Source organism: Larus michahellis, chromosome 17 (genome assembly GCF_964199755.1).
Source record: "Larus michahellis chromosome 17, bLarMic1.1, whole genome shotgun sequence".
NCBI classification, from domain to species: Eukaryota; Metazoa; Chordata; class Aves; order Charadriiformes; family Laridae; genus Larus; species Larus michahellis.
Window position 1 is genome coordinate 1850985 of NC_133912.1, and position 125269 is coordinate 1976253.

General features: G+C 52.7%; 1 protein-coding gene across 2 annotated transcripts; it reads right to left on the reverse strand.

Annotated features, from left to right (window-relative positions):
- Window positions 1-35525: 35525 nt before the first annotated feature.
- On the reverse strand, window positions 35526-103097 carry ETS1 (ETS proto-oncogene 1, transcription factor). 2 transcript variants are annotated; one of them, XM_074561240.1, is made up of 9 exons: window positions 103014-103097; window positions 100855-100999; window positions 56342-56461; window positions 55460-55660; window positions 51938-52015; window positions 50633-50881; window positions 46963-47223; window positions 36642-36760; window positions 35526-35886 (listed from the first exon to the last, which is right to left on the reverse strand). In XM_074561240.1, exons 1-9 carry the CDS (start codon window positions 103083-103085, stop codon window positions 35671-35673), a joined length of 1461 nt encoding a protein of 486 aa, XP_074417341.1. In that variant the 5' UTR covers window positions 103086-103097; the 3' UTR covers window positions 35526-35670. The 2 variants fall into 2 exon arrangements, with proteins under 2 accessions (XP_074417341.1, XP_074417339.1); XM_074561238.1 differs by lacking the exons at window positions 100855-100999; window positions 103014-103097 and adding an exon at window positions 80121-80296.
- Between the last annotated feature and the right edge of the window lie 22172 nt (window positions 103098-125269).

Here is a 125269-nt window from a genome sequence, read left to right on the forward strand (position 1 = left end):
GCACCCAGCTGCCAAACCTCGCGAACGCCCTGAGGACGTGGGCGCGAAGCTCTGGGGACTGTCGGGCTGGCGTGCCCCAGTACAAGGGACAAGCCGGGGCTCAGGGTGGGGAGCCGAAGGATGCTGAATTTGGGGTCGCCTACGCAGAGCCCTCCAGCGCCACGCACACACTCAGTTGCAGCAGAAAACTACATTTTTGAACCCGCACCCACTCAAATCGGCCAACTCCGCAGCTTGAATATCTCCCCAAAATAGCCCAAAACCAACCTTGACTTTGGAAAGCTTGCCCGGCCCGGGGGTACCGCCTCCCCCAGCCCTGTCCCGGTCCCCTGCACCCCTGCTCCACCCTCCCCGCGGCCTGATCTTATCTGTGCCCCAGCCCGAAACAGGCGTCGGGTGATGCCTCCAACCCTCTGCAACCCCTACGCGGGGAGAGGCGGGGGGGAAACGGTGGCTTTTGGCATGGAGAAAACACACGCAGAAGCTGCCGGGCTGCTGAGGACCGACCCAACTCGTGTCACGCACCGGCCGGCCCCAGCCCCTTCGCATTGGAGGGGACGGGAGAGTCCTTTTGAGGCTGCTCATTCAATACGGCACGGGAGATGTTTCCTAAAAGCCACTCCGAGCATGGGCTACGGGTCTCCCCGCGGGTTATTCCCCCTGGATACCCAGCAACATGCCCCCCTCCGTCCTTTTTTTGGGGTTCCCCGGCTGGCCCCCGGGGACGGCCGCGGGGTGGGTGTCTGGGGTAGCAGACGGCAGGAATCCACCCCGAAACCTTTCGCAGCCCAGACTAAAAAGGCCGCCTCTGCCCGCAGCCGCTGCCACCCGAGAAACGGCTCTTTCTGGCCCAAAAAAAAAAAAAAAAAAATCACAGCCCTAACCGACGCGGCTAAATACCAGCGTGGGGGGGGGGTACTTGATGCACGGGCAGGACATAAATCTGCGTATTTCCTATGAAAAACTGGGATAGGATACGAAGGACAGGGCGGTTTGGGGGATTGTTTTATTATCTAGGGTTTATTTAATAAACGAACCCCGAATATACAAGGAGGAGGTTTTTCAAGTCACCTCTTCCCCTTCTCCCCTTAGTTCAAACGGTTGCAGCTTCCAGCCGGGAAATAAAATTTAAATATTCCCCCCCCCCCCCGGGCCCTTGCCAGCAAAATAAACATCTATTTATTTTAGAAACACAGCTTGGAAAGCAACGCGAAAAAGCGTTTCACGAATCCAGCCGTCCCTGTAAGCCCCCCGAGCCCCCTCGAAAGCCGTTTTTCCTTTCGAAATGGAAAGGGGGAAAAGCAAAAGTTAGAAAAAAAAAAACAAAAAAAAGCCTGGTCCCCGCGTAGCCCCGTTTCTCCTCCTGCTGCATCACTCCGCCTTCGGCTTTTCGAAAGGGCTTTTTTTTTTTTTATTTATTATTTTTATTTTTTTGCCTTCCCCCCCCCCCCCCGCCCCCCCGCCCCAGTTTTGAAATGAGTGCTGGCGCGCCGTTCGTTGGTTCAAAAAGGTGCGGAGAGAAAGGTCTCAACCCGGCTCCTTCCGTAGGCGGGCTTTAAAAAAAAGAAAAAAAAAAAAAAAAAATTAAAACCCGAACCACCCCGGCAACAGGGATTGGGGCTTTTTCTCCTCCTTTAAGGAAAATATAATAGGGAAAAAAAAAAAATCAAAATTGCGCTTTTTTCGGTGTTTTGGGGTCTTTTTTCGGAAGCGGGGCTGACCCTCAGCACAGCCAACACCACTAGAGGGCCCGAAAAGTGTTTCAAGTGATGCTGGTGCCTTAAAAATGGAATTAGCAGCCCCCCAACCCCTCCGGAAAAAAATGGCATTTTAAAAAAACAAAAAGCCGAAATTAAAAAGGCACCGGCCGATGCTTGGAAGGACTTTGCTGTAGAGACTCCTGCAAGTCTCCCGCAATAACGCATTTTAGACCCTGTTTGCAATTCCCAGCGTATTTATATGCGTTTATAATCTGTATTTTGGGTATATTTGTGCCCGCAGAGAGCTGTTTCGTATCGCTACGACCTGCGCGGGTGTAATTCCCCTTCTCGGGGGTGGGATTCAGCCCCACGGGGACGGGTTCCTGCCATGGCTGATGCCGGACCCCATCGGCTCCAGGCTGAAAATTGATAATTATTTCTCCTGGGGTTTGGGAATTGCTTTTCCACATCCCGCCATGAAATGAAAAAGGGAATTGCTTTTCCTGGCACTCTCCCGTCGTGATATTTGGCTCTCAACTTAGAAAATATAGAGGGAGAGAGCCCACGCTGGGCGGGGGGGCGGTATTTGGGGTATTCCTGCCATGAGGAGCCGGAGGGGATCGGATGCCTCCGAGGCGGGGATGTCGGGACGTGTTATCCCCAGCCATTCCCCAGCTGTCATCGCTAATTGATATCTGCACCTCCAGCATCCTGAATTAACCCCGTCATTTTCGCTAATTCCCGCGGTGCGCGGTGGGGGGGCGGGGGGGGCAGAGGCATTAAGAGCAAGCGGCGTCTCCTGGGGGACACCGTTAAGGAGGAGAAATGGGAAATGCAATATTTAATGAGGGGAGCTGACGATGGTGGGGATGCTCTTGCCGGCGAGCTCAAGGTGCAAAGTCCCGGGACCCGAGCAATCACCCCAGCCCGGCGTCTGCCCCAAATTAGGGGATTTCCAGGGGTAAATTCATTGGGTTCTCTCTGATGCTCAAACGCTTTCACATCCAGCGGTTAAAAAGCCCTTTCAGACAGGACTACAAGCCCCAGGGGACGTTCTGATGCCCAGCGTGCCTCTCCGAAGGCCCAGCAAGGAAAATCAATGGATGTGAGGATATTTGAAGGATAGGCTGCTGTCCCGGAGGCTTCCTGAGCATCCCCGCACCAGGGGACCGCGCCGCCCCCGTCGGGCGTGCAGGAAGGGGCCGGGCTCTCCTCCAGCGCCGACACGATGCTCTGGCCGGCGGTCACGAGCGGCCAAGATGTTTCCTGCAATTCTTGCCGGCCCTGACCTGGCTTTCGTTATCGAGCGAGGTCCTGCTGCTCAGCACCCGCAGCAGCCGCCTATCGCTGACCTTCCCCGGGCTGCAGCATCCCCCGTTATCCCGGTTTATCTGTCCGTGGCTCTCGCTTCCTTTGACGTCTTTAGGTTAGCATGGAGCAGAGGTGGCTTCGCAGGGTGGATTATACAGCTGGGGAGCAGTGCAGCCTCCTACGTCCTCGGGAGTCATGGGAATGTACATGGATAACCCCATGAGATGCTGGAGCAGGGTGGGAAAGCCTGCCCTGCTTCCAGCCAGAGCTGGAAGAGCAACCAAAGATGCTCACGTTGGTCGTGAGAAGCTCCTTCACTACCAAATACCTCTATTTAAAGTGGCATTGGTGTCAAGTCCTGGCTAGATTTAGGGTGTCCTTGCAAATTCCTGCGAGCCTTGGTGTGGAGCGGGATGTGTGACTCCTCCTTTCCAGGCTGTTGGGATGCTCAGAGTGAGACCATGGCAGTGCCTTAAATCATAGAATCACGGAATGGTTGGGGTTGGAAGGGACCTTAAAGATCATCTCATTCCACCCCCTGCCCTGGGCAGGGACACCTCCCACCAGCCCAGGTTGCTCCAAGCCCCGTCCAACCTGGCCTTGAACCCCTCCAGGGATGGGGCAGCCACAGCTTCTCTGGGCACCCTGGGCCAGGGGCTCACCGCCCTCACAGCAAACAATTTCTTCCCGATATCTCATCTAAATCATCCTGCCCAACATCAGCCGGGTGCTGTGTCCCTTTGCCATGGCAAACCAGTGTCCACAGAGGTTCACGCACCCCATTTTGGGACGTGGAAACCCCAGAGGTGGAAATGAGGAGCTCCAACTGCCAAACCGAAACCCCTGGAGACCATCCCACACCAGACTATCCAACCCTACGAAATAACCCAGCACAGCTCTGCTGATGGGAGGGGGTCACTGTGCATCTCACCCACAGCGCCCACCACCCCACAGCGGCCGATCGCACCCCCCAACCCGCCGGGAGCCGAGCTGCATCGCTGCGCTACCACCCGGCACGGCGGCCTTGGCCCCACGGCGCAAACGGCTCGTCCTCGCCAGCCTTTTCCATCCTCCCGCTCCCTATTGTTTGCCGGAGCCCGGCCCTGACCCCGGGTATTTATAACACCCCCTTTCCGGTACGGCATTGTGTGCCGGCAGCCCCGACGCGCACCCCGCGTCCTGGATGAGCCGGGGCTCGACTCCTCGTTTCCTCGTTTTCCTGTTTACGGGGCTCGGGAGGAGCCGGTCGCAGCCACTCCTCGGAGACCTCCGTAAAATCCTATTTCTCCTTCCAGCGGAGAGAGGGACGGCGGCTTGGGATGGGTCCGGTGGATCCATAAAGCCCCCAAAATTTGGGAAAAATGGGTGCTCCCCTTGGGAGAGCGGCTCCCACGTTGTTTGTCCGTCCGTGGGGCCAAACCCCCTCTGCGTTCCTCGCCTCCTCCAAGACAGGCGTGTTTTGCCCCAAGCAACCAAATCTGGGCTACCTCAAATCCTTTTACCTCCCTGAAAATGCTGTGTAACCCCAAAACGACATCCAGGCTCGGATTTGGGCCCCAAACGGACTTTTTCTTCTCTCCTACAGCAATTTTAGCTCGGTGAACCATGACCACGGCCATGCCTTGATGCGGGCAAGTCTTGAGCGTACGCTGGATTAAGAAAGCGGAAAAAAAACCCCAATTCTCCACTCTGCCCTGGTCTCGTGTGCGAAAGTTTATTCCAGCAAAAGAGACCTTTTGCCCAAATAGCTTTGATTGTTGGGGAAGGCAAATCAGCAACGCTGGCAAAGGACCTTCGCCGGGGCGCGGGTGTTGCCGAGAGCTCGCAGGCGTTTCCCCCCCGCTCCCCGGCGCCAGTGACCTCTGCGACAGAGCCGGGCCAAAACAGGACGGCGTTTGGGCTTCTCTCTGCCGCAGGGATTCGTTTCAGGCTGAAAAAAACAAATTTTCAGCCCGACCCCAGTTTCAGCTGCTTTTGCTTCGGGTGGGGGTTCCCCCAAGGCTCACCGTGATGCTGCGGGAGGCGCATCCCGGCAGAGAGCCGAGACAGAGGGAAAAGGCATTTTCCTCCTGCCAAAAAAAGAGGGTAAAAAGTTGCAAAAAGGAGGAAAACCCACCCCTTGGGTTTGCTCCGCATACGTTATGATCAGCAGGTCGGGCAGAAGGGTGGCCTGTTCCCACCGTCACCCCCTCTGCGCTGCGCGGGGGCCGGGGGGGGTGACTTATCCCCATTTTTTCCCCTTTTTTTTTTAGGGACGCATCGCTAACGCCACCGTTCGCAAAGGTTACCCCCAGGGCCAAACTCCCTGTGTCCCCCCCGCCCCCCGCCATCCAACATCCTCATTAGCACCGTCCCCGGGTGCCGCCCCAGCATTTTTAATGTTTAATTCCCCAGCGGCGGGAATTAAAACAAAGCCAAACAAGAACCCTCCCAGCGTTAATCTAAACCCTTGCAAAAGCTGGGTGGAGCGAGCGCTCCAGGAAACCCCCATTCGAAGCCATCCATTAGTCAAAAGGCTGGATAAATAATTATCTTTGCTGCCGGTTGCCCAGCCCTCAACCTCCGGGTCCAGGTGGGGACGTCAATCCCGGCGGCTACTCATGGCTGGAGGAACACCAGTCGGTTTCCACCACCACCCCCCGGCTCCGACGTGCAAACAGCGGCGTGCGAACAATAGCCTTGCGTCACCCCCGGTCCCACCGTCGTGGCTCGTGAAGCTCCGATATTTGTGGGTTTTGTTTGGTTTGTTTTTTGGTTTTTTTTTTTTCCCGGTCCTGATGGAGAATGACCCCCCGAAATCCCACCTGGAGCCCCGGCCGGGCTGTCAGATGTGCAGAGCCCGCGGCTGTCACTTAACGCTTATTCTTTATCTGGCTATGACAGGCAAAGCAAACATATTTCCAGATGTTTCCTACCCCGGAGCCCAGCCCAAGGTTTTGGGGGATTTTTCAGCGCTGGGCTGCCCATTGGGCCAGGCTGGCGGTGGGCTCGTCTGTGGGGCCGGGGGCGGGGGGAGCAGCCACCTGCAAATGTTGATTTTTTCACCAAAAAAAATGGGAAAAAAACCCTAAAAAACCCCAAAATTCCGTAGAGCTCCCATTAATCGATATTTAATATCAAAATAAAATCTCGCGTGCTTTCGTATTAGGTGATTGGTATCACCGTTTGGGGGGTTCGGGGCCGGGGAGAGGGATGGATAACGGGAATAATCCCCTGGAAAGGGAGTCAGTAGAAACGTCACCGCATCGCGACGGCGTCCATCGGAGCCGGCTTTTGCAAGGAAACCGAATTTCCTTCGCTGGGGATGGTAACGCGCTGGAAACCCAGCTGAAGGCTTGCCACTCCGTGGCTTTCACCAGTCACTGGTAGGAACGGGACTGAAGCAGCTCCCGGTACGATTTTGGATGTGTTGGTTTGGGCAAAAGCTGATCTCATCAGAAAAAAATTTAAAATAGACTTTAGTTTTCATTTTGGATTATATTTTAATTCTAAAACAACACCGCGTATGCGTTTTCCATGGAAAGCCCGCCTCTGGATGTCACCGTCTCCGAGGTGGAGCTGGCGAACCGGATCCAAACATCCCACCCACGTCCCGGCAGGAGGAAGGTCCTGCTGCCAGCGTAGGCTGAGGTTTCTTGGTGCTGTGACTTATTTACTCATCGGCTAATTGTTGGTGTAAAACGAGCTTTCCCTTCGCACCGTGCACCCGTCTCCAGTGAAAATCCCACCCTGCATCACCTTCACCCCCCCTGAAAGTCCTCCCGCAAACAAGCGGCGGCTGGGGAAGGAAAGCAGTTCCTGGAAGCAAGGTGACACTTCTCGGTGAAAGAAATTGTGCAGCAAGGAACACGGGGGTTGGGTGATACGGGTATTTGCGGCTGGGAAATGTGCATTTTGTCAGGACAAAAAGAAAGGATGGTGCTGGTGACACGCCTGAAATGAGCAGGGAAATTACAGCTGAGGTAGCTTGAGGTTGGAGATCCACCATCCTTCCAGGTGGTAGCCAGGCTGCTTCTGAAAGAGCTCTGAGATCCTGCCATGGGTTTAGCCCAAGTATTTCCTCCCTGAATCAGTTCTTCCCTCGGATTTCCCTTACACAAGGACTAAGGTTGAGTCCTTACGCAAGCCCCCAGCTGCATCGATGCTCCTGGTGCTGTTGGTGAGGTCCGTGGAGATGCCCCCATCGCTTTCTGACCTTTCCCTCACTTGGAGGAAAGATATAGCTCCTACCTAGATCTGAAATCTACAGTCGGGGGAAATAAACTCCATCTCTAATTGATAAGGAGAAGCAGAGAGAGAGAGAACAAGGTCACACATTGATGGGGTAATTAAAAAAACCCTACAGTTCTTCCATGTCCAAAGGAGTCTTCCCGAAGCCTTCGTGCACCACGGGACACTGAGCCCAGCTGGGTCCATATTGAACATCTAAAAAGATCTGAAATAAAGTGATTGGAAAAGAAAAGCTCTTTCTTTTGCTGACTGGTTAGTGGAGGCACCAAGGCTGTAGCTACGGGAAGTAGAATTTCCCTTCCTTTATATTCAGGTCATTAGAAAGAAACCCTGAGAGTTGTGGCTTTCTTTATCTCCTGGTCTTCTAGATGAAAGGGTGGACAAGTGCTCGGTGAGGCGCGCAGCCGTGTTTGTTTGCTAAGGGTGGGATCCATCTTTCTTGGTACAGGTCACCTTGGGTTGAGACGTCTCTGTGGGGCTGATGGCCAGGATTTTGTGGGGACACGGCTTGAAACTACTGGAGTCGTTTCAAACCGCTCTGCAACTGCAGAAGCGGCTGTTGGGTGGAGGTGGCCCCACATGCCACGTCCTCACCACACTGAGCGAGGGGGGTTTGGGCCACCTGGGGAGAAAGCCACCGGGGCACGCGGGTTTAATTTCCCTCCTCAGCCTCTCCTGAGATGAAGGAGAAATAAATCTCAGCTCTACGGCCACAGCACCCGTGGGTTTCGGTTCCTCTTGGGTCACCCAAAGCCCGTGGAGCCGCCGCGTCTCCCAGGTCCCGTTCGTTGTATGTCCCGGCGTCTGCACAAAGCCACGTCGCAGCCTCCCCACGCACTCCCCTCGCCTTGCTGCTGTGACTCAGGAAACCAGAGCCTCCCTGTTTGTAAACTCAGCAGCTTTTATCAGAGCCCGGGCCCCAGCGCGGGGTAAAGGGGGAGAGGACACAGGCTGCTTTGTTGTGCAGGCAGGCTGGAAGGAAGGAGATGGCATGAGACCTAAGAAATGTCCCCGAGCCACAGCTGGACTCACGGAGCCCGCACGATGCGACACTGCCCACACAAACCCACCCATTTTACAGATGGGGAAACTGAGGCAGGGCGTTACGAGAGAACTAATGAGAGTCCGTGGCCTGAAAAAACTGCTTAACCTTCCAAATTTATTTTAGAAAGCCACCTAAATTCTGTGTATCTGGTCCAGGCTGGTGGCTCTCACCAGAGATGGGCCAGCTGGGGCTTTTTTTTTTTCCGAATGTAGGTAGGCTTTCAAAGCAACTTGGCTCATGCCTAACCACACCGCGCTCTTATTCACGCTGCTGAGACGCTGCTGGCTCTGTGGTCTTCGCTGCAGCGTAGCAGAGAGCAAAGACTGTGCGAGGCACGTCTACCCGCCGCCGTCCTCCTCCCCCCGGGCTTGGCCCTGAAATTTCTGCTACGTAACATCACGTATTTCTTTTTAATATAACATTATACGTGCTTAGGATAGCGCTACAGCCCGCGCAAAGGCGGCTTTTCTTCTCTGGGGAAGCTCTGCAGAGCCATTCAGCCCTGGAATGGGAGAATTTGGGGAAGAAATTCCCTTTTTTCTGGCAAAAATGCCAAAAATTTCTCTTTTTTTTTTTTTTTTCTTCTTAATTAACCATTACTTTTTTGGGGAAGGAAACGAATCCCCCAGAAATTTATGAGATTTCGATGAAAACCAGATCCCTGCCCCTCCTTGGACCCACCAAAACCTCTTGCATCCCTTTGCGTTGCAGCATCCCTCTCCCCGCCCCAGGACAACAAAAGTCACTTCCCCCCCCAGCCCTTCTAGAAACCTTCCCAAGCCTTGCTCCCTTCCCCCTTTATTTCCTCCGGGATCATCCGGGCCGCGAGGAAGCGGGACGAGTGGAAGATTGGTTAGACGGGAGGATAAACGCCCCGCCAGAAGGAGGGGTGCGCGGCGCAGTGATGTCTCCCCACTGTATCCACCCGTGGGGCTTGGGGACGTCGCAACGGGACCCTTGGCGGGTGGCCTTGGGGAGGTCGGCAAAAGCCCGTGGAAATCCAATGTCTCCTCTAAAACCTGGCTCTGGAGACGTTTCGTTTGGAGCCAGGTGACCTGGGGACACGTCCAAAAATGCTCATCAATGTCTTCACGCCAGCGTCACTGCGATGCCACCAGGCTTGGAGAAGAACCCGCAGGGAGCTTGTCCCATTCCTGCCTCAGTTTCCCCACCAATTCAGCCGGGATTAATGATCTTTTCCACCCCAGGTCAGCGAATGCCTGCAGGGCACAAGGGCTGTATATAAAAAATACTCTTTTTTAATGCCGTTCTGGCATTCAGCATCTTAATCTTCATAAGAACGGAGCCAGCCGACGGGCGCCTCTGCACCGCGAGCCATGAGAAATCCATTGCAGAGCTCTCTGGGTGGGTGGGGGGGGACACGGGCACGGGGAGAAGCTTGTCTTGTTTTGTTTTCCAGTGTTTTCTTCTGTTTCCCAGCGCACTTCAAAGCTTGGGTGAATATAAGCAGGTCCCTACATTTTTTTCCTCCGGTGGCGGTAACCCCTTTGCACCCACAGAGAAAGGTGGAGAAGGGCCGTGCGTCCACCAAGCCTCACCTGTAGCCGGCAGACACGACCTCCCAATATTCGTGAGCAAAAGGTGCTTTGGAAAAAGAAGAAATTCCAGGGAAATTAAGGAGGAAAGCAGCATGCTGCAACGCCCTGAATTGCCCCACAATTGCTGTGGAGGGAGCTGGGATAAAGCTTCCCCGTCCCCTGCAGCCCTTGGGGCAGGACCACGCGCGTCTCCAGAAGTGCTGTGTGTATAGCCCGGATGTAAGGAACAGGTTAATTTGGGAATTACAGGCTAAATTTCCTACCCAGGTCAGTGCACTGCAGCCTCTAAAGCTTATAAATCTCTTAACTCAGGACCGTTAAGCTAATTACAGCTGGTTACCCTCCCAGCTAATAAAATATTTGTCGTTTTTAAAGCACGTGGGAGTTTTTCTTCGGCTTAACCAAATCACCCTGATGATTCCTTCAACTAAAGAGATTCCCAGCAGCATTTTTGCCAGAGGTAGGAAAAATCTGATTGCGTGAGATGACAAAAAGGTGCGTTCCCGCCGTTTTCCCGGCCGGAGCGTAAGGCGGTGGACGGAAGCGCTGCGTGGCTGCGTCCCTCCCGCGTCGCTCCCGTCAGTAATCCAGCAGCGGGGATGGAGGTGCGAGGAAATTCGGGGTTTGAACCCGCAGAGACCCATTGGACGCTTGGGTTTGAGGAGATTCGGCATTTTGGCTTCATCCTTAAGCCGAGTCTTGCTGAGCCTGGGAGGATTTAAGTTCACTTGGCTGTTTTTTGGGTATTTTTCAGCTCCGGCTGTGCTTGAGACACGTTAATTCAGGGAAGGGAAGCAAAGCCTTTTGAATGAGTTTCTGCATCTAAAGACAGCTTTCTTTTTTTTCCCCCCCTTCTATCTTCTCTTATTTTTTAATGGACTTAATAAAAAAAGGAAATGTATTAGCCAAGTCCAGCCCATGTGTTTTTAATAACTCAATTTAATTAACATCTCCCAAACTGTCTTATTAAAACTAAATTAAATCCTTATTTGAGATGTTTAATAGATCGCGCAGGCTTTGTGCGGAGACAACGGCAGCTGTGGGAGTGCCAGAAAAGGAAGCTGAGATTTTCCTTGCTCACCTTTGCAGGGGCCAGACTTGCTCCTTCCCCCATTTCCAGGCCACAATCCGGGTCTCCCGCCGGGATAAATCAGCACTAATTCCCTGGGGTCGGAGAGATCCAGGGGGTAGAAACGGGCGATAACTCCCCAGCTCCATAGTCTGTCCTGGAAGGCAACGAGAACTGACGACACAGCAAATTATGCAGAATATACAACTCTGTCCACGGTGTTTTCTATTTCTCGAAACCGCTTTTCGATTTAAAAAAATGAGGATGCTCAGGTTAAAGAAGAATTGTCCCAACAATCGTGCTGTTTGCGATGCACACTGCATGGGAAAAGAGTTGGGCTTTGGGTTTTCCTGGAAACAAGTCATTTTTTCGAAGGGAAAGAGGGAAGAGCAAGAAAACACCAGTTTCTTGTGCAAACGTGTGCTCTCAACAAGAAGCCAGCAGGAAAGTGGCGGCTCCAACCACCCTCATCTTTTGTTGAGAAGCTGGTGCCTTCTCCTTGTGCCTCGTCCCCATCATCTCATCCTTCTGTGCCCTTTTCTGTCTACTTTCCTTCGCTTCTTTTCCACTTTCGGTGGGTTTTTTTTACCTTTGAGGTGGGGGGGGGGGTACACCTCCCCTCGCCCAGCTTTCGCGGCTGCTCACACTCCACAAAACCTCTGGCCACGTGCTTCTCATCATGCTTTTCCCACCAGGATCTCCAAAGCCAGAGAGTCATCCAAGAGGGCGCCTGCTTTCCGTCACACCTGCCAGGCAGGGCTTAGATCTCCTCCACTTTTAAGACCCGTCGGTCCATTAAACGTATCCAACCGGATTAAAACCATGTCCAAACAACCCTCGCTCGTGGCCGCCGTGGCCCGGCGGGTTGGAGTTCAAAGGAGCTTGTTGGGGGCGATGGCCTGAGATTGCACGGCCCGGAGCCGTTGGCGAGGACACCTTGGACCTCATGGTCAGATGGACAGGCTTGAAACGCCCGCTGGTGTTTTTATTCGGCGTCTGCCGGCTCATGTCGATCACCGAGGTGATATCAAACACATGGCCGAGCTCTTCCCCCGCGCTCTGGATGGATGGGCTGGGTAGCAGGGTTCAGCTACTGCTTTTTTCCCCGCAGGAACGCAGGGAGCTGCCCCGGCTGGATGGGGGGCACCCGTAATGGTGGGAATGGCCAGCCCCAGGAGATAACGTCAGTCTGGAAAACGTCTCCACTAAACATGGAAGACACGGGGCAAAACAGCAGATGCAAAGGCCACGGGAGTCGGGGAGAGTCGTGCAAGTGGGCTCAAATCCCTTAAATCCAGCTGGGCAGAAGGTCACCTCCGAGAGGGGCTGGAAAGTCCCACTCCTCGGCGGGGGAACGAAGCCTGGTTTCCCCGGGCACGCAGCAGCAGCGGAAAGTCCACGATTCTTTCATTGGTGAGCCCAAAAGACACCCCACGCCCATCAAAATCCACACCACGTCTCAGCCAAGAGCGTGGGGCAGGCAGGGGAGGGCTGCCAAGGTGGGTCAGGCACCGGACTCCAGCACTGGCGCCAAAAAAAAAAAAAAAAAATTAAAAACAAAAACGTATTTGAAAACGCGGTAATCGGTTAAAAAGCCATTGTTTCCTCATTTTGCTTTAAGAGAGCAACTCTGAGCCGGCAGCTGGTCGTTTTGCAATTGCGTTGACAACAAGTTTCCAACCTCGTGCCCATTCCCGCTGACGTGCGTGGAGTTCTATCACCTGGAAATCTGCTCCAAAAACATGTGTCGAGCAGCATTGTTTGCCGGCGTGTTTTATTTTTTTGATCCTCCATTTACAGCTCCTCTGCTGCAAAGCTACCCCGCCGCAAGCCGTAAAAGCGTCTTTAAAAAAAAAAAAAAAAAAAAAAGCCTTTGTAAGTGGAAGGGGAAGGAGATCTGAATCACCCAGCGCTGGAAAACTTCTCTCATCTATTTGTTCCTGGGCTTGACATCTCCAAAAAAAAAAAAAGAAAAAGAAATAACCAACCACTTTTTCCAAAGCCAGAGAGGGTCTGAAAAGGTTAATCCCGGCACAACTTTACCATCAGCCCTTCTGGAAGCCGTGTCCCCATCGGGAAGCGTTATCTTCGGTGGGGTTCATTATCTACGGTTGGGTTGGGGTGCCCCTGGACGCTCTGCTGTGGGGCAGGGAGAGGATTAGCCCCTGTGCTCTGTTTGCACCATAACTCCTTTTAATGGGGGGAGATAACGATCGTGTGATAATTGCCTCGGAGCAGGGAAAAGATAAATTTTCATGGTTTCTCTGCCATCGCTTGTACAGCTCCAGCCTTGCGCCGACGCCGCTTGGGGAAAACCTCCCTTTTTCCCTGAAAATCATTAAAAAGATTGACGGAAAACCGTCGCCGGGCGTTGTTCTCATACGGCGCCTTCAAGGGGCGGCCCGCGACTTCTTCCCAAGGAGGATTTTGGGGTATTTTCTTCCCATCTCAGTTTTAGGGAGGCGTGGGGTGGCGTGCGGTGATGGCTTCAGCGAATGGTGGCATCTCCACTGGCTTCGGCCCGGAGACCCTGAGCATTTCGGATGAAACATGGTGGTGTTTCAAAGCCGGAGCTCGGGCTAGAAGGGTGATTTAAAACCCAAGCTCTGCAGGTTTTAAAGTTCTTATTTTCTTTCTATAAAGTGTCCTTAGAGCCTCTTACTTCTCGGTATCAAAAATCTGCTTTTCTCTTTCCTGGTAATTCAGATTGATAGCTCTTTAGTTGAGCCAACCCTTCCAGCATCCCAAGCAGGCTGGCTGCCATCATTAAGGACACGCTTACAGAAACTCAGGCAAAAGAGGAAAAAAAAGGTAGACATTATTTTCCTCTTGTTTAAAAACCCCCTTTCCCCTCTCTGCCACCTTGGCCCTTTTCATCTGTTCCTTTCGCAGAGCGGCGGGTTGCCCGCGTGGTTCAACCTTTTCCTTTTCCAATTGAGCTTTTTCATTTCGAAGAAAAATTTTCAGTCTGAAAAAGAAAAAAAGAAATCAAAAAAACCCAAAACATTTCCAGGGAAATGGCACAGCAAAAAACATAAATCACTGTCTTAAGTGAAAAATAGCCGGAAAAAACGAAGTTATAGACACTTACTGACCCACTTCTGTACAATGGTGATACGCAACCACCCTCTTAGGGTTTATTTTTTTGAGGTTGGTTTTTTTTCTCTTCCCCAAGCTGCCTTCCTTCCCCCCAAGGACCTTTTTAATGGTGTGAGCACCACGAAGCGCCCGTGGAAGCGGGGTCCCCTCCCGTGGTCCCCCGGAGCTTCTCCCTCTCCCCTTCTCAACGCCGTAACCTGAACTTCCCAAGAGCAAACCACAGCAACCGTCAAAGCCTGGGGCAGTCGCGGTTGGTGCACAGAAGCCCGGGGGCTGGTTTCAAGGGTTTCGGGAGGCGAAATCCCCCCCAGCGAATCTCCAGTTTGAAGCGGAGAGGTTAATGCGGCCATTTATAGGTGGGAGAAGAGATTAGACATGTTGAAAGGGGAGAGGAGGAGGAACCCAACGTTGCTTTTGATCCCTCTCCGCCGTTCCTCCAAAAGCCACCATGTGCCCAGCACCTGATAAAAGCTATTTATAAACCTGGAGGAGGAGAAGGGTGGCCATAAATCTTCTTGCTTTCCTTTTCTCTATGGATCGAGAGGAAAATTAAAACCATGCGCTTGATTTCCCAGGGATGCCCCATCCTCCTGCCCAAGGACAGAGGTGGCCCTGGGGACCTTCCCGTCCAGACCCGGTGATAACTGAGTAAGTCAGGAGGTGAAATCCACACACTGGTTAGGGTGATGTTTCCCCCAGGTGAGGCATTGCCCTGTAAAACTAGCGGGGAAGAAATTTTACTGGTGTTTTGGTGGGGTTTCATGTGAAAAAACAAGGCTCCAGGGCCATAAATTTCGCTGCTGAACCTCCATCTCCACCTCCTTTGAGGACCGTATTCCCGCGAGCCATTACCAAAGCCATTTTATTGGAAAGCAGAAAGCTGATCGCTTTGGGTAGGAAGCCAAACCCTTGATTTTACTAGGAAGGAACCACGGAGTTTCCCCTAGGCTCATGCAAGCTGCAGTGGAGATTCTCTGGTGTCTAATAAGGGGTTAAGCTCGTGCTGCAGCCCAGCAACTTCTACGCTTGTGATAAATTTGGTTGACGGACCCAAAATTCGGGGTGAAAAGGTGGATGCCAAGCAGGCAGCACGCTCCTACGACACCAGGCCCAGCGACGCACGGCACCGTGCTGGAGCGACGATGCCCCCCACTAACGCGGATCTGATGGGGAAAGCTGCTGTCTTTGGGAGCAACGGGTCAAAGGCCAGTGCCACCGACTGTGACCCACACAGATGACCTCGTGCGGGGGCGAGGAGCACATCCAGACCCCAAAACTCATTGCTGGGGCGTTGGAAGAGGCGACATGGGGAGATGGGGAGGGTGCGGTGCTCCCTCCTCCGTCCCCGCCAGGGTGAAAGGGGAGATGTGCTGGGCAGAGCCAGTGACCCAAAAGGCCACGGGAGAAGTAGGACCAGATGTTAAACAGAAGCCCGCAGTGTTGCTGTGGCCAGCAGGAGCCTGCCCCGGAGGAAATGACCCCGCGTAAGATGCATTGTCACCGAAATTTCTTAACGTGAGATGGCGGCTAACGGATTCGGACGAGCTGCCCAGGGGCGGCAGCTGCTAAAAATACCAGGAGGCAGAAAAAACTGGCTCCTCCTGGCCCTGCAAAAATGGTGCCAGTGGGAATTCACCGCGCTCTTTGCAATGGAAATAGGACCAAACATCCAGTTTGGTGGGTTTTTTCCCCCATTCCTCCATCCTTTCCATTGGGGGTGTTCAGTTCCATGCCCTGGACCTAAAATGCAGAGGCTGGGGATCCCTTCTGCCAAAAAAAAAAAAAAAAACACCCAGAGAAGTGTTTTTTGATATCATCATTAAGATGGGGAAACTGAGGCACGGAGCAGGGATGGATATTACCCTCCCTTTTTATATCCTGGGGTTGAGACAAGGCATTTTGCGCCAGCTTCCATGCAATCCGGGCCAAAATAAAAGCTGATGGCCGGCTCCACATGGACACGTGCGATGCCCCCCCTACCCGGAGCAATGCCACCCTCCGCTGTGCTGCCCAAATCCATTTGCATCCCCTTTCTCTCTGCCAGAGGAAAAATAAATAAATCAAATAAACCGAGGCGCCAAAATCCCTCCTAAAAGCCCAAGTTCTCACGGTCGGCAGCAACCGGCCGGCAGCGAGGAGCCTCCCCGCAGTGCTTTCCTTGGAAAAACTTGGGGTTTTTTTTAATTCGTGTAGGATAATCGGAGCAAAAAAAAAAAAAAAAGGGCTTATTTCAAAGGCGCGAGTCCCACCGGGAAGAACCCGACGTGATTGCAGACAGAGCCTGCCGGAACCACGTTTTCGGGATGTAGTTGGGCATAAAATGGGGAAAAGCAGCAAAAGGAAAAAGGAAAAAAAGGCAAAATATACTCCAGCGCCATCCAAGGGTTTCTTAAGCCTCCCGGACGGGGCTGCGCGCGCAGGAAAAGGGCAATAATTCAGTGAATAGGAGCGGGATTTCAAGCATTGGGAAAAGCAGCGTCTGAAGTTTCCAGAAACGTCCCACCAGCACCTGCGTAATATTTTTTCTTGCTGCCTTCCCCCTAATTGCATCCATCTGGGACGGAGTATCCCTTTCAATGCCGCAGTGCGTGGGCAGGAACCATCGGGTTTTTTTGCCCCATTTTTTTCTCACAGATCGCAGATAAACATGACCTCTTCCCTCGGAGAGGCGCTTAGATGCGACGATGCCGCGAGCACGCGGTATTCCTCTTCGGGTGCTTGCAACGGCGCCTTTAAGAAAGAACGCTTTACAAAATTAATTATTTTCGTTCTCTTTTCTTCGTGGTTTTGGGAAAGGGGGGGGAAGATGCTGAAGAGAAAACGGAGAGAGCAACCTCGGCTTTCCTTTTTTTTCCCCCGGAGCATCACCGGGGGATACAGGCACTTGCCGCCAACTCCTGCGCCTGGCCGCGTGCCTCAGTTTCCCTGCTTGTCTTAGGGAGACGCTAAAACTCCATGCTTAGGTGAGATTTGCCGAAAAAATAAAAAAAATATGTTTAAAGTAATGTTTCCATGTGCTGGTATGATGTTCTCTCCGTCAGACCAGCGTCAAACCAGCAGGAATTTAAAGAGAAAGAGAAACCGGTCCCGTCACGCATCGAAACCTCTGCTAAAGGGATAACTCCTACGAGACAAGGGACTTGGAGGGGGGGGACACGGGTTGGGATGTTTGGAGTTCAGCATCCCCCCAGGGAACAGCATGAGGCTGCAGCGGGGGCTGGGATTGTCATCACATTTTTTAACGTTTCTCTAAAACATCCAAGTTTTCTTCTGGTGGGAAAAAGGCCGCAGCGAGGGAGGACGGTTGTCCGGGGTGGGGCGGGGGGGGAGGTTGGGGTGGGTTTTTTTTTCCTGATTGCAATTTTCTTTGTATGGACGTCAAGCCCTGATGCTCCAAAACACCCCAGTGACGGGGATGCTTACGGACACCCACCGGAAAACAATCTTTTTGGGTTTTGACGCCATCTGATAAAGTCGTGGAGAGATTTACCTCCCCATCAGGAGCCTCTATCAATGGCTTCCTAAACACGAGGGAGAGGAGATCATTTAGCTGCCATTTCGGTGAAACCTCGTTAGGTGTTTCGGGATTCCATCTCTCCTAAGCGCTCGTAGGGTCCCTGCCACTGCAATTAGTCTCACGGCGATCTTTTTGCTGAGCTCATCCCACATCACACAGCCGGAGAAGGGGGAAAGATCCAAACGTGAGACGCCCAGGGATGGAGAAGGGTTGGGAGCAAGGATTGAGACCCAGCCCTTCGGGAGACATTTCTGTTTCTCGTGGCGAAAAAAGTTTGGGATGAGATGTTCCAACGCCAAGTGGTGGCAGCCGAAGCCCTGGCGGGACTCACGGAGGTCTCGTAGGATGCTGCGGCTCTGATGCCGCCTCGGCACCCTTTGCACCCACGTGCCATGAAACCACTCGCCAGCTGGATCAGAGGAGGCTTTTCTCTGCCCCAAGGTCCTACCTGCTCCCCCCAGCCTTGCGCAGGGAGCGGGAAGAGCTGGTCAGGGAGGGAGAGGAGGGAGGTTCAGGGCCAGCAGACCGCCGAGGTTTCTGCTCTCGTTGTTTCTATTTTTACTCCCTTTATGTTTTTCCAATTTCGAAATTCCACTTGGGGGGGGGGTGGGGGGGAGGAAAAAAAAAAAAAAGAAAAAAAAAAAAGAAAAGAAATAAAGCCCTGCCTGGAATTTCTTTCATGCCCCGTTCTCAGCCTGCGTGCGTATTTCCCAGCGCGTCGTCAAGGGTTGCATTGACTCAGCGGGGACAAGAGCCAGCTCTGGTTTCTATTACCAGTGATTAATGCCAGGGAACATGTTTAGACTCCCAGGGCTTACACGCTGCTCAGGGACTCGGGGAATTTTTGGTACCAGCTCTGGTAAAACCCTTCATTCCTAGGGGGCAGCTGGGTTCACGTTACCGGCCGGCGTTTTGAAGTCGGCTCCCCGGGAGGGTGGGAGCGGGATGGCGGGGCAGGGCACCCCGAGTCCCGGCGGCTGCCGGGGCACCCCGCGCTTTCCCTGCTCTCTACGGAGGATTTTGTCATGCTCAGGTCCCGGTTTCTTCCGTGGGAAACCCAGTGGTGCCATACGGGGAGGAATGGGAGTGAGCGGCGGGAAGAGGTTTGCAATGGCAATCGCGAAACCAAGCAGATCAACGCAATATTCCTCCTTCCCTCTCTGCCGATAAAGTCCTGGGGACATCCAGAAATAACCTCCAGGGCCAGCATCTTCTTCACCCCCAGCCATTTTCAGCTAACTTCCATCCCTTCCCTACCGAAAGGATCACTAAATCCACTTCCGCTTTATTCCTTATAGTTTTATTTGCTTTACTTAGTTCAAGTTGCAAAGACTGGAGCTGGTTGGTCCCAAATCCTAAATGGATTAGGAGGAATCAGGAAAGCTGGGAAGATCTTCAGGGCCATGGGATCAAAGGAATGCTGGCCGGCCCAGGCACACCAAGCTCGGGGTTAGGAGCCCCCGTGCTCCTGCGCTTGGGCTTCAGAGGTGAAGCCGCTTCTGCCCTGGGAGGGTTAAACCCCACGTTCCCCTCTCCCGAAGGGATAATGACAATCCCAGGTAAAGCTTTCCCCACGCTGGGTTAATTGGATTAGCCCCAGGAGGAAATGCCCAGGCTCCCCAAACTTCTTCTCCAACAGATGTTCAAATAACACCGCATTAAAAAAATAAAGTTTCCTCTTCCAGGTAGCTTTAGCTGTCAGCGAAGCAGAGGTGAAGTTTATCCTTTCGCTCTTGACGGTATAAATCCTTTCCCGGGCTTCGGGCCAAGGCAGCTGCTGTTGAGGGGCCGATAGAAGCTCGGAGAGTTAATTCCTGCTGCCCTCACACCAGCCAGCCTGGACCTACAGGGGGAAAATCCCCAAACGCCTTGAAATCCCATGGGATTGACTGCTTTCCAGCTCCTGGAAACAAGACTTCTCCCTGCCTGCAAGAGAAAAACAAGGCGGCCTCGGAGGTGCGTGAATTATTTGGGGGTACATGGGTGGCATTGCCACGCAAGACCTCAGCAGGTTGGTTAGGTCACCTCTCTCCACCCAGGCCGGTGGAGGTATCCATCCCTCTCAGTTGCCTCCAAAGCCTCAAACGGCCACTAAAAATTCTAGCACTGACCTTCGGCAGCGGCAGCCGTTGCGGTGAGTTGAAAACCCCTTTAGAAACCCCATCGACTGTGATTTTTTTCTGAATGTTTTCCATTTTCACCTCCATTCCCGGCTCCTTCCAAAAGGATGCCCTCAGGCCTGGGCTGTCTTCGGAGAGAAGAGATTTCCGCCGCCCAAAATATCGGCACGGGGTTGCTTGCAGACCTGGGAGAGGTTCCAGCGACCAAACCGTACCTGACTTAGTGCCACAGGCAACTTTTATCTCCTTTACCTGTTCATCCCTATGCCTACTGGTGATGGGTAACTTCTTTCTCACCTCAATCTTATCAATGTTGCATTATCAGCTTCATCTCAGAAGACGCAGCTCTTTATACCTCCCCATGGTCACCTATTTCTAAGCTTTTGAAGTCATCTTATTGGAGGGCTACAGCAAGGTCAGGGCTTGGTTTTGCAGGTGGAAAGGGCTACGAGATGTGGAAAAGATGGAAGAAAGAGCCCCTGTGCCGTGCTGGGAAAGCTGCTTGGGTTACAGACTCCAGTACCTTGAGCCTTCGGGAGAGAATGATGCTGGGATTTTGGGGGAGAGATGGTCAAAACGGGTTTTGATTGAATTTCCTTCCTCTTCACCCCAGAAAATTGTTATTTTTCAGCTACAAGTTAAACTCTACCCAATTTACTCCCACACAGAGTATTTCTGTGTAAGTCTGTGTTGATCCCTTCCCTGCTTTTGTACCGTCAATCCCAGGATTTCTACGGAAAGCAGACATCTTTAGAAAAAACCTACCAATTTATCAGAAATCCCATTCTTCACCTAGAAAACTGTCTTGAGGGATTGTTGCCTTTTCCAGGAATGCAAATTACGTCCTTTTCAGGCTTTCCTTTCATTCAGCAGTTCAAGCCACCAAGAAGCTGGCAGAGCCGTGGGGCTGCAGGGTAGACACGTCCTGCTCCTCTGAGCATCCGGCATGGAAGAGGAGAGCAAGCTGGGGTTGCGTTGGCCCGTTCAACTCTGCTTGAGGTCACGGTCCCTTGCGTTCCTCCTCCATTCCTGGAAAGCGGATGGATATTGTCTTCTCCATCCTGCCTTTCAAGCCAGGCTTCTTGCTTCCCAGCCCGTCCCACGCTCTCCTGCGTGGAGTCTGAGCAACCAACTCAACCCCAGTTTTGCTCTGCTGGTGATGGAGATGAAGAGCCAACATTGCCTCCTCCCAACCGTGCTCCTAAATAATAACACACACACACACAAACCCGTACTTCCCGCTGACTTCGGCGAGACCTCTTGTCTGCTTCCCCCCCGTGTCCTTCATGGGGAGAGAGAAAGTGGTGGGAAAGTTATTTCCCAGGGCACCCAGCCGGCTGCGGCAGCGTCTTCAGGCTTGGAACAATGCTTGGAAGGGAAGATGGGGAAAAAATAGACTGGGATGACGGTGTAGGGACTTATCCAAGTAGCAGCAGTGCATAGTTTGTGGTGGAAATGTCCTAGAGTTATTTCCTACAGAAGTCTGGTTTAGGTTAGGCTGCCCCACTAGCAGGCTGAGATCTTCACAGCTCCCAGTTCCTTTGCTGGACTTTCATTCATTAACCACCAGCATTTCTGCTACAGGCTTGGCTTTTCCCAAAGGAGAACTGTTGGCCTCCTGCCTGGTTGGTTTTCTAAGGGATGTTCCCAAAAACATGTTTGCTGGTGGCTGGGAATTCATCCGTAGGAGGACACCATGGGACTCCTCACCTGGACGTGCAGGACCCGAGTCCCCCAAGATCGCATCTTTGCTCTTACCGTCCACCACGTCCCTGTGCCGGGGCTTCAAGAACGAGTCAGGGACTGTGCCAGAGATTCTGGTGGCTGCAGTTGGGTGAGATGAAGCTCATGGAGAGGGTTTGTCCAGCAGAAATGGGGACACGCACGGCTTGGACCTCACTGCTGCCAGAGTGCGACAAGAAAAGCAAATGGGCAACCGAGTTTGGGACTTCTCCAGTGACTCTCAGTGTCTTGGGCAGGGAAACAGGGAAGGTAAGACCTGAGTTCCCATTTGTCAGCACTTCTAATATCTGCGAGGACATGAAGCTTATCTACTAGGTGTTTTTTGAACAGATCAGCCCTTGCTGGTTTCATCACTCATCACCGCCTTCACCACTCATAAGACGTGCACACGGGAAGGCACCAGCGTTCTTTCCCATTGCACCTTCATTCACGTCACTAAGTTTGGACCCCCCTCTCCGTAGCTCCATCAGCTCCTGCTCATAACACCGTGCCGTAAATTTTGGGACCCCACTTTGGAGGGCGTTCGAACAGCCCTGCTTTTCCCAGACAACGTCACCAGCGCTCTGCGAAAAGCCGCCCCCTTCGAAGCATCTGGAAGTTGAGTGCACAGAAGTTGGTCGGTCAAAAACCACAAGTCATTTTTATCCACCACCAGAAAACTTCTGTGTTTATTCCTGTCGTTACGGCAACCCGAAACGAAGATCTCTATGGCTTAAAAAGAATGTCTGAGAAAATTGTCAATGTATCTGGAAGACCATCCAGGGAGAGAAGGGATGTGCTCAGCAAAGAGAAAAGGATGCTGGTCCTCACGCAGGACGGGGCTGAAGGACCATCATCAGCGCTGTGCTGCTGCTCCTCCTGTGTCACCTCGTTTTGGTCATGGTCAAGGCAAGATTTGGGGCTAAATGCTTCAAATTCTTCTTCTGTCCACTTTCCTGAACTAATCCAGCCCTTATCTGCGATGGGTCATCTCCACACACGCACACGGGGGCTGAGGACCAGCTTGCAGATTCGTGCAAAGCCGGCCGGCGAGCGCATACCAGCCGACGACTGATTTGTATCAGTTTTGCTTGTGTGGTTAAGCAAGTTTGAATCATAAACCAAATTGTTTATTAAACTAATTTAGCTAAAATGTGCAACTTCTGGAAGCAGCCTGCGCTCTATTTTTTTTCCCCTCCGATCTCCTACGAGCCCGATGCTCGCGGTGGGGGAATCGAACGCTCCAGCTGCCGACATTTCTAAATCCGCACATAAAACTTTATTTGCTCTCTTTCTGTTTATCATTTCCATAAGCCATCCCGGTAGGAATTGCACATTCCTCGTTGCTAATTTTAACGGAGAAGGATTGCGCAGATCGCCAGGCCGCCGGCAGGAATGCTCCTATGGAAATTGCATCGCGTTCTCCTGCCAGCACGTTGTGTGTGCACTGGGTGGCTCTTCCTGAGAAGACTCACAAATGGCTTTTTGTTGAGTTGTTGGACTCGCCTTGGGGTTTTTTTTTTTTGCTGGTGGGTGAGCAAGCAGTTGGCACGACCTCGCCGGTCTTGAGGTTGCCGATGACTCACCGTGACCAGGCAAAGGCAGCCACATCGCTCTGGCTTTTTCCCTGCGTGTCTGGTTCCAACCACCCTTTTGAGTTGGGGTTGGGAGGCTTTTGGGGACGGGCACCAGCTTTTTGCTGGGTTGGGGAGGAAAAGATGCAAAAACCCCATTTTACTACTGCTACAACGTCGGGATGGGTGAGGGATGGCCTTCCCATTGGCACGGAGGTACGTTTCCACCTCAAAATAGGATTCGGTTGGAAAAACTCTCCCAAAATTCATGTGAAACTCTCCAGTTTGTTGTCAGCACCTCAGCCTTGGTGTCTTGGTGGGGTCTCCGTGAGGAGCTGCTGTGCCCTCTGCTACAAGGCACGAAATGCATTTTTTTGAGCCAGAGCAAATATTCGAGGGGTTGGGGAGCAAACCAAGACCCCCCCCCGGGCTCCGTTTAAGCCACGGCAGTCGTGAGCAAGCCCTTCCAGCGGTTAACGAACCTCACCGCTAAATACATCTTCCTCATTTCCACTTTCAATTTGTTCACCGCCCAGTTTTTGCCTCCGGATCCCTCAGCCAAATTTGTCTTCCCCGCAGTGGGAAGGAGCCGGATAAGCCCTTTTCTACCCATAAGGAGAGAAACGAAGCTCCCAGAGCTTCATTCCAATCATTTTCCTTGCTCTGTCCTGAATCGCGGCCAATTTTGCAGCTCCTCCGCTCCGGCTGTAAATATTGGTGCTGCTGGAGCCCAAAAGCTGTCACCCCGCGGGGATGTTCCTCGCTGCTCCCAGTTCTTATTCCCCTGTTTATTCACCCCAAAATCGCATCCATATATTGGCAGAGACATGAGACCAGCCACTCTTTTTTTTTTTTTTTGGGGGGGGGGGGGATGTTAGCCTTATTTTACGGGGGGACAAGGATGCAGGGACACTAAAATTGAGGGCGAAACCCGGCAAACCCTGCGGCAGCACCAAGCGACATCATACGGTGAAGGAAATCTTGCAAAAAAAAGAGGTTTTCCCCTGTGTCACCCAAGGATGGGGGCGAAATCGTGCCGGTTTAATACATTTCCCCCGTATTAATACCCAGGGCAGCGTCCCCTCGCCCTCCCGCAGCCCAGGGAGTGCCACTCGCTTGCTTTTATTTATTTATTTTGCACTTCGTCCCCCCCTTTCTCCCCCTTCCCTTGCTGGCACGAAGCCCTCGGCTCCTATTTTTATCAGCGGGGATGGGATCGGCCATGAAAGCCGCCGCGTGGGACCTCACAGGAGCAACGCCGCGACCCCAAAAAAAAGGGGAAAAGGAAAAATCAATACACCTCTCCGCCCGTGCCAGCCAGCCGGGTTCTCACAGGGGGAGGGAAAAGCCGAACGGGGGCTGTGCCAGTTGAGTGCCGGGAGCGATATTTCCCCCGCTTGCAATTATTTTTGGTGCCTTTGTGATGAAAAACGAGCCCCGCGGTGAGGCAGAGCCGGGTGATTTACGGGCAGCTCTGCTCCGACAAGGGCTTTCCGCTTGCCCAGCCCGAGGGGTGCGGAGGGGAAGGGGTTTTGGGGGGGTTTCGGTGGGGGGGGACGAAGGAGCACGAGCTGGCAGGCGGATTGGAAACAGACGCTGACGGTGCTCACGCCAAGGGCTGCGAAACGCCGCCAGCCCAACCCGTCACCCAGGGTTTGAGGACACGGCGCCTCCGTCTGCCTTCGCCATCACTGAGGCGCAGCCACCGCCACCAGCCCCGTTTCAGGTGTCCCCGAACCCCCCCGGAGCCCGCAAGAGCAGGATGGGGTCCAAGCTGGCTGAAGCCATGCTCTGCAGAGCGGGGTTTGGCTCTTGCAGGTCATTAAGGTCCAAAATAACCCAGGTTAATTGTTAAGCATAGAATGGTTGGGGTTGGAAGGGACCTTAAAGCCCACCCAGTGCCACCCCCTGCCCTGGGCAGGGACACCTCCCACCAGCCCAGGCTGCTCCAAGCCCCGTCCAACCTGGCCTTGGTGCCTCTGCTCTCTCAGCTGTCCCGCATCTTCCCAAAAAAGCATTTTGGGGACCTGGGTGGGTGTATTTGGGAAAACATCACCACTGGCAAAGGCTCTTCATGGGAAGCAAGTGCCCCGAGATCTTCAGACAGAGCATCCCACCGCCCTTCCCACCTGATCCCTGCAGCCCCGTGCCATCCCCAGCCCCCAGGTTTTGGGCATGGTGTCCCCAGGGAAACCCCAGACAACATCCCCCGGCGGCCCCCATGCCACCCTCCTGGGAGATATTTGGGATAGAGCGGGGGAAAGGCTGTCGGAGACGCGGGCATGGGTTTATTCTGGCCAGGTATACGGGTAATTGGAAAACGGCTTTGGTGAAACAACACGGGGGTGGCGGGGCCGGCAGGAGCAACCATCCCAACCCATTCCCAAACACGGACTCTCAGCGTTCACGTGGCGCTTTTAAGCCAGGCAGGGCAGGCTTGGGAAATAGGTTTGGGCTTGGGGAAACTGAGGCAGGGAGGGCGAAAGAGGCCAAACTTCCGAACAGCTCCTCGAGTCACGGCTTCTGCCTCCTAAACCCACGCCGTGGGACACCTGCCAACCCCTCCTGCCCTTTCAGAGCGGCAGCAAACCCCTTCCCTGCTGCCAGATCCCCCTGCCTGGTTTCTGGAGCTCATTTAGCAACAGATTCGCCCCCCTCGAGCGGAGCCCCTGGCACGAGGACGGCGACGCCATCACCGGCGCAAAGCCACGGCCGGGATTTTTGCAGGAGCAAGCGGGATGGGGAAGGGGAGAAACATCATAAACCCTCAAAGAAAAACCCTAATGCGGGGATTTTTATTTTTAGTTTTCCTTGGAGCGCCAAGTCCCTCAAAGGATGATGTCCCCCCTCTGAAAGAAACATTTCCTCTGCCGGCACTTTCCTCTCCCCTCCGTCGCCCTCCCAGCCCTCGCACCCAGCTCCCTGCGAGCCCTGGGGCTCCTTGGCTTTGGGCTCAGGGCCCCGGGCTCGCCGGTGGTCCGCGGCGGGCACGCTGGTGGTCCGCACCGAGCCAAGGGTTTGCATGGCTCTGGCTTCGCCTCGTCGTTTCCAGCTGGTAAATGTCATTAATGGAAGCTGAAAATACATGGCACCGTTCCTGCGATGCCTTTTCCACGGTGCAGGAGCTGGAGCAGGAGGAGATGGGAGGGAGGGGGCTTGGCATTATCCCGGGTGGGGAGGGGGCGGTGGGAGATGGTGGGTTTGGAATCCCGGGAGGGGAAAAGGAGGAGGGATGGGAAGGAGAAGGGGTGTAGGAAGGCAGCTAAGAAACAGCACAGAGCTGGGCTGGGGCAGGGAGGGGGAGGCAGAGATCATCGCTCCGGGTCCATCAAGGGCGATTGGAGCTGGGGGAAGGAATTAGGACATCCCGGGTTTACCCCGGTCAAAGACAGCGCTGTCTTAAGGAAGAAATAAATAAGCCCAGGCTGCAAGTGCCCTGCTCCCATCCCTGACCCTGAAAGGATGCTGCAGGCAAGTGGGGATGCAGCATCTCGGGGAGCTTCCTCACCCCAGGGGTGAAGCATTTTGGGGAGCATCCCTGCCCCAAGGATGCAGCATTTTGGAGAGCATCCCTGCTTCGGGGATGCAGCATCTTGGGGAGCATCCTCACCCCACAGACGCAGCCATTTGGGGAGCATTCCTACCCCAAGGATGCAGCATTTTGGGGAGCATCCCTACCCCAGGGGTGCAGCATCGTGGGGAGCATCCCCGCCCCAGGGATGCAGCACCTTGGGGAGCATCCCCACCCCAGGGATGCAGAATTTTGGGGAGCATTTCCACCCTAGGGATGCAGCATTATGGAAAGCATCTCTACTCCAGGGATGCAGCACCTTGGGAAGGATCCTAACCCTGGGGATGCAGCATCTTGGGGAGCATCCCCACCCCAAGGATGCAGAATTTTGGGGAGCATCCCTGGCCCTGGGCTCCCCCGAGGCAGCTGGGTGCTGGCAGGCACACGGCCCCCCCCTCGGCAGCCGGGTTTTGGCCCCGGTCGCTGCCTCCCCTCCGGAGCAGCCTGGCACAATGGCTCATTGTGGAGCCAGCTTTCAAGCGAGGCCAGGGACCGGCAGCGCTCGCCGGCGCGGGGGGAAAGGCCGCTGGAAGAGCCGGAAAGTTGCTGTTGGACGGTGTTCAGAGGCCTCGGCGCAGCGGGAGGCAGCAGCCGTGGAAAGCAAACAGCCCGTGGAGCGGAAAGTGCTGACTCCGAAAGGCGGCCCTGGCAACCCCGGCACCACCCACGGCAGCGGCACCCTGGGCACGAGGAGCCCCGGGAGGGTAAATAGCACCCAAGTGCCTAAATACCCTCCAGAAACCCCAAATCTGCCGTTATTCTGGTGTAAAAGCCTCCTGGTCCCCTGCAAGCTCTTGGCTGTGAATGGAAAGGGTGTGCGTGGATGTGCATGGATGTGCGTGGATGTGTGTGGATGTGCGTGGATGTGCATGGATGTGCGTGGATGTGCATATGTGTGCATGGATGTGCGTGGATGTGCATGGATGTGCGTGGATGTGCGTGGATGTGCATGGATGTGCGTGGATGTGCGTGGATGTGCGTGGATGTGTGTGGATGTGCGTGGATGTGCGTGGATGTGTGTGGATGTGCATGGATGTGCGTGGATGTGCGTGGATGTATATGGATGTGCATGGATGTGCATGGATGTGTATGGATGTGCATGGATGTCCATGGATGTGCATGGATGTGCATGGATGTGCGTGGATGTGCATGGATGTCCATGGATGTGCATGGATGTATATGGATGTGCATGGATGTGCATGGATGTCCGTGGATGTGCACGGATGTGCATGGATGTCCATGGATGTGCATGTGTGTGCATGGATGTGCATGGATGTCCATGGATGTGCATGGATGTGCATGTGTGTGCGTGGATGTCCATGGATGTCTGTGGATGTGCGTGGATGTGCGTGGATGTGCATGGATGTGCATGGATGTCCATGGATGTGCATGGATGTGCATGGATGTGCGTGGATGCGCATGGATGTGCATGGATGTCCATGGATGTGCATGGATGTGCATGGATGTGCGTGGATGTGCGTGGATGCGCATGGATGTGCATGGATGTCCATGGATGTGCATGGATGTGCATGGATGTGCATGCGTGTGCATGGATGTCCATGGATGTGCACGTCCCACATCACCCAGGGAAGGGAGCAAAGCTCCCGGCCCTGCCGCTGCAGCATCCCGTCCACCTCCTCACACCGCTCCCTCCATCCTCCTGCTTCCCCAATACTCACTTTTCTCCTCTTTCCGCCCCTCTGGCTCTACCTCAGACATTTCTCGAGAGCCCTTCCCTGAGTTTAGCCTTCAGTAATTTCGGTTCCTGTTTCAACCTCTATTTCCCTCAAGCACCGGTTTATAAGTCTCATTTCAAGCCACCGACCTGAAAAAGACCCGTTTGCTCTCCAGCCTCTTATTTCCAGCAGCAGCTTCTCGGCGGGCAAAACCCCCTCCATCCCTGGCTCCGGAGGTACGCTGCCTCCTGCTCCGCTGCTGGATGCTCACATCCCTGGACACGTATACCCCAGAGCCTGGAAAAAGCCCTGCTCGCTGCTCTGGCTTTGTTTAAATCGCACCCGAGCAGCCACGCGGCAGCACCTGGGGCCACTAAGCCGTGCAAAATCCTCTGAAAGGTGCAATTCCCCGCACAGGCAGGTTTTTCCTGCTGGGAAGCTCATCCCACCCAGCAACCCCCTTCCCATCAAGCTCAGGTTTGATGCTCTTTTTAATTCTTCACGGCCCGCCCGCAGGACGCATTGCTGCAACAGCCAGGGATGGCTTTTGGGGGGTGCAGAGCTGCGGCCGCGATGCTTTTCCCACGGGAAGAGCCCTGTCTCCCTCCCCGAACCCCGCTTTCCCCATCCCAAATTTCCTGAGTGGGTTATTGCACCCGGTGCCGGCACGGGGAGCCTCGGCAGGGGAAAGGGAGATGGCGGGGACAGGGAAGGGACAGCAAGGGGGGAGCACTCGCTTCGTCGGCTGCCCCCGGTGCTTCCTTTGGGGGCGCGGGGAGGGGGGTGCTTGGCCGCCGGGGGCCGTTAACCACTGGCCATCATTTCCCTAGCGGCTACCCCAGGTGCGCGGGGGGATCCCCCGATGAGCCACCCACCGGTATTTTTAGTGTGAGCGTTAAAGCAATCGTCTGCAATGGCTGGGGGCGGGGGGGGACGGACGGACGGACGAGGGATGCTGCCCGCCCGCGGCTCAGCTTCCCCCTTGGTTTTTAATTCCTCTCCTTCCCTCTCCCCGGCGAGGACCAGCAGCATCCTCGGGGTTTGCAGAGGTTTGGGGAGCGCTGCAAGCCCCCCCCGGCTTGCACAGCCCTTCTCCAAGGGGGGCAAAACCCCCTCCAAGTGCTGGGGCACCATCACCCCTTGGGGTTTTTTTAGCCGAGAGGCCTCCAGCTGCAGAAGGACTTGAAAGCGGCGGATGGGAAAAAGGATCCGGCTCGCTGTTCGTTTGCCCAGGGCGGCCGGGCTCTGCCGGGCACGAGGCCGTGTTGCCTGGCCCGGCGGCTCCAGCTGCCATGAACAGAGCCACGGCATGATCAAGGTCCCGCGGCGGCTCGGCCGGCGGCGAAGGAGGGCTCCGTCCACTCCCGCTTGGAGCTCCGCGTCTCCAAGCCAAGGATGGAGCCGGCTGGGTGCTCGCCCGGCCGGTGTCCCCAGGGCTGTCCCCATTTCGGGGTGTCCCCCAGCCTCTGTGCTGGGGTTATTAAGCTCAGGGGTTAGCTGAGATTTCAAAACACAGGGGTGTCCCCCAGGCGTCCCAGGACCACGCCACGGCCGCGATGACCATCACGGTTCTCCACCCCTCGTCCTTCAGGCCTTCCCCAGGACCTCTTGCTTCCTGGCCGGCTGCAAGCTGCGTCGCTATAAATGGAGTTATTATAAATATTCCTTATCCTGGATTCATCTGTTGCATCCTCTCGACGCCAATGACTCCTCCGCCCTTCTTGGTACCCAGCAAACGCGAGCGGCGCGTTCCTGGACGCTGTGTCTGAGCCACTTCGTGCTGACTCAAGGCAACCGGCGTCAACGGTCCCATCCTCCGGGAATTTCCCCATCACACAAACTCACCCGCCCGATGAATAAGCGCCGGCTCCTCCTGGACCCTGAGCCTCGCCAAGACGCTGCCCTCGTTAATCAGCGCCTCCAGACCGACACGCTAACGGGCTCCGATCAAACCCCTCTGCAGTCGGGCACAAACAGAGGTTTCCCGGCTTGATGGGGACGAGGGGACGCCTTGAACCAGCACAAAACCCACCGGGGGAAAACATAATGTATAAAACTCTGCTGGATTTTTCAAAGATTTGAAGCGCAACGGTCTGATTTGATGTATCAGGAGGCTGGAGGCGGATTTCTTGATAGCCCCCGGTAGGAAAGCGGATGCCCAGAGCACCTTCCCGCTGCAGCCAGGGCGAGCTGGTGGCCACGGGGGCTTTGCGAGCCGGCTCCCGCTTTTCCACAAGGGCCTGCTGAAGAAAACGCTACTTTCAAAAGTAAACCACAGATATCCCAAGCCCACCGGCGATGATTCAGGATGAAAAAGGTCATTTTGCAACCCTGGAATTGCCCCTGGGCCGGGAATGACCGTCCTGGCAGCATCTCCCTTCTCCGGTCCCCGAGACCAGCGGCTGCCGACGCCAGCCAGAGCCCGAATCCCTATAACCAGGCAATTTTGTTCAATAAAGGGGAAGAAATAAAAAAAAAAAAAATCCAACTTGCTGGGATTTCGAAGTTTTTGCGTCGTTTTTCCCCTTTTCTCCCCGAATTTAAAGCGTAAAGGCAACCAATAAGCACACCGACACCCAGGGGTTATGAATTATTCCTCTTTTAATTTCACATGGTTTAAAATATGATAGGAAATAAGGCTACAGTATATAAAAAACTCTCCAGCAAAATGATGTGCCAGCATCAAGAATTAAAACAAAACCAATGCCCTCCTCCTTTAAGAATTCAATGTAGGAGGGATTTGGGTTTCTTTCGGTTTTTTCTATCCTTTAAAAAACGAAACAAAACGAAACACGACACACGGACACACACACACACACACGTCGCTACATCTCTAAGCTACCTCAGCTCAGTTTTGTTGGTTTTTGTTTTTTTTTGGTTTTTTTTTAAAAAGCACCCGCTTTTTCCTTTTTTTTTCCGTTTTTAATCTCGCTTTTAAAATTTTTTTCCACTTTTAAAAAATATAAATTATATGAAAATACAAGTTGGAAAATAGTCGAACAGCACAATATAACAATCTCTTTTTTTTTTCTTCTTCTTCTTCTATGTTTATCAGCTTAAAAAAAAAAATCCCATGTGTAAAAACAAAAGAAAATTAAAAAAAAGGCTTTTTTTTTTTTTTTTTTTTAACTGAGGCAGTTAATTCCCGGAGATATTCCATTATAACATATATGTATACATAGATTTATCATTTATTTAAACCTCTTTGGAATGTAGACAACAGCTCACGGATGTTATATAGACCCTACCAGAGAGCAGAGCACGCCAAGGCATCCAAATTTTGCGACGTTAACGAAGAAAAAGCAACCTAAAGCCCTAAAGCCTCGCAGAAAACCCATCCGGAAGAGCAAAAGTCGGGAAGATGGAGACGTCTCTCGCATCACCTGAATTTACGGGCGCTTACTGGGACCTGCTTTTTTGGAGGAGGCGTCAGTTTGGAAAGACGCGAGAAGGTTAAATCTTACAATATCTTTGATTTCTCCCCCCGAACGATCGCGGCCGGTGGTAGCGCGGGAATAAAACGGGTCTACGCTGGCACGAGTGCCCGTGGGTTATGGTCACCCTGCAGACAGGGACGGAGAGGGGCAGGCAGCAGAAAAAGTGCTTGAATTTTTCATCTGGTTTTGGTTTTTTTCCCTTTACCGAGGTCCCAAATAGCGATTGCTGAAAGCCGTTTGCAAGGCAGGGCTCAGGCTCTGCCGGGGTGGGCGGGGGGGAGAAACCAAGGGGACACGGCCCCACGCAAAGAACAGCAGATCACGAGCCAAACGCAGAAAATACCCCAGAAAAACCACCAAAAGCACCTGAGACATCCCAAAACAAGACAAAATTACCCCATTCCCAAAAGCCACGTGTAGCTGCCGAGGGCGAAGCTCGTCCCCGTGCAGAGGGCGGCGCGGGCGCGAGTCCCATCCCCGGCAGATCTCCGTCATCCCAACCCAAACCCATCCTCTGGTCCAGCACGTGGGCGGGCGTTAACCAAATTTTCACGGCCTCGACAAAGAGGAGGGCAGAGGGTTTGGGTTCCGGCGCATCCCTCGCCAGAAGCCAACACGCAATTAAAAAAGCAGAAAGGAAAAAAAAATAAAAAGAAGAAAAAAAAAAAAAAAGAAACGAAAACAAATCCGCAAATTTCCAGTGTATAAACAGCACGCAGCCCTCTCCGGGATGGTCTCTAGGTTGGGAATAAGAAGCAAAAGGAAAACAGAAAAGGATGAACCTGACGTCCCTGGGACCAACCTGCCCTTCTCCTGCTGCACTTGCCCCCAGGTTGTGGGCTGGGATGGCAAAAAACCGGGAGAAACGATGGAGAAGCTCCAGCCGGGGGCTACTTCCGAAAAACAGAGCCGCTTTCCATCATTCGCCCTTTCTAACCTTTAGACCATCTTCCCCAAATCCCTGGGAACGCACAGGTTCGGGTTTGGAAACCTGGAAAAAACAAGCACAGCGGAGCGGAGGAGGAACGTAGCCTGGCCGAAGGATGGGGCTGGTACCCGAACCCGCGTTTCCATCCAGCGGAGGGAAATTTTATCCCTGTTTTCTGCTTGAAAAAGGCACTTTGGCTGCAGTGGAGCACCCGTGCAAAGCAGAAGACACATCCCGGGGCACGGCACGGTGCCGAGGGCAGGAGCCGGGGCGCCTGGCCTCCTGGCAGCACCCTTTCTAAGGGTGTAAGGGGGATTTTTTCAAAGCAAGCGGCCCCTGAAGGGTAAGCGAAGGGCTCTCTGCATCCGCAGCAACCCCGAACGCCTTAAAACAACCCACTCGGCTGCCGCAAATCCTACCCAGACGATGCGTCCCGTTGGGATGCTCTTTAACAGCTCGCCTCCCCGGCACGTTTCCGTGCCGCCACGTCTTGCCCGACTCCCTTTTCAGCTGCTCGGCGGCGGCTGCGGCGAGCCTGGGCTCGGCGGCGGAGCTCTGCCCCGCTGCCCTGGGGTGGGGGGACCTCGTCCACCAATATCCACGTTTTCCTTCCCTCTCTCCAGCTCGGCCGAGCCGCGTTCTCCCACTCGCCCTGTCTGCCCAAGGAGACACGCTGAAGTTTAACCTCCCAGCAGGCAGCGTCCCTCTCCTCCTTTGGGGCACGCTCCTTCCACCTCCCTTCCCTCTCTTTTCCCTTCCTTTCCATCCCTCTCGCCCTTTTCTTTCCGTGCGCTCAGCGGGACGATGCGCAGCCCCTGTCAGCTCACAGCAAAACCTCCCCTTCCCCAAACCGCCCGCTTCCACCCGCCTCGGCTGGAGCTCCCTCTGGGCCCACGCGTTTCCCCTCCACCATCACCTTTTTTTTTAAAGCACGCAGCGGTTTTGGGGTTGATTCACCCCAAAATGACCAAGCGGGGATACGGAGGCGCTGGAGAATGGGGAGCCCGGCGCCTCCAGCATCACTTTGCCCCCGGGTCGAGCTTCCCATCCGACACCGCCCCCAGGCAGCGGGGGTTCCGTGCCCGAATATTTCAGCTCTTTGCACGCAGAGCCCTGTCCTGCCGAGCCGATATATCAGGATCCGAGCATCCCTGGAGAGCCTTCCCCCCTCTCTCGCCCCCCGCTACCATCTCGCAGCGCCTCCGTAATGAACGCAACGCCCTAAAACACACAGACAGACAAACAACACAAAAAGAAGGTACTTTTGGTTCAAACGCGTAATACTGTCTTTAAAAAAAAAAAAAAAAAACACCCCGTGGCTCCCAGGGGCGATAGACCCCATGTCGGCAGTCGGATCCACACGGATCCGGCTCCGGGGTCGTATCGGGATATGAAATCACCGCTCCATCCTCTAACTCACACCGAGCCCACCCCGACGGCCAGCCTCAGGCTGCTCCGAGCATCCCGGGAATCGCTCGGAGCAGCACGATTTAGCCCTCTGAAGGCAAAAGGGTTGGAGGACGGACGGAGCAGCTCCCCCCGGGACCGATCCTGCAGCGCTCCGGCATGTGAGACCTCTCCTTTATCCCGGGCATATGCTCCGTGTTACTCACACCCTGCCGGGGTCCGCGGGACCGGGCTTACGAAGAGCAGTAAAGAACCCGTTTGCAGGGACAATTTCCTTTCTGCGTGTGCCCAGGCTGGTTAAGACACAGAGCAATAAAGATAGAGCTGGTCAAAATAGGAAGGAAAAAACATTTCCCTTTGGTTTTTCCAATTTTTTCCTCATTTCCCCCCGCCCCCGCAACCAACTTACATATATTTTCCATTTATCGCATTCAGGGGACTTTCTCCCCTTTCCAAAAAAAAAAAAAAAAAAAAAAAAACCACCCCGCAAATTTTCTGAAAGCACCGAAGCGTTCCTTGAGCAAAAAAAAAAGGTGGAATTTGGAAAATGCAAAAAAGACATTTTGCCCCGCAAACCTTGATAGGTTTCGTGCGCACGACGCGGCCGTACAAAACGGCCCCCTTTTTTTTAACACCAAGGGGAAAAAAAAAGAAAAGAAAAAAAAAAAAAACAAAAGCAGAAATTTCAACCAGCGTTATCAGCAAACGGCGGGGCGAAGCGTGTGGGACTGGAAGTGAGAGCGGCACATCCAGCCGGCATCGCTAGGAGCCAGGTTTGGAGTTCAGTTTTCCTTCACATACGATTCGGAGATGCCGAGTCGCAGCGCTCCACTTCTCCAGTGGGGTCTACATAAACTAAACTTGCTTTTTTTTTTTTCTTTTTTTCTTTTTTCCACTTTTTCCTCACTGATAAAACTCTCTGCTGGCATAACAGAAACAAACACACACAATATTGCAATACTGAGACCATCTTAGAGCTTAAGACTATTTTTAAAAAAAAAAAAAAAAAAATACTGGCACAAAATTTAATAAAATAAAACTTTAACAAATTTTAAAAAAAAAAAAAAAAAAAGTTTTGATCCCTCCTAGCAAAAATTCTGTCTTTTGTAGAAAAGACGACAACCGACAGAAAGGCAATGTAACAAGAACGACAAAAAGTTCTTGTTTTTTTCCTATATTGCCCCTCCCCGAAGCAGGAATATTCACCCACGTTGGTTTTCCCTCCCTGCCCCCCCCCAAAAAAAAAGTTTAAAATCCTCAAATCCTCGGGAACACTGTCGTTTCCTGACCTGTCAGTTTGTGTGCGAATAACACAAAACCCAAAGGGATCCATTGGATAATATTCTTTCTAAACAGCAAGGGATGGGGAGGGGGTTGTTGTTGGTTTTTTTTAAGTGAGCTACATTTTTCTGGCTTTCTTAAAACTCAGAATTTCTCAGAAAAAAAAAAAAAAGCCCATCCTTTTCTGAACCAAACTTTTTAGGTTTCGGCCAAAAGTTTGCCTCTTCCACCACCCAACACCCTCAAAGCATCATATCTGAGTTGCTCTTTTTCTTTAAAAAAAAAAAAAAATTAAAAAAAAAACGAACAACAAAAATAACAGCAAAAGTTTAAAAAAAAAAAACCAAACCAAAGAACCAACAGAAAAAGTCCCATCGACTCTCCACAATGACACGGGGTGATCCTCCGCCCCGGCCATCCGTCTTCACTCATCGGCATCCGGCTTGACGTCCAGCATGGCGTGGAGCTCCTCGGGCGTGTAGCCCAGCAGGCTCTGCAGGTCGCAGACGAAACGGTAGACGTAGCGTTTCCCGGCCGTCTTGTGGATGATGTTCTTGTCGTAGTAGTAGCGCAAGCCGCGGCTGAGCTTCTCGTAGTTCATCTTGGGTTTGTTTTTCCTCTTGCCCCATCGCCTGGCCACCTGGGAGAAGGGTGAGGAGAGTCAAGGCGGGGATACGCATTGCAGGGAAGGGAGGGAAAAATCCATCTGGCTTGGTTGGGCTGACATCGGTGTCAGACACGAGGGAAGGGAGAGGACTTTCCTCGTCTTTAAGATGGACATGGATGGGTCACAAGCATTCGAGTTTGGGAAAACCAACCTCCATGCAATGGCAGAACATTGCAGAGGACTCTATGAGGATATAGCATGACAGGGAAGGAAAAAAGGAAAAACCCATCTGGCTTGGTTGGGCTGACATCGGCATGGGACACAAGGGAAGGGAGAGGACTTTCCTTGTCTTTAAGATGGACACAAATGGGCCACAAGCATTAGAGTTTGGGAAAACCAACCTCCATGCAATGGCAGAACATTGCAGAGGACTCTCTGAGGATATATAAGTCAAGGAAGGGAATGGATGTCCTATCTGTTCCCCAAAATCAGGGGGAAGCTCCCTCTCTCACCTGCACACATGCTATTTGAAGAGCTTTGGCACTAGATCTATCTCTACGCTGTTTCAGCTACTTCCCACCAGCTTTCCCAACAAAATTACTGCTTCCTAGGCATTACTGCAGCCCCATTTTTAACGAGTTTTCAGCTGGGCTCTAGTTCCTTGTTTTCCCCTACGCATACCCAAGACCAGAACAACAAATCTCAGCCCTGAAGGGATGAGGGGAGGGTTATCCACACCAATATTTCAGAGGGATTTGGGCTGGGCACTTAATCCCAGGGCACTCTACCTCGTCTGGGTCGGAAAGCTTGAATTCCCAGCCATCGCCCGTCCAGCTGATGAAGGACTGACAGGACTTGTCAGTGAGCAGTTCCAGCAGGAATTGCCACAGTTGGATGGGTCCACTGCCTAGAAAGACAAAGGAAACGTGAGACATTAAAGCCAGGAAAAGCAGCGGCGGGGGGAATCACATGCAAACGGTGCTCAGTGGAAAAAAAATGAAACCTTCTACTTTCAAAAAAAAAAAAAAAAGTATCAGCGGCCACAGGGCAGGATCTGGGCTGAGGTGACAGCTTGAGAGTTAAATCCTGCAGGTAAAAGAGCTTCCTATTTGCAAGAAGAGCTGAATATTCAATGCACCGGAATGCTTCACTTCGACTTACATAAATAGGATTATTTTTCTGGCATCCAAACAGCGAGGAGTCATTGTCTTGGCACAAGAGCACCACCGTTTTCCTCCGTGCCAAAAAGGCTCCCGGCCATCGCATGAACCCCGGCAGACTCCCGGCTTCCCGACCTTGACTCTTTGCTGTTCACCGAGATAAGGCGGGGGTTGGGGGGGGGGCGGGGGGCAACGACCCAGGTATGAAAATTATTTGGCCTCTTTCCAGGGCGTGTTGCTGCAGGAACGGGCTCCGCCGGCTCGCGGGGAAGGCAGGGGCTGACGGGCTCGGCAGGCAGATCTCACCAGCTCAAGGACCGGTGGATCTCCCCATCGTGGTCTTGGCACGGTCTTTGCAAAGCCATAAGCAAACCTCCCGGCGGCTGCTGGTTTTCCTAATCCAGCCGGAGAGGCACGAGGTGACACGCAGCATCCCGTGCCTGTCCTTACAACGCCGCAGCCTCCGTCTTTCCCCTGGGGGCTAAATTTTGGCCAACAGCGATTTGCCTCGTGGTCCTGAGCCCGACCCATCTAACCCACAGTGCCCAGTGCACCCCGTCGCCAGCCGGCGGCTCCGCAGCCTGCTTTCGGCTGGATTCGTGGTGTACGTGGAGTGATTTCGAAATCCTTGTCTTTGCTCTGCGCTTGTGCCCCAACCAAAGGTAGAGGAGAAACCCTCAAGCCAAAATCTCTTTGATGAGCAACTTCCAAACGCGGCCGCACCCAAAATATTGCACTTAGCTCTGGGCAACGTGTTTCGGGAGTGGTTTTGCCGTGTTTTAAAGGCAGCTTAGAATACATCACTAATAATAAGCATGACAATAATAATAATAAACACAGGCAGAGGTTAGAGGAAATGATTTATCACCGAAAGAATTGCACGGACTGGATTAGGATGGCAGGCTGGGGTAAACCCGCCTGCTGAGAGCCATCAGGACAAGCTTCAAGCCGGGAAAAAAGTTATTTACTCAGAAAAAGAGATGGAGAACAGCCTATTTCCACGAATGACACTGAAGGCTGTCAGAGCTGCGGCTGCGGGATAACCCGCAGAGGGAAGAGAGGGCTGTTCCCCCTTTTCCACAAGGTTTGAAATGACTCAAGAGCAGACGAGCTGCTGGGGAGGAGGAAATGAGAGAGCTGGCGCCGGGACAAGGGGAATCGCTGTGCCCCGTCCAGCCCTCCCCAAATTGTTTCCCTCCTGTTATCCCTAAGGAACCGCTCCAAGGTTTTGCAGGCTATCGAATCCTCTGCCAAACCCTGGGGGTTATCGCACAGCCCTGGGCGGGACGAAGCAGGGAGCTCACAGCATCGCTCTGCTTATAAATGGGAAGACGACACTCGGCAGGGAAAGGCTCCAGCCCATCGTCCTCAGCGGGAGCTTGCCAAGACATTGACTCCACGACCGCGCTCTCCGGTAGGGATGGAGTTGGGTTATCCGCGCCAAAACGAGGGAGGAAATTCAGATGACGCCTTCGCCTCTCATCCGAAAGGGAAGAGCCAAAACCCTGGCCTGAAATGCCACCGCATCTCAAAGCTTCGACCTATTTATAGCAGCGGGCTTTAAATAAAGAGAAAACATTGGGGAAAAAGGTTATTTCAGCTGCCTGAGGCCCTCCAAAGGGAATCACAGGTGATTTCATCCGGGGCTGGTTTCTCTTGGCCCATCCGACTTTACACCAATTCCCTACAATTTGGGCTTACGGAGAGCCGCCCAAATCAGGTTGAGAGAGAAACAGAGACAAGATTGAAGCAAGACCAGGTTTGTCACCTCACGTTGATTGTTCTCCAGCCCAACCGAAGAAGGAGGACTTAATCTTTTTTATTCCTTCCCCAAAATAAGACGGATGGAAAGCCACCACCTGGGCGCCAGGTGCTTGAGTAAGCAACTGCCCTCAAAATACCCCTGGGCCACGCTGGCTTTGTGGGAGCCTTTCGAGGTTCAAGCATCACTAGCCCCGAGCCAAGTGGCCGCCTGGTGCTCGTGGCTGGGCTGCCAGCTGGCACTGAGAGGTGTCGGGAAACCCGGCAATTTCTCGTCCTCTCTCCAGCAAGCGAGGTAGGGCTCCTGCCGCTGCGCCGGGTGCCGCTCTGCCGGGTATTTTGGGATTTTGAAGGAAGCGGTGTCACCCTTGGAACAGGGATTCCCAAGGTCTATTCCAAGCTGCCTGCGGGACGAGCGTAAAACCCCAAATTCCTCTGTGTTGGACAAGCAATTATGTCAAGAATGTGTTTACTGCAGGGCTCGCAGGCATGTCTCGGCTCCTATAAACACACGCCCTGCCAGAGGGGAAGGCGGCGGAGGCCCTGCAGATGTGCCGCTGCCGCACGACTCCGAAATGTCAGCGAGGCGGGCGATGCACGAGGTGGCAGGAACCAAACCCCAGCACATGCCCGAGCCTGCGTGCCCGAAAACAGCGCTGGGGAGATCGCAGGGCAGGGGGGCTGGAGGCTCCACGCATCATCTGGTGGCCCACTACAGCTGTAATTAGTGCTGGGAGGACTATCTTCAGAAATGAGCTTCTTTCGCCCGTTCTGCGGACCAGCAAGGAGCAGGGAGTTATTTTTCCCAATGCCTAAAGGATTTCAAGGGGACCCTTGGCTCGCACAGAGGCGATCCCCCCAACATGGCATCCCCAAAGCAATCAGGGCAAGCATGAAGCTGCCGGGCTTGTCTCCGCACCCCAAACCTCCGCCCCCGCAGGAGCTGGGAGCAGCGCCCATTTTCCATCCCTTCTGCTTCAACCCTTCTGCTCGTCCCCTGGAAATCCCCACCGCGACGCCTGGTCCAGCTCACTTCATGGTCCAAAGCACGCACAGCCACACCGGCGGAGCTCGGCGGGTGGACCCCACCACGCGACCTGCTGCCTTGGTTATCTCCAAAAACAACCCCCACTGGAGTGTTCTTGCAGCCTTTTTTTGGATGCAGCCCCAAGCGTGGGGTGGAGGAACACAAGCCACCCTTTATGGCGCTGGTCCCAACACACGCATCCAGGGGCATCCCAGAGCAAGCCTGGCCCTGGCTGGGGAACGGGGGCAGCCCCCGCTCCCCAAAACACAAGGCGAGGACTCAGAGGGTGGTGGGATGTCCTCCAGCCCTGCCACGACCTCCGGCACCCGCGGAGGCTGCTAAGAATAGCCCCCGCCAGAGGGGCTGGTCCGTCCGACCGGGCCACAATGGGGACCCTGTCTGGCCTCGGTGGCACTGAACGGGGTCCTTCAGCGGGGAGTGTCACACCACAGGAATTCTCCCACGTCAGGGGGAAAATATGCCTCTTAAGCCGGATGACGGCTGGCTGCTACAGCGGGAAGCGCTGGCTGAGCGGTGCCTCCTCGGCACCGGTCCTCCCATGGCACCCGTGGGTGTCCCCAGAGCAAAGGGTTTGGTGCCACATCCCCGTGCCATCCTCCCTCGGTCAGGATGTGAGGTCCCCTACCGCCTTCTTACCCTGTGCCTCTGGAGGGGTTTGAAACCAAAATATGCAAAACGGCCGCTTTCGCTGGCATGGTGATGGTGGTACCACCCAGCGGGGCCAGACGGGCATCCACGCCGTACCTGGGAAGGCACAGCCCGAACCACGTCATCCCCACTCTCTCTCGAGACGGTTTCACACCCCCACCCCTCTCAACGGCCTCTGTTTTGTTTTCCTTCTTTCAAACAACAAGAAAAGAAGAAAAAAAAAAAAAAAAACAAAAAACCCCTACTGAAAAAAAAAAAAAAAGCGGCGCACCTATGCTTTTCGCTCTGTGGTTTGTGGTTCCAACCCAACAAAACAATTGGGCATAGCAACGTCTCCAAAACAGCCTTCGCCTCACTCATGTGCCCGCCCTGCCCGAGCCCCCTTCAATGACACTGTGGCACCCAAGGTCCCCAATCTCCCCCACCGCGTTGGGGGGACGGCAAAGCTCGTCCCCATCGCTCCCTTTTTAGACCAAGCCCAACCGCCTCCTCCCCAGCTCTTGCCCAGACTGGTGCAGGTAGTCACGCCACCGCGAAGTGCCGGCTTTGCATGGGTGGGAGGGAAGCGGTGGAGCTGGGATGGAAGCATCTCCAAAGAGCAAAGTGGGGAAGGACCCAGAAAGCAGGAAAGGACCCAGAAAGCACCTTCCTTGGGGAGCCACATGCTTTTGACCATGCTGAGAGAGCTGGGGGGGTTCAGCCTGGAGAAGAGAAGGCTCCGGGGAGACCTTCCAGCCCCTTCCAGTCCCTCAAGGGGACCTACAGGAAGGATGGGGAGGGACTCTTGATCCGGGAGTGTAATGGTAAGACAAGGGGTAATGATTTTGGACTGAAGGAGGGTAGATTTAGATTGGATATCAGGAAGAAATTGTTTGGTGTGAGGGTGGTGAGCCCCTGGCCCAGGTTGCCCAGAGAAGCTGTGGCTGCCCCATCCCTGGAGGGGTTCAAGGCCAGGTTGGACGGGGCTTGGAGCAACCTGGGCTGGTGGGAGGTGTCCCTGCCCAGGGGGTGGCACTGGATGATCTTTAAGGTCCCTTCCAACCTGAAACATTCTACAATTCTATGATTCTAGACAGGAGAGGAGCCAGGCGGGCCACTCTGGGCCAGTTCTGCTTTCCCGATCCTTCTCCGTTTCAAGGAAGAAGGTGCTGGGAGGACTGGTCTCACTCCCGAGGCATCTGGCAAAACACAGCGGGTTTTGTGAGGTTCACATCTCCCCCTGAAGGTGGTCCTGCAGGCCAAGAGCTGCCGTGCAACGCTCCAGCTCGTTGCTCGAAGGAGGGACTAAGCCACAGCTGCAGCGTCGCCGTCACCTCCGGGCTGCTGAGAAGCCGGTGCCGGGGGCTGCAGCAGCTCTGGTGAGAGCTGAGCTGCCGTCACGGTTGGGCAGCGTTGCGTGGGGCTGATTTCACTGTCATTTGCACATGTCTGGCAGGTGGAGCAGGAGCCACTGAACCAGCCCCGAGCCCCACCCTCCAGCTCCCCACCTTGCGGAGGCAAAAAAAACGCTGCCGGGCCCATGGGGGCTCCGCAGCGGGGGCAGAAAGCGGGCAGGAGCTGCTGGCTGGTCACACTTGAAGTCACCCTGCAAGGGCAGGTAAAGGGGGTGACCCAGAAGGAGGGAGTTAACAACATCCCCGGCATGGCGCAGGGGACAGAGGTGCTGTTGTGCTGCTTCTGATTGCCGGGGAAGCTGCCCTGCACCTCCAAAATCCCCTAACGCGAGATACAAGTGGTTACGGATGCCCACAGAAGCACACTTCTCCAGAAGTGCAGGCAAGCAGGCAGGAAGGATGCCGATATTTCCAGGAAAGCGTCTGCACAGGGTCGGGATGTCAAGGACAGCCGGATCAACGGACCGTGGTGGGAGAGGGGCCAGGAAGGCAGCTGCTGGTGGATTTTCGGATGCCGATGACCACAGCACATCCAGGGAGCTAGCTGGTGGAAGCTTCAGGCCAGCAGCATAGGCAAGAAGAAGGGGGGGAAGCAGCACACAAGCTCTCTTCAGAGAGACCCACTTTCTTTGGCACCGATTTGACTTTCTTGCAAAACAGCAGCTGCGTGCTTTCACTTCTGTGTCACAGATAAGCATCGCGCACAAACGGAGGCTTGTCGAAGGCTTCAGGATCTGCACCGCAGACAATTCGGACAGGGCAGATGGGTTTAGCAGGCAAATTTGGGCCCCTATCGACACGGTGCTGCGAATGCTGATAGCAAAGGTCAGGGTTGGATCTGGCCTGGGCGAAACCGTCGTGTAGACAGAAGCACTCCTGGGCTCGTGGGCGAGATAGCATCTGCGAGAGGTGGCTATTCCCTGCAGTACTTTCTGTCTTCTCTAAAGACAGCGTGATAATGAAGATAGCATCAATCTGTCGCTGAGAGAGACACTCAGGTCATGTCTGATATTAGCTGGGAAGGGGGCATTAACTCTTCGGGTGCTGCGATTGTCTATACAGGCATCAGCAAATTCCTAACCAGGTCCGTAGGAAAGGACAGCATCACGAATGCAAAACCAGCCTGGCAGATGAGGGATCAAGGTTTGCTGTGCACTCGCTTGACCTTTCTCATCCCTCTCTCCTCCCTTCGCCTCTCAGACACGAGGGGTATCGCCCCGCTCTGCCTGTTCCGCTACGTGGAGCAGCAGCTCGGCACATCACGGCTCTGGCGGTGGGGCAAGGCAGACAACACCGTGAGATGGAAAGCCCCGGCCTGCACAGCCAATGCTGAGAGTCCTACGTACCTCAAAGCGAACAAACACCATGTCTTGGCTATAAAACCCACGCAGGTGCTTTGGGGAGCTCAAGAAAAGCCAAAAACAATTCAGTCCGGAGCGGCCATCGCCAACCGCAGGGACAGAGGGAGGGTCTGAACCTCCACTGGACCTGAATCACCGGGAGGACAGCAGCACAAGTAGGTCAGCAGAGTGGAAAAATGAATATAGGGCAGAAAGAAAGGCCAAAGACCAATGCGGTCAGACCCACACCACCTGCCCTCCGCATGGGCTGCACGCTTCTCTGCTACAGACCGCACGCATTTCTCCGCGTGGTGTCAGGTCTCACGAAGGATGCTGGTGGCCACGGTCGGAGACAGCGGCGTGCAGGATCCAGCTCCGGCACAGGGCTGCAGGTGGCACGGAGGCAAAGCTGAGCTCGATTTAGCCCAGCTGGGCTCAGGTACGGAGGAATCTATACCCATGTGCTGGCATGCACCCACCATGAGCCGCCCACCCACACCAACCACCGCTGCATGAACCGGGGAGCTTAAACTGAGCTGGGCTAAGCCAACGTGAGGTTTAGCACATCTGCCTGCAGAGAAGACGCCTCCTGACACACCTCTTGCCTAAATTTAATAGATGCATTCCGTCTCCTGGGTCACGTCAAAAAAAAAAAATAATAAAAATCTGGTAATCTGTAAGACTGGCCAAACTTTGAGAGAGCTGGCCCCAAAACCAGAGGCGTCCAGAGCCGGCCCTCCCTGCAGCTATGGAAACTGAAGTTCACCAACTCCTGAGCAGTTACATTTCTCCTTCAAAAAAGATAAGAAAATTGCATCAACCTCTATCTGAGCAACCATGGCAACTTGTTAAATTAGGTCAAGATGTGGGGGCAGATAACACAGCTTTGAAAAGCTGCTTGCGAGCTGGGTGAAGAACACATCAAACGCGAGTGGAGCTTCCGCCAAAATGCACCTTCTCACCAAAGCATGCGTCTCCTTGGGCAGATACCATCAGAGATCTGCCACGGCTGCGATAAAGCACTGTGCCACCTCCCTGGGCCACCGGCAAAACAGGCCCTTGGTAACAAAAACCTGAACAATATTGTCAAGTTCTTAAAGTCAACTCAGAGAGCCCTGGAGATGAAGGACGTCATCTCCCAGGCTTCACCCTTCCAGCCCTAAAAGGTGCACACCATGGCATGTCTGCTGGGTGGCCTGCTGGGTGGTGACTGGTGTTGGACCCGCGCTCGAGGCATCGTCTGAGCGAGAAAGGGCAAGCGGGGGTCCCGGCGCTGCGGGACCCTGGGCTGGTAATCCCCTGCTCTGCTCGTTTGGAGGCTCCACCTCCTCACCAGAGCTGCAAACGGAGCCCAGACTTCAAGTTCCTCTGCTCTAACTGTTAGACAGCACTTCCTCCCACGAGTGAAGTAAAAGTCATGTAAAGCAAAGCAAAAAAAAGAAGGACCTAAGAGTTCTGCCTGAGAGTCCCCGCGGCTCCTTGCTCAGCTGCCCCAAGAGGCAGGTCCAGCACTTCTCGGTGGCCAACCTTTATTTTTCTCCTTTTTTTTTGGTTTTTTTTTTTTTTTGCAGAAATACACAAACACAAAGCAGTTTTGAGACTGCCCCATTCTCCTACGGTTTGCAACGCGACGTGTTCTCACTTGCTCTCGCTGCGACCTGCTTTCACAGCGACCTGCCTTCACTTTGCACCCGTGCTGGGCTCCCTTTGCACCGCTAACGTCAGGCACTGACACATCGGGAGGCTTTAAAAAGGGACAGAGGACATCTCTGGGGTCAAGTTCACCTGTCCAAAGATCTTTCCCAATGGTAAATGCAGGCTGGGGTGGTTTGAGTCCTGAATTATCACTTAGCAGGCTTCGGAGCAAGCAAGCAGCGCTCCAGCCCAAGGATTTCCAAGTGACTGCTGATTCTGGAAACCTCCGCTTTTCCTCTCCTCATTAAAGCTTCTCAAATGAAGCAATGCAAAAAAATAAAAAAATCAGGCGCTCCCACTTATTGATCACACCGAAATGCCTGGGCCAAGGGATTATCTTCCCGGCTCAAAACGGGGTTTGAAATGAGGCAAGGGAAAATGTTACGCAGCGCAAAGCGTTTGGAAGCCTGCTCTGGCATTGCATTAACCGAAGTCTCCCCTTCCTGGCGGCACGAGTCCAAGGACACTCTTTGGGGTGCTAATATTCCTTGGCAAAACACAGGGGCCAGCCGCCGACTTCGGCTCCTCGCTCGCGGAGGGAGCTGGGAACGCTGCCTCTCTACGGGGGCGGCTCTTTTCCATAAGCTACAGCAAACGCGGAGGGAAACATCCAGCTCGGAAAAATAAAGCCCCTCGTTTTGCCAGTGCTTCCGTGCCTCAGTTTCCCCAGCTGTTAAAACGCAACCAGCCCTCCTGCCCAGGCACTGGGTACCCAAAACACTCCCACGGGCCGTAGTGAAAGGCGTTATCAGGAGAAAACAGGAATTAAAATTGCAAGTCGTGCTCGCTGGTCTCTTTTCTTAGGAACATCAGCTTTCGTGGCACGGCCGAGGACAGTGCTGGGGGGGGCACAGCCCCTCCGACCGCTCATGCCTCTGCCCACCATATCCCCCCAACGAAAACCATTCAGGAACAACAGAGCACACTTTTATTTTGCATAGACTTGGTCGAAACAGGCTCATTCAGCAGGCAGGGCTCAGCTTTCTTTCTAACTAAAGCTATAGCAACAAACCACTTCCTTTTTTACACATAGCTCCTAAAATTATCTCTCCACTTCTCCTCCCCTCGCCATCTCTCCCCCCTTTACAAAAAACTAGATATATCAGCCCTAAGATGAGCCGTGCGTGGGAGGAGATTTCAGGGACAGTCGCACCTCAGGATCTGCTCTGAACCTTCTGATGATCTTTATCTGCACAAACTATTTCCACCGCTTGGCTCCTCCGGGCCACAGCTGCTACCAGCTGGGGCAGAAGAGATCAGTATGTACAAGGGAAAAGGGAACTGGCAGGAGGCTGCCCTGCAAATTTGACTTCTAGCACAGGGAAAAGACACGGCACAGAAAGACTGGAAAGGATTATCTCAATTTTAGCTGGAAGCCCCATCCCACCTCTCTCCATGGAGATGCCAGACTGCTTGGAGGGCTGTCATATAAAAAGCCAGAGTTTCCGTGGCCTGTCACCTCCTCAACTTTCCCAGTGCAAGGAATGGAAAACGTGTGGGTCTGCTTTGGCACCATCCCATCCCTGCCTCGTACCAAGGTAAAAGAGCAAAACCGAGTGCTTCCTCCATGCCAGAAGCGGAGAAGATCATTTCACATCACACACAGCAACGCTGGAAACGCAGCCGCTCCTGCCCGAGGTGGGAAACCACAAGCAAGTGGCCAGCACGTTGCATAAAAGTGTTGGAGAGGGAAACGAGGGCTCTCTACTACTTTGTGTTCTCAGCAATACAAATCAGACACCAGTTCCTACCAGACCCAAGCAGGAGCCGTAAATGAAAACACAAGGCATCAAATGCTCTGAACTCAGCCAGGTTCTACACCCTCCCCGAGGTCTGGAGCGCCCGCGCTTGAAGGGCCCTGGGGGGCTGCATACACTCAGGTGTGCCCACGTGCACGTGGCTGAGCCCAGGGACACCCCAAAACTCCTCACTCACAGACCCCTGGGCTAGCAACGCAGGCACTGGGCAACCCAGAGACCATGAAGGCTTTGCCCTCCACCGATGGAGAAGCTCTAACCAAGCCGCTCAGCACCGAGGTGGTGTCCTGAGGAGTGTGACCCTACCTGTGTAGCCAGCAAGGGCAGCAGCAGGAATGACAGGCTTGTCCTTGTTCATATCGGCCCGATCTCGAACATAGTCCTTGAAGGTGCCCTTGGGCTTGTGGTTGGGCAGGGCAGCGGGGTAGTCCTCCGAGTCGAAGCTGTCGTAGGAGGGGACGCGCTGCAGGCTCTGGAAGGAGGACTGGCTGCTCCAGGACTGCGTCAGCCGGTCGCAGCTATCGTAGCTCTCTATGCTCTCGAAGGAGTCCTGGCCACCCAGTTTACCTGGCGAGAAGGAAAGGCGTGTGAGATGTGCCCGGCCAGCGTGGGGATGCTCTAACTTGCCACGGCCAGGAGAAAAATGGTTCACCTGCCTTGTGTGCATGCAGGAGGCAACCAGGCAAATGTTACTGTCCCAGCACACCTCGTCGCCAAACAAACTCAAAAGTACGGCCTGAAACTGTGATACTTTTGTTATCTTCATAACTCAGAGCAGGGCTACCTGAGCCCTGGAGATGTTCAGGCACCAGGGAAAGACAGAGTGAGTCAGGGGAAAAACCCCAAAGTCCTGACTCTCTACCCAAGACCGATGCCTGGGACTAACTGGAAATTGTCTGTTTCAAAAAGGCAACGGCAGAGAAGTAATCCACTTTAGACAGATATTCAAGGCTCAGTTCAGGCGCCAGGACCTCTTGCTCTTGCTGCTGACAGGTATGGGTCTCCAATGAGCCCCATATTATATCTGCCAGCCCTATATAAATGCTGCTCAGGCATATTCAAGGGCACTGGACGCCCAGCTTCTTTACTTTTGATGTTTCCCACAAAACTATCCAGCAGCCTTTTTTATTGCCATATGTTACAACCAGCTTCCACCCCCAAATCCCCAAACAGCAGCAGATTTGATGGAGGAGGAGAGCAAAAGGCTGAGAAGCTCAAACAGCTCTTTTTCCAGTTCTGGTAAGGTGAGCACAGCTGGGTTGTATCAAGGCTACTCTCTGGGGTATTTTTAGTAAAGACCAGAACATGAGAGGCCAGATCCTCAGCTATGCTGCTTTACACCCACTAGAGACAGTGTAAGTATACCCTCCGTACGTAAAACAGAGAGCTAAAAAAGGATCCGAAGAACAAACTGAAATTGCTCTCTCTGATCTCCCGTACGCTGCCGATTGCTCAACATCTTTACTGACAAACTAAGAGCGTAACAGGATCATTCAAGTTCACTAATTTCCCAAACCGGGCTAAAAACAGCTGCTGGGATTGTGCAAGAACTCCTGGAGAAATTTCCATTGGCAGAGCTACCCGCAGCTTGGGCCCAGATAGTAAATCACAGGGGAAGAGGAACGTGGAAGGACGCTGGCACGCTCCCCCAAATATTTGTTGTGTTGTAGTTTGAAGAGCACTTGCTGCGAAAAAACTCAACTACCGTGGGCTCTGCCCAAATTGCTGGCCCGGAATCATTTGAAGTTTGGACCCCTTGGCTTGATTCTGCTGGTAATATCCGTGCTTCAAACTCGATTTATTTTTTTTCTTCTTGTTTTTTTTTGAGAATTTCAATCACTTCCTGAATCCTGCAAGGGGAAAATTAACACCGCTTTGTGCATGTTCATTAATTGGCGTAACCACTTCCCTGAGAAGTCCTGTGGCACAAGCTCGTTTCGAAAAGGAATTAAAAATCTTCCAGATGAACAGCCGCAGTGCCGAGAGGTGACTTGGGTCATTTCATTGACAAGTCACCTAAATTTGACCTAAACGTGAGCCTTTGGGAAAATCAGGGCTTGCACCTACTCAGGAGAAACTTGTTAAGAGTCTGGCAGCTCCACTTCCCAACCAGACGTTCTCGCTGATAAGGTAGAGTGAAAAAACTCCCAGGGGACCACAAAATTAACTCCTAAAGCCCACACAAAGCAAGACAAAAGGCGACCGTCTGGAAAACCTTCATCCTGAAGTGCTTGACTTCGCGACAGACTCATCTTTTTAATACACTGGAAGGTAAAGACGTACGTAAATATAAATAAACTGGACTCTGCTTTCTATTGAGGCTTCTTTATACCACGCTGGGAGGATTGATGCCACCCAAAGGCCCTTCTACGTGTCTGAAATGTCGCGTTAGTGTAAGCACGGCCGTAGCCTCTTGCATTTCTTCAATTGCGATCAGTATTGGGCCCCAAAGGGGAGTTAAGGGCTCCTTCTTCCCTCCCCTGGAGCCTTCTTAGGCTTGCCAGTGAGAACAGGCTCAAGGTAGAATTGCAAAAGCATGCCTGAATCGTTGCGTTTCAGTGAGAATTATGATGAAATCACCACGTATGGTAAAGAAAAGGTCAAGAAAAGGGAAAGACGCTGATGAAAAGATAGCCAGAAAAACAACCCCAGAAAGAGGAGCTTACCTAAAATTGTAACACCCTCTGCCCTCTTGGCTCACCGTATCGTCCAAGTCACCTCTCTCATACTAACACTCAGCCAGCAGCAGAAGCAGAGGCAATAATACAAATAATAACTTTCCTGTCATTAGCTCTCCCAGCTTGGAAAAAGAATGAGAAACTGGAAATGAGCTCCTCCGGGCCACGCGTATGCGACGCAGACCTGCAAAGGGGCTGCGGCTTTCACAGGGACCCAGCACATCCTCAGCTCTCGTAGCTGGATGAATGGGTTTAAACGTTCAACATCAAACCTGGCTCACAGCAACACGTTACTATAATGCATTTTAGGCATAGGGACACCTGGATGCTATTCAGGGCGCGATCGCAGGCAGGTCAGATCTCTTCCCCCTGCCTCAGGTTCCCTACCTGGAATCAGGAGATAACGATACCCCTTTGTAAGTGACTTTGAGCTCTGTGGATTCCATTTTTGCTTTGAATAGACGCTGTGAGCCAGATCCTCAGCCTTGCATTAAGCGATGTAATTACAACGTACTCCGCCATCTGGGCCCCATGTGTTCAGAATTTAATAATATTAATTGAAAAGGCATTTGGGCTCAGATCCTCAAAAGTGTTTAGGTGTTTAAATCCCATCATCTCAAACAGGAATCATGTACCTATAACTCTTTGGAGATGTAGGGTTGCGGCACAAGGATTCGGGGGGTCCTGCAGCTCTGTCACGGACTCAACCCATGACATCTGCGTCTCCTAACAAAGCACAGGGCTCGGGTTCAACAGAACAGATTATCAGTTCAAGCAAGCAGACATCAAAATCAATGGAGATAATGGATAAAGACTTTGCGTCACCAAGTGTAAAACTCTTCAGAGCCTTGGACATTAATTCCTGATGAGAACTTCTGAAGGATTTGTGGGGTTTTGCCTGGTCTTCTAGGAAAATGAGATTTATACAACCACACAGCAGTCTCTGTCCTCCCTAATAACCTTAAAGCCCATTTCAACTTCACTCAAGTTTAACATCAAAGTACAGAGCCAGAAATCCTACATTTTTGCTACAAAACCAGGCAGCAGAGTAGAGGAAAGAAAGACCTTCTTCACGTTTTCCCCAGACAGAAAGGCAGGGAGGGCTCAAAGCCACCAGGGGAGCCATCTGGAAGTTCAACCTCATCAGACACGTGGCTTCGTTACTGGCATTGGCACAGTGTGCTGATGGCCATGGTCCCCCCAAAATACGTGTCCTATAGAGGGGAAGGCAGCGCTTACGTTGATATAGGTAGAGGTGGGAAGAACCCAAGCAAACCCTGGGAGATGGCCAACTTTACCTCGACTGGCACGTCCCATGCACATGTTATCTGGCGTTACTACTTCTTGCTTGATCGTGAAGTAGTCTGTCTGCAGGGAGTCCGTCTGGACTGGGTCACGCAGGATGACCGAGGGATAGTCGTTCTCGTACTTGAGAGACAGGAGCTCTTCCGAGCTGATGGGATGGAGGGTCTGGTAGGACTCTGTGATGAAGCTGGGCTCCGAGAACTCAGAGGGAGGCACGCACTGTGCATGCTCGATGCCATAACCTGTTGGCAGAAGGGGAGCGTCAGAAGGCAACCCAAACACAAGCAGCCCAAAGAAACCAGAGCGTTGCTCACTCCCCCTCCAGTCTCCCCCAGCACAGTGAGAGCTGAGGTCTGACCTCAGTGATCTGAGACTGTCTTTGGATATAAGACGCCTGGAAAAATCGGGCACTAATTTTGAGCAAGGTTTCTAAAAGCTACAGAGAGATTGCGTCTTATAATTGCAGCAATTTAAAAAAATGAGACCTCCTCAACCACCATCAACGTGCATTACGCCAAAGTCCTCTCAAGCAAATTGCTAGTGGGGAAAAGCTGGAAAATCATGTGGAGCATAGTCTCAGCAAAGGAGATACAGGGCAAAGAAGCTTCACTGATGACTGTAATAGATGAGTCACTTCTACGATCACCTCTCCTCACCGGCTCCCAATTCAGGTGAGGTGGGGTTTTTTGCTGGTTCATGAAATACATCACAGATTTCAAATGCCTTTAAAGAACATCTCCCAGTGGCAATGGGAAGGTCAGGAGTCTAGACGGATGGCTCGTCTCTTTCCTTGCTAGGCTCCTACCTAGCAATTCAGAATTAAGCCTTCTTCCCCCACACCCCTTCCTTTTTAGTAAGTTTTTTTCAAATTCCTAACGGTCTGGAGTGTTGAGGTTGCTTTTGGTTGGAGGTGTTCAAGGCCAGGTTGGACAGGGCTTTGAGCAACCTGGGCTGGTGGGAGGTGTCCCTGCCCAGGGCAGGGGGGTTGGAACGAGATGATCTTTAAGGTCCCTTCCAACCCCAACCATTCTATGATTCTACGATTCTTTTCAGGTCTACTGAGCTACAGCTTCAAACAAACGGTGCTTGCAAAGTCAGATTATGGCACCTCAAGGTGGTCCCTCCAAAATAAAAACGGCTTCTAAATAAACCCAAACCCCTTGGAAAGACAGAATTACACACTTTGCATGCTCTGCCACGCCAGAGCAACAACTGCATGGTGTGACGCAGACAAACCTCTACTAGGTGGCACTTTCATGCCTGGAAGCACCAGAGTGACACTGATAATTGAGACTTACTAATGAAGTAGTCTGAAGTATAGCGGGATTCTGGATATGTTGTATTCACTCCGTTTGCTGGGTACGGTTTTACCTCTTCTGCAAAGAGAAAAGGAAGGAAATGTCACGTGTCCATAGGCATACCGTGCTTCGCAAGACTTGCTGTAACGCAGAGAGGTCTGAACTTCCTAAAATGCTCCTCTCTGGGTTAAACCGGGACATTCAAAGGCACAGAAATGAGCTGAAATCCCACCGAAACAAGTGCTCGGTGCACTTGGGTTCCTTTGGGGATTCTTGCTGCAGGCATGCCCAAATTTAATCAAAACAAAAACAAAACAAAACAAAACAGCAACAACTTTCTCAATCAGAGGCTCCAGGTGGTTCTGAAATACTAGTTGCATAATTTCCTTGCTTGCCTTAATTTTTGTCGTCCTTCATTCTCTTGAGGATTGCTTATCACACTTACGTGTATGAGCTCGTGACAGAAAACCCACCCCACCGTACAAGGACGGTTGTTTTCCTGAAAAAGCCCCTATTTTGAGACCAGCAGTAGGTGTGCGCAAGTGAGCGGGTACTGCATCCCAAAACCAGCTCCTACAACCCCAAATTAATGCTAATTCCCAGCCTACGCAGCACCTTTTACCTTGCGCCTGATGCAGGCAGAAGATCCTACGCTCAAAAAAGCTTTGCCGCACTGTCCACCACCCAACTCCCGATACAGACTCCGCGGTGTTACGTATGGGCAGCACGCCAAATTTTAGCCTTTCTATCAGCATAATTCGCTGAGAAAGAGCACGTTTTACATCAAAGCCTAGATCCTCCGCTTCCCGTTGCTTTTTCCGAGCACGTTGGTACTCCTGGGCTTGGCGCGGAATTTGCTTTCCCGTGTAAAAGCCACATTGCTCCTACTCTGACCGGTTTTTCCATTAACACCTTACTCGTTCCAGCACGGCATGTGGGCAGAGATACCGGCCTGGGAGATTTTATTTTCTTTGCAGAGGGTAATGAAAATAAAAAACACACAGACAACTCGGGGTTACGTTTATTTCTGCCGAGGCTAAAGAGGACCGAACCGAAGATAACGCACGTTCGTTTGCAAGCGGCCTAATTTTGGCCCTCTCTCCTGGGGATTGCAGAGTGGAAAATATTCTCTAACAAAAGGAGGTTTTGTGCAAACAGAGAGACCTAATGAGAAACGCTCTTTTCCTCTCCCCACGGTGTCTGCCAAGGGGCAGGGTGGGTGACCACAGAGAAAGAGAGCAACCTTCAGCTACGCTTACAGTCAAGTGAAGGGCACTGCTGACTGCTGGTAACTGAAGAGGTTATTTTAGGAAGAAATTTGGAAAAATATGCCTGAAAATACCCAAATCCAGGCAGGGAAAAGTCGCCCATCTGCTGCCTTTTTTAAACCCCGAGCAGCCTGTGGTACATGAGTCACTCTCAGAAAGCGCTCACAAGGGAGGCATGTTAGCAGGAGGGACAGCAAGGTCACAGCCTGTCCCAGCGTGACCCCATGCCGGCGGTCGCAGCGCTATAGGTAAAGCCCAGCATTTTGGGGTTAACCACCACTCCCAGCATCAGCGCCCCCAAGCGATGATGGTGGGTGGCTGGGGAAGACGGATGAGACGGGGACTGGCAAGTTGGACCTTGACTCCTTGGGTGAGCCTGGGGAATCCTTGGTCTCTTCACGCTTCAAAGGTCCTTCGCCTTTAAAGGTCCGTTCCAGCCTGACACGTTCTATGATTCACGTCCTCAGCTGCAAAGCAGAGACGACCATCTCCTCTTGCGCGGGGAGAGATGCGACAGGGAGAACTTTGCACGAGCACAACACAACCCAGATCTTGTCAGGGGTTTGGAGATGTCCTGCCAGTAAGATGAGTCCCGTGACTTACAGGGAACAGAAATTAGTCCTTGGGGTGAGGCTGGTTATTTCTTGGAAGCTCTTCTTAGTTACTCTCCAAATACTTCACAGATACTGCCCTTCTGGGAAACGTGTGAAGAACTCACCATAGAAGCTAAGGCTCAGACAGCTTGTGCAAGAGGTGACATGTAAAACCCAACACAGGATGGAGACTTCTTGGTTCCCAGGGCTACACTGACAGTGTTGAAACAAAGAAATTCAGCTTTATTTTCTCATCCTTTTGGAAGAAAAACTCCAACAGGCACAAAGATTCCCAGTTTTCTTTGTAAAAGCTCCTCCCTGTCTCAGCCCTTTTGCATCCTCATGACTGCAGCATCCTAACACCCGCTTGTGTCAATGCCACAAGGAAAGATGGTCCCTACCTGACGGTGAAACTCCAGCACCAAGTTCATCCCCGTGGCTTGGGGAGTTTGCAGGAAGGAGCTGCAAAGCCAGCTCTGCTGCCTCAGTCAGTACCCGCAGCACATCGCAGCCCTCTCCAGCGGGTTACAGCCCAAACGGACGGAGAAGGGTTGCGGGAAGGCATCGCTACGTTACAGGCAACGGCTTCCAGCAAGGAAAAAATCGGACTGACCACAACGTTTTGCTTTGTTTGGTTAAACTGCTTGCTGTTGATATAAGCACTCAATAAAAACTAGGCAAAATGAGAAGAACAGAACAGATATAGAGTCAAGAGCAGAAAACCAGCCTGTCCGTACACAGACCCTGGGAAGAGCCGTGTTTACCTTTTGCAAACCACAGGTAGCAGTAAAATTAGTAATCGGCAATTAACATCCATTTGTCAATGGTTTCCTGGAAGGCATAACTTTGCTCCCCCTCCCCTTCCTGCCACCAGCGCAGGCCGGCTGACAAGCACGCAGGGTCGGTATGACAGTGTGAGGGATATTCCAGGAAAGCAAACAGTTCTGCGCAAAAACCAGCCAGAGACAGAGCCCAGATTTGCCGCTGCTCCTGCTGGCGGCTCCGGTAAAGGTGCTGAGCTCTTCACCCGCCCTTTAGAAACCATTTAAAAACCCTTAAGCGTTGCTTGGGCATCCAGACGCCAGGAAAATCAACACCCAAAAGCAATGTGTGTGTCCCCAGTCAATAAAAATTAATGCTGGCGTGCAGGAACTGGCAGAGATGGCTTCTCCTGTGGGGGACGCAGCCACTCTTAAAATGCCATGCCAGCTTTTGGGACACCAAACAAAGAAAAGCAGCTTCCAATCACAACTGGGAAATTAGGGTGGGATTTTGGTGGTATTGTTGTACCCAGTTCTACCGGAGGAAGCAGTAAAATTCACAACGGGAGCTGAACAAGGGGAGGAAGAATGCTTTGGAAAATCCCACCGTCGTTTCCAGGCAGGCGGAGCGTCCCTGCCCGCTGTGGATTCCTGCCAAGCGGCCGGCACAAACACCCTTCCTCTTTCAAGCAGTGCCAGGATTTGCATTGCCCACTACTGGTTGGGATGCCCGTTTGAATTCCTACTGGGAAGTTGGGCTTTGAAAGCTGCTCTTCTTGGGATTAAAGCCTAAGGTGAACACCTCATCGCACGGCCAGGCTGCCAGCCAAGGTCTTTGGAAAGGCCCAAAATCAGGCCAGCCGGGATGGCACAAGCCATCCTGGAGACTCCAGGACTCACCTTTCTGCAAGATCTCCAGATGTTCCCAAAGGATATCTCCCACAAAGTCAGGCGCTAGCTCCAGGAAGCACTCCTTGCCCAGGGCGCAGAGGGCAGCTCCGTTCATGCAAAACTTCTGGAAATCCACTCCCTTCAGGCTAAACTCGTTCACCGCCCACATCACCCAGTCCCGCACGTGCGTCTCCGTCCACTGCTGGGGATCTGCACCAAGGGGTTGTAGAAGACATCCATTAATGAGCAATCACAAGCCCCTTCCCCAGGGAAACAGGACACAAACAGTGCTAGAGCTGTCCCAGTGGATAAGCACCTGCAGAGTTTCACCCCATAGAGACTGATGGCCCGTTGGCAGAAGGGTAAAACGTGGTGGGGGAACACCGTACCTGCAGTTTGGGTCAGCCCTATTTCACACAAGGAACGAGCTTTGGATTTGTTTGGGGCTTTTAACAATTCCACCATTTCTTTGACCCTTTCTCCCACCCTTTTCTCTGTTTCGCTTGGTTTCTCCCTGTCATCAGCCTCCCGTGAAGGGTCCCCTGCTGCTTCTCCATATAGTGGAGATGACTTGCAAATAGAAGTCCTGGAAGGAGCAGGTCCCCAAAGAGAAGTCCAAAAGGAGCAGGTCCCCAAAGCTGCAAGAGCAGTCATCCAGCAGAAATTAGTAAGACAGACAGGCACAATCTGTCAGTTGGGTGTAATATCCAAGTAGTACTGAAAGGTTTTGCCTGTATGTCCACATTTTTTCCAGCTGAAGCTGCCAAGAAACAAGGCAATACTACCTGAAGAGCACCACAGAAGAGATGGCAGATGTGGAGAAGGGCAGCCTGGCAGGAGGACACGATCTCTGCGTCTGCCACAGCTGCTCACTGGGAAGCCATGTCTTACCTTTGGGGATTCCCAGCCGCTGTTGCTCTTTCGCGAAGCCGCTGAAGGTGGCTTTCAATGCCTGAGACATCATTTCTTTGCTGCTGGGAGTTAATAAAGGCACGTCCGCACATTCCATATCTGAAAGATGAAGGAGAGAAAAATGGCCATAAGGACATGGCACTGGGAAAGAAGACAGGAGTCGTGCTGGCCATTGAATTATCAGAAAAACAGAGGAATCTTTCTTTCTTCTGAAATTTTCACACCCAGACCCTCCGGCCCTATACCTCAACCCTGCAAGTCCATGAGCAGGCTTCTTAAATAGAAGAAAAAGAATCTTGTGCTTATAATAAACCTGTACTTGAAGGGCAGAAACAAGCCGGGCCTGGTGAGGTAGGTGACACGGCGCACATGGTCTCCCTCCAAGCCAACCGTGAACGTGCTACTGGAAATTTGATGGTGATATCAAAGACCTTTCCAGACATCAGCCTGCTGGGCTTCACCACCCCAGGCAGCACCTGGAGCCCGGGAGATTGCTGAGCAGCTCCAGACGCCAATGAAGGTAAAGAGTCCTACACCAAGGTGACCAAGGACGCAAGGAGAAAAGCGTCTTTGAATCACCACTCCAGCTTTGGGCATCCCAGTCCAAAGAAAAGCAAAAGGAAAAAATTAATTTTAAAGATTCACGGGCAATCCTGGAAAAAAGTAAGCCGAGGCAGGATGAAGAACCGGCAGAAAACCCATCCGAGGAGGGAGGGAAAACAAAGAGCTGGAAAATCCCACATGAGCACAAGAGTTACATCACGCGCAGCCCAGAGCGCGGAGCGACGCAATTCGGGGTGAGTCACTGAACAATGCTCAGCCGCCCCCAGGGGAGAGCGCAGGGCCAAGCCAAGAGCCGGGCCTTGGAGTAAGTCCCAATGAGAAGCAAAGCTCTTCCTTTTTTTTTTTTTTTTCTTTTTTTTTTTTCCTTTTTCTAATTTATTTGGAAGGAGGCGGGTATTTGTAGCCAAAGGGTTTCATAAACAAAAGCAACCGTTTGAAAAAAAAAAAGCAAACCTCCTCGATCTGAATAAAGGTTTGGCTCTTTTTCATATATTTTAAGCATTCCTGAAAAACATCTTTTGCAGAGAAGGGAAGCCTCAGACAACCCCCATCTCAAACGACTGAACTTTATTGGTCTCACATGTAAATCTTCCACCTGAGGCTGGTTTAGCACCGTAGACGATTGGAAATTTTTCAATGAAAACTCTTCTCAGTGGAAAAACGGCAACGCGCGCAAGCGCTGTTGGTGTTTTCGTGAACGTCTGGATGTAGACATCCACGAGTCAAAGAATCCTCTGTCCCGTGGAAATCCCAGCCACCTCGGCTTACCATCGCTCTAAGTTAATTTAGGCTCTGATTTAATAAGCCATTATACCTGCAAAACGCTGGCGAGTGCATCCCTAAGGCAACGGCGAGTCAGGGCTGGAGACGGCGCTGCAGCATGGGCAGCCCAGCTTCTTTCCAGTCTGACCCGCTCTGGGGCTCCCGCTCCACTCAAATCCTCCACAGCCAAACTCGCAGGCACCGTTTCAAGTCCAAACAACACAACGTTGGGTTGTTGGTTTTTTGTTTGTTTTGCAAGCGGGAGACCTGGGGGTTGGCTCAATGAGCACCCACGTGCAGCTCTGCGGCACAGGGGGAGGTCGACCACGCTGCGAAGCGTCCCCCAGTCGTCAGCTGGAGGCACCGAACGCCGTTCCGCCGCCAAACCAAACGGCACCACTTCTCCGTCTCCACCTTTGCACCTTTCCCCCTGTCGTCCCCAACTAAAAGACATCATGCAAAAATCGCCCCCTCTGTTCGCAGCTCTCTCTTAGCGTCAGGCACGGAATGATTTGCACAACCCTTCGCTCAGGTGGGACTAGCAAAACCCCCGACACCGAGCCTCTCGGCACCCGATTCTTCCCCCTAACCCCACCACGTCAATCAAGGACTCCCTGCCACGGTGGAACTATCGGGACCTTCGAAAGCAAATAATAGATTCAAAGGCTATTTGGCAAATTACACTTCATTATTTGCTGGATTTGGCTGGAGAGGGCATGGAAAAATGAGCAGCCACCCTCGCTATCTCTGTTCTCCATCTGCCGCTTTGAGATAACAGTGGGAGAAAGTGGTTCAGCGCCCCTTTCCCTTCATCCTCATGTTACGTTTTAATGCTTTGCTTTCTGTGCTCTGTGGTTACAGGGACCACCCAGGAATCCACTCCCCTCCACCGGCTGCTTCAACGGCAGTTCGCTGCTCCCGGGTGCTACGGGAAGATGAGTCAGAGTTAGGCTAAGAAAACGTTTCTAACCCCAATTTTTACACTGAATCACTCGCAAAAACCGGTGCGGAGATGACCTCCACGAAGAGCAGCGGGGCAAGGTGAGGTGCGTGCAAAATGGGCTTTTTTATCTCCGCAATACAAACACCTAGCGCTGATGCCCCCCCCCCCCCCCCCCCAGTTCTCTCGGTTCGTGGGGCTGGGTTTGCGTGTACCCAGCGAATCAATTTTTTCAGTAGCGGGGGATAAGGTTTCGGTTTAGGAAGGTGAACGCTGAGCTCTGCACAAACATGTCAAAACAGGGAAGACTTAAAAGTGATTCCCAGGGAGAGGTCACCGGAGAAGCAAACGGCCTATTTTCAAATTTAAAAAAAAGAAAAAAAGAAGAAATTTAAAAAGCAAAGTGCCAGAGGAGGGTTTCTATTTAAACAGCAAAATAAACCAAAATGTGCATTTCAAGGCTTCTCCTGCAAAATACTTTGCGCTCGGCAGATTTAGCATTGAAACATCATCTGCTTTTTTTTCCTGTTAGACCGTAGCTACAAGTTAAAATTTCTTCAGAAGACAAAACAGCCAAAAAAACCCCGAGCCTGCTAACGCTTGCAGGAGCCTTATTTTAGTCAGCAGTGTCCCACATCTATAGAAACGCTCACATGTGTAAAACTAAACGTGTTTGTAAAGCTCTGCATACGTGTTTGTGGACAAGTCTTAGCCGTGCGAGCCGAAAGAGATGGGGGGCCGGGGGGGAGCGGAGAGGTTTTAACCTGAATTCTGCCTCTGCTGGTTTTGACGTACTGAATTTACTGAAATAGAATTTTCTTTGTTAATCTCTCAGCATCTGGGGAGCGTGACGGGCTTTACCGGGCTCTGCTCGATGCAGCTTTGCTGGGTGCAGGGGAGTTAGTTGCCGGGGAGGAGAATCGAGCCCCGGTGACATCCCCCAGCGCCCGCAGTCCTTCGCCTTCAGTTTGGGATGCCGAAAGGTCAGCGCCAAGCCGAATCGCGGCAACAAAAGCAACCCCGGCTTAGCTCCCCCGGTTTCAGCTTTCACCGCCATCTGAAACCTGTTTCCAAGATTTTAATCAAACCTCGCACGAATAAAACGTCTCCTTTTGTGTACCTCCCGCTGGACACGAAGTACACAGGCGCATGCGTGCGTGCACCCAGACGGCCTCGGGAGAAACGTATGGGAAGGGGCATTAGCCAGCGCCAAGCCCAGCTGTTACACCTAAGCTCGGCTTAGAAATGCCAGGGCTTTATTTAAGCCGAAAACCAAGCACAGCACTGAGGGCCAGGCGACGGCGGCGTTGCATCCCAGGCTGGGTTTGCCGTGTCGTTTTGACGCCGCCCACCAAAGCCCCACCGCCACGGCTGCCACGTGCAGTTTGCTCCCGCGATGCCATGTCCTGCCCCTGCACTGACGGGGAACCGCGTTTGATTTTCCTCCCGGGACACCAGGCAGGGTGTTACGGTTTGATTTTTAAATACTAACAGGACTTGCAGCAGCCGCTCTGGAAAATTATGTCACCGTCATCTCCAGCATCTGTAGAGCAGAGATTAATAATTTGCCTTGCACGGTGGGAAGACAGAGAGGGACATCTACGCATTGGGCTGCAGCTTTCCAAAGCAAGGAGGGATCTGGGAGCCCACCTGGAGACCCCAGAGGCTTCTCACAACCAGCCCCCCTATTTTTCCTCCAGCTCCCTGACATCCCTGGGGACAGGATTTCAGAAAGGCAAGAGGATAACAACAGCTCTGACATTGCTGCATCTCCATACGGGTTTTAAGCTACGGGGGATCTGCCCCAAACCCACCACCCCACTTGTTCTAGGTGTTGCACCAACAGACGTGGAGCCTGGGAGAAAACCAGCCAGCAAAGGGGCAGAGAGGCCAAGATCACCGAGTTCATCCCCCAGCCACATTCCCGCTCTGCTCTCACCAGGTTCCGTGTGTATAAACTATTTCCACGCATCTGATCTTTTTAAAGGACGACGATTTACAAACTTTAGGGATTTTGACCTTAAAATGCAAGCGGCTCCGCTGCACGCCAAAGCATTTGCATCTGATTGCATGAGCAAAATAAATGGCAGTAAAGGAAAACAAAAAAAAAAAAAGATGCTCCGAGCAGGAGGATGGGAGTAAAGTCATTTTTCACCCGAGTTTCCACTCGGGGTCAATGCTTCTTTAAAGCTCCCCTCGGCCACTCACTTTTTTTCCCATCAAAAGCCCCAGTGTGTCCTTGTCTGGTCCCCGCTATTCTGCCTGGGAGCCCGGGTGTAAATGGATGTACGGCGGGTCAGAGTGGAGCCCGCTGACCCGGTGGCCTCCTCCTGCCCTTGCTCTGATGGATGGACACCAAGGTCAGGAACCCAACACGCTGTTGTCTCAGGTGAAAGCCCGCTCCCTCCCCAGCCTCCTCGTCCTCCCCTTCCTAGCAGCACGCTGAGGATTCCAGGCCCTTTGGTGACTTGAAAGAGGCATGGGGACAAGATCGGGAGATCATGCGTGTGGGTTTCAAACCAGACCATTTGCTGATAGTCAAGAGAAATCATCTCGCTGGGACTGCACATCCAGGGCTGCACGAATTTGTGCCCTTCTCCCTCAAAAAACCTCAGTCCTTGAGCCCGGAGCTAGCTGAGATCTTCCCCTGACCCCGCCATGCATGACAGCCACCAGCACTGCCCCACCTCGAGGTGTCCACGGCCCGGGACATCCCCCCACCGCTGGATGTCTGTGATGGAGCAAGAGGAGTTTCTCAGACGCTCTGCAAGGAGGGACATTGGTTTTCTCTCCTACCCTCTTCCCATGTGCCCACGGTGGTCCTCCAGCCCATACCAAGCCCAACACTGCCCGAGCTCGTCCCCACACCACACTGAGCCCCCTCTATCCCAGCCTTCATGAAGACCAAAACCAGGGCAGAGGTAGGGATGGGGGAAGCCGAAACACGGCAAATTTCCCAAAGTCCCCCAGCTGGCAGGGTTCCGCAGCTGAGAAACCTTTCTCAGGATAAGAGGAGGCTGGGGAGAGGGGGGCCGGGAGCCGAGACCCTTCCCACGCTCCCCGTCAAAGCAGCCCGGGCACCGTGGGGGCACCATCTCCCCATCTCAGGTTTCCACCACCACCAGGCACCTCCAGTTCCCCCGGGGCAGCTCTGCCTTTCCCAGGTGCCCCCAGCTCTGGAGCAGGGACGCCGGGGCAAATAACCCCGGCTGAGCCCCCTGTTATTTAGGCAGGATTAGGCAAAAATTTGTCTGCACTTTTGAACTGTTTTCACAAGCGTTGCCTCTCACTCCCACGCAGGAAGCAGGAGAAGAGCCGGCCTGTTCCAATTAGGGCTCCTCGGACCGAAAGGGCAGCAAAATTAAGGGGGGAAAGGGAAAGCGGGACAGAAAGCTGGGAAAAAGGGAATAGAGGGAAATCTGGGAAGCCAGGACGGATGGGGAGAAAGGGTGAGCACTGGGAGAGGCGTTTGCTGGGGATGCGGGGACAGGACACGGGGAGAGAGGGCGAGGAGCGGGCAGTACAGAGGGGAGGTTTGATTCCCCTTCCTGCAGCAGCTTGCCAGAGACCGGCCCCGCTTCCCTCCGCAAGGAATGGCACAAAAGGCACAGACATTTGCTATTTTAATTTAAAATAAATATATTTCTTTTTTTAAAAAAAAAAAAAAAGAGAAAAAGAAAAATAAGTCTTTCTTTTTCTTTTTCTTTTTTTTTTCTTTTTTGTCCTTCAAGCGGTGAAAAATAAATACTTGGAGATGAAAGCTGGGCTTCAAGAGAAAAAATAAGAGAGGAAATCGAAAGCCCACACTGCTTAGCGCTGCAGAAAGCACAACAAAGCCGGCTTTCTTCCGGCATTCAGCAGCTTTCTTATGGAGATGTGGTGTGTCATGGGGGCGAGCTCTTCCCCTAAATAAAGGGCCTGAAAACTGTCTTCCCTAAATGCAGATAAAAGCATTTCTTCCAAGTTCGGACTCTGGGCGCTTAGAGCATCACAGGGAGCGAGGAAGGGGAAAGGTTAAGAGGAGGGTGAGATGGCAGGATGCTCGAGCTTTGGGGTAAATTGCTTCACCCCTCTGTAAAATGGAGACACTCTTGCACGGGTGCAAGCTGGCTAGAAGAGGATGCTCAGGGGAGCCCACGAGGAAAACTGGACGCAGAGCACGGGTTTTGGCTCTGGATGTCTTGCATCAGGACCGGCAGGTGAAAGGACGCTTCTATCCCGATGCTATCCAAGTCGCAGGCTTCGCCCTCCGAGCCTGCCTGCTGCCCTCCTTCAGGCTCCTTTCTGCTCCCGCTCTCTCTCCCGGCTTTATAATGTGGGTGTTGGACGGAGATCCTGGGAAAGCGGCATCCCCTGCAGTCCCAGGAGCTCGCAGGGGAAGAGCAGCCTGGCGGTCAGCTCGCTCGGTCCTCCCCGGCTTTTGTGGGGGAGAGGAGGGAAAGAAGTGTTAGAGAAAGCCCTGGCCCGAAGCGATGCAAAACCACAGGGCTTGCGGCAACGCTGGCAGCAGTTACAGGAAAGTTTCCCCAGCCTCAGCAGGCAGGGACAGGACCTATGGTTCGTCTTCCCGCAGCAACTCGAAGCGGGGCTTCCCTCGGCGGAGGGCTTCGCTCCGTCCTCCCCACCTCAGCCGCTGGAAGGAGCGCAGATGGATAAAAGCAAGCCCCGGGGAGATGCGGCCACCTCTGAGGTTGGGGAACGTGGCCACGGTTTAACACCACTCGTCAAAACTATGCAAAGCAGTCAGCAAAAAGATTTTTCCATCAAGACGAAGCAGCAGCAGAGGTTAAGCTATGCTGGGAGGCTGCCGAGGTTTAGCTCCAGCACCGCTGTTAACTCAACACAACCCCCCCCCCAGCAAAGGCAAACACTCCTGAATCAGCTTCCAAACAGCTTCTGTCGCTTTAGATTTAACAGCAGCGCAACTAAAAACTTGCGCAAGCCTCTGCCGGCCTGACGGCAGACTCCGGGCTTAATTAAACCCGTGCAAAACCCGCGCGGAGGCTGAGCTCGCAGGTCAGGGCTCTGGAGAGAGCCAGCCCCAGGAGGCTGCGGGGCAACGCCGAGGCAGCGAGGAACAACCTCCACGTGCCCAAACCACTCCTGCGCGGGACTCGAAGCCTCTCCTTGCAGCCATCAGGCCCTTTATCCCCCTTCGCCCTCCCGCTTTCCCCATCGAACATCACGTGAGCCGGGGCGTCCCTTCTGAAGCCAGGGTTAGCATCTCACTTTCAGGCTTGTTTGCCTTCGGTCCTTCCTTCGCAGGCCTGGAGGACACTCCCTGCCTGGCGCAAACCTATGAGCCATGCTTCCCCTGTGATAATTCGCTCTAATCCCCGCTAACCGCGCTGCTAAAGAGCTCTAATCCCCATGCACAGGCACACACGCACTAATGGGAGCGCGGGGTGAGCTCAGCAAAGCCTGTAATGGACACCCAGCCCCGACCGAAAGGAGGTCAAGTGTAAATAGCAAGTCCAGGTCATGCCTGTGTCAGCTGCCCCGCATCAGCGCTCCAGCTCCGGGAGATGCTCGTCGGCAAACAAGCGGCTAAAACCCGGCTCCTCACACCCCGCGTCCCAGCGGCGAAGCTCAAATTGCTCAATAGCAATGAGAAAAAAAAAAAAAAAAAGGAAAAAAAAAAAAAACCAACCCAAACCTATAAAAACCCAGCGATCCCCACCGAACAAACAACTAGATACTCATTTGCTTCTTGGAAGGGTGCCCGAGGTATTCAAATGGCTCACGCCTGGGACCAGAAGCCTCTTGAAATTCCTCGTTCTCTTCGGGCTGGGCTGGGAGCCCTGCGAGGCCAGTCGTGCCGGCTTCGCCGCCCTGGAGGTTTCCACAGCCACAAGAGCACGGTCCAAGCCCTCCCAAAGCAAACCCACAGCCGGGCTCCAGCACTCCAAGGAGGAGACAGTGGTCCAGGCTGTCCACACCCAGCGCGTCCCGTCATCCGCGACAACATCCATTTCTTTCCAGCCAGGTTAAAACCAGGAATTCTGCTGTTCTCACCTCAAATCTCTGGCTGACGATGCCATTTCTGGCATCTTCAATGAAGTGATGTGACTGGATTTGCCCCTGGAGAAGGGAGCATCCCAGCACCCTGACAGGGATTTACCCTGGGGTGCAAAAGCACACACGGGATGCTACCAGGGTACCGCTATAATCACACCCAAGCAGTTCAGATTGGGCACTTCTCCATCCAAAGAAGCCCTCACTCTCTCCTCCAGATATTAATCTCCTCCTCCTTCATCATCCAGGGATGCGGAGAGGCACTTAATGGGAACTCGGCTCCAACGCCTCCAGCTGCTTGTTCTGGAGAAGGACGGGGCTGCCAAACCAGGCGTGGTCGTCTCCCAGAAAAGGGAGAGCGGAGATTTTGCAAGGCTGGGTTGAGGTTAATCGGCGGTACATTGTGCGAGGAAGATGCTGTCAGCATCGGAAGTGTGAAAAGGGAAGGCTGAGACGTCTTGGCAGGGCTGTCCCCTTGCAGCAGGGAGAAGGGCCAGGGAACCTTTGGTCGTATTGAGTCCCAGATCCCCCAAATCCCCCCCCAGAGATCCCAACCCTTCTACGTCGGCTCAAACACACCTGAGGAACACGCCGTGCCAACACATTTTGTAAGCAGCTACTCATGACCTCACGGCTCAGGATGGTTTCATTGCATATCCACGGCCACATGAAATGACTCTGTGCCTGGAATGAAAATCCAATTATTTGTGCTGCCCGTCACCGCAATACGACACACGTCTGATGTAGACGGACTCCACGGATGACCCTGCTGCTGGGAGCCCACTGGTCCTAAATAGGAGACGCAGTTCTCCTTGCCTCAGGATTAGACACGCAGATGCTCAGCCAAACGCCTCCAGTCCATCCATCCCAAGGAATTCCCCAACCTTCAGTTGATTTTCAGCCCTGCATAAACTGATCTCTCTGTGTCCTGGCTTCAGCCCTTGCCCCTGGGTTGAATCAATGCCACGTCATGCCAGACACGAGGGTACCACATGGCAGGCCACGGTCTGAAGTGCCCTCAAGCTAGGATGATGTTCAACCCCCAAAATATCTCCCTCCACATCAAAGCCACCCTCCTCCACTCACCAGCTCCCTCATTCATAAACTAAGAACATTTGTTAAAGCTGGAAGGGCTGGACCTGCTGTGGAGACATATTGCTGGTGTCCACACCATAAAAGTGCCCGTCAGTCATGAGTGGAAGGTGCCCACGGATATTTCTACAGCATTCCTCAAGCCCAGGACACCTCCGTATGTTGCAGAGAGCATGAAACCAGCGATGCAGAAGGCATCGAGCCGATGACGAGGAAAGGGAGGCTCAGCAGCTCCAGGTCACCTCCCGAGCACGCAGGCTGCCCCACGGCAGCACGGTACGGGGGCGAAGCTTGCCACATCGCTCCGCAGCTGCAGATTCCTGCCGCCCGTCCCACCCCCACCTCCGCAGCCTCCCTTGGCCAACCCTTCCCTTCGGGGCAACGCCAGCCAGACATACAGCCAAGCCGGCGATAAACCGCGGCCGATTGCTCAACGGGAGGGTGCAAGTTGCAGCGTATCACATCCCCGGTGGATTGCAGAGGGATTGCTACCTTCCCCAGAAAAAGCCCTTCTTCTAATATTAGGCTTTCGATAGCATCTTTTTTTTATTCATACAGCAGGGAGTGTTTCGGCTCTGCCCAGGAAGCGCAGGCAGCACTCGATGAGTACATGTGGAGGAGGAGAAGGAGCCCGAGAGCTTTACCCTGTTGACCACAAGGTCCCCATCTCGCCACCTTGTCCCTTTCCTGCCCAGGGACCTGCCACCGCACACGAGGACTCCAGGTCTGTCCTCCCTTATCGGGCCGAGCCGTCTGGCTGTCTTTGCAGTTACCGGAGGAGAAGAGGAGAGATTAGGGTATTTAGCTTTGAAATCAAACAAATAATTGCACAGGCTTCTGCAAACAGATCGGGGTTGGGAGGTCAGAGCGCGGCTGGTAAATCTCAGCACTGTTTGCTCTGACTAAATAATATTAGACCAAGGATAATCAATCATTTTAATCAACAAAATTATTTACAACTCTTTAGAGCAAATAGTAAACTCTGCTAGCAGCTGCCAAGAGATGGCAGGTAGCGTAACGATCCACATACCTCTAATTCCCCTGCGCTAGATATGGATTTACTTCTTTGCATCACTGGATTTACTGCCGCTGAAGACTTGCACTTGCAAGTACTTTGACCCCTCCTCTCTGAAGGTATCCGTCCTCCCCTTCAGTGGCTCACAAATGCACACAACAGCCCCCTGCAGCTTAAATCAAAACCGAAGGAGCTCACAGTACAGGCTCCAGGCGTCTTCCCAACACTGCTGCATCTCTCAGCACAGCATCATTTAACAGGAGGGGAGAAAGAATCAACTAAACAGAGGAGGCGAAAGATGCTCAGAGCAAAGGACCCGCTCTCTTCGCTTTGCTGCCTGAGCCAGCCCCACCTCCTCGGTTCCCCGGGCACCCCTCAGGGTTGTGACTCCACCGAATGACACCTCCGTGAGCACCATCCCTGTCCCAGCCCACGGACAAGAGCCGCAGGCGCTCTACACCCATTGCACGTTGAGTGTTTCCAGCCACCGGCCCCCAGACAGGCGCGCTTTGCAGAGCAGCAGATGACCCCAGCAGCCACAAACGGGGGAGGATTTTGCAGGCTGGGCTGAAAGCCGTGCGAGCAAAGGTATCGCTGGGGCAAGGCGAAGGAGGCTCAGCCTCACAGCAGCCTTGGGGCCCCGAGGGGACATGGGGACACATCCCTGCGTGCTGCTTGCCAGCCCACCACCGTTTCATCTCCCTGTGCCCGGAGAGGGAACCAAGCTGCTCGGCTCCTCCAGTGACGGAAGCCAGAAAGAGCCCTGGGAGAAACCTGGGAATCAAAACTCTCCAGCCCACGCTGGAGAAAGTGCCTCAGAAACACCAGTGCCAAACCAATTTCATTTCACAACATCCCAGGAACCATTCTCCTGGTATTATTTATTTTTAAGCAGACAGGGAAACGAAGGCAAAGAACAAGAGGATTTGCCCAAGCACAACAGGCAGACGAAGAGCCCCGAGACTAAGCTTCCTCCATCTCGTTGTGTTTCAGACAGCGGGTCAGGGAGCAGCACCGCTCTCCTGAAAACCAGGGCAAGCACGGAGCTCCTGGGATTTGCCCCTTCCAGGCTACACTGTGAAATGTCCAGGTTATCAAGTGTTCCCACACAGGAGAGCAAAGGTTTTCCTAAACAACGCCACGAAGGTCTTTTTTTCCAGCTCCAACTTCTAGGAAACTTCCCACTAGGAAGAGATTGGGCCAAACAAAGCCCTGGGAAGATGAAGAAGGTGGGAGTGACCTGGGGAAGGCGGCCAAAGATGAACTGGGCTGCCCCATCAGCTTCGGTCATCCCCATCCCAGAGCCAAGGGCTGTCCAGGACAGGGATTATGTCACCTATTGGCCCCAGCCGGGAGAGCAGGGATAAATCAGAGCGGCTGGAGGTGCTCGGATTTGCCCAGAGGAAGCCCAAGCTTGGAAACCTCAGCGAAGGCTGGGGGGAGAGAGGCTGAGACACTCGCAGCCCTCGCATCCACCCCGAGCGCAGCATCCGGAAGCTATTAAGGAATTACAGCCTCTCTGGCCCCGAGCCTTCCCCGGCAGAAGTGCCTGGGAGCAGATGGTGAAAGGGCTGATTGAATTCGGCTGCTCAGGCCAAGAGGCCATTAGGAGGAGACGTAAATGGAGGAGGGGGTGGAGGGGGTGTCATTTGGCGACTCGGGAGCCGGGAGTCCTTGCCAGGAACTCCGGGAATCCTCCACCATCCGTAACAAGGTTGGAGGAGCTTCAGCAAGGCCCTGGATGAGCGGCTTGGGGGTGCGAGCCTCCCCATTGCCCTTGGCAGCTTGGCCCCAAGCTCCTGCTGCTATGGGGCTGGGGTGAAACCAGTAAGTATATGGGGAGCAGGAGCCACAGGCTGGTTCCTCTCCCCGGGCATCTTCACCTTAAAAAGGCAACACGGCCACCACGGTGGCTGGGCACCCTTCCAGGGAGGCAGGACGCCCACAGAGACCCGCGTCCCTGCGGTCACAGCCCCAGGAGCCACGTGCTCCCGAGAGAAGGAGATACAAGAGCCATCAGCTCAGCAGCCCTGCCCACCCACGGGGCCAGCCTTCCTCCCAGAAAAATGCAGGTTTGCAAAAATCCTCAATTCCCAACCTGGTCTAATCCCACCCCATCCCTAGCGCCCATGGGAAGGCACCAGCCATGGGACCAGACCTCCCAAAGTGCCTTCAAAAGGGGATGGGATTCAAGTGATTCTGGATGGGGAGGAGGTGGGGAAAAAAAGGCCAGGGGGAGAGAGACACATAGGATGAAAAAAAAAGCCGAGAGGCAATATGATAAATATTAATATGATTCCCAAGTCATCCACGGTGCCAGCCCTGCTGAAGGTAATGCCAGTGTCCGAGCAACAGCACTGACAGAAGAACCGAAATTGCCTGGGGACAAAGGAAGAGTTTAAACCCCTCCCCGGGAAGTGAGGGAAGAAAAAGGAGGAACGACCCCAAAATCAACACAACCCCAAGCTCTGGGCTCCCTGCCCTGGCAAGGCAGCTCCAGCTCCCCACACCCCTGTACCCTGGGGAGGGACAGGCCCTGGCTCCAGAGCCTCTGTGCCATCCCCATCTCCGAATCCATCCCTCTTTTCCCAAGGGAGAAAGGTCCAACAAGTCCCCCCCGGCTGCCTTGGCTGGCTGCCCCGGATCCCCGAGGTTGGGAAATCGGGAGCCTCGTCAGGGCTGTGCCGGAGGCCGGGGAGGGGGCACGGAGCGCTCCGTGACCGTTAGGGGATCTTTTCGGAGCAATCTTTTCCGAGACAAGTCATGAGATTATTTCTTGCCTGGAATTTGCTCCCGCGGCTCCCATCGGCCCCAAACTGCTGAGTCAAGAGACCGCCAGGGCTGTGCCCTCCAGATGAGTAAATAAATTACCATGGGGAGTGGTGGGATGGCTGGAGGGGGGGCGGGGGGGGGGGGGGGGAATGGCGCCCCGGTGGGGTGCGGGATGAAAGGAGGGAGGGGACCCGATGACTCCTGGAGCCTTCGGCCGGGGATGTGGCCCGGCTTGGCAGCCAGCTTGGCTGCTGCTTCCCAACGCACCGAATTAGTCACCAGATTAGCGAGCCCAGTTACACACGCTGGCGCGCAGCTGTTTAAAGGCACACTATCCCTCCCCTTTGCTTTTCTTCTTTTTCTCGAGGTTTTTCTTTCCGCCGCACACATGCTTCTTCCTTTTTTTTTTTCTTTTTTTTTTTTCTTTTTTTTTAATTTTTTTTAGGCCCAACTCCGGCTTTCAATGAGTGCTCGGGACCGGCAGCCAGCAAACTCCTGGGGAAGCCAAGGAAGAGGCAGCCTTCGATCACAGCCTGAAGATGCCAAAGGGCTTGGGCTAGCGGCGAGAGGGCTGGTCTAGCCCAGGACCAGCTCAGAGCAGGGGCTGCCCCCCCCCTTCCCTCCTGTTGGCGTTACGCCCCTCCGACGGGCAGCCAGGTCACTCTATAGGATCCATATGGCCCCGGCTGCTCGGGGCTCAGCCGTTTGAAAGCAGGAACGCGCGAGAGTCATCCAGCTCCAAGGCAAAACCGGCGCACGGCCGGGGCCTTTCAAGTTGCAGGCTTTAGAGCCAGCTTCAAATCTGGAGCCGCTTAAAGGGATGGAAACCAGCCCCAGTGACTAACCACCCCGCCAGGCCACGGCTACCGTGACAGCTCCGAAACCCCACTGCTGACGCGGGAAAGCGAAACTTTCCCAGCGCCGCGGTGGCACCTCGCTTCCCAGAACCGGGGACAACCCTCCGACATCAAGCCCAAAGTTCTTCGCATCCCTTCGAAAGGACGGGTCCGGGAAACGCCACAGGGTCGGGACACGGGATGGGGAGCCACGATGCTGCCACCAACCTGCCGAACTCATCCGCTGCCTGCGGCTGATGCTGGGGATTGAGTAAATGAGTTTTTCCCCACCTCCGGCTGCAAACGAGGAGGAATGGCGTATACTGACCTCACAAAGTGGTCTGGAGAGATGGAGTGGTTGGGTAACACGCCTTGAGCATTTTAAAAGAGAAAGCACTTGGCGCTGCATTTTAAAACCGCTTCTAACAACAATGTGTAAAAAAAGAAGGGGAAATAAAAAAAAGAAAAAAAAAAAAAAAGACCCAAATTTCACGTGTTCCGCTACATCTTTTTTTAATTTTCCAGTGGAAAAAGCCAGGAGGACTCAGCTTTTGCAACTTGTTTCTTCTGACGGTTCAGGTTTCGGTAAACAATTTCTCTAAACTAAAAGGTAAAAAAAAAAAAAAATAACCCAAACCTTGCTGCTTCCAGAACACTGACCAAAATTAAGTGGTTTTGCACAAACACATGCAGACACCTATGAACAAAGAAAAAAAAAAAAAACAACTTTCATGTGGGTCAAAAAGCCACATTTTGATTATTGTGATAGATGGTGCTGATGGGGGGGAGGAAAAAAAAAAAAAGCAACAGAAAACAAACCCCAAAGCACTTCCCAATGTCCGGCTCCAGTTTCTGGGGTCTACTGGCTGCAGATTTCCCTTAGTCAGCAGGTTTCATCCGGAGACCTCCGAGCACATCCCAAGAGAGGCAGCATCCCAGTGGAAATCCCAGGCCAGGACACCAGCCACCACGAGGACACGCATCCCTCATCCTGCTGCGCAGGACACCTGGTTCCTGGAGGGATTCGTCTACCCCCCCGGTCTAGGTCCCAGCCCAAATCCGAGTCAACCAGTCCACCCAAACCGGAAATTCCGAGAGGCAGATTGGTCCTGGCCTTCCTGGTGCTGCGGAGGAGACAGAGAGGTGCCGTACGGCTTAAAGAAAACCTAAAATACCGCAAGTAGAGGGAGACCTGGAGCACACGGCTGAGGATGCTCCCACGTCCCTGCTGCAGCGTGATGGGGGCCTCGTGCCTCAGTTTCCCCTAAACCCAGGTCTCATCAAGCCTTTCTTCAGCATCTTTTGGGGTCAGAGGCCCCAAAAACATGCCGCATTTTAAAAAAATAAAGCAAAGTCCCACTGGCTGGCTGCTCCTGCGCTCCCCACCAGCCATCTGAAGAATGCCTTGGAATCACGTCAAATATTTGAAATGAGATGGGGCGGGGGGGGAGAGAGGGGGCACGGGGAGGGGAGCGCGGGGGGAGCCGCTTCGCTTTTGACTCAGTGTCTGGCTTCTTTCATCAAACCCACATTCCTACTCATGCCATCACCCTCCGGGAAAGTGCGACAACGTACATAATCCATGTGGAGCCAATTTAAAATCCCCCTCCGTGTAAGAAAATGCATTTTGTTCATTAGCAAGCGCTGAACGCGTAGCTGGGGTTAGGAGGCGGCCTGCAGCTCCACAGCCACCCCAGCAACGCGGTCTTCAGCAGGAAAGGTCTCCACGTCCTCCAGGAGAGCAATCCCTCTTGCAAACCCACCAGGGTTGGTATGGCCCAGCCCACCAGACACTTCTTGTAGCCCGAATAACGCTGTTTTTCTGCACCAGCCACCCGAGATGGAGGTCTCTGCCTCTTCTGGCTTTATAGGAAAGACTGAACGGGAGCAAAAATGGTGGGAAGCAGGGGATTGCTGGAGGAGGGGATCACTGCTGTGTCCAGCACCAGCCATGAGATGCCAGGGATGGGAATTACAGCCCCGGAGCCCGGCCAGCTCAGACCAGGACAGAGCCCCGCAATATTGCACATCCCAATCCACAACGGGGGCTGCCACCAGCACAGCTCTCATTCCCAAACCAGAGGGAAGCAGAGAAACGAGGGGATTTTCCCCTGTGGGGAAGCGAGCTGCTATTTCTTCCTCGCATTTGTACTATTTTTCTGGCGGGTTATATTTATCCACAGGCCGGGTGGCTACAGGAACCAGGTGTGGGACTGACCGGCATCCTGGCTTCTGGCAAACAACGGGTCCACCTGCGCGGTGCACGGAGCACGATGCTGGACGGAGGGAGACAGCCATCGAATTCCAGGCACGCCAAAAAAACGGTGCATGGACAGCAAGACCAGGGGAGGCGACGGGGAAAAAATGTATGGCCTGCCCGGTCCTGCACGTACAGATATTGCCTTGATGCTCTTGAGGGGAGCGAAGAGCAGCAACCCAGGTCACAGATTTTTGCCAGTTGAGTGGAAAAAAAAAAAAAACCAACCCTCAACACAAATGTGCAGTTTCGTCTCACAGTTCAGAAAGAGGTGAGCAACGGCGGAGAGCTCTGGGTTCACCACCATCCAGGGCTAAAGAAGCCAGAAGTTACTCTGAGCCACCCACCGCATGCGACGAGGGAAGAGAAGAACTTCGAGCGCTTTTGATTACAAGCGCCAAGAGCTTTGCCTTCACCTAAACACCCGCAGCCTTGCAGAAGCTCCGGCTTCGCATGCAAACATTTGCAGCCTGTTCATGTTACACGCTTTCAGATCCGGCGGTGTGGCTGCAATCGAGATAGGAAGGCTGAGCCTTCTAATCAAATTTCCAACTGAAACCACCCTGATGTTTTTTTTTCATTTTTTTCTGCCACCCCTCTGGACCCGACATCGAAGTACGCTGCCCCCCTCCAGCAGGCGAGTCCCTCCGGTGCTGAAGGAGGTGAAGCGACTTGCAGATTTGCACGTTTTCACGTCATTCCCACCGAAGCCTGCAGCAGTCACAGGCACAGATCCTCAAACCTGGGGAGGTTGGGAGGGACAGGCTGGATGCAGGGCGGGGGGGCATACAGCAGGATTCAGCCCAGCTTTGCAAGGGCCACCTTCCCATCCAAGAACAGATACCGTTATCTCCGGAGCCATCACGCAATTTTGCCATCAGCAGGACTCAAGCGCCTCCCCCCCCCACCCCCTGCCCCAAATTCCACAGCACCTGGGAAAAATGTAGGAGCTCGTAGGAGAATCAATAAATATTTATTGTTTAACCAGCAGTATTTTGACTGGAGATGTAAGCATGGCCTGATGCCAGGGAAACCAGAGCCTTCTTGGCCAGCACTGCAAGCAAGTTTTTTTTCTGTATCTAGTTGGAAGATTATAAACTAACACAATGAAGAAAAAAAAAGAGAAAAAAAAAAAAAGAAACACAGGCAGCGAGCAGCTTAGTCACGGAAGAGGAACAAAAGAGTTGAGATGCATAACTATGTCAGGCGTTAAAAAAAAAAAAAAAAAGAGGGGGATGCAGGCCCAATTTTTGGCCGCGGGACAGCTGTACAGTTTCTATCAGCTACAGATTTGTCCCACTGGCTTCTGCAGCGATGAGGCTTTACGCTGGATCAGAGGATATATCCTCGGCTTCAGTGGAGCTACACTGATCTGGACAAGCTGCAAACCGGCCCATGGCTCGCAGCCGAGGAGCGAACCTGGGGAGTCCAGTCCCGACCCGTGGAGGCAGAATTCTGCACCCAGAAGGAAGTCCCCGGTTTCCGTGGGGATCCCCCAACCGCACAGTGCCATGAAGAGTCAATCCCTGGCTCCAGAGGCATTTTAATGCCCAAGTAAGACAGCTCATCCCCTCCTTCACTTCAATTAGTCCCTGACACCGTCCCACCAAGCACAGGTCTCGTCCCAAGCAAAATTTGTAAGCCTGGAAGACGCCAGCAGCTCCAGCCTTTGGAGCCATCCCAGGGACAGCAATGACACTTGCTCTCCTAAATCATGTAATTTCCTCGCCTTGTGCCCACGCAAGGACCAGCTGACAGTGCCAAAAAGGAAAAGACCTTGTCTGGGACAAATGCACCTGGATTTGTTCCTTTCTTCCCCAAAATCCTAGCGGATACCAGTACCACAACTGAAAACAGCCATTTGGGATGACAGATCTGCAAGTTTACATCCCTAAGCCGTATTCAGACAGAAATCTGGTCTTACACCTACCTCTTCCCCAAGTGCCTGAGATGAATCTGCTCTCAGCGAAACAGCAACTGGTGACGAACACCAAGCCACCTTCCATTTTTGCCTCCAGCATCAAACCATCAGCTCCAGGTCTGGCCACAGGACAACCTTCGCACCCTAAACCCGGTCCCTGCTGTCCCCCCAGCTCAGCCCCACCGCAGGGATCCATTCAGGAGGATGCAGTGGCTGCTTTTTCACTCAAAAGCTGGTTCCCCTGGTAAAATTCAGCGTGCCACAGACCCATCGGAGAGCGTGCACGGTGCCGGCTACTTGCTTCCTGCCTGCCAGCGATCTGCTACGGATTTGGGAGAGCGGGATGGCAGAGGACGTGCTCGTCAGCTCGCTTTGGAGAGCTCGAGTGCAGCATTCCAGCATGAGACTGTGTTATCCCTTCGTTTTATAAGGCCTATCAAAGCATGGCACGCTGTAATTACATGGCAAATTAGCGGCCACTTCATGTAACAACACTGTAATTACACAGTTGTTACATGCTTTGGGGAGTTTATGGTGAAAAAGTGGAAGGAATGGGGCTTTGCTCCTTTCCCCTGGAAATCTCAGTCCCTGGACCCAGGTTAAAAACGCTCGAGTCAGGGATGCGCTTCAGTCGGTGAATCCCTGAAGGAAAGGTCTTGGAGTTGCCCTCTTGCCACCTTTTTTTACAGCTTTGTCTCTTAAGTAGACAGAAGTTGACACTGAAAAAGCTGGTGGCAGCCAGGTGCAGACAGTCCCCTCCCTCCTGGGAAACTCTCATTCCCCCCATCCTAGCTGGATACCACAGTAATGGGCATTTTGTAAGCGCATAGAAAGATAATTGCTCTTTTTCAGTTCAAATTCTCACCTCCTCCACAGGCAATCAGCATCGAAAATGCCACGGGAGCCCGAAGCCCTGGATTTATTAGAGTCTCGCTCTTGTTGGCTGATGGATTCCTGCCCAAAGAGAACAATCCACAGCCAAAGCCGAGCTCTCACCTCTAATGTTAAGGCAAAAGCGTTCAGAAAGATGCCGGATGCAATTCTCTGCATCCCTGAAATGCACCTTTCGGTGCTTATTTCCTTTCCCCAGGTTTTGCTGGCTTTCCAGGCAAACACTCCAGCATTTTGTGAGCGCACACCCTGTCCCAGTGAGGACAGGTAACTGCTCTTCCAGTACAACCCATGCAGAGGAAGGGAGAGAGGACAATGCAAAGCAGAGAGGGAAACACTGCTGTTCTGCTGCCGTGTTTCATCCCGCACACGAAACCGTGACCCTGCAAGCCACCACGAAGACCGACCTCTTAACAGCATTAACAGCAGCAGGGAAACTGAGTCACCCAGCGGCTGACACAGCTGGAGGGAGCAGCCTGGAGTCCAAGTGCTTTGCAAGGGTAACGCAGGATCTTTTTTCGGAAGGGATGTTCCAAGTCCCTGTGAGCTACTTTTATCCCCAACCACCTCAGCAAAGTGACTCCCTTGAACGGGCTGATCCTGCCGGGACACTACTCTGCGCACATTTATAAAGACCTGGGAGCGAAGGTATGGCTGGAACCTTGGCTTCCCCAGACAAGATAGAGGGAAGGACAAAGGATCCCATCCTAAGATGGTAACGAAGATGAATTCAGACTCACTTGGCCATTTCCCTGCAGCAAGGCACTGCGGAGGAGGGTACGCATTTCCCAGAAGACTCGCTTTAAATGCAAACTCCCTTATTTGCCTGCATTGAAAGTGAAAGCAAAGGAGAAAAAGAAAAGATTGACCCGGCTATGGGAAGGGGAAGAAGCGCGATTCAGGCAGGTCCTACACCCCAAGATACGCTACGGAGAAGCTGTCTGCTTTCCCGTACCCTGCAGCAGCCACAGCAGGAGGAATCTTGTTTCAGCCCTGACCCAATGTTGTCCCAAACCCTAAACAGAGGGAAAGGCTCTCGCCAGATAAAAATACACCCCTGGGGTGCCACCCACGCACAGGCCAATGGAAACAACGCGCCTGTCTCCCAGCTGTCCTTAGGGTAGGCATGGGAAGCGCCGAAACATCCTTCTGTCCCCCAGCAGTCAGGATTTCTACGCTGCATGTGCACAGGCCAAATTCCGCTTTTCATGCCAGGCAGGAACAAATCCATCCCCGTGCCCGTGACACCCCTCCAGGGAAAGAAAGCGAGAGGGGGAGTGGATGCAGGACGGGGAGCCCAGCATCTCCGCCCCACCTGTGATGCCCAGCGTCACCACCTGCCCTTCTACCGTACCTTGTGGGACACGCCGGGGACAGCAAGTCAGCAGCTTCGTTAGCAAGAAATGTCGTCACGTCTCAGGACCTGGATCCCCCATTTACACACCGCCAGCTTCCAGCAAGGGTGGCGGAGCTGCTTTTAACCCTGACCACAGAGAGCAAACAGAGCTTTGCAGAACTGGAGGAAATAAGTTGATTTGCGGAGGGCTGCGCTTACCAGTTGCAAGGTTAAGTTCCCGTTAGGGTTCATTTTTGCATGGTTTGGGTTTTTACTGTCTGAAAAAAAGCCGGTAAACTAAGTCCTACCAACCCACTGGCGGATCAGTCGCATATCTGCAATCAAAAGGGATGTTGCCATCTACTCTATCAGATCCTTGTAATGAAAACCCACGCATATACAACTTGTATGTGAAAGCAGAAGCCCACCACCGTGGTTTCTTGGCTCCTGACCTACTCATCTCACTCACACATTCTTGCTGGCAACAGCGGCGGGGGGGTGAGGGGTGGAATTTGGCTTTGGAAGCTTCGTACAACTTCACATCCCTTTCAGGTTATTTTTAAACCCTTTGGACACACTACAAATCCCATCTAACTTTTACCCGCAGAGGCTGCCTGCACGTGTGGGCTGGAGCAGGGTTTGATTTCGGGGGAGCGAGAGGGGGACGGGCGCTGCGCGGCCAATGCATCTCTCTGCAGTTTTACGGGGCATCAAGCACCTGGCACATGAAACATCTCGCACAATTGAAAACCTATGCCTGTAACGACTCTTCCACACACACCCCCCACACACACACCCCCCCGTAAGGTTAACCCTATGGATACCGCGAAGCCAAACTGCTTTGCTGCTTGCTGGGACGGAAAGGAATGAGGGGCTGGACCCCTTCTCAGCGAGGCCGATGCCCATTCCGAAAAGAAGATCAATGGGCCCATGGTGGCAGATTCAGCAACGTCCAAGGGCTGAAGGAGCCATGCGGGAGCAGTGAAGTCCTCAGACATGGTCCAAAACGGACAGGAGTAGAGAAAAGTTATGCCCCCACACATGGCATGGCTGGATCCCAGAAACGTAAGCCAGCAGCATCCATACTCCCTCTCCCAACATCAATCTGCCCAAGCAAGAAAGCTTCAGCATTCTCTAAAAAGTTAGAGGGGAAATGAGGTTAAGCCAGCTAATTGACAACATTGACCTTTCTGGCTCACGGTGTTAGCGCAGCCACCAAAACAGAAGCGACTGCAGCTGAAGTCGATAGGGAGTCGGCTCTTTTTTTACCTTTTTGCTTGGTTTTTTTCAGCGCTCTTCCGGCCAAAGTTTAAACTTTGGGTGGACTCTAAAAATTGCTTGCTGACATAAGCTGCAAAAGAGCTTTCACGGAGAGAAGAAAATGAACTTAAAGCAGCGCGAAAGACCGAGTCCTCGCTTTAGCCACAAGGTAATTACGTTGATCCAATGCTCAAACACCTAAACACCACAGACGCCTTCGTAACATGCTCTCACCCATGCCAGGAGATGTGTGAATTTAAACAGATACTTTGGTCTGAACTGAAAAACAAACCCCACATCCCCCCAGCCCTGCCCCAATGGACCAGGTGTTTCTTCCTATCCCATTTTCTTCCCCTGCAAGCAAAAACACTGCCGGCACAACCTGAAGCGCAGGAATAACTCTCCAGTAAATGTTCTTTTAGCGGTGTTTTAAGAAATAGGCACAAACAGGTCCTTAACTCCACCAGAGCCTCTCGTTTACCCTGCAGAGGTGCTTTGGAAGATCATCCTCAGCGTCCCCGTTGCGTTTTGAAGCCTGGCCCTTCAGAGCCCGCACCTGAAAGCCTGGCTCAGCCCTGCTGTCAGAGGCACAGAGCACAGAAATACAACCGGCAACCGGGTCCCCTCTACGTGCAGGTAGAGCAGGACGATGGATCATGCGAAAGACACTCTCCCCGCATCAGACACCGCGTAACCCATCGGTGGCAGATCCCCCAGGCGTGTGCTGGCTTACTGGAGCTCTCTGCAGACAAGCTGCTCCTACAACAAGCATGTATTTTAAATCTGAGCACCAACCCCTCTGCCACCCTGGCCCTCCTCGCACTCAGCTGTCATTTTGTTTCCCACATGGAGCCTGAATATTGCCTGGCAGGAGCTGAGCCCCCTTTCTGGGTTTCCTAGAAACTTGCTAACTGGCAAAGAACCGCACAGCTCTATCTTTAATTCGATTTTCTTCAGCGCACCAGCACCGCGCAAAATCCAGCAACGTCCCCTTCAGAGCAGTGGGAATTACAGCAGGGAGAGGTGAAGCAACAGGACTCATTTCACCCTCCCTTGCAGCCAGAAAATGATAGGGTTTTTTCCCTGCAGGCCCTCCAAGCCCCATCCTCTTCCTCGGCTGAGCAAGGCAGAAATCGGTTGAGCATCTGGGGTCAGGAGGCAGTCAGACGACATCAGTATGTGAACAACAGCCCTTATTATGGTAAAGGCTCAACTATTAGCACTAACCACAGCCAGCAGCAGCTAAACTTATCGCTACAGCAAAAAAAAAAAAAAAAAGAAACCAAAAACACACTCCTCGTTGCAGTAACATGTTGCTATCTTTCCCGATAACTCCTGCACCCTTCCTCCACCCGTTTCTCCAGCTCCAGAGAAGGGGTTGGAGGGGGGGAATCAAAGCAGCGGTCTTTCCCGGTTTAAACGCGGTAAATCTACAGGAGGTACCGCTGGAGTTTTGTTTCCCAAATAGCAGGAGTGCTTGCACCACACAAGACCTTTCCAGGGAGGGATGGGGGGAACACACACCCCAGATAAGGAGCTTGTGCAGGGCTGCCAGCCCTGGCGTGGCTCACCCACTCGGGAAAGGGCAGGGATGTCCTGAGGAGGTCGTTAAAAAAAAAACAAAACAAAACAAAACAAAAAAACCATCCGAGTGCATCCCTCCTGCCTCCCAGCCGGAGGTGCTTGCCTACATCCCCGCAAAGATGCCAGAAGCATGAGAAAAGGAGGCTGGAGGGGCGGCGAGTTGTTTTTTAAAAGAAAGGGGGGGAGACAGGGGGGCCTGAAAGTCTTAAAAGTGCTCGGGAAGCAAGTTCGCCTTCCCCCAGCGGTGCTGCGGGGCAGAGCCGGGGCAGAGCCGGGGCAGAGCCGGGGCAGAGCCGGGGCAGAGCCGGGGCAGAGCCCGGGCGGCGCCGCTCCGCGCAACTTGGGGGGTGCGTTTCATTTTGCCTTCCCAAAGACACCCCCCCGCCCCAAAGAAACCCCAACGCTCACATAACACCCCCTCCTCCGCCGCCCTCCCTGGGAAAAAGGGGGAGAAGGGACCCACAGGGCTCCCCGGCGAGCGGGGGGACGGGGAAAGGCGGGCAGGGCGCTTACCGGGGGACGGGAAGAGCTCGATGTCCACCTTCTCCGTCTTGATGATGGTCAGATCCACCGCCGCCTTCATGGCTGGGGCAGCGCCGCGGGGGCGTCCCGCCGGGACCGGGGGGGCGGCGGCGGCGGCGGCTGCTGAGCCCCGCCGTGCGCGGAGCGGGGCGCCCGGGGCAGCGGCGGCCGGGCGCCTGCCTCCCTCCCTCCCTCCTTCCTTCCTCCTCCTCCTTTTCCTTCTCCTCTTCCTCTTTCCTTCCTTCCGCGCTCCCTCGCTCCTCTCTCCTGCTCCGCTCCGCTCCTCCGCCGCCCCTTCCGCGCTCCCTCGCTGCCGCTCCGCCTCGCCCGTCCCCCGCCGCCGCCGCCCCGGCCCGGGCTGAGCCGCCGAGGGGAGGGCGCTGGGCCGGCCCCGAGCGGTGACAGCGGCGGGGAGGGACCCGCCTGCCCCCGCCCCGGAGGCGGCCCCGGCACCCGGCGCCGCGGGGAGCGGAGCCGGCGCTGCCCCGGCAGGGAAGAAGTTCGGGGGGGATGAGGATGCGGGGTGATGGGGGATGCGGGGTGATGGGGGATGCGGGGTAATGGGGAGTACGGGGTAATGGGGGATGCGAGGTGATGGGGGATGCGGGATGATGGGGGGTATGGGGTAATGGGGGATGAGGGGTGATAAGGGATGCGGGGTGATGGGGGCACGGAGTGATGGGGAGTATGGGGGGATGCAGGATGATGGGGGGTACAGGGTTATGAGGGATGCAGGATGATGGGGGGTATGGGGTAATGGGGGATGCAGGGTGATAGGGGATGCAGGGTGATGGAGAGTATGGGGGGATGCGGGGTGATGGGGGGTACAGGGTGATGGGGAGTGCAGGGTGATGGGGGGGACGGGGTGATGGAGAGGGAGGACCACATCCAGCACGAAGTTGGGCTCTGCTGCGCCTCTGCCACAACCTCTGCTTGCATCCCAACCCTGAAACACGAAGGGATAAAGGGAGTCGCACACGAAAATGACGCTGGCTGCACACAGCTCAGAGCTGGAACCGCAACGGCCCGCCAAAAACCCATGTTTCTTGAAACCAGACCAGTTGCCTTCACCCTGCCTGTCCCAACACAAACTGCCTTTGATGCTCGTGTCACCCCTTCACGCTTGCGTCACCCCTTCACGCTCGCGTCGCCCTTTCACACTCGCATCACTGCTGCCCGTCCAGACCCACAGGCGCATCCGAATGTGCGGGTCCGGTCAGGGCAGAGCGTGTGTGCACAGGCACGCTCAGTCGTGCGGCCACGGGTGACGGCCAGGGGTGGTTGTTCGCAGGCGTGCTTCACGCAGGTGGGAGGCCAAAAAGGTTTGGGAACCGACTGGATAAAAAGCATCTTACAGATGCGAGATGAGTATCATGCCAGCATGGCATGAAGTTAACAGAAGAATATTGTTTTTCACATGAAATAAGTTTTATTATATTTAGGTAGCACAAACTTCAGACCACAAACGGTAGAGCAGAAGGGAGATTATGACTCACAGATGTCAATTTACCGGTACGAGTGTTTAAAAAAAAAAAAAAAAGTCATTAGCAACCAGCTCTTGTGGTTCTCTCACTACGAAAGTCTTAACAGTCTCTGACACGCTGGCAGAGGCCGGCCTGCTCTGATCAGACATGGGCTCAAATGAACATCCCGGCTGGAGCAGTGGGAAGAGGGCAGCCACGTGAGCCAGCCTCAGGGGTCCAAGGCCAGCTCTAACCCACAGGATGAGCCAGGGTCCTGCTTGCAAGCACCACTGAAACCTTCAAACGCACTGAAAGATGAGCTGCAAATGCAAACGGTACAGCTCAGGATTATTTCTAGCTTCTTCAATAGTGCCTTTCTCAGCTGCCTAAGGTGTATTTATAGAAGAAAAGTTCATGTAACTAAAAGAAGCTGTGAGGTGCCGGGGCCAGAAATCAAGAGCCTGATTCTGGCTCGCACGAGCAGCCATTTTTACCCAGGCAGATAGCTCAAGACGCAGCCAGCAGGAAGTTTCAGAGGTAGCAAAGCGGGGCAGGCAGGCAGCTCCAGCCGAAAGTTCATCTTTCAGGCGCCTCGCTCGCTGCCAAGCACTCGTATTTCCAATTTGCTTGCAAGCTCAGTTATGGGCAACCTACTCTTGCAGCAGTAGGACTAGCAATTCACTGTGTGACTAATATATAACCACCCTGCCCGGATTCCCGTGTGCTTTGGAGAACCTGAGCTGTGCTCGGGCAGAGCACGTGGTTGGAAACCTCAGGTGGTGGGTCCTTGGTTTGAAAACTACCACAGGAATGAGCCTGGAAATCCGAAAGTGAAAAGAGTAAGGATAAAACTCGGTCCCTGTTGCCTCTTCCCGTGCAGGATAATGTGCTTGCACCTGCCCTTCGCTTCGGGTTTCTTTCCCCTCTTCCCCACACAGGATGGACAGCAATGACTGAAGGAAGAAACTGCAGAGAAGATTTAGAAGAATGTTTCCAGTTGAAAATCAAAAGGGGATTCAGGAGAAACAGCTGCCTTTCTGTATGAGCCCTTCCAGAGCAGGCCTGGGAAGAGAAACCCGAGGCAGTTATCGCAGCCTGACGATGTTTCCCTTCCTACACTTCGCTCAGCGCGCTGCAATCTCCCGGGCGAGCGTGCGTGCAGGCAGGCTGCGACGCTGCGGCGGGGTGAGGGTGGGAGAGTGCCTGCGCGCCGGCGTCAGGGGGACTGGGTTACGCAGCTGGCCGCGGGCTCTCGGCCTCGGCGATGAAGCCATCAGAAAGCACCTGCAGCCCCAACCGTATTGAAATGACCCCAGCGCTCCTCCCGAGTCGACGGCGCTCGATAATCCACCCGCAGCAAACCACAATCCCCAGACTGAAAGAGAAGAGGAGGAGCATGGCGAGGACGCCGGGGCTCGCTCGAGCGGGCACTGACGGGGATGGGCTGTTGATGCCACATAGGAGAAGGCTCTCGTGAGCAGAGATGGTCCCAGATGGAGCTGCCGGTGGGATTAAAAGTGCCACCAGAGCAGGCAGCGGCTGCCCCTGCCGTGTCTGTGCTTTAGCCTTGCTCCTGTGGGCTGACGTATTTGGCTCGGCCTCTCGTGCGAGCGTTATGGTCTTAAGGACTGGCTGAACTCCAGTGCACCTGTAATGGGGCTCCTTCTCTTCTGGACCAGTACAAAGGCTCTAATAAAGATCTTTCTTGCAGCTTGTGTGTTTTTTATTAGGAAAGATACACACGCTCTTGGCATGCTGGCTCAGCCCTGATCCCGCAAAGCCGATGACACTAAGCCACAGCTTGGTGCAGCATGGCTGCGGCGAAGCTTTGAGCTCCTCCACTCCCCTGCTTCACCCCCCTCCCTGCTCCCCCAAACTTCTGTTTCATCTTGCTTGTGCAATGTATGGAAGCCCCTATGTGCAGGGAATCTAGAAACGCTTCCAAAAGTAGCACTGGGGCAAAAACACCCAAAGTGGAGGAGAAGAACGGAGAGGCTGCGGACAGAGATTTCCTCCCAGGGCAGCTGAATCTCGCCTTCGAACTCGACTCCATCCTAGCGGCCGCCTTAATTTGTGTTCACTTCAGAGCCTGCAACATGAAAGCCCTGGCTCTGAACTCCAGCTGAGCCTCTCAATGGCTCAGTGTTCGCAGAAGGCATGGAAGGAATCCATTGATTAGTTTCTTCAGCTGGGATGTGACCATTTGGAGTCCAAGACCTGCCAAACATGACTTCGCCTCAGCAACTGGTTCCTATTTGCTGCTTACAGGCTTTAGAAAAATCTTTCCTCTTCCACATCCAAGCCTCACCCTCCTTTTCCATTCTGTCGTTATTCAACGTTAATATCTATTCAGGCTCTCTCCTGTCGAGGGAGGATGCTGGGTTGCGGAGAACAGCCCTCCTGCCATTAATATAGCCAAAAGATTTTGCCGTTGATCCGAGATAACCATCTGCCCTCCCTCTACAATGCGGCCTGACTGTTTTTCAACAGTTTGGAACAAAGAAAGGACGGGCAGTAATGCCACATTGTTCCCAGGGACGCTGGCTAACCTTGGTTTAAAAGAATAATAATAATTATTCATTTAGCATCGAGGAAAGGTATTACGAGACCGGAGCCTTTGCTGTGATTTCCGAATGCGCAGGGCAGGCAGGACTGCTCTTCCATGACCTCTCTCCTAGCTGGGGCCAGCTCTTTCCCTTTGGCAGGGCCAAATTCCCTCCTGTCACGGCTCTTTTTACAAACGGGCAGTGGCTAGCTCTCCTCCAGATGTTATGGAGCTGGGACAGCTTCTCCTCTCCCTTGGATATACCCATTCTCACAACAGCAGGCTCAGGATTAGGTGTTACCGGTAGCCTGGAGAAGGAGCTTTTCCTTGCACTGCTGCTACCAAAACGCGGCCACCTCTGGGGTGAAATACAACGTCTACGTAATAACATGGAGCAACACCACCCAGCTGTTATGGAGAGGAAATGAAGAACACCATATCCAATTAAAACTGCAGGGGGATATTTATGGCAGAACGTAATTAGCCAAATTGGAGCCTTCCCCAAAACTGCCATGGGATTTTTAATGACCGCAAGCGGTCAGGGCTTCAGTTTGATGTTGTGTCAAGTAAACAGTATCCAGAGGGCATGAGACAAAAATCAGGAGTAAAGGGGAAGGAGGCGGAAAAAAAAAAAAAAAAAGTGTCGTGCAATTCCAGGGAGAAACGGAGACATGAAAGGCTTTATCGTAAGGGGTTCATTGTTGGAAAGAGCAGCAGCCACCACTCCAAGAAAGGAAAGAGCAGGGAGGTGGCTCTGGGTGTGGAGGTGGCCCGCTGCAATGAGAGGAAAGAGCAAGCAGCTGCCATGACCGTTCCCCAGGGAGATACCTTTCCTGGAATTTAAAATGATATGAGGAATTCTTTCAAACGCCGTAATAGCTGGGAAGTATTTGAGTGAGTTGTTTTACACTGGTAAAAGGAGGCTGGATTAGTCGCGATGACTACAGCCTCCCCTTTTTGGCTAAGCAGAGGGCATGAAAATAGAGCTTGTTAGTCAGCACGTACTGCGTGTGCCCCCGGGCTGTCTGTAGGGAGGGCAAGCTGCTCTCAGATCTGGCATTTGTGGCCAGGAGGTGACGACCATCACGAAAGCGTTGGCTCCTCCGTGACCCAGATGGCTGTGGCCTCTGGAGTCTCCTCACTGCTCCGCGCTCTAGGGCTGGAGTCACGGAAAGTCCTCATCCTCCGCGCTGTCTGCATTAAAAGCAAGTTTCTGTTCACGCTGCGGAGATCCAGACTTCAGGCCCCGGCTCAGCCCCGAGACATCGCTGCCACAATACCGTCCTCTGATTGCCCTCCGGGCGCGAGCAGAGGAAGCCGCCTCCGAGCCTCCCCGACTCCTGCTCTCATTAACTTCCCAGCGGAGATGGCTCACAAAAGCATCTTTGTGGCCAGCTAGGAGTCAGGACTCCAGCACACACGCATCCCCGCGTGGCTGCGAGGGAGCGACAGCCCCAGTCCACACGCCGTAGGTACCTCAATCAACGGTCTCGCAAGCTGCTTGAGCATCTTCAAGTGCCTCCTGCGATTGGTTTCCCAGAGGTTCCATGCTGATTCATAACGTGATTAGCTAATCTGGGCTCGAGCAATGTAATTCTGCCTTGAATTTCGTTGGCGGGGGGTGCTGTCACTCACTTGTTACCCTGCTGGAAGAACTGGCTGGATGGAAAATCCTCGTAAGCTGTTCTGCAGCGCTGTTTGCTCTCGGTACATTTCCCCTCTCCTCCTCAAGTAACAGCACTGAGTTCTTGGTAAACATAACTTGAGTATTTTTGCTGTTTAACTCTTGATATTCACAATTACTCTGAGCACGCACAGGCGATATACATCATACCTCACCTGTGGGACCTCTCATGTTTGGTCAGATCTCTTGGGCAGCCTCCTTCATAGCAGAAACAAACGCAGCCAGCTCAGACTTAAGCAACACATCCCTGCTTGCGACTTCACCCTTGGCATTCACCGATCTCTGGCTAAAAAGAGGTTACTGAGATGATTTCTGATGGTCCTTGAGTCCTCCTTCCCTGGGACGCAGGTGGGGGATTATGAAGGAGAAGCAATGGGATCATTGCTAATAAAGCAGATCTCCTGGACAGCTAGACGACATTCACTAACGTTTATCTGCTCCTTCAATCTTTCAAAAAAACCACCCTACCAACAACAAAAAAGGACCCGCTGCTTCAAGAAATACCAAGTAACAGCCACATTTCACTTCCATGAAGGTGCCGGGAGCCACACAAGCACCTCCTAAGGAAGGACAGTCCAGCACCAGCCTCTGATACACAAATTCAAAGCCTAAGGAATGGCAGTCACCAGAACAGCAGAAAAACAGGCTTGCACGCAGCTGGCTGGAAGTGGTCAGTGTGGGGAGATAAAACTCTTGAGTGCAATGATCCCCAGGTTAACTCTTGTGACCAGGACAGAGGGGTTCAAGAGATAGACGTTTAATTCCTGGTCAATATTTCCACACGACCTCTTGCAAACCTTGGTGTCTCCATCCCCCCTCTTTAATGAAATGACACTTTCTCGCTTCACAAGGGACTGGGAGCATCAGCTCGGCAGCCCCGACGGAAAAGCTCAGGGGCCAGGGTCTTGGCAGAGAGAGATTTGAGGGGAATTCTCAGGAAAGGGAACTGGGATTCCCATTCCTTGTCACGCAGGACCCTGGGAAGCACAGGGCCAAGATCCGTCCAGCCCAAACCACTGTCCCACCACGACCATGAGATGACAGGTGCATACCTATGGAGATAATTTGGCGATGGGCACGATTACCCCACATACACCATGCCCACAGCAAGGGAATTACAGGATGAGACCCACACCAGCGATTAAAGCCCTAAAGCTGCCTGCTCCAGACAGGCTCTGCTGGTGGAGACACCCCCGCACCGCTCCTGAGACGAAGGATTCACTCCCGTATGTGTTTCAAAGAAGAAAAAACCCTCGCCCGGCGCTGGAAATCTCCTCGCTTGCAATTGTCTCCGTTTGGCAATCCGGCCCGATAGTGAATAAACGACGGAGAAATATTCCGCTCTACACGTGTTTGGGTTTTTCGGGGTGGTTTTCTTGGACGGCGATCCTGGCTTTGCAACAATACCCGTCTTGTTCGGCCCCGCGCTCCAGAGCAGGCTTGAATAGATCTGTCTAAAATTATAAGCGGGCAGCCCCTGGGCTCTGCGAGATCACAGGCCACATGCTGGGGCTGAACAAAGGCTCTGCTATTTCCTAACAATTAGCCCAGCTAAAAGGACATCTATCTCCTTCCATTAGAGCCACCACGTGCCTCCCAGTCAGTCCATTGTAAAGCTAATTAAATAACACGCCTCTCTCCCCATGAGGGTCTCCTGATTACTTCGCCTCGGTCCTAAATCCTTGCTGGTGTAAATGGGGAAGAGACAGCTGGGCGGCAGGGGCCTGCCACTCCAGTGGAAGTGTGGTCACCCATCTACAGCTACCATCAGCAGCACCAGTTATTTCAGGGTTTTTAATTATCTTCGGAAAGCCGTTGAGCAGCGATTTTGAGATATAAGGGGGTTCAGCACACAAACTGGTTTGCTTCCCTGTCCGCTTCCCCACTGCCTGCAGCAAAAGTTGTGAAAACAGCTGATTTATTTATTATTTTGGGGGGCTTTGCTGGTAGTTGGAGGAAAAAAGCAGACGTAAATATGTTCTGGGTTGCAAACTAGTTTGGTTTCCCCCCCCCCCCCCGCACACTTCTCATTGGGCTAAAACAGCGAAAAGAAAATAAACAAGGAAAATGGTGTGTCATTCAACCTGAGCTAAAACTTTCTAATTTTGCACTTTTAAAATGGGAATAAATTTCAAAATGAAAACAAAAAAAAAAGTAAATTAAAAGTAATCCATTAACAAACCCTCTTTTTGCCCAGTTAATTCACCTCTTTGAGGAGGTTTCTATGGGAGGGGCAGGTCTCGGGTTGTGAATGAGCTGAAATGAATCTGCCTTTTTAGCTGAAAAGCCCGATCCCCGTTTTAGCATCACGAGTGAGATGAAGCAAAATCTATCTCTGGTGCATGGAGCCTCCTTCCAATCTGAAAATTCGTTCTGGCAAGTGAAGAAAATACATTCCGATGATACACCAAACATCACAGGGTACATCTCAAGCATCCTGAGCAAGGCTTCAGGTGGCCAGGGGCCACCATGACCCATCATCTGTCCCTGGAGGTGGTCAATATGGCAATGCCCTACCTAAACCTGCTCAAGGCAAACACCACAAGGGTCTTTTCTCTCCGTCAGCCCATCCCGGTTCTTCGAGGTGAGCCAGGTTTGCACCACCACGAGTGCTCAGCCTCGCACAACAGCACGAAACTGCTAAATCCCTCCAGATGTTCAACACCTTTTCTCACACGCTCCCAAGACCCGGAAGAAATACAGTTTCCTTCTGCCAAGTCTACAGTCCGCAATAGTTGAGAATATCCCCTTTACCCCCTTTAAATCATTATTTTCCACCCTTGGCTATTTAAATCATTATTTTCACACCAAAAGAGCATGGCTGGAAAACTGGGAAGGCGGGTCAACAGACTAATGAGCGGATTTCCTGTGGACCCTCAGCTCCAGGCTTGAAACAGCTGGACCTGCCACTACAGCTGGAGCTCTTTCCACCCGAGGAAAACAGAAAGACCCCGTTCCTCAGCTCTTGCGGTGGGGAGAGAGTGGGAGGAAGGACATGGAGGAGGAGGAGGAGGCAGGGCTTGGTTTCGTTCTAATGGGAATGAAAGCTTGCTCCTGTTTTCCAAACCCCCGAGCCACCCTTGCTGCTCCCAGCCATCCTTGGTAGCAGCCGCTGTTGGAGCCTGGGTGGGAAAATGCTGGGAAACTTTAGAAATGCATCAGGGCTTGCCAGGAAATACATTAATTAGTGTGTGTGTGTATGCAAGTCCATTGGCTTTTATTGTAAAAGCACAGGGACCAACTCATTGCCCGTTGCTATCAAAATCATATTTACCCTATGCTTAGGCAATGCAGATGTTCTACATCGAATAATCAAATTTTGCAGGGACATATCAACAGGGCCAGGTAAATCATCATTAAAAGATGCTGCATGACTCACTTGAAGGCCTAGAAGGGGCTAGTGCAAGAGGCAAGCCAAAAAATGCAGTTTGAATGTAGCCTAGGAGCATGCTTCTCAGCCCTCCGTCTGCTTTCAAACCCCGCCAGCCAGGTCTGACTAATTCGTTCATCGCAGACCTACCAAAAAAAAGGGTAAGAGCCAAGAAAAAGATGTCTTGTATTAACTGCCTGCCTCCCCTCACCCAGCTAGTGCCCTTGATCCCAAAGCTATGGGAATGGCTCCACAAGCCACTTGATTAATAAGAGCCCAGGGGGGAAAAATCGTTTATATAACCTCGTCTTCTCTAAACTTCCTAAGTGCTTTAGAAAGTGGCTGCCCTGGAAACCCAAACTGGAAACGAAAAATATTATCTCTTCCATTTATAAACATCTCCAGCGCTAATGAAGTGAGGAGCGGCAGCAACGGGGAGGGGAGCGTCGCCATGCACTTGGCAGGCGTGGGAGAGCCCCGATAAAACCATTTCGTTTCAGGTGGGTGTGGAGCGGAAAGTCCTCCCACCGCGGTCCGGTGCCACCGTAGGCTGCTGACTACAGCGCTGCGAGGCCCCCGGGGAGGGATTTGGGAAGATGGATGGTTATGGAAGTATCTCCTACACTAAACACAGAGGCAGAGCGACAGCCTTACTAGGTGCCAATGTGGAGGGAAGGAAGACAGGGCGACACGCAACGACGCAAGATCAGATGGATGAAACCTTAAAAATCAGTTCCCTTAGCGTGAAGCTATAGCTCGGATCATGTCCTGATATTTGAAAGCAGGGAGCGAGTATCGGTACGTACTCTGCGTGTATACTTTGTGGCACAAGCTGCACAGACCGGCCTCCTTGTGCATGTCAGCAGAGCACGTCTGTTTACACCAATCTGGTCTAAATAAACATACCAGCAGTCCAGATTATACTCTTGGGTTCAACCACCTTCTGCCTTGCAGGCCCTCAGGCACACAACTGAATCAGAGAGCCAGCAGAAGTATTCTGCAGAATAGTCCAACCTATTTCCTATTTCTCCGTTTTTTTCCCATGTTGGCATTTCCCACGGAGATTTGTTTTTGCATCAACAGAGCCAGCACCAGAAAAAATGCTGAGTTTTGCCTGGAAATGTTTGGATTTCGTTTTGACAAAATATTGATGATTTCCGCAGAACAATCCGTCACTTTTGTCAGCAACAAGAAGAAAAGTCAAAAAGACGTATTTCATCTAGATAGGGGACTGAGCTGACACCCAGCCTGGAACTTAGCACAAGTGGAAGGCAAAGCAGGCTACTGGGTTGCCTCGTTATCCTGTCATTTTGATTACTGTAAAGCAAGGGAAACTGCTACTACTTCCATGTAGTAGCTGTTTGCCTGGATAGAAACACAACCAAAGCTGCCAGACAAAGGAAGCATCTGGTCTCCTGGGGTGAGGCAGTAACTAGATGCAAAGCAGGGGAAGAGAAGGTCTGATCATCTCTGGAGACGTTTCGCAGGAGACGTAGATACCCCAAGGTTGCGGTGTGATGAGGAGCTGGTCCAGGGCAGGACTGAGATGCCAGCTTTATTTCCATCACTACCTTCCATAATTATTCATGCCTCTTGAGCCTGCAAAACTGGGTTGAAATCTCCCAAGTACAGGCTCTTCTGTGAGATGCCTGGAACTGACCAAATTAGAAACTTTCCATGAACAGGCTCCCTTGGGGCATCTCCTCCTTTTTTCCTATTCTACCTCAACGCTGACATCAGTCTGGCCAAAACGAGTGCCTCTGGCCCCCCTTGAACTTAGGATGTGGAGAGTGAATCACACAAACCAGGGGGGAAAAGGCATTTCTGACTCCTGAAAAATAGTTGCTGATGAGTTAGGGAGAAGTAGTTTGGGCCAGCTCTTCTTAGAAATCCAACCTCTGCTTTGGCTGAGCAGTTTCTTTTGCTCCATCCTATTTGTGCTACGGGAAGCAGGAATATCTGCAAGTGTTTTTACCATCCCGTGTGCCCCTGCTCACGCAGCGTATGCCATGTCAGCGGCCTTGTTTCCCTTTCCAGGAAGGGAAGTCCTGTCATGAACTTTATTATATCGCTTTTTGCTGTGCGCACCCACCCCCTCCGTTGCTAAAATCAATGGCAGAGTTCCCACTGAGCGGGTTGAAGCCAACCCTGTTTTCCCGCAAGCTCACGGCAGGCTTTAGGGGTTTAGAGGCTAGATCCTTGAATCCTAACCTGCCCTTGCAGCCTTGTGGGGGAAGAAAAAACACCGAAAGAGGAGCCCTGCCTCTAAGAGGGGATCAGAGGTCTCTGAAGGCAGCTCCCAAAGGATGGACCTGCACCGCTCATGCTGGCTGCGAATCTCCTCTCACAAGCCTAACGCCGAAAATAAGCCCGCATGGAAATTCCACCCTCCATCCCAAGCTTTTCCCACACCTCACTGGAGTCATTTGGAGGCCGGCAAGCCGCCTGCTGCAACTCTCCCATGGCTCTTCCGCAGAGAAACCATCTTCCCGAGGCAGACACGCAGCCTCACCAGCCCTGCCTGCTGCCAGCGAGGCAGCCTCCCTTCCCGGGAACCAGCTGCAAGGGAGAGAAACTCTATTTCATCCATTGTGAAACAGCCAACAATTGACCCGCTGCAACTTTTTCAAAGCCTATTGATACAAAACCCCACAGGGGAAGGTCCATCTGGTGGGCTGTGTAAACTTCAGCACGTGTTCAGCGGCTTCAAGGGCTCAGCCACGCTAGCAGCCCGGTGTTGCTTAAGACGTCTTTTTCTTTTTTTTTTTTTCTACAATATCAAACACTTGTACAACACCGTTCTCCAGGGACTTCCAGCCACTCGCCTGACCTCAATGAATTAAGCATCGCAATAAAATGTGCAATGAATTAATCATCTGCACCTCCGACGTGAGAAACTGCTATGCAGTGGCTCACAGGCAGCCTTTTGAATGATTTGGGCATCTCACACCAACAGAAGTCAGTGGGGTTTAGATGCCTAAAGACTTTCTGTTAAGTGATGTTGCCAAGGTCTTCCAAACCCCAGTTGTAAGACCCCACAACCTCAGCCAGATCTCCTAAATCTGCTGTTCTTATCCCTGAGAACCCTTCCTCCATAAAAAGACCACGGATGCTGGGGAAGCGCCACTGAAACCGAGAGCTCAGGTGAAAGAAAGCACCCCACGGTCTGGGAAGAAGATGTGGCATTATGCAGACCAGGCACTGCAGGGGCCTTTTAGTCCGACAGTTGATTGCTGCAAAGCAGGAATGAAGAGGAGGGATGCTAAGAGGACAGCGAGACAGCACAGATCCCTTTTTCCCCGGCCCGGGAGCTCCAGACGAGATGAGAAACTTCACATGCACAAAACAGGGTCTAGTAAACAAGGCGCAGAAAGCACACCGCCTTTGAGAAAGCTTAGACCTGGGTCGGGTCTGAAAAAGGAGGACTCATTTCCATCCACAACTAACAACAGGGGCAGTTTGAGCTTATTTCTATTCAATTTTAGAAAAAGAGCAGAAAGATGCAGTCCCTTACAGGGCTTTCAAGGAATATTGGTCCTAATCCTGTCTTTACTCTGGCGTGGCTCTAAGCATGCTGTTTCTCCTTCCTGCCCTTCATCTACCCAGCCTGCTTCTTGAGCTGCATGGGGCAGAGGACAGTCCACTTCTCCTGGAGGTGTCTGTGTGTCAGAAACAACAACAAAAAAAACAGACAGACCATCCTAATACAACTTGTCCCCCTCCCCAAATGTCTGACAGCCTGGTCTCTCAGGCTGAAGTGATGCAAATAGCTCAGATAAGGTTCAGATAAAGTATCTGAGCTCTCAAGGGCTTATCTGAGCTGAACACCAACTCCAAAAATTCTGAAATTTGCCCTGTGGGACTATCTCCATAGAGCTTGATTTCCATCTGAAGCCTCGACCTCCAGAGGCTGCAGGAACAGCTACTGTTCAAATGCATTCTTGAGATAGCGGGGTGGGACACGGCAGGTCTGCAGCTCCTCTATCGCGCGCTATCTGGGGATTTGCCTTCTGGTGGGAATGTTGCAAGAGCCGGGCTGATGGCTCAAGCAACCGGTGACGGCACCTTTCACCGCCAGCGCTTACACTGTAACAGATGAGGTAAAACCTTCTTCAGGGGTGTCAATGGAAAGATCACTTTCCCTTGGGTACAAAGTGCTCCACGCTGGCTTTTCCTTCCAGCCGTGTTCCCTGTCAGTCATTGCTAGCAGAGGGAAGACTTGTGGGAGGGCACCGGAGTGAAGTCCGTCACCGACCATGTCAGCACGGGCATCGTGCGGAGATTTGGGGTTTCCAAAGCAGCCTGGATGCAACAAGGAGCTGGCTGCAAAACCCATCCGCGCTTCTCCGAAAATCTCAGCCTGGCAGGATGTAAAGAGAGTGAGCAATTGCGGCGAGGAGCTCTGAACAAACAGACCCAGGCTTGCAGAAACAGACAATCTCTAATATTCATTTACAGTGATAAACATTTGTGCTTAGAGATCCGGCCTTTCTGAAACACAGATAGTTGCAGCGGTCTCAAAATGTGTGAGACCTGGTAGTGAGCATCCATTTATAGTACGCAACTCAGACTGTGAAAGGGGCCAGGGGAAGTCCAAGGCCAGGCTTAGAGAGGGTAAATTGAGATCTCTTTGTAAAGTTGGTACAAAGGGCCCATTAGCTCACTTACACCTGGACTATAGTTGTTCTTTGTCCTGTAGGAGCATCAAGAGCCCCCATTTTACAGCCAGATCCCATATGCTGGGTACTCTACAAACACAGGAGTGAAAGACAGCAGGAAGGATTCCTCCCTGAAGGGTTTGCAACCAAATAGTCAGTAATCTAATCATTTATACACCTAACGCAAATCTAGCAATGATGAGAAAAAGAGCTTTCTGAGAACCGTTCAAAGCTCTGCAGAAATTGCCCCCGAATCTCGCTGATTCAAGCAGAGAAAGATTTCCTCTCTGTAGAGGTTTGCAACAGTCAGGCAGAGTTCTCAGGCAAGAATAACTATGAAATCCTATAGGATGGCTCATAAACCATAGGAAAAAAAAAAAAAAAAAAAGATTTCATTTCCTACTAAAAAATTCCCAACGGCTCGTTCCCAAAGGGCCGGCATGCCAGAGGGCTGCTGCAGAGTGCTTGGCTCCCCTTCCGCATCGGCGCTTCGTCCTGGCTAAAGCCCAGGGAGCCGAGGAAAACGCGTGGGCAGGCTACGGGCTCTCCGCAGCTCCCCAGCACTCAGCTGTGTTGGCAGCACCAGGGTTAACCGCGGCGGCGCCCTGTAATGCAATGATTTCTGGTTTATTTCAGCAGGGGAAGTGTGTCCCGGCCTGATTAGCCCAATGGTTTCCTCTTTTCCCATAACCTCCAGACCCCCATGGCCTAAGTGTTTACTTTCTGAAATAAAAAATCTGCTAGTGTTTTTCTTTTTTCGGGGCATGTGTATTTTGGGAGGTTTCGGGGGGAGGAAAGTGGAGAGGGGGAGTTGAATGGGATGGGAGGCTTGCATACACCTCCCTTCTCTCTCCCACCCCTCACCCCCAGCTCCTTTCCAGCTGCAACCTCTGAGCTGAGACTTCTGGCTTCAATGTGAGAGAGAGAGAGAGAAAAAGGGAGAGAGAAACGTATTAATGAGGGAGTTCAGTCTCTTGCTTCAGCAGCTATAAACACAGCGAACATCTGGAGGGAGAGAGAGGTGCTTCATGCTGCCAGGAGCTGAAAGAAACAGGCTGTTTTCAGGGTCCCAGCCCCCCGCGCTCCCCACGTCCCCCTCTGCCTGCCCTGCACATAGCTCTGCCGGCATCACCCAGCCAGCCCTCTCCAGCCAGAGAGAAAATAGTAGCTGGCCTCGTGCTGCTCCCCCTGCCAGCGCAGCAAAGCCCACCGAGGTGCTGCTACGAGAAGCGCTGGCCACGTGCAACCCGAACCCTCGAGGGAGGGGGCTCTGCTGCCCACTGTCCCCAGAAGCAAGCGCTCGTGGGTCCCAGCGTGGTGCCATAGGCAAAGGAGGCTGGGAAAGCTCCAAAAAAAAAGCAGCTGCGCTTTGTGTGGCCTGTCCGAAGCAAGTGTTCGGTGGCTCAGGATAGCCCCCTCCTCCGGAAAAAGAACCAGGTACATCCACCGCATGCCATCCATGGAGGGGGATCAGTCCTACTCCAAGGCCAACCCAAAATGAGACATCTTCTGCAGTCATCCTCAAGGCACCACAGAAGCCCCGGGTAGCCTGTTGCCTAGTCCCTTTCCTCCTTGCCTCAACATCACGTTATCCCTTCCCCATGGCATACTGAAGCTGCCAGGGCTGCTGCTCCTTTTCGCAATGCACCTGGTGCGTTTTCCCTCTTGCCGAGCTCCTGTCCCCCTGTTATAATGGAGGAAAACCTGCAGGCATCACCCAAAAGCCAAGGAACAACCTTCCCGTTTTCACTCAGCCGCATCCAGGGGACCAACGCCCTGTTCGGAGCACGATTCCTCCCTGCGCGGCAGCTGATCCCCAGCTGACACCAGGCTGCAGCTCAAGTGGGAAAAGAGCTCAGCGCTCATTCTCTGGTGATGACCCAACACACAGGGAGCTCCCTGGGGTTTTGCCTTTGAGAGGCGAGACAGGGATTTTTCCAGAGTCAGGCGGGAAACAAATGGAAAAGCGAAAGCCTGGATTTTTGTCATTCTATCGCTTCGGCGCAAATAAACCTCTCCAAGTGCTGACTTGCAGCAGGTTACAGCGGGGAAAGCAGAGGGAGCATCACTAGGTATCATAGGGTCGCCTGCACGTGTTTTTCTCACCTGCGAAACAACAAGGATCCACACAAATCAGACGCTGAGTCCACCGAAGGACAAACCAGAAAGGGCTCAGCATCTTTCACAGGGCCCTTGCAAAAGGGCCAGAAGAGGCTTGGACATGGACACCACAGGCAGCCCACAGCTCTGCAGCTCACTCACAAGGCATAGAGGGATCTTTTCTCTCCCCCAACAAACTGGAGTAAGTGCTCTTTATGGAGAAAATAAATGGAGAAATTCGAAAAACCTGGAGCGCCCAAGTATAGTAGGTGCGGCATGCCTTTAACCGGAGCCAGTGAAACACCCAAAGACTGCCAGGAAGAAAAAGGGTCAAAGAAAAACCCATTCCAACCAGGGTAGAACCAGCGCCAGACCCCAAGGCTTGCAAGAGGCCGTGCTGACTCGCCGGCCAGAGGATGACAAGAGAGCCCAGCAGAAAGGGCTCATTCATCCCCTGGCCCGGAGCCAGCGGCCAGGGAGGGCTGTGGATCTGGGAGAATGAGCAGCAGCAGGTTGGGCAGAGGCAGGATTTTGTGCACGGCTTTAGTTAAGCCTTGAAAAGAATCAGCATCCATTGCCTCGGCTCTCGCTCGCCCCCCGCCCCGTGGCAGCTCACCCCTTTTTTTCTCCCCCTGTTCTGGTTTCCCTCCACCTTCCTCCACGTCCTCCCTTGCCCGCTCCTCGTTTATTAAGGAGGGAGAGGACGGACGGGCCAGTCCAGGAGAACCGCCTGAGAAGTCCTGCTCGGTCTCGCAGCCCAAGCAGATGTGCGTGCCCTGTGAAAAGACGCCCATTCATCTCTGCGGAGAGCGTGCGGGGGAGGCGGCAGCAGCGCAGGGGAGGGGGGGAAGTGTTGGAGGAGGTTGAGAAAAGGAAGGAGGCCGCAGTTAAAAATAGGATAAAAGGACATGAAAAAAAAAAAAATGCAGATTTTTTTTTTAAAAAAAAGCTTTGCTTGGAAAATGTGCTGCAGCTGGAGAAGCCATCGGGCTGAGCCTGGTCAGCTTTCACCTTCTCCCCCCACCTCCTCCTCCCCAAGCCCCCTTCCTCCGAGCGTGGGCCTGGAAGACGGCCCAGAAACTGCTCACAGAAAGAGTTTTTCTCCGGGGATGTCCACCACGGAAAGAGCAGGTCTCGCAGCGAAGGAGCGGGGCAACGCAGGGAAAAAGCAGGGAGAGTTCGCCATGGAGGCAGGCAGCCCCCGTGGGACTCCTGCCTGCAGGCCAGGCTGAGCTGAGAGCCGGGCTTGGAGGAAGATGACGGCCAGAGTTAGCAGGGTGGGGGCAAAGGGAGGGCATCCCGATTTTGTCGGCATGGCGTGGGGCAATGCGGCACGCTGCAATGCATTGCTCCAGCTGCAAGGGCTTCGCTTTCCTGCCAAACCCAGCACAACACCGCGACGGCCCAGGCTGCAGGGACCCAGTGTCCATGAAGGACCAGGGGGTCGGATGGAGGTTTGCTGCGTTAGGGACGTGCCGCCCCCAAAGCTAATAAACCCAAAGTATTGTGGGCTGAGAAGTGGCACCAAGCTAACATAGCCAGGCAGCACCAACCACAGACCAGGCAAGGCTGGTCTCCGCGCCATGCTCTCCCACAGCACTGGCCTGAACCACGCTGGGTGTTGGGGATGAGCCGAAGGTGATGCCTTTTACTTGTGACAGTGTCTCCGTGCAAGAAGCCTGACCGAAATCATCAGGATTGCTTTCATTAGCCTGGGAAGCTGAGTCAGTCCTGCAGCTCTAATTTCTCCTCTAGAAAAGGCTTTCATTTCATTTCTTGCCTTGCAAAATCCCAAAGACACTCCCCCAAATGCTCCCATAGTGTCCAAAATGCTGGGAGCACCTTCAGTCCAAGCGTGCCAATTCAGCTCAACAGCAGTCGTAGAAACTTCTTCAGCCGGAGTCATTTCGTCCCTTGCTTGCCATTAACAACAGTTTTATCTCCCCTATCACTAAGGAAAACAAACCCGTTCAGAGTGGAAGGGGTTGTCAAAGTGGCCTTGGCTCCAAAAGGCAGCGCAGCCAGGACTGTGTCCGTGCTGAAATTATAATACTGCCCTCAAATCTTTTCCTCCGCTCCCCTTTTGTGCCTAACCTTGTCTCAGACAAAAAACATTACCGGGAGTAACATTAGGATACTATTAGCTTAGGAATTAAACACAGGGCGCTAAGTGTGGCTTTTGGCATCCTTTCAGCAAGCTTGCCATTTCGGGCAGACACACGGCACCCTGAATTTTGGGCTGCCGGGTGGTTCAGCTGAGGTGCAATGCCCTCTACGCTCCTATTCCCACCTGTCCAAGCAGCAGAGCTAGTTTTCATAAAACAGGCAGCAGCTCCCTTCTTGCTAGTTATTTTCTATCACCTCTGGGACGTGCCCTTTTCTTGCTGTGGACCCAGTTTAGACTGATTCTCTGCGCAGCAATAGTCCCAACATATGATTGTGGTAGCAAGCTAACAAATAAAACTGACTCTTTTTAAACAAAAAACCAAAAACCACCACCTCCTTGTCTTGATCAACAAGCTAAATCCACATCGGGCTTTCCTTTATCCATATCACTGAATAATCTAATCGGATTTCAAGCACAATGTAAATAAACTCACCCGAGCTTCAAAGGCAAAATATCTTCTCTAAACGCAAGCAGCTCTAAAACTTTTAGAGATGTTGTGGGTTTCTATTGCAAGAGGATATATTCACACTTGCATTTTCCTTGTTGACTTGTTTCTTTCACCAACATCAAGACCATGAAAACCAAAATAGCCTCTAGTACACCAGAAGAATAGATGACAAATGGTTTTAATGTGCACCCGAAACACAAAGGAGAAATGAAAGACCGTTCCTAGCGGTATATACAAATGAACGTTTCCTCTCGTTTAAAATTAGCAACTGCTCTAGACTGAAGAAACAACAGTATTAAAAAAAAAAAAAAAAAAAATCAGAGAAAGAGTACTTTGCCCTGCAACAGGAAGAACTGAAAAGTAATTCTTAGTTGTTGCAAGAGAATCAGAGGCCTGTCCTACTCATCCCAAAGTACCGAAAGTTTGATCGAAACCTGTTGGAGACGACGACAGCATTTTTCTTTTTTTTTTTTTACTGGCTTCCCCGAGGTTGGAACCGGGCTCCAGTCTCTGCAACAAGAAATTTCACAGACCCGGCATGGGGTAATGAAGATCTGGGTTGCAGATATGTTGGTCCCTGGAGAGAGCACTTTCACAGAAAAGGGGAGAGGGTAGGGAAAAAAAAAAAAACACAAAGAAAACTTTCCAGGCACAGATTTGCAAAATGTTTGAGTAAATCCAAATGCTGCAAGGGCAGATTTCATCAGAGCAGAGTTGACATCATGCTGAGAGAGGTCACCCACAGGAGTTGAGCAAATAGCTGAAATAAGAACGGCTGGGAATAGGCAACAGAGTTTTGCTCCAGCCACAGGCGCAGCGCTCTGCGTCCATCTCCTGCTCACACACAAGTGCTCACCAAAGGAGAAAAAAAAAAAAAAATCTAAATGCCTGAATATTTGCCAAGGAGAGATTTGACCGCAACAGTCACTGGTTCTGCTGAACTCTTTAGCTGCAAAATGTCTCTGAACATCAGGGCTTTTCCCCTCCCAAGGGGCCAATGTGCATAACAAACGAGCCAGGAACAAGTCACAGAAGACCAGCACATGCCATGCAAAAGCTTACATGGGATTTAAGTGCTTCATGATAGGCTTATGTGGGACTTAAGTGAAACATAAACTTCATATTGGCCCTTCGCAAAGGTCACATTCGTGCAACTTGAGCTCTTTCTGCAGTTCCTGTGGTTGGCCTGTGCCTCGGCGTACCTGAGCCCTCTCCTGCCTCAGCTCAACCGGGCTCTTTGCTGGTGCCTCATCACCCGTCCTGCAGGCAGGAGGACCGACTGCCCGCCCGACATCTGCCCTGCCCGTTGGTTATACAAGCAGCAGCCCAAACTGCCAGCTCAGCTTGAAGATTCACGGGTTGAACAACGTGCGGGGCAAGAATTAGTCACCAGCGATTTTGTAATGACTTTCAAATTATGAATGCATTAGAGAAGATGTTCATCCAGTCCATGTCAGTGAATTGCTTTAGCTGTGCAGCACGTTGCAACCACACAGCCCTGACAGCACAGCATGACCACACATCTCCAGATGTGGTTACCTGAAGATGATGCCACCACGCTCCCAAGGAGCAAGGCGATGGGCTACAAGAGCAAGAGACCCCAAAATTACTACCACAGTGGAATTAAAACTTAGAAGTCTCCAGCTCCTTGCAACCCTCCATGGAGGCCACATTGCCTTTCCAAAGCCACCAGCGAGGACATCAGTCCTGCAAACACCATGAGAAACGCTGAAGATGCAACTAGCAGGTTGGCAGGTCCACCTTGCCCACAGTCTCCTCCGGGAGACCCTCATGTCTGTCAAGACCCCAGGGAGCAGTAACCATGGCTGCAGTCCCTAAATGCAAGGGAAGTGCCCACAGGACACCAAAATCACCATCCGAAAGAGGAGAGGGGTTCTCCCAGCCCTGCACCCATGCCATGGCGGGGAAGAAGGAAGCTCCTAGAAGAATAGTTAAAGAAAGCAAGTTCAAGTTTTTTATCTGCTTTCTGGCCCCACCTCCACTGAGGGAGACCCTTGAGGGACAGCAAGGCAGGTATCGACCTGGTGATGCCATGGTAGGTGCCCTATGGCTGCAATAAGGGCAAAACACCCCAATAAATGAAGTCAGGACTGGGGCAGAAAGCAAATATAGGAAGAAGGAGACAAGGGACACACACTGAACAACAAACAAGAGCATGGCGGGGCTTTAAGTCTCCTCTTTTCACCTGAGCGTGCTGGCAAAGCCCCACGGCAGGGGGGGGAAAGGCGCCATCCCGGTTTGCAAAGCCCCCCCCAAAATGGTGTCCTACCCGTGCTGTAGTGCTCCAGGCCGGTGGGCACTTCTTGCGTGGCAGGCTCGTCCCAGAGCGGGCAGCACGTCCTGGGCTGGCAGCAGGCGGCCTGGAAGCCGCAGGTCACCCAGGGATCCTCGCAGGGGCCGGCGGCGCCTGGCTTCTGGGAGCAGGAGAGGGAAAAGTGTCAGGGGAGCTGGACCCCGAAATGGCTGCCCTGTGCAAGGTGGCAGCGCGCCTTTATCCCCCCCCAAATTCAGGCACAATCCCCCAAGACGGCAGGGTTTGCTCAGGAGAAATGATGTCCAAACTCACCTGCCTGAAGGGCGTCATGTTGAGGCCCCAAAGGCCCTTTTTCAAACAAACATGGGGGGAAAAAATCGGAGGCCCTCAGTGAGGCTGTGCTCAGCAAGATGGAGGCGGGGAGGGGGCTCTCCTCCCGTGGGGAGGAGACCCTCCATGAGAGGGGGGAATGTTTCAGCTCATCATCTAGAACTGTTATTTTTCATCAGCGTGAGGCAGGAGGCCCTACAGCCCCCCAAAAATGTGGGGGTCCGTGAGGAGGTGGGGGGCCATGGCCCTGGCCAGGCGGCAGCCCCTGGCCCTATGGGGGAGCCCAGCCCATGCTGGCGGGAGCTGGGGCAAGCCGTCATGTTTATGTTCATATTTCTATTTATAGCGATATTGCTTGTGATTATATTCGTCTTTATGTTTATATTTGCCTTATTCGTGTTTATATTTATGTTATTTATGTTTATGTGTCCATGGACATATGTGTGTATACATACACGTGTACATACATATGTGGTATGCACACATGAAATACACGCACACGTATATTTATATAAACTTATGTATTATTACATATATATTGCACAATATACTGCATTATATTCTTACACATCATACGTTATATATATACATGCATTGATTTAATGTGTGACGTGCATGTATATACCCACACGTATGTAATCCTACGTTACAAGTGTCATTATATGTTACACATGTTTGGTTTTATTGCATATAAAGTTGCATTTATACTTTATAAAGAAAATATGTGTATTATATATGCAAGCATATATAAGTAAATGGAAATAATCCCAGGATACAATTTTAATTTTATTTTATACATACTTATTTTACACGTATATTCTTATAAATATGTGTGGGTATATGTATATACCTTATATACATATACATACATATACATACCTGTATATACCTTATATACATGTTTACTATATATATATACGTGTATATACATATATTCCATATCATATATATGGTACAGATACATGTATATCTCTACATAAAGAGGATAACAACATATACATACGTATGAATAAATTCAGGATGTTTTCACGTTTTATTATTATTATTTCCCTGCAGGGAAACAGTTTTGCTTCATTTCCAATCAATATTTAAAAGCTAAATGCATGCTTGCAACCCTTTAAAGGAAAAATACCGAGCTGCGTTGGAAACATTTCATGGGTCAGAGTGGTCTTTTCTCCCTAATTTGGTGAAAATTTTGCTTTCTAGCAAGATTTCTGTGCAGCCCGGTGCCTCAGCTCAGAGTTACAGCTTTCATCCCACCTGGCCTAGCATCTTTAGCATTTCTTCGGGCAAATGTCTATTAATGTGATTTCTCTAAATAAGGGTCTGATTTCTCTAAATAAGGGTGGAAGCACGGTCAAGCCGGTCCCGTAGCTGCCGGCGGTTGGCATGGGCATGCCCAGGATCACGCTCTAATGTATATTATCCATAACCACCCATCAGCTGCACAGACAGCGGGGAGCTGGCCTGGGAGAGGGAGCACCAAAATTGCCCAAAAACTTTTCCAAAGCCTGATCTGCTTTGTGCTGATCCCGCTGCGTTCGTCCCCGGCAGGTGAAGGTCAGTCAGCACGGGGAGCGGAGGCACGGGGACAATGGTTGCCCTAACAATCCTCCTCCCAACACAAGCGCAGGAAATCCGACGCAGCGATCCCGTTTCCAGTTGAGGTTTGCAAGCTCCAGAGGTTCAGATAAGCGCCGGGTAAACACTCAGCATTTGGACGTGAAACCTTGGAACGATTTAGCGGTCGACACCGAGCCCCGTCAGTGAACGGGCTGGCAAAGTCACAGCAGCCCAAGAGAAAAATGCTCGGGACAGAAAAATAACCCAAATTTCTTTCTTACCATCACTCCAGGGCGAGCCAAAGGATAAGGGGCTGCGTTGCCGATGGTTGTGTCCATATAGTAACTCATCATCTCAGAGGTGCCTGCAGAAATGGAGAGGGACATTAGATGCCCTGCTGCAGGAGGCGTGAAAATTGATAGCATCGGCTAAATCCGTGCTTTGTCACAGCCATATAAAGCTAGGACCAGTCTATCACCTTAATGGGTTTAAGCTGGAGAAGCGAAGAGGAAAAATCTTTGTATTAATAGCAGCTATTGTGATTCGATGTGGTCTATCAACAATGCAAACACACAGCTCCATTAGTGTAAACTGACGAGAGCCTGACAATGGTGAATGAATTATCACCTGGAAGCTGATGGAGCTACTCTGAGGGAAGATGAGATCATATTTCCTTTGCTGGAGAATCAGGGGGAAATTGTTGCCAATTTTTTTTTTCTTTTGAGAGAGAGAAACAAAAAAAAAAGCCAGTTTGTTGAGATCAACACCTTTCCTGTAAAAGTTTTGTCAAAACCAGTCTGCTTGACAAAGAACTTTGCTGTTTTCAAGAGACACCTTCTGTTTTCCCACATCGGCTTATGTTCCCCTTGCGGAAGCTCCCCCTTGGATTGCTGAGACTAATTCCTGAGTAATTAGCAGTGCGGCAAGCATTCATCTCAGCCCACGGGAGCGCGTCACGGTTTCACGTGTCATTCCTAGCGTGGGGGGTACTCCTCCGAGCAAGTCCTTCTACCAGTGCTGCTCATCAGATGCGATTTTTAATCATCGATTAGCCCATTTGTGTAGCTGAGGCGAAGGAGCTGCGACCCGGCTCCATTTTCAAATATGTGGCTGTTTCTCCCCCTCTCCTTTAAACGCACAGTGGGAAACGTGGGGCCAAGGCACTTTCTGTGTTTTGGGGAATATGACTTAGGGGTGCTGGGAGGGAAGAGTAAAGCCTGGGCCGGGAAGGGCTCACTCTGGCAGGATGTGACTAGGAGCCAAGGGGAATGGCTATTTTCATTGTGATACACGGCACAGCCAGCGAGACGGAAGAGCTGCCACTGCTTTAACCTCTCTGAGGACACCGCAGCTCCGCTGAAATACCTCCCTTTGGATTTCTGCCTCCTCTGCTACCTACTGTAACGGCTGCAGATGCAAACACTTGTCCCAGTCATCTTGTTCAGCCTGGAGCCAGGAAAAAGTTATAGCAGCTTTCCAGTCCCTAAAGGGGCTCCAGGAAAGCTGGGGAGGGACTCTGGATCAGGGAGGGGAGCCATAGGACGAGGGGGAATGGTTTTAAACTGGAGGAGGGGAGATTTAGATGAGATCTGAGGAAGAAATCTTTCACTATGAGGATGGTGACCCCCTGGCCCAGGTTGCCCAGAGAAGCTGTGGCTGCCCCATCCCTGGAGGGGTTCAAGGCCAGGTTGGACGCAACCAGGTTTGGAGCAACCTGGGCTGGTGGGAGGTGTCCCTGCCCAGGGCAGGGGGTGGGACGAGATGGTCTTTAAGGTCCCTTCCAACCCCAACCGTTCTATGATTCTACAATTCTACAGAAACACTGGCCCAGGTTGCCCAGAGAGGTGGTGGATGCCCCCCATCCCTGGAGACATTCCAGGTCGGGTTGGATGGGGCTCTGAGCAACCTGATCTAGTTGAAGATGTCCGTGCTCATTGGAGGGGGTTGGACTCAATGGCCTTTAAAGGTCCCTTCCAACCCAAACCACCCCGATTCTGTGATGATTCTGTCTTCTGGACACGGCCAGTGCAACCCCGTTACCTTCAGCCTCTGCTTCTGCGCTGCGCCCATGAATGGCTCCCGGAGGCACCAGACCCCGCTCCCAGCCTCTCCTCCACCCCTTCCCTGCTCCGGGGGCTAGCCAGCGGCCAGCAAACATGCTGGCAGCGGGCAGAGCCTGCTCCAACTGCGCCGCACTCACCGCCTCAGCAACCAGGGGCTCCGGAGAGCATCTCCCACCGCGCTCTGTGACTAATGGCCAAATGTGAAACACCTGCATGTGTATGCGTATTAAATTATTATCAACATTTCCTGCTTCTTATTACCAACTTTTGCTTTAACACCAGTATTTTTTTTTTTTAATTTTATTTTTAACCTTTTCTTCTTATTTCGCAAAACTGAAAACTACCTACGTGGTGCCTCTTTCCCTTTCAACCCAAACCACTCTGTGATTCTGTGCGTCTGTCTTCTAGACACAGCAACCCAAAAACACACATATTGCAAGTTGCTGTGGCTGAGAAGCCTTAACTCATCTCAGCATCTGTGCACGCCCTACCAGCCCCGCTCTAACTAGGCGTTAAAACACGGTTGCTTCGGTCTCGTTGCAGCTGGGTCAGCCCGCAGCTGGGTGAAACAAAGAAGGTGCGTGGAGCTCATTGCTGCAACTCGGCTAACGAAGGGCGAGGTGCTCAGTCCCAGAATGTCGCACTCCTGTCCCCTGGTCTTAACCTTAAATTAAGCACAAATCGTCTCGTGTAAGCATGAACTGATCTCTTTCTTGCTCTAGAGTACAGACTGATGCTGCCAAACTCTACCAAAGCAAGGCAGGCAGTGCAAAAGGGAGGCAGAGAAATCCTATTTCAATGGATTCACCTATTTCAACGACACACACGTGTCCGAGACTAAGGAGTGACAGCGCCAAGACAGCAGTTACAACAGCAGTCCCCATGAGCGGCTCTTTTTCCGGTGCAGTAGGCAGCTGGGGGTTGGTTTGGTTTTGTATTTTCCTTTGATCAAGACGCCGAAGTGGCAGCGCTTCTCGAGAACGGCTTTCATGCCTCGCTGAATGCCGTTTGCATCTCTCTCAGGATGCCGTTGCCAGCTGAACCTTCCAGCAAAGTACCACACGTTGCTGCTCGAAGCAGCATGTGCTTGGGTCACCAGGAGAAGCACTAAACCCGTCCTGACAGCCAGGACAAGGCTTCACGCAATAAAGAATATCAATAAGATTGCCAGAGTAAAGAAACACCTGCAACCCCTTCTCGAGCCCTGGACTGGAAAGGGGGAATTTTTATGTCTAGACAGCAGCTCCAACAGATTTATAGCAAGAACGGTTTGCTTTTCGGTTTCTCTTCCCCTGCAACCTGCTGTTAAAAAGTGGGGTCAGAAATACAACCTCCGCCACCATTTGCGCCCCCATCAAGACAAGCACAAGTTAAATCCGTCCCCCGACCCGGCGTGGGTTTAGCCACGGTTCAACGACAGAGAGACACAGGCTTCGGGCTGCCAAAGGGACCTGGAAGACGAGCCCCGCGAGGAAAAGGCAGGTTGAGGCCATTCCGTGCGCAAAATAATTGTGCTCTGGAAAAACAGGTACGCAAGGCCGGCAACGGGAGGCGAGGTGACAGCCGAAAGGGAGCCCTGGTGCGCTTTGTCCAGGCTAATTTTAACAGAACTTCCACCACTTCCCATAGGAAACTACTTCACAGCCCAATACATCTCTCACTGTCAGCAAGTTTCCCTGATGTTGGAGCGATATTTTTCTTCTCTCTAGCTTCCTCTAATAAGAGCCTAAATAGTTCCTCTCCTCCCCTTGGACGCCATTAGAAAGCTTTAATGACCGCTCCGGAGCTTGCGGCTGAACTAAATTCAATGATAGAGCCCTTCGTGGCAGGTAACTTGCCCGATATTAAGGAAATCACTGCAGATTTATACCAAGATAATCAAGATCCACAGCCTGCTGAGAGCTGTTAATAAATAGAGGGGAATCAGAGCCATTTGGTAAAATCCTTAATGACTTAACAGCTTGACTTCAGTCTTATTGTTTGCTCTTATTATTCCTGTCTTATTGTGAAAACATGTGTGGGAGAAACAGCATTTATTTTGGGACTTGATCAAGTACCAGCCAAAGCTATTAGACTCCCGGGTCATTTCTAAACTAAATTAAAATTTTAATTTCATTTCAACATCCATCCCTCCTCTTTTACAAGAGTTTGGTGGCTGGTTTTTTGTTTTTGTTTTTTTTTTTAAACCAATTACCAAGCTTACTTTAAAAAGGGAAAAGCTGTTTGTCCTCATGATTAACACATGCAGAAGTTAGGAAGGAGTTAAAAACGTGTATGAAGACAAAGCAAAATTTGTCTATTGGATATATGAAGACCCTTAACAAAAATCTCACACGGCGGTTTAGTATTATAATGTTTTAAGGATGGGGAAAGGGAAATGGAGTGCGACCACGGTGACTAGCGGCAGAGTCAAGACGAGCAGCTCCCACCACTGTTTCCCAGTTTAGTGCTCTGTGCTCGGGTCTCCTCTGCCTGTTGTAAAATCCGGCGGCACAGATCGCTCCCCACTTTCTGAGCTGCAGGAAACTTCGGCTCCTGCCCGGCCCGCAGCCCTCAGCCCCAGGCTGTCAACCCAGTAAAGGTGTCACTGCAGGGCGACGCAACCGGGACAGCTGCAGAACAGTATTGGGGCGCTTTTCTCCATCCCAATAAGCCAACGAGATTCCCTTTCCATGGGGTTCGATGGGAAGCCGGGAGGATGGGGCAGCATCAGCAACCCCGTCGCGATATTTCTGGCTTCGAGAACGGGAATGAAGACTTGAAAAATGAGAAGCAGCCCCTTCGACGTGACCATCCTCCCCGGGCTACCGCGCTGGCAGCTCGCTGACCCAAAGCTGCTTAGTGATAGCCATTTTATTTTTGCATCAAGTAATAATTTATCATCTTTGAGGGGGTGGGGAAAATAGCTCGTGGAAATGACATTCTTCCGCAAGGCTTTAACCCTTGAAATCCTGGCACTTTCCAGGCCGCCTGCCAATTCGGTTCTCAGGGGAAAGAGCGTTTGTTGATCTGTTGGCATGTTAAAAACCTCATTCAATTCATCAAACCCTGGCACCAGCTTAAAATAAAAGGAGCATCCCTAAAGCCGGGTTACGAGCGGTAGAAATGAGCACGCTTCTCTTGCTGCCTATTTACAAATCCTGCTTTTTAACAGATCGGCCACCTCTTGGCCCCATCTCATATCAGGGCATCCCACATTTGTTACGATTTTAAAATTTTGCAGCGTTCTCCAGGATAAAACTTGATTTACTGAAGGGAAGGCAGGCAGGGCAGTAAATAATGATGCTACGGTAAATAGAGCAATAACAATTGCCCTTCTGCACCTGCCGTAAATACTCCAAGAGATTAAACGCCTTGGCTAAGGCCAGAGGGAGAAAGCGAGGGTGAGAGGCCGAGCATCCGAGTCCCTGAGCCACTATCTTAACTACCCGGCGGTGATTGCAGCCGGATTAGCGTTGCCGCAAGAAGATTGTTCGTGCTGCTTCTGGGAACGATGCGGCCGGCAGGGGCGGGGAGGGGGGGGCTGCCTGTCAGCACATCACTTTCTGCTTTGACGCCGTGCCCTTTCTTTTCTCAGTAGAGAAAGATCTGACAGAGATATGATGGTGGCATCCCGTTTGGCTGGACAAACTCTAGCTGGGATGGATGACAGCGCTTACAAGATAGCGCCGGGACGGTTAAGGTTTGGACCAGTCTCATATACACACGCACCCACACGAGCCCTTGTTCCCTGTGCTTGGGAGTAAACTGCTTTCTGCTTTAGACTTCTCCTTTACCCTGCTCATTCATCTGTTACTCAGCTGCTGTTTAATAATTAAGCCAAAATAATGCCCCTGTCAGCAGCAGCACCAAAGCTATAGCGGGCTGGTGATGGCAAGGAGAGGGGTTTCGGTGGGCTAGTAAACCAGAGAGGCGGTTGGTGTTAAACCGTGCTGCTCTCTCTCGGATTCTAGCAGCTACTTGCAATTGCAGGAAGATGTGAATGGGTGGGGGGGTGTTAATTAGGTCATCTGTTATTTGACTCATGAGTTTCCCTCCGCGAAATAATAGACTTGGAGAGCAACGTCACGGGCCAGATCCTCAGCTGGGGCAAAGCGAAGGGGGAAAGAACCAGATGAGTTTCCCGCTGTTCAGCGAGGGATCCCCCGCACCAGGGAAGGATCTGGCCCCCGCGAGGAGCACGCCTTCCCTGTCTCGGAGAGCCCAGTCTGCCCCGTGGCAAAGGGGACTTGGTCAGGGATCGGTGGCCCAGCCGTAAGTCTGTGTTTTGCTGCAGACCTGCAGCAGGACGCTTGGGACCAGCCGGTGCTTTGAAAAGCCCACTAAGCACCTCTTCATTAAGCATCCAAAGCGCTTTATAAAATTCAGTTACCTTCCATTTCTCTGTGCCTCAGAGATGTCGGAGGAAAATAGCACTGGGGTGTTTTCTGGTTTGGAGGTGCATCTGGTCCCCCAAAGCTGAGGGGGGACGTCCCAGTGCACAAAACGCCCGCGGGCTGCCACACAAATCCCAGCCGCTGGCTGAGCGGTGCCGTTCCCTGCTGCCCAAGGCGGAAACGCCTGGGTAGCCCAAAAAATCTGGCTTGCCAGAAAATTGTTTACACGACAAGCAGGGGTGAGCTTAAAAAACCAGCCGAATTAGAGGCAGCGTGAATAGCCTGTAAGCAGGAAACGGCTCCGGACCCAGCCCACAGCCCCCAAAGGTGTCAGTTGACAGCACAGGATGGGAAGTCGATGGTAACTGTAACACCAAATCAGTGGCCACATGCAAAGCAATGATTTAGAGACTAATGGGAAGGGGGAAGGCCTTGGCTGTGCCCCTCGGGGACTTGTAACTGGCTCTTTTTGGCTGGGTGAGGGGTGCAGGATCGTGCCCTTCCCAAGGAACAGCAGCAGCACCGCAGCACATCCATGTGGCTGTCACCCTCCGGGCTCCAGTTCCTCCCAAAAGCAAACGCTGGCACCTGTGGCAGTTTCTGCCCTTTGGGGGATGGCATTGCTATTGAAAACGTGTGGAGGTGCGGCAGCGAACCCCTTTACCAGCATCCCTCCAAAGCTAGGAATCAGCCCCGGTCTGAGGGGTCCGCTCCTTGTCTGTCTGTCTGTCCGCAGGGCTGGAGGGAGCCGAGGGAGCATCCAACCTCGGGCACTCCGCTTCTCCCCCTGCCTCGCCACGAAAACAAACCAGCCCCCATCCGAACCAAAATGCAACTCAAAACATAAAAGGAACTGCAAATTTCATCCACTGTAATCATGCCAAGGCGCAGGCTTCTACCTAGAGGAGGGAAACAATAATGTTCTCCTAAACATACATATAAACTTTATATAGTCCATATAAAAAAAAAAAAAGGATTTTTAAAGGGAAGCATCAGCTCAGACATTTATATAAGATCCTGCAGTACTGTTAGCAAGCACAGGAATCAGTTACTGGGTGAAACTGGAAATGGAGAGAGGAAAAGTAAACCACCGGCAAAGCAAATCTTAGAGATGTCCTGAAAATGAACACAGGTACCTACAACCCACCAAAGAGTTTCAAGCGACTCTCTCCCCACCGCCACTTACTACTTAGCTGAAAGACCCGGGGGAAAAGCTTATGTCCTCCACGGCTTCCCACACTTGTCTCCGGTCTCTTTCCAACTACCTGGTGCTATCCTCTGCGCTGGAGCTGGAGAGGATGGAAATACCATAGTGTTTGCAGCAGGGCCGCCTATTCAAAGGGAGGGGGAGTGGTCAGTCCCGCATCCAGGGCGGTGGGAAAGGCGAGCTCCACGCCGCTCACGCTCTGGCCGGGGAAAAAAAACCCACCTCTGGCAGATGTCACACCGACAGGGGAAAAAAATATAACGTTGCTCGGAGGTGGTCGTGGGGGGCAGCCCCCCCACCCCCGGTGCGGGGTGCCGGGCTGCGGTGGTGACGGCCTTTGGGTCCAGGCTGCTCCTGTGTCCTGTAAAGCGATCCAAGGGCTCCTTTGGAAGTGTTACTCGGGCCCCCCAGGGTCCCTGTGAAGTGGAGCTTATTCTGGCACGGCGGCTAAAATACCGGCACGGAGAGCACAGGCAGGGCGAGGTTTTTTCCAGCCCTGATCCCCCAACCTCAGCTCAGCTGCTGGCTCTGCCTGGAGGTGCCTAATGGCAGAAACTGCTGTTTCCTCCTAAAAGCTCCCCTGGGCACCTCTGCCTTTCCTGCTCCCGGGAATATCCCAGGGCATCGCTGGGCTTTCTGCTGCTTGCCTTACCCCCAACCCTGGGAAGGATCCAGCCTGGTAGCATACCCTAAAACCCCTTATCATGTACCTCTGGTACCAGGCATGCCAAAAAAATCCCCCCCACAGTAGCTGCTTTTAAAAGCATAAAGGCTGAAGCAATATCCCCTTAGATATGGCACCAGGGAGGGGAGACGCTCGGGCAGCACTGGTTCAGCCCCCTCCTTTGATAAAGGTGGATGGTCCCAACCTGCATCACCCCCAAAGACTGCTTTTAACGCAGGCGCTAAAGGATGCCACAGCCTCTCCGGAGAGGAGAAGGATGCCAGGACTGGAAGGGCAGGGGAGCATTTTCCTTGCTGGGCAGGAAAAGAGAGGGTGCAGAAATACTGGTTCTCACTCCAAAAACCTCAGTGTAAATCACCTGCTCTGCTCCGGGAGAGCAGGACCTGGGGCCGCCCTCTGCCTCCCCCTGCCCTGCTCAGGGACCTCCAAAGCCCCAGATCCTGGATGCAGGGGGACGTGCCCATCCTGCCTTTCCTGCTCTCGCTCTCCAGGCAGCAAAAGTGCCTTTCCCTCCAGGAGAGGGCTCCAGGCTGAAAATCCTCTCTGGCTCCAGCACAGATCCCCATCACGCCGCCTTGGTGAGCAACCGCTCGGGCTGAGCCCCTGCCAGCAGCCCCAGGAGCGGGGCAAAGCCCAAATGCCCAGGCTTACACGTGTGCTGCTCTGGGATATTTTGTTTATGGGCAAAATGGGAGGCTGGGAGCAGCTGCTGGGATTTTCCCTAGAAATCCTTAGAGCAAACTGTAATATCGCAGCAACAAAGAGGACGCAGCCATGGGACTCGGCCCTTGTTGCACTGACGCCGTAATATTCTGTTTGCCAGGATATTTGCGGAAGTGGCTGGATCTCAGGGAAGTTTGCAGCATCCTCACAATAAAAAAACCGCAGCGTGTACATCTAAGTACTGTCACTGGAAATCCGGGCTGAAGCACTGACCAGTCCTGGGGAGAGAAATAACTCCTGGGGACCTCCTTTCCCACTCCAAAAACGCGTATTTTGGATACTCCAAGCTCAGTGGACATTTGCAAAGTGCAGACTGAAACCATATTTGCTATCACATGGTTAATTTCTGCCTGCACGGGGCTTCTGTGGCATCTACTGCTGCCAAATGCTTCCCAGAGAAATCAAATGTGCAAAACTGCGGTGTTCACAGGCATAAAGGACTCCCCTGTTCTTCACCCCCCAGCCCAGGAGATTGATGAAATGCACATAGTGACAAAAAAACCCCCAATATTTATGCGCATGAAGCTATTAATAAGTCCTTCGAGGATTTTCTCCAGCTCCTAAGAATGAATCTCCACTTTAGCCATGGCCTTAACTTAGAAACACCCAGCTACAGGTGGCCCGAATATACGTTACCTGTTGAACTCGCCGCCGTAAGGCACGGATCACTCTTGTAGCTATTTTAACGCAGGAAATTATTTACAGGGTTCCCATCTTCTCAGGAAGGTTTCCAGCCTCCTGGGCTTTGGTACAAAGGCTCGGTCACGTCTGAGCGCCAAAGGAGTGGAATGCATCCAGCAATCAATTTTTGAGCTGGGCAACTCTTCCTGAGGCTGCAGGATAACCCCGCTGGCAGCTGCGGACAAGATGTCTTTCCCCGGGCTGGATGCTTTGCTCCGCAGCAGACGGTTCTTCCGATACAGTAATCTATATATTAATAGCCTCTGTATTATGGCTGTCCAATCGACGGCGTGTCTGCAAAATGGAGAGGCTTCTGGTTTCTTGCAAGGCAGGACCATGGCTGCTGCGCGCAGATCACCTCGCTCGGCTTATAGAATCACAGGATCATAGAATTGCCTGGGTTGGAAGGGACCTTTCAGATCATCGAGCCCAACCATCAACCGAACTCCGACAAAACCATCACTAAACCATATTTCTAAGCACCACGTCTACCCAACTTTTAAATCCCTCCAGGGATGGCGCCTCAACCCCTTCCCTGGGCAGCCTGTTCCAATGCTTAATAACACTCTCAGTGTAGAAATTTTTCCCCAATATCCAATCTAAACCTCCTCTGGTGCAGCTCGAGGTCGTTTCCTCTTGTCCCAGGCTTGCACATGGGTGCCTGGTTTCGGGGTCGCTGCTGTCACATCAGTCGCCTAAGCCAGTCGCTTTAGCTCGCAACAAGAAGTTGGGTTAAATTTCGGGTAGTTCATGGAATCTATCATAAAGCCATTGCGCATCGAGAAGTACTTTCCATTCCAGATGGTTCGGATTTTCTTTGTACTCGTAAAAAAATAAAACAATTCCTTAACGTTTAACTGAGGGCAGATATTAATGTTTTTATCGAATCTGAGATGTCTCGTGGATGTTTCATGGGTCGTGCGCTGGGAGGCTCCTTAAATTTAGGGGCACACAGGCTGCTTCTGGAAGGTGCTGGACGCAGGTGTCAGCAGAAACAGCCCCTTTCCCAATAACCCGAGAAATCCTTATGACCATTTTGCAGCTAGAGGAATGGATGGGAAGATGAGAGTGGATGGGAAGATGAGAGCAGCATCCTACCGAAGGTGGCCACAACCGGAGAGGGTCACGGTTTGTATCCTGGGGCTGGGGAGTGAACACGGATCACCTGGGCAAAACTCATCACTGCCAGAGCGCTCTGAGTGTCACCGACTGTCACCTATCATGATTCACCACCACCACTACCCCCCGCAGCCCCAAATTACTTCCCAGGGAAAGATCCTGGTCCACTTGAGGATCATAAGACACTAAGGGTGAGAAGCTGCCTGTAACAAAACTTCCACATCCCTTTATGGGTCTGGAAGTATCATTATTTCCATATTACCCTGGAAAAACAGAGCAGGATCTGATAAAATGAGCCCGAGCACCTGAATCCGTTGGTGTTCTGTGCTGACCCCAGTGCCAGAGAGCAAAGAAAGGGAATTTTGGAGGGTTCCCTTCCCGGCCACTGTTTGCCCGGGGAGAAGGGGATAAAGGCAGATCAAGGAGCTGCCTGTGCTTGTAAATATTGCGGCAGGTTTGCCCAGGCTGCGGCAGCGTTCCCTCCCAGCCCTCCCCAAAATCGAGGCAATGACAGGCAGCCTGTGCCCCAGATGCTTCAGGAATGGTCCACCAAGAGCCGCGCACATCTGGTTTCCAGGTGCGGAGGCTTTCCGTCGTCGGCTGGCCTCGAAAGCAAACCAGAGGCACCACCGGAGCTCATCCCTTCTGCCCAGCGGGCCAGGGGCAAGCACCCGATTAATTGCCTCCTTGGATGGAGCCCAAGGATGCTGCACGCCCCCTCCAAGCCGAGGAGCAATATCTGTCCTCAAAAGCAGGACTATAGGGTTTTTCCATCCTGGGGTCAGGCAGGAGCTCTGATCCGTCCTCTCCAATACAATGTGATGGAGACAGGATCCATCTAAAAAAGTGCATCTAAAAAAGAAGCAGATCGGGGTGTACGGGAGCATCCCGAATGCTTAAAACTGGTCCACACGTGACTTACATGAGGCTGTATTAGGTTAGAAGCTGCTACAGTCCCATCTCCTTCATATGGATTGAGTTAATTGCTATGAACTCGCTCATACGTGGTTTATCTCACTTCTATAAGGGGTACGAGAAGCGTGCGGAAACGGGCTTTAAATAATGGTGGTGTCTGAAGACGTTAGACTGGCTGGGGTGTGATACAAAGCGCAGAAAAACTCCTTCCTTCAACTTTGTGTTTTCATTTTTAGTCCACACACATGACTACAAAGACATGCACACACATATATATGATAAAACCCAAAATAACACCAAGTCCCATCCGTATTTTCATTCTGGAAGAGGAAGTGAGAAATTTCCACTCAGCTCTAACTTCGACGTTAAGCAACATCTCTGGGGAAGTTCTAGCCATAATATTGCCAGCCCAAGCCCTTAAGATGCAAATTTGTGAATTTTGCCTCGTAAGCACGAAAAATAATCACTTTTCTGCAAGCCAACGTAAATACTATTATTATTTTAATCTCCTTTCTGCAGCTGGCTGCCCTACTCACACCGTCAACAACGCGGGGGAAGGATGCTCAGGAACTCCTGAAAAAGGTAAATCAATTATCATTTCTGAAAACGTTAACTGGAAAATCAGTCATCATTTACCAGTTCTCTCCCGTCAAGAAAAATTAGGCCTGTTGGTTGGGAGGGGGATCTTTTATTAGACTGTATCTGATACACTCCAAAAAAAAAACCCCAACCAGATAGGATTTCATCGCACATCCCCGCTTCGAATCTGTAAATTAAAATCCTCATCCAAAATCATTTAAGCTAGGACTATAAAGCCACATTTCCGAAGTGCTCTTTTCCCAGGCAAGCATATAAATAAAGATCAGATTTACAAAAATGCTATCAACCAACAATTCCTGCCTCGAACACATCTGGCCAGATTTCAAAACGAATTCAGCAGCCACTTAATCACTTGCTCTTTATTACTTAACTTACTATTAGCATGGGGGTAAAAAAAAAAAGAGAGATATTTTTATTTCCTTTTATCTGTTAAAATATTCCCTGCATCTCGCTGCAGTGAAATTCAAAACCTTGATAAAAATGTTGACATTTTTAAAAAGTCAACTGCTTCTCAAGCCATCATAAAAATACGGCAAATGAATCAAGATCATTTAACCGCTTCCCTTTGCATCTTCTTTTTAAAAAAAGAAGAAAAAAAAAAAGATTAGCACCGCAGTGAAAATGTCATATAAAAACCATTCTGAAAATAATAAGCAGCTTATTATGGTTAAACGACGATGATAACGAATGGGAAGCTGTAATTATCATCGGAAAGCTGGGTCCCCTCCTGCTGCCTGCTCTATTTAGGTACAGGTTTCTGTAGCGTAGGTGGCCTTGCTTGGAGAGCAGGGTGCGGGGGCTTTGGTGGCCCGGGCTTGGAAGACCTCCCACCCGGCAAGTCCAAAATTGTTGGGGAAGGGTTGAACGGCAAAAACCTGCTCCTGCTGGAGCAGTTTTCAGCCTGGAAAAAAGACAACGGAGGAGGGATCTTATTAATGCTTATAAATACTTCAAGGGGGGGTGTCAGGAGGATGGGGCCAGGCTCTTTTTGGTGGTGCCCAGCGACAGGACAAGAAGTAACGGGCACAAACTTGACCATAGGAAGTTCCACCTAAACACGAGGAGGAACTTCTTCACCCTGAGGGTGGCGGAGCCCTGGCACAGGCTGCCCAGAGAGGTGGGGGAGTCTCCGTCTCTGGAGACATTCCAACCCCGCCTGGAGGCGTTCCTGTGCCACCTGCTCTGGGTGACCCTGCTCTGGCAGGGGGTTGGACTGGGTGATCTCCAGAGGTCCCTGCCAACCCCTGCCATTCTAAGGACTGTCACTGGGAGCCGAAGCAGCATCTGGAGAACAGGCTGCAAAGGGAGACCCCAAGTTTTCCACTGCTCAAGGTGGTCCTGGAGACCTCGGGAGGTCTGTTTGCCGCCCGAGAGAGCACACCTTGGCAGCATGGCCGAGCAGAGCAGCTCAGCTGCATCCATAAATCAGCTCCTGGTCCCCGTGCGTGATCCCAGGCCTGGAGAAAGGGGCGGTTTGCTTCCCATCACTGCCGTTTCATGACTCGTCACTCGTCTCAGCCCCAGCACAGCACATCCTTTGAAGTTGCTGCGCTTCTCCTTTCATGGCTCACATCTTTCCAGTGTCAGAAATGCCACCATGCTGGGGGTGAGGAGGAGAAAAAACTCAAATGACGTAAGAATTAAGAGATTTCATTGCATTTGGGTTATATGGTTAACCGATAAACCCGGGAAACTCTCTTTCTTGAGGCCTTTTTCCAAAATCAAACGGACCTTTTTGTTCTCCCTCAGCTGACAGACACACAACAGAGGACGACATAGGTCGGTGGTTTTTACAATAATCTCAGGAGGTCCGAGGTGACATCGGTGCCCTCCTGGGTGCCCAGCCAGGAATGTGAGTTATGTGCTCGGCAAAGAAAATATTATTATCCTGTGTTTCTGTCTGAGGAAGCGTAGGGCAGGGAAGTTGCGTGACGTGGTGGCTGAACGTAGGCTGGCGGCATTTCAGCACGGCGCTCCAACTGCACGTCTAAACCAGCGCAAAAATGTACGTATCTTACAAAATACTTTTTGTTATGGGAACGAGCAGGAGGGGAAAAGAAATACGGTAGCAGAAACATGAGGCTCGGTTTTGTGGAAATGAGTTATTAACATGTCCTTTACCTCTCTGTTTATTTTCCACGTGGTTCCAGGTCAAGGAAAGTTTGTCTGTGACAAAGATTAGCCTTTCGGAACAGCTGCGTCTTTTCATATTTAATTCCTGAGCTCCACCGAGCCAGGACAGATTCTCTTTTGTATCCTCCGTCGATTGTCGGGGGAGCTCAGGCAGGATAACAGGACACAGGTGACATCCCCCGAGAGGTGTGAAGTTCCCCTCCGTGGGGGGACACCAAGAGCTCCAGGAGGAAGAAAGAGGAAGAGCAACGCTTGTACGGGCAGGCTCAATGCGCGCTGTCACCGTGACTGCCTGGCGATGGAGGGGTTATTTATGGCCAGGCTGGGGATGGCGGCGCTGGGTCCCACATGTGAAGTGAAAGTGGAAGTGTGTGGGTGGGAGGGGAAGCAGCAGCCTCTCATTTATCAGCGCTCCCGGGGCCCAGCAGGTTTCCACCCGGGCCCAGGCTGCGTCGAGGAGCGCTTCACATCTCCCCTGCCTGACCCCAAGGGCACGGCCACGTCCCAGCATCCATCCTCCGAGGACGGGTGAGGGGGGAACACCTACCCAGGAGAAGGGAGACCCTCACCGGCGTCCTACAACCTGCTCTTCATTAACCTGCCCGTCCTTATCGCAGCTCCACAGCTCTCCAAAAAAAAAGATGTCCCGGCCTGCCTTCCCCCTTCCCAACCTTCGCAGGAGTCTGCGGGAGCCGGCGCGGGCCCGCGGGTTTTAAGAGGAGCAAGGGGGGATGGAGGGGAGGGCGGGGGGGGTGGGTCATGGCGGGGTTAGCTGACGAACAGCAAACAATCCGAATTTATGCAAAAAGCAGTCTGGAAAAAATGACATTCCTGGTCGTCTGCATATATAATATACAGAAATCCTAAATAAAGGAGCCAAAGATGTTTCTATGAATTAGACCTTTATCCTTCCAGCATCCCAGAGCTCAGCCCATGAATTTGGGTGAGTTTGCCTTTTTAATTGCTCTGTCTTTCTAATGCAGGCTATTTAGAAACTGCACGAACAATGCCCTATTGGAAACCAAACAGGTCATTTGGGCTACGGCTTTTATCTGGGTTTCCACCATCTTAGACAACAAACAAGCCATTAATGTCTGGAAACGCAGCTTTGATTTCAACTTCGAAACCACAGCCCAGATCACTGCCAGTGATGCGCAGCGTCACATTTAAGGCCAGCCCATGTCCCAGCGCGGATTAATTCCTCCCTGCCCTTACACCTGGGTGCCCACGGGCGCCTCCCGTCTCGGTGGAGATGCTCTGGGTTTACAGCCCTGGGAACGAGACGGCAGCGCGGCTTTTTCTGATTGAAAACTCCCAACAGTTGGCAAGTACAGGCTTTGCCTTTGGTCCTAGATTTGGCTCTCTGTTAGGATAAGGAGGTTTGCAAAGGGTCTTTGGGCCAGTTGCTGGATCAGCTGCAGCAAACGCTGTATCTTCATCAATGCGCATCTTCTGTGCCCTAGAATAACACCTGGTTTCTTCTGCTGATGATTATCCATCTTTCACTATCTACAGGGTCTCTGCCTGGTCTTGTCCCACTGCAGATGCTCCTTAGGAGGCCCAGCACGAAGTCCTGGCATCCTCACCCTACATAAGCTGCAAACACTTGAGTTTTCAGCACAAAGTCCAGAAGAAACCACATCCCAAAGGTACCTCTGAGCCTCCTGCTCCTGCTGCCACTGCTGGGTACCCGAATGCGGCCGCCTGAGCACATACCCGGAGTGCCAGCCTGTGGGAACCTGCATCCCGGCAGGTTTTCCCTCAGGTTTTCCCTCGATGTTCCCAGGGCACAGCTGGTCGTTCCTGCAGGGACGTTCCTGCTCCAGCTGGATGCCCTGCAGCAGGATACGGAAATTTTGGCTCAGGCTGAGAGTGGGTGAGGAGCGGAGCCCGGCTCGCAGGAAGGGCTGATGGAGAGCACCGTGGCGCAGCGTCACCGGGCTGTCACTCCCGCTCCAGATGTTTTTCCCAGATGGGGAACGCCTCAAACTTCACCAGGCAGCGATAACGCGGCGTTGGCTTCCTCTCAGTCCCTTGGGCAAGCTCCAAGGCTCCATTTTCCACTGGCAAACCTCGATCTGCCGTGTCGAGTGGCACTGCCAGCGTTTGCGACCAGGGTACGCATGGCAACCAGGGCCGGATTTCACAGCGGGTGAGATGCCATCGTTGCCCAGCCTTTCCCAGACATGCAGGGGGCAAATGGCTTTTTTATTTCCCACCCACAGTACAATCTCGCGGTGCAAAGAGGAGGTTTCTCCTCTGATTGAGGGAGGAACACACGTGGCTGGCAACGTTAACCCTCGTCCTTCTCCGGAGGGTCTCGCTCAGCTGGTACCGAGTCCTTGGGTCTTTGAAGTCAGCAGGAGTCTGGCCTGGGGAAGGTTTACAGGATGAGTTTTGGCCGTCCTGAGTGAAGCTGTGTCCAAAAATCAGCGAATGCCACTTTCAGCCCACAGCAAGGATCCGACGCTCGCAGCGTCGGTTCGCTCCGTGCTTATAAATCTCCCTCTGGGACTTTATACCTCTCAGCCGGGAGTTTCGTTTTATTTTGGCCACCCTGGGCACGAGCGCAGGGCACTGCTGCGAGCAAGGGATGCAGCCTTGCTTATCCTAACGCAAATAGCACGAGAAATTGTTGTGTGGTTTGTTTTTTTTTTTTTTTAATCCCGCCCTGAGCATCTGTGGGCTGAAAGGGACCTTGCTGAAACACAGAGCAAGCTGAATTTACCTCCTCCCTGAATGAGCTTCATTAGCTCCCGCAGTCAGCTCCAGATTTTAATGGATGCAGCAAATGGGAGAAATAAAATAAATACTACAATCAAAGTGCTTAAACCTACGCCTCATCTATGCCAACACAAACCCTGAATCGGAGGAAGCATTAGGCTAAATATAGATCCACAAGCAAAATCGGAGAGCTTTTATTTTTTTTTTTTATTTTTTTTTCCCTAGGTTCATACTGTAAAACATCTGCTGAACAGTTTCCTATAACTGTTTTTGGCTTTTAAATCAAAGAAAGAAGAAACAATGTCCCATTTTTGTAGGGAGAAAAGGAGGGGGGGAATAATAGACCTTCCTCTCAAAGCAGGATGACAATAAGGATGGAAATAGAAAGGGGAGAGCTTTGAAACATCTTGAGGCCAGACAAGAAGTGGGTGGATGGCAGGTTCAGGTATCTCTGCTTGCTCTGGCCGCTTCCCCTTTCCAGAGAGAGCTGGGAAAACTGCTGACAGCCGAAAGGGAAAACCCACGGGCAGAGCCGGGTCGTGCCCGGCGGCTGCGGGCAAAGAGGGAGCCGAAAATGCCGGGGGGATGCGGCAGTGCTGGGGGTTGCACAGGAAGGCGCCTGGGGCTGGGAGTTTGCCGGGAGGGAAAGGATGTTATTTCGCAGGAGAAAGAAGGGGGAGAGTTGTGCTGCTGTTGGAAGGGCTTTCTCCTCGGCCTGGGAGAGAATCCCCTGCTCCGGTCAGCATCCCGTGGCCACGTCCCAGCTCCTCGGGGTGCCCCGCAGCTGCAGCCGCCTCCACCCCCCTGCAGCGGTCGGAGGGGTCCCCTGGGCCCAGGGTGGGTGGCCTTGGGCTGCCACATCTGCGTTCGGTCCCCTTGGCGCAGCCCTCACACGGCAGGCGATCCGCTGCCCGCGGCCATTTCCCTGCCACCTCCATGGAGGCCACCGAGCCCCGACGCCCCGGGAGGGGGGACACGGAGTGGGGGGAACGTGCAGCCCACGCTGTCACACCTCTCTTGGGCTTCTTGGCAGCGCAAAAGCCTTTCCTGCCAAGTCACAGGATGCGATGACGGTGCGGCTGGGAAAACTTCAAAACAGCCCAAACAATCAGAGATTGTCTGCGGAGAGCGGGCTCTAAAATTGGCTCCTTGGATTAGCACCAGGCTTCCCCCGGGGGCCTTTGTCAGGAGAGCTGGGCTCAGCAGCGATGACGGAGGAGGACCTAATCTCGCTTCCTATCTGCGATACGGGTCGAATTTAGCCCGGCTTTGCCGGCTGCTCTCGTCCCTCTGTGACCCCCTGGCATCCAGGCACCCAGACAGTGGCCGGCCCCGGCGGCGGGGCCGGGACCGACTTCCCACTGTCACAAACCTGCAGCGCCTACAGGACCTGTATGACTCAGGAGTCAGTAATCCTGTTTTATTTATTTCCCCCAAAAAGTTGCTTAGGAACCCGCGTCCCCTCCGTAGCCAGATTCCCGTGCAGCTCCAGAGGGTGGGGGTACAAGAATTGCTCTTTTTTATGGCTTTAGCACGTATTGGTCTGGATTTGCTCTTTTTAGATAAAATTTTAGGCAGTGGTAGAGACCCTCCTGCTCGTAGGGGTTTCTCAGCACCTTCGGACCTTGGCATCAGGGTCTTCTGCCACAAAGCCCCTGCCATGAGCACCAGAGACCGGGGCCAGGATGGTAACGTGTCCCCATCCAGCCGGGAAATTCTTTTTCCCTCTTTTATCCTGGCATCTTCCTCATCCCGACACCCTTGCAACACCCGCAGACTCCGGAGCTGCTCCCAGGGATGTATTAAACATGGTTGGTGCGTGTTTAATGTCTCTTACAGACCCCTGGGCCGGTCAGACTCGCTTCTCCCTGCCCCACACAGCAGCATCCCTCCAGCATCCCTCTCCCCGCCTGATCCCTCAGAGGAAACCTCGGACAAAAGAAACTGGGAACAAAAACCAGGAGCGGGGAAGTGGCAGGCGAGGGCCTGTGGCAGATCAGCCGGATCCCCAGGAGGAAATAATTGAAACAAGGTTCCGGCACGTGCCGGGAGATGGGATGTGTCGGGGAGACATCTCTCTGGGCGCTGCGGGCCGGGACCAGCTGCTCCCTGGGTTCACCCTGTGTGTTTGGTGCCGCCAGCTGAGACAGCGAGGGACGAGAGACATCAGAAAACGGCATTTTGGTAGAAAAGCCTCCCCGTAACTGAACTCCTGCAGTCTGCAGGAAAGGGGCTTTGCTTTCCGCAGGAGGTTCCCCTCGGTTCTGCCAAAGCCAGGGAGAAAACGATGTTGCAGGCACACGGAGCCACTTCTTATAATCTTGCTCTGGAATAAACCTTCTCACCCTGGGCCGAGAGGGTCTCCTGACCTTAAAGACCCGCTCCAAGGGCCGTTTCTCCCCCCTGGCTTTGCGGGAGGGGAGCTGCAGAGGCTGAGGGCCAGGGAGCATCCTTTGCACTGCCGCAGTGCCCAGCGCCAGGGCCCGGGGGGGGGAACCGCGGGTGAAACCTCAGCGCTGTGATAAAGGTGTAAAACACATTTCAGCTCCATGGGGCCATTTGTGATACACGGGGGCTATGGCAGGGGGGAAGATCTTTGTCTTTTCAGGAGAATGAGCTCTTGTGCGTGTGCAGGTGCCTGGGGCTCGGAGAGGGGAGAGGCAGTAACTCACAGCAACAGGCTCATTAAAAAAAAAACAAAACACTGGGAAATGATGGAGAAACGGGGGCTGGGGGAACGGTGGGGCTCCCCAAGCCCACTCCGCCCTGGCGAGGACCCACGCCGAGGGCAGAGGCACATCCCTCCTTCCAGGAGAGGCTCCGTACCATGCGTGCATCCGTGGGACAACGCGCTTTGCGGAGGTGGGTGACGGGGGGGAAGCCCCCGCGACGTCCCCAGGGATCGCAGCCCCTCCGGAGCGGGGTGTCCTGCCCTCCCGCTCTCGGGGCGGGGGGCGATGGCAGGAGGGTTGTTTGCAAAGACAAATTCACTGGTCGGGTTTGTGTTCTTGCAAGCACGCCTTTGCCAGAGCGTTGATTGCAAGCAAAGGTTTGCAGCTTGGAAACTTGGAAGGGTCGGGCTGTTTTCACTCTCTCTCTCCCAGGCTCTTTCATTCATGCTTCCTCTCTCTTTTCCCCAGTGCATTTCTCACTCACGCTCTCATTCATGCTCGCTCACTCATTCTCATTTTCCTGGCTGTATTTTTAGCTCCCTCGCCGTTCGGAGGATGTGAACATTATCCCTGAGTCATGACTTTGTGAGGAAACAGGCAGCCAGGGCTCCCATTACAACCCGTGAGGGCTCTTATCAGCTGCAGCGCAGGCTTGCTGGGGAGGGGGCTTTATCTCCCCGCTCCTCTCCTCTTCCTTTTTCTCCAGCTGCTGCAGCTCCGGCTCCTCCGCCGAGGCCAGGAGGCTCAGCCCCCTCGGCTGCGTCGTGATGCAGGGCTCAATGAGTTAAATGAAGATTGGCAGTCAGGAAATGGGAGTAAACCGACGGGGCCAAAGAGCATCCTCGGTGCTGGGGTGGCTGCCGCAAGAATTACATCAAGCGAAAAGGTGTCTGGCAGGGCTTTGACACCAAATGCCGCTGGTGTTATTCCCAGCCCGTGCAAACAAACATGAGGTAATGGCACCTGGGGGCTTAGGCGTAAGCTTGCTCTGCCTTTGGAAAACACAAAGCCCCCAAGGATTTCAATCTGGCTCATGCAAGAGGTCGAAGCAGCAGCGGAGTGTTGCACCGGCTCCGTTCCCACACGTGGACGAGCCGTTGAAACAAAAACCATCCCACGCTAGAAATGATCGGAGCCGATCATTTATCTGGGCTTCGTTCCCGAATGCCAACGACATATTGCACGCTAGAAGACAGCGGATCGTCTTCTGGAGAGGGTAAAAAAGTGACCCCAGGAGGGGGAAGGCAGCTGCCGCCTGCCCTCGGGAGCCCACGCGGGACATTACGGATGGCTTCCAAGTGACATTTACGGATGGCTTCCAAGTGACCCCCCGGGGGGATGCCGGAGGGAGGAGGATGCAGGGGGGCAGCTCGAGGTGCGTCTCAACGCAGCCTGGTGCATCACGACGTGGCTTTGCTAATCTCAACGCCCCGGGCCGGTCGTGAGGCTCAGCTTCACCTTTTCATGACATTCCGGCTGTTTTCAGCTCGCTTCCTTCGACTTTCCTCTCTAACCTTTATGTTATCTCCTTAATAGTCCCTCCTCCCTTTTCCACCCATCTGCTTATTTTAGCTGCCTCTTCCTGCCTGCACGTGTGGCTGCTGCCCTGCCCTGGGCCGGTCCCCTCCCGTGTCCCCTCCGTGGCAGAAAAAGGGTCACTCCTTTGCCCTCAGCTCCTGGCCCGAGTTTTGCTCCATTTTCATGCTTTCCAAACAATTGAGGTAAATCCCCATCCTGCTGCACACCCATCCTCACCACACGTGGCTTTGCCTCCCTGTCCCCACTCAGGAGCGGGAGCTCCTGCCCCCTTTCCATGCACGGGGTGTCCCTGCAGCCTCTTCCTCTGGCAGGGACTGGTTTGTGGTTTTCCTCCACCATTTCCCAAAAAAAGCCGCTCTGCAACGAGCTGCTTCCGCATCCCAGACATCCCAGACACCCATGCCTGCTCTTGCCGGCCACGCTGGCACTCAGCATTGGGATGCTCTTTCCAGGCAGTTAAAAGTGATCCTTGTGGTCCTCTGTCCTCGCAAGTCCCCCCGTGGAGGTGGTCCCACTCCTCATCTCCTGCATCTGCAGAGATGGTCCTACTCCATCTCCTGCATCTGTGGAGATGGTCCCACTCCTTCATCTCCTGCATCTGCAGAGATGGTCCTACTCCATCTCCTGCATCTGTGGAGATGGTCCCACTCCTTCACCTCCTGCGTCTGCGGAGATGGTCCCACTCCACCTCCTGCATCTGTGGAGATGGTCCCACTCCTCATCTCCTGCATCTGCGGAGATGCTGTGCCAGGAGGCAGGAGCCCAGTCCTGCTGCACGTCCCACCTTGGCGCCCATTTGACCGCTGCGGCAGGACAACGAAACAGATGCTATCACAAACGGCCAGAAGAGATGAAAGGCTGACACGGGGTCAAGAACCAGCTCAAGAAATTCAAGGAAGAAAAATCCACTGAGGGCTACTAAAGAAATGGCTTTTGGGTCAGGAAATCCCAGCACTGCAGCTATCGGTGCTCAGAGAGGATACCGAGGAAGGATCAGGCCCTTTTATTCTACTTCCCCCTCTGGCTCCCAGTATGATAGTGGGGCCACTGGTTTGGCTTAATGCCACCATTTCATCACACACCTCCAAGCTGGTGGCTTT

Bases quoted from the DNA above. Each gene is read 5' to 3' on its own strand.
- ETS1 (XM_074561240.1), bottom strand. From the start codon at position 103,085: ATGATGAGTTACTATATGGACACAACCATCGGCAACGCAGCCCCTTAT. The intron at 55,661-56,341 runs GTAAGACATGGC...CCCTTGGTGCAG, and splicing joins GCGGCTGGGAATCCCCAAAG to ATCCCCAGCAGTGGACGGAG. The intron at 35,887-36,641 runs GTAGAGTGCCCT...CCCTTCTCCCAG, and splicing joins AGCTTTCCGACCCAGACGAG to GTGGCCAGGCGATGGGGCAA.